A 144,179-nucleotide genomic window follows, 5' to 3' on the forward strand; every position below is an offset into this window, starting at 1 on the left:
TTCTCTACTTGAGGCTAAGGATACCTTGCAATCTTCCCCAATACATACCCTCTTTTAATCATAGAAGTGGACTATCTCAAGCATCCATCTACCATGTAATGAAATGCTATTATATCATTTGTTCCATTTTTTTTTTTAAAAGGGAAAAATAAAAAACAAAATAAAAATTAAAAAAATTAAAAAATTAAAAAAAAAAGTCCACTAAACTAACAACGGGTTTTAAAATAGCTCTATCAAGTTTAAAGTGTGCTAAAGTGGTATATCAAACTACTAAAGTGTGCCAAAAATGCCACTTTTTTATTATTATATTCATATAATACCCTTATTCACTTAAAATCTAAAATAAATAAATAAATAAACTAAACTAAACTAAACTAAACTATTTTTTTAAGAAAAAAAATCAAATTCTGTTAAAACATTTGACAAATTTTGTTAAATGTCACTTCAATGCCAATAAAATAGTGTCACATGTCACTCTTAATAATAAAATATAAATATATTAAACTAAAAAATTAATTTTCTGATTTTTTTTAAAGGAAAGGGGGCAGCCAACCCCTTTCCTTTCTTCTTTTTTTTTTTTTTAAATAAAAAAAAAAAGTTTTTAGTTTTTAATTTTTTTTAATTTTGTATTTCAGTTTTTAAGAGAATAAGCATATTATAGGAATATAATAAAAAAGTGGCATTTTTGACACACTTTGTTAGTTTGATGTATCGCTTTAGCACACTTTAAACTTCATTGGGCTATTTCAAAAACAATTGGTAGTTTATAGGGTTTTTTTTTATATTTTTCCCTAAATTAAATTATAAAACAAACAATTTACACAGCTAATGAGGATTCACAGTAATTAACTACCCCAATTGTTAGCAATTTGGCGAACTAATGTGAGAAAGTTCAGATGAAACCCACTTGCCTAAATAAATTTTAGACTGTCTAACTACCTATTCGAGTAAATCCTATATGAACTCTTTCAAGTTGATTACACAAATTATTAAGACAACTAAGTGTTGTGATTCCCATATTCCATTGGTAAGTAGGGTAATACAATGGCAATGCTAAAATGTTTGTGTCTCACCACCGATGGTGGTAGTACAATGGTCTTAAGGGAATTTCCATGAGGTTGGGTATACACTAGGGCATGGGTTCAACTCTCGCAATAGGAATCCCTTAACCTATTAGTATTAGCTATCTTGAGTCTCATTGATACCCTGATGGGGCGGGTGCTAAGTTATGGCTCGGTCGGTCTTGAATGAGCGCATGCAGTTCCTATCGTCTAAGCCCCTTCTGAGCGGTGCCCAGTGGGTTGGTTTTACTATGGTCACGCCCAAGTAGGATAGGTACAATTGACCTCCGCCTCCGACCTTTTTTGCTTAGGGGAAAAGAAAAAAAATGTTTGTGTCTCAAAAAGTTGTAGAATTCAAATTGGCATCTAAAATGAGAGCGAAGGTGGTTGGTGCATTCAAAATACTTTTATCATATGCTGTGGTACCCCATGAGTCTCTTCCTTTTTTTTTGGGCCATCATTAGTCCTTTAACAAATAACAACCCACCAAACTGCTGCAACCTATAAAACATTTTACCACAAACTAAATTTACATTCTTCTTTACATATGCGAAATTACATTTACCAACAAAATAAATTTACTCCCCAAATAATTGCGCAATTTTAATTTATTCTCTTGATTTTTAATTCCTTTTTTTTTTTTTTTTTGTGTGTGTTTTTCACTTCACTCCTTTTGGCTTAAATTTCGTACGTGTTAATGCTATGTAAGCATTTTGCCACCTTAGTTAATTTTTTTTTACAGGATTAAAAATTAAAAAAAATTTTTTAAAAAAAAATTTCTTAAAAAAGAAACCTGAAAGGTACAAAATGACAAATGGGGAGAAGTAGAGTTTAGGGTGGCTCGTGCAACTGCGGCCACCACTTGAATGGAAGAGGGGTGGGCCACGCACTCTCTGTTTTGTTTTTATTTTACTTTTTTAATAAAACAAAAACTTATTTTTAGTTGAAATGACATAATAATAATAATAATAACTAGAAAAAAAAAAAAAAAGAATCAAGAACTCATAAACCCTAGTCGTCTCTTTTCTCTCTAGCCACCAGAGAGAAAAGCGAAACCCTTCAGCCACATAGGGGAGGAGGGTTGGCCGTTTGGCAGCCTCCCTCCTCCCCTCGTCCTCCTCGCTCCGGTGCTAGCTATTTACCTGATGCCCTAGCCCCGGTGCCTCATCTCTTCCTCTTCCTTGCCGCTCCTTTCCCCCTCCGTTTTTCTCCGTTTTTGCCCATTCCTTGCCGCTTTTCTTCCCCCGCCTTCATTTTCTACAGCGGGCTCCTTGGCCTTGTTTTGGCTCTTTGTGGGTTCGGATTTTGTCTGTGGTCGTCGCCGACCTGTGTCGCCGCTTCGCTGCCCGCTATTAGGGTTTTCTTTCATGCGTTCCCACCGCATCAAGCTCCCACGCCCCTTATGCAGCGGTTTCCGGCCTGCACAGGTTCGGCTCCCTTCCGGCTACCGTCTTCCCACTTTGTGCTCATTTTCCCTGTTTTGGTGGCTCCTTGTTGTTTTTTTCTTCTTCTTTTTTTTTTTTTTTTTTTTTTTTTCGTGTTTATGGTTGGTTTCAGGTCCTGCTTTGCCGATCTTCTCCGCGCCTGTTCGCAACCCACCGTCCACTGTTGGGCCTTTCGACGCGTCCCCGCCGCGATGAGCTTCCAACGCCCCTTCGGTTTTCGGTTCCCGGCGTGTGCGTGATCGAAGTGTGCTGTTTTTTTCTTGTTTTATTTTCCTATTATGTTGCTTCTTTAAGATGTATTTGTGTTTTGGCTTGTGTTTTTTCCCTGTATTGTTTAATTTCCATGTTTTGTTCGGTTTGTAATAAGGCTCTTTCCCCTCTCACTCGATCTATGTCGCCTTCAGATTAATTTGTTTTGGTCTAGGCCTTTGGGTTGTGGATGTGATCATTATCCTGGCCTTCGGGTCGAGGAGGAAGAGTTTCGGCATAAGAGTCTTTACGCTCTCAGGGTCGAGGAATAATTGTTATCCATGCATTTGGTTGAGTCTGTCTGTCACAGATCTAGTATTAAATCTGATTTTAGTCATGGGTTAGTGGATTGGTCTCGAATCTTATACTAAACCTGGTAATCTTATAGCTTTATGCTATGGTTGCTTCAGAGCTTTGCTCTGTGATGTAAAAGCTTTATGCTCGTGGTATTATTGAATGAAATTTTATATTTTTCTCAAAAATAATAATAATAATAATAATAATAACTTAATAAGGGTTACTACCTTAATGACAATCTCTCCTCAAACTATTAATTGCAACGATGTATCCTCAAAATTACCAAAACAATGACAATGTACCCCCAATGCTAATAAAATAACAAAATTATTCTTATATAAATTTTAGTAAGAAAAAAATATCCCAACAAATTTTTTTTAAAGAAAAATTTTAATGTAAAAGAAATAGAAAAAATGAAAAAAAATAAAAAGAGAAAAAAATAAAACTGGGTGGCTTGCCACACCTGAGGTGGCTTCGACCACCCCAGACTGGTTGGTCTGGGGTGGCCGAAGCCACCCTATGGCCCTTTGGGGGGGTGGCCGAACACCCCCAAGGGCCAAATGAAAAGAAAAAAAAAAAATCAAAGTTTTGCCTTTGGGGGTGGCCGAACCACCCTTAAGGGCCATGTGGGTGGCCAAAAGCCACCCTCGGAAATGGCTCGGGGAGGCCGATCCACCCCCTGGTGGATGGCTGGACCATCCCCAGTTACCTAGGGGTGGTCCAACACCCCTTAAAAATTTTAGTTTTTTATTTTATTTTTTAATTTTAGTAAGGGTAATTTTGTCATTTTACTAGTATTAGTGGTATATCGTCATTGTTTTGGTAGTTTGAGGAGTAAATTGTCGCAATTGATAGTTTAAGGGAATATTGTCATTGGAGTGGTAGTTTGAGAGGGTTAAGATGACTCTATCATAATAATAATAATAATAATTCATTAACACGGCCATGTCAACATGATAAAATAATAATTAAATAAAAGTGTGGTTTCTAGCATTATACCATTTTTTTTTTTCAAAATTAATGTGACTTTTAAATTTACCATTGAATTTGTAATGGATTAATATTAGATTTTGATTCGATGATGATTTTAAAAACCACTTCAATTTTAGAGGAATAAAATAATGGTACGTAACATTATTATTTTTTTTTTTTATTGATAGTACCAAAACTTGTCCAAAAGGCATGATTTCTTTTTTTTCTTTTTTTTTTTTTTTGACAAATTCTAGTTGTCCCACTTCATCCGATCCTCATCTCATTAGGCTGATATTACAATTTATATTTTCATTTAAAAAAAAAAAAAAAAAAAGAGCTAAAACAGTAGGACCCAATAAAATGGGAGTAGAATGGGGGATGACAAATAGCACCTTTTTTTTTTTTTTTTTTTTTTTTTTTTTTTTTTAATGTTTAGAAATGCTAGATTTCACACTTTTAACCCACTTTTATCCTATTATATTCTTGTGTCACTACCAATTCACCTCTCTCTCTCTCTCTCTCTCTCTCTCTCTCTATTACTCTATATATATATATATATATATAACGGTTGATTTGACAATGCCATTTTTAGCATAGTGAACTATTAATAAGATAAAAGTGTGTTTTTAGTATTATTTTCTTTTAAAGAAAAAAAGTACATATATCTCTTCAAATTATTAGGCAATTTGTAATGTTCCTCACTAAATGTCAATTAAGGCATACAAAAAATGAACTATTAATTACAATATAGCTCCATACAAAAAATGACGTAAATAAATACCCTTCATAAAAAATTTTGAAAAAAAAAGGAGTTTAACTTTGGTCAAGACCATCCTTAAAACCTCTATTTTACAGCCCCCAATCCCTAGCTGACACCTAAGCAAAAACTCAAAAATTTCACCAAACTAATCTAAGCCCAAATACACTAGATTTTTGAGAAAGAAAAAACGAAAAGCTGAAGAACTTGTGGAAGGGGTCTGGCCCCTTCGTGAAGTTGGCCAGATCCACGGCGTGGGTCTGTTGTGGGTTTCGCCAGTCCCACGGCGTGGGTTTGGCCACCCACGCCGTGGGTCACCGCTTACTAGCGCTGGTTTTCGGCCTTTAGGGTGATAAAATCTCTAAAGGATTAACTTTCTATATCTAGGTTTTAGATTTAAATCCAAAAACAAGTTTTGAGGTATTATAAACGAATTTTGAGCATTAAAAACGGGTTTTAAGGTATTAGAAACGAGTTTTGGGGCATTAAAATCAAGTTTTATGGCGAATTTCTGCGGGTCACGGTAGGTTTTGAGGCGAGTCACACTGGCCAAACCTATGGGTCATGACTGGCGAGACCCAGGCTAGTGGGTCTCGCCCTCGCCAAACCCACGCCATGGGTCTGGTCGAGATCCACGGGGTGGGTCTTGCCATTGTCAGATCCACCCCGTGGGTCTGGCTAGACCCACGGCTAGGGGCCAAACCCACGCCGGCTGTGGGTCTATTGAGTTTGGTAGCCAAGGGTATTTTTAATATTTTTTTCACTTTGATTTATTGTGTTTGTTCTTATTTTGGTTTTTTGCAATTTTCTAAAAATGATGATGTGTCACATGTTGATTGGGTGCAACAAAAGTAATGTTTTACATATGGTTTGAATCATAGGGGCTCTAAAAAGAAAATGGTGACCCACGACACCAGACCACTAAGAGTCATGATACAGGAAACGCTGGTGTGCATGAACAGTTGATGCACGCTAGCCAAAATTTTTTTTTTTAATATTTTTAATTATAAGACTATTTATGTCTTTTTATAAGACAAAAGGGGTACATTCAAAAAAAAAAAAAAGACAAAAGGGGTACATATCAATTTTCTGATAATTTAAAGAAAATATTGCTTCAATTGTAAATTTCCTTATAGTTTAAAGGGGGATTTCTATTCTTTCCCTTAATTTTATATATATATATATAAGTCCATAAGGCATGATATTGATTGATGGGATTTAAAACTCTCACCGCCTCTTCGTGCTACCATTGAACCATCCATCACTTAGTACACTTACGGAAGAAAAGGAAAAAAAAACAGATCTGACCAAAGACACAAGAAAAGAAAATTAAAAAGAAAAAAGAAAAAGAAAGCGACAGAAGAGAGACCGTCGAAGGAGCAAGCTAATTTTTTAAGTTAAAAAAATTATTTGCTGAGTTTGGTGGGTTTTTGCGGGACGAGACAACCCACCCGTTGTTGCGGCTGTTTGAAGAGAGAGAAAGAGAAAACAAAACCTTGGAGAGAGAAAGAGAGAGAGAGAAAGAGAGATGGCTACTGCTATGGAGATGGGATCTCAGTGTCACCAGCAGAATCACAACTTCCACCACTACTACTAACTTCAACATTTCCATTCATTCTACTTCTTTTTCAGGTATACCATCTCTTTTTATCACCATTCAGGCCCTCTTCTCCTCAGATTCAACTCTCAGAACCCTTTGCTTACTCTGCTTATCTGTGTAGATCTTCCCCATTCCCTTGCTTGTTGCTCAAAATGCTGATCTGGGTATGCCTTGTTCCTTTGATTTTGTCCCTTATAACTTCTTTTTCTGAAATTTAATGTGGATCATATATATGGGTCATCACCTTTTCCTTTATAGTATGTTGGGTTGCTTAGAAAACGTAAGATCAAGGAAGTGATTTTAATTTTTTGTTCATCGTTCAGCTCTCATTATTTATGTTTCTCAGATCCAAAAGAAGCTTAAGTCCTGTGTAATCTCTCTCTCTCTCTCTCTCTCTTCTTTTTCTTTTTTTAACAATTCAGATCTTCCTTATATCTGGTCTTTTGGTCAGAATGAGGTTGTGGGAATGCTGTATCTATCTTGGTCTTTAGTTGATAGTTAGATGTCTGAGGATGTTATGGTTGAAACCTTTCTAAATATAGAAGATCTTTCATATTTATATCCTTTTGAAGTGTGGGCAATTTTCCTTGGTGTTAGTATTCTTGTTTGATCGCAAAATGTATGAAAAGGTTACATAAAACAAGTTTTGAATTTTTTTATTTTTTATTTGGGAATCAATTAAACCAAAACATCCTTTCAAATGAACTCTCAGATCTTGGAGTTTCTACTTACTGTACTAGTCCTTCAATTCCCTTCGTTTGTACAAAATGGTGATGTGATATGTGCTTTATTTTTCTGATTCGAGCTTGAGTTTTTCTTTTGTGGATGGTAGATGTCTGGAAACTATATATTTCTTTGGATCCTTCGAATCATAAATTTCATCTATACTGAGGTCTTTATTTCTGAAATCTTGCTTTGATCCAACGTTTTGGAATCCAATTTATATGGGTTTGGGCTATTATTTCTTCTCCTTAAATTGTATTGTTTCAGGATCCTTCTTGTGACTGGATGATTCTGATACTTTTTCTTCCCATGAGTTCCACCTGGGTCATTTATCCTCCGAGTCTATTTGCCTTTAGATTTGCATTTTCTTGAATTTTGTTCAAAATGGTGTAAAGGGTATGCCACGTGGGCTTTGGCTCAATTTCTAGGGCATTGGTCTTAGTTTCAAATCTTGCCAATCCAAACTAAATGAGAAGACTAATAAATGTAAAAGCAAAAAGGTGTTTTCATTGGCCTGTATTTCTTTGATCTGTGCTTCAAAAATGGTTCTACTAATAAATGTAAACGCAAAAAGGTGTTTTCATTGATCTGTATTTCTTTGATCTATGCTTCAAAAATGGTTCTTTGGATGGCTGGTCTCTCAAAAGACATATGCTTTTGTGAGTTTTGATTTACTCTCATCCCTGCCCCTTGATGTGCAATAAGGAGATAGTTGGTTTGTTTGGTGATTTGGTGTTTTTGAGTTATGAGTGTTCTGGTTTTAGTTGATGTCGCTTTTCTATATTATGAGCTGTCCTAGGAAGTTTTGGAGTTAAAAATAATTTTATGGATTTTCAACTGTTCTATTGTAAGAATGGACAAGAAAATTCTTTTGTCCCTGAGAAAGCAAAGAACCTTCAGTTGTTTGACTTAGATGAGCTGAGTTTTGCCATTTTTTTTAGTCAAAAATATGTAGAACATGAGATTTGATATGTTATCTATTATTTTCCCAGCTTCACTTATGCTGGGTGTCCGTGAACTCGGTGGCTGAAATAGGTATTCTGTTTCCACCACCGAGTTTGTCAGAAGAGTCAGAAATACCACCGAGTTTCTTCTGTCAGTGGGTATTTTTGACTCTTTTCGCCACTGCTAAGTCAGTGACTGAAAAATTCATAAGGTGGAGCAGATTTGAGCTCACATAGATATAGAAAAAACAAATGGATGAAAAATTTGAGAATCAACCCATCCCAAATTTCAACCATCCAAGTCCTCAACCCAAAAGAAATTTTACACAAACGAACAGAAAAAGTATTCCTAAACAATAACCCAAATCTCTAATCATTCACAATAGAAGAATTCAACACTGAAGCATAGTGAAACTGCAAGCCCCAATCAATCACCTTTGATTTTGCACCAATACAATCAACAAAACCCTAAGCTTTGGTCATAAAATGGAAGCTATGAATGTTGACTACAATGCAGCAATGATAGAAAATGAGGATGAAAATTGAAAATAGCGCACTTCAGGCCCTTTATTTACAGTTTCCACGGCGTTAAATGTAGAGCAGGTTTTCATGGGATAGGATTTTGTATAGACGCCATGGAGGGAGAGTGGGAGACGAAGGGACAAGCAAATGGGGTGTTGGGAGATGAAGGGACAGACGAATGAATTGTGGGGTGTAGGGTTTCTCAGGCTTCTTCAAGCGATGAATTTATACCCATACCAAACAATGTCGCTTTTTGGTGCTACAAAACAACACCGTTTGAATGAATAATTTCAACCTTTTTGCATTGTTGGGTTGGGTCAGAAAACCGAAAAATCCTTACCCTCTTCCGCCTTCTGACCCAACAAAGTCAGAAATCTTATTTTTCTTCTGCCTACTGATCTGCCCTTGTAGGTGGTGGTTGGTAGGCGGGCGGTGGTGGGTCGGTAGGCGTTAACCAGGTCTGTTGCCCACCCCTAGCTTCACTCACCTGCCAAAACTGACTACAGTTCATGCTAACATTATTGGATTGTTTGACTTATCAAAAAAAAAAACATTATTGGATTGTATGACAGCCTATTTACTTAGTTATGCTGTTAGGGTTCTTTTGATCTTATTGTTAACTCTCTCAAACATCATTTATTGTTCCAATACGTTGTTTGTATATTTATTTTCTGCTTTAACTGTATTACGTTCCCAAGTTGTTTCCATTATGATTTATTGATATTCTTCATTTGGTGGTTTTACTAGTTTGTTTGAAACCTTGATATATGTCACTATTTACTCAGAGCTGGCATCTGTGGATTGTTGTCAGACCACTTATGTTTTGGTTTGATTGAAAAATTCTGATAGTGACTGAAAAATAGTGGCCTTGTACATGTACTTTAGTCCCTTTTCTCCTTAAATTCAAGTTTAGTTGTGTAAATTAAGATTTTACTCCTGGTACTTGGTTCTTGACAATCTCAAAGTTTTCATTCTAAAATTTGTTTTTATTTTTCCTTTCTTTGCAGTAAGGCTTCGAATATTACTTCAGCATACTGGTGGTTGTGTTTATTGTGTGGCTTCTTTTGGGTCTCTTAAAGGAGCTTGATGGGTTCCCGATTCCCATCTCATCAGCTCAGCAATGGCCTCTATGTCTCAGGCCGGCCTGAGCAGCCAAAAGAAAGGACTCCTACGATGAGTTCAACTGCTATGCCCTATACTGGTGGTGATATCAAGAAGTCTGGGGAACTGGGTAAAATGTTTGATATCCCTATGGATGGCTCTAAGTCTAGGAAATCTGGACAGTTAAATAGCACATCAAGGACTGCATCTTTTGGAGGTGCGGCAACGCATTCAGGACCCATCATGGCTAGTGCAGCAGCTCGGGCTGGGTATACATCAGGTCCTGTATCTTCAGGCATGTCTGGCTCAGCTTCATTAAAGAAATCAAATTCTGGGCCACTTAATAAGCATGGTGACCCTGTGAAGAAGACATCTGGTCCCCAATCTGGTGGAGTGACACGCCAAAATTCTGGCCCTATCCCACCAGTTCTTCCTGCAACAGGTCTTATTACATCTGGGCCCATTTCTTCCGGTCCACTAAATTCATCTGGGGCCCCAAGAAAGGTCTCTGGTCCTTTGGAATCAATGGGATCAGTCAAAATACATGGTTCTTCTGTCGCTCACAACCCATCAGTGACTACTCTTAGCCAAGATGATGAATATTCCTTCAGAAGAAACTTCCCAAAGCCAATACTGTGGTCTGTGATTCTGATATTTGTGATGGGGTTCATTGCTGGTGGTTTTATTCTTGGAGCAGTCCACAATGCGATTCTGCTCATTGTTGTAATAATTCTTTTTGGCACAGTTGCTGCATTATTCATTTGGAATACTTGTTGGGGAAGAAGAGCTATCACAGGTTTCATTTCTCGTTATCCCGATGCTGAACTGAGAACTGCAAAAAATGGGCAATATGTGAAGGTTTCTGGGGTATGCAATTTAAGAATTGTTGATCTGATATTTATATCTTTGTATGCTATGGTTGCATTGTTTAATGTTTGAGATATATACTTGTATGAATTCAGATTTTCTATCTTTCTTTTTTCCAGTATTTTGTTTGTTTGTCTTTGTGTGTGTGTGTGTGTGTGTGTGTGTGTGGAGAGGAGAGGGAGGGTGATAAGTGGGCATTAATTGGCTGCAGAAATCTGAATTTTGTGCAATGGATATAATGATGTACATGGCTTTTATGGCTTGGTAGGTTTTTCCCCATGAGCAAGGTCATCCTCTAGTTAATGTTAGTTTTTTGCACACACTCATATGACACATGAGAAAGTTTGATGTCTTGTTTTGTTATTCTGAAGGTGGTTACCTGTGGTAATGTACCGCTCGAGTCATCCTTTCGGAAAGTTCCTAGATGTGTCTATACATCTACCAGTTTATATGAGTACCGAGGATGGGATTCTAAGCCAGCCAATTCTACACATCGTCGTTTTACATGGGGACTCAGATCATCTGAGGTGAGTAACAGAAAATGTTACCTTTATCATCGTTTTACACGGGGACTCAGATCAGCTTGCCTTTTTTGCCTTAACAAGCTATGTTTCCACCTTGTGTTCATCGGCTTTACCAACTTATTTTAATTGTTTATTTTGAATCTTCTGTTTATGTTGTTTTACAGAGGCATGTGGCGGACTTCTACATCTCTGATTTCCAGTCTGGGTTAAGAGCATTGGTCAAGACTGGCTATGGCGCAAGGGTGACTCCGTATGTTGATGACTCTGTTGTTATTGATGTTAACCCAGAAAACAAAGACTTGTCTCCTGATTTTGTTCGATGGTTGGGAGAGAGGAACCTTTCAAGTGATGATCGTATAATGCGGTTGAAAGAAGGGTAAAAACTCATTTTTATATCCAAGAATTTAGCTCACCTAAGATCATTTGTTTGATGAAATCTTGTAAAATCTTTTACTGTTGTTTTTGTAGGTACATCAAAGAAGGGAGCACGGTTAGTGTGATGGGAGTTGTTCAGAGAAATGATAATGTGCTTATGATTGTCCCTCCACCTGAGCCATTAACAACTGGATGCCAGTGGGGCCAGTGTATCTTTCCTGCTAGCCTTGAGGGTATTGTTTTGAGATTCGAAGATACTTCAAAAATTGATGTCATACCTGTTTAGAGAGAGAGAGAGAGAGAGAGAGAGAGAGAGAGAGAGAGATAGAGCATTTGGCTCTTTTGTGAAAATATCTTGTTCCCAGTATCAGAATTGATGATGGTGTTGAAAAGTGGTGGTAAGTGTGTTGATCAAGATGACATGGTGCTTTTTTCTTTTTCAACCTTTTTAGCATGGTGTATAGCTTTCCGGAATTTTTGTTCCATTATTTTCCTAGGGTTTGGAAAAACAAAGCTTTTGCAATGGGCGTGGCTTGATGTAGTGACAAGTTTTACAGGTTTGAACAGACTGCTTATGTTAATCAAAGGAAAATGTTTGATTCAAGAGTTGATTTGTGACCTTGGAACTCTACTTGCATCAGTAATGCTAGTTCTAAATGCTAAATACCATACCATCATTCCATTGGATTAGTGTTCATCAGTTTTTTTAATTGAAGTTAATCCAAGAGCTGATGGGTACTATTTCATCAACATTCTGAAATGAGGGTGTAGTATTAGGGAGGGATAGAGAGACTGTAACTTTCTGCTCTTTGGCATACCTTCTCAAAATTGCCTTAAAAGACATTGTTATATTTCTCTTCTGTAATTAAGTGTGCATCCTACTTGTTAGTTATCAATATATTATTGGCCACATCATATGGAAATTTAACATTGTATGCACTGCACTACATTCATTAATTAATAATTAATACGTTAAATAGATCACAAAAATAGAATGAAAATTGGGTTTGTTGGATTAGAGTTCTTTTAGATTGAACATTTTAAATGCGTCTTATGGCATATTTTACCCGAGATAGAATGAAGAAATCCATTGATCATATATTATCTGTTTTACATTCTAATAATCTTTCCATTGAAATAGAGTTCGACTTTTTGATGCTATTGTGTTCCAGAGAGATCGACATCACCTCGGGGTCTCTTGGAAGTCGTGACATCATCTACGATAGTTTCGGACGTCATGACGGAGTTCTAACTTCCCTAGGCTATTTCTAGACGTCATGATGAGTTTCCAACGAAATTAGGCAGTAAGTTAGTAGGATTTTCGTCATGACGAAACTGCAGTGTTTTCGAAAGTTGTGAGCCATTTTTGACATAGCAAACGTCCGCATTTAAAGAAGCTTGAGAGAGACAAAGTTTGCATCTGGGAATGAGGTTTCCAACACTACTGAGTTTGCATCATTTTGAGCTTGAGATCAAAAGTTATGGCCAAAAGACGGCCTGATTTGATTTCTTTTTTTTTTTTTCACAAAGTTTCAGTTTTTGCCTTTTTCTTTTCTATAAATAGAACAAGATGCTCATTAGGTCATTTGGGAAAACCAAACACGAGAACCTTGAGGTTCTTGCTTCTCCTTTGTTTTAAGAGAGACATATACAAAGCCTAGAGCTTCCTCTCTCTTGATGTGAAGCTCCAAGCTTTTTAGAAAACCTCCACCATTGAAGCTTCCCCTTTCGCCATTGTTGTACAAATGGAGGTTTTCTAAAAAGGTTCAAGCTTTTATTCACTTGTGTCAGTCACTTATTTACTAAATTTAATTTACTCATGTCCAAAAACATATTTATGCCAATTTTAGAAATAAAGTGATATAGTAAAAAAAATCGTTTTCGGTGGTTGAATAGTTGCTCCAGACAAAGTTTGGATTTTTTTCAAAAGCAGAATTCTTTAAAATTATACTAGCAGATAGAGGGTTCCAATACGAATATAATGGACTTTCGTTTAACTTATTTTGAATCCGCATGGCCTAGTTTTCATCGGGTCAAAGCTTAAGGGTTAAAACAATCAACATAAGTTAACACACTGTTAAACTAGGGGTGAAAAGATGGTTAGTAAAATTCATTAACCGCCTCTGCTAACCACCTATGCGATTAACTGCATAAACGGCGTTAATAACCACTAACCGCTTTTTAAAGAAAAAAAATTAGAAAGTTCTTTTTTTTTAAAAAAAAAAAAACAACCAAAACCGCGTTGTTTTTATGGTATTTACTTATCTCATTCTTAGATTCCGACATCTCAGATCTTCTGGCTCATGCGAAGCATAGTCTAATGTTACTCATAATATTTGGAGAACCTATGTCATGCATGTAATGCTAAACCATCGATAAAACCTAGACACTATCAAATGTTCGGTCTCGACATCAATCGTTTGGTCTTAAGATGATCGAATGTTTACGTTTGGTGAGCACAAAATGCATGCAAAAACTCTATGACTCCTTCGTAACCCATGTTCTGTTCTAATCGAAGCTACCCATAAATCAACATAAACATGTTAAACCATGTTAAAGTGCCAAACCTTAAAAATCAAGGGTGTGTGCATGACATTTTAAGAAAACCATTTATTTCAAAATAAGAGAAATTCTATTAAACTATGGGAAAATTACACTTTACCCCCCTAAAGTTGTCAGCGATTTGCAATTCCGCCTCCAAAGTTTCAATTTTTGCAATCCACCCCCCTAAAGTTTCAATTTTTTGCAATTCAGGCAATCCGTCAGTCAAAGCCGCTTTGACTGACGGAACAGTGATCATGTGCGCCACACGTGATCACTGTTGGCCTTTTTGTACCCAAAATGCCCTCACCCACACCTTACCCACAGCAAACGGCGTCGTTTGATGCTGCTCCTTCGCCAAAGTTCGTTGATGGGTCATTGCTCGAAAATTTGCCTTTACCTGCAACAAGATGGAGAGCCCAAATGACGGAATCTCCTGCAACAGATCGAAATCTCCTCCTCTGCCCCCTTTGGCGTTCAAAGACAAAGTCCCCTTTAACACTAAATTAATTCAAACTTTGAATGTCATTTTCTACAAAATTAATTCAAATTTTAATTATTCATTTTGTTGACAGTCTTCCTAAAGGGATCGCACAAGTCAATTTGTTGCTTGTATGTTTTGTTTGTTGGTGGCATACAGATCTTCAGGAAAACCATGTGCTGCATTTGGATTGGTTAATTAAGTCTAACCTCAAAGAAAGATGTTGGGAGATGAGAGCATCCCAGAAAGCTAACGCGTTGCCCCACGCCTTGTCCTCTTCCATGTGCTTGCCCCACACCTTGTTCTCCTCCCACAGACAAGCCAGATCTAAGCAAAGCCAACCAAGTTCGAAGCCAGGTTTTAGGGATTCAACGAACTCCAGCATGGGGGTATTTTGGGCGTGAGTTGGGTTGGGCATGGGTCACATGGGTTGGGCGTGCGTGCGTGATGGAAAAGGCGTGGGGGTATTTTGGGTACAAAAAGGCCAACAGTGATCACGTGTGGCGCACATGATCACTGTTCCGTCAGTCAAAGCGGCTTTGACTGACGGATTGCCTGAATTGCAAAAAATTGAAACTTTAGGGGGGTGGATTGCAAAAATTGAAACTTTGGAGGCGGAATTGCAAATCGCTGACAACTTTGGGGGGGTAAACTGTAATTTTCCCTTAAACTATTAAAGCATGTTCAACATAAACATGTTAAACCATGTTAAAGTGCCAAACCTTAAAAATCAAGGGTGTGTGCATGACATTTTAAGAAAACCATTTATTTCAAAATAAGAGAAATTCTATTAAACTATTAAAGCATGTTCAACATAAACATGTTAAACCATGTTAAAGTGCCAAACCTTAAAAATCAAGGGTGTGTGCATGACATTTTAAGAAAACCATTTATTTCAAAATAAGAGAAACTCTATTAAACTATTAAAGCATGTTTAAAACTTGTATAAATCATGTAAAATCATGTGGGCAAAACACACATATCATGAAAATGAAATGAGGTTCAAAGCTTACCTTGGAGATGATGGCTTTTAGGCGAAAATCAATAATTTCTCTCTCTAAGATTCCTTTCTCTCACAAAAATTGGGGTGGGGTGTAGCATGGAAGCTAGGTGTGGTATGAAGGGTCAAATGAGGGCGTATATATAGGGGTTGGTTAGTGGATAAGGGTGGAAGAGATGGCTAATAGGTTAAATTTACTTTTCAGATATCATTGAATGTTCGGTGTACTATTCTTGAATGTTCGGTGTATTGTTGTACTACGGTTCTAGGGTATTTCCTCGAACGTTCGGTGGTTCCTAGGAGAACGTTCAATGCTAAGGTTTTTGTGAACGTTTAGTGGTCTATGACCGAACGTTCGGTCAATAGATAAAAGCCAAAATTGATATTTAATTTTCTGGGTTAACTACTTTATTAGTATATCGGTTTACACGTTTTTATTTTTTCCTTCATATGTTTTCAAAACAGCCAAATGTGATACCTCACCCATGGAAAAATACAAAATCGATACCTCGTTAGTTTTTGTCAGTCTAAATTAACATAATTCCACATCATTGCCACGTGTCACTCCTAAAATATGCCACATGTCATAAAAATAAAAATAATTAAATAATAATAATAATAATGATAAAACAAAAACCAAAAAAAAAAAAAAATGTTGAAAATTCTATGGGGTGGCCAGCCACCCCATTTTAGCCAATTGAGCCATCCCCAAGGCCGGTCTGGGGGTGGCCGAACCACCCCCATTCCAATCAGCCTGCTGGATCCACCAAAGTGTCAAGAAAACATTGTAGAAAAATCGTTCGTGAGTTTTTTCACCGACTATGCCAGCTTATCTAGCTTCACTCTTAGTCCTAAACCTCTTTCTTTATCTACCTTTGTGACAATCTGTTGAGACTAGGCCACATAATTGAATTGATTGATATGGGCAGAATGCCGCAGAAAGTGGCTAATGATTTGGTTTGTTTATTTTGGAGCTCAAATCCATATCCAAACGCTAGTTAATTTAACATTCTCGTTCGAGATCTCAACAGGGTTTATCCTAACCGCAGGTTTATGGATTATGGTGTTCTGGGTGATGATGTCGTCATCGCAGACGATAAGAAAATCCTTACTGATTTGGGAGTCATGATATCAGGATCGAAATCACTAATCTCCCAAACAGGGGCTGCCAAATTTTCCAAGTCTCCCAAAGGGATGGTTCGGCCACCCCTTTTTGGCCCTTGGGGGTGGCTGCCAAAATGGGGGTGGCCATTGGCCAAAATGGGGTGGCTGGCCACCCCATAGAATTTTCAACTTTTTAATTTTTTTCTTTCTTTTAAGGTTTAGTTTATTTTATTATTTTAATTTTTAATTTTTATGACACATAGCATATTTTTGGAGTGATACGTGGCGATGACGTGGAATTCCGTTAATTTAGACTGACAAAAACTAACGAGGTATCAATTTTGCATTTTCTCATAGGTGAGGCATCACATTTGGCTGTTTTGAAAACATAGAGAGGAAAAAATAAAAATGTGTAAATTGAGGTACTAATAAAGTAGTTAACCCTAATTTTCTAAAGGAAATATGAGAAACTTCATGAGTAGTATAACTAGCCATTAGTTAAACCACACCGAGTACAAGCACGTGTTCGCCATCGGGCTGCGTATGATATGGATAAGAGGTTCCCTTTGGCGGCTTGATCACAATGGCACCGTGGATTATGGCACGTGACCAGTCACTATGAGCATGCCACCAAAGTGTTCCTTCTTCCTTCTTCGTCGGAAAATTTAACCTTATAAAACACATATATAAAAGGCAAGCTACCATTAATATTTGGATTTTTCTGAACATGTTTATGCTGTTTTTTATAAAATTGGTAGGTGTTTTATAAAATTGATTAATGGTGATTTTAAAAATCTTATCAAATTTTCGGGCATTACATGGACTACTAGAATGGAGACTTATATTCCTCACCAGTCAGATAAACATCTAGCCCAATCAATATCCATACAACCCAATTTTTTGAGGCACACGCATCTCGCCGAAGAGGCAACGAAATCTCCCATAAATATGAAACCATAAATCACTCTCCTAGAAAAGGAAATGAACGCCCACCTAAAAGAAATCACCTTAAATAAGGTTACTTCACTAAAGGCAAGGATATTCAGACGGTAAATGCAAAAGGTAACTCCCAACGTGATCAAGGGGCTCAATCAGCCAAATAAATTACTAATGCCTTACTAATAAAACCAAGATCACATCTATATAAGGTTGGCTAAAGGGAAAAAGAAGAAGCCAGGTATGCTTTCATGCTTGTTTAGGATTGCGTTTGAGGGACTTAAAAATATTTTTAGCACTCAAAAAGTCCGTTTGAAAAAAAAAATACTCGTTTGGTAAAACAAATTAAAAGCGATTTTAATGGTCTAAAAAGCCTAAAAATAGTAAAAAAAAAAAAAAAAAAAAACACTTTTATCTTTTAACTTTTGCCCAAAAGCTCTTTTTGACTTAAAAACCATATTTCTCAAACACAATCCTAAATAAGCTCTTAATCTCTATCTATTTCCTTTATTTTCACATATATATTTTATTGACTTAGGGTCTATTTGGAATTGCGTTTGAGGAACTTAAAAGTGCTTTTAATATTCAAAAAGTCCGTTTGAAGAAAAACGTACTCGTTTGGTAAAAAAATTAAAAGTGTTTTCAAAAGTCCAAAAAGCACTTTTGGTAAAAGCTTAAAAATGAAAATTTTGCCTAAAATCTCTTTTTAACTTAAAAACTTTACTTCTTAAACATAATCCTAAACGGGCTCTTAAGTATTGAAGGTGGCGTCGCCGCTCCACTCCCTTCTTCATGGCACGCCACTCTAACTTTTCTTGCAAGAATTACAAATCAATGATTAAGGGTATTTTATGCATCAACCACTATCATGTAGCTATAAATCTACCACTTACATTTAAGGATGACGTTTTTGAAACCTAATGTCTAACCTAGTGGTTGGACGTTGTGACATTGGAGAGGTAGTCCAACCAACAACAACTCACGGTAATCTTGAAAAATAATCACTGCGACGGTAAATTTATCTTCAATTATTACATCAAGATTAATTTAATACAAGTAAAGAGAGGAGTCGTCTGATTGAGTAAAAGATCATGCTTTTCTTTTTTATATATAAAATAAAAAAGTTTGTCCGGCAATGAGTCCGTCCCAAAAGAAAAGCAAGAAAAACTGGAACTGCGGCTCATATCATATTATTTATCTGGACAATATTTTCTTTTATATATATATATAAAACTACATATATATATATATATATATATATATATATATATTTTCCTCAGATTGGAGGTTTTAGCCGGACGAGACAATAAACCTGTTGTTGAGAGAGAGAGACAGAGATTTGGGGATTTTGGTTTGGTCCCAAGTGACTTTGATCGACCCACGATGTTTCCTAATCTCCAAATTTCAGCTTACACTGCTTCCTCTGCTTCTCCTTCAGGTTTGTGCCTTTGTGCCATCGTCTCATTTGTCCCATTTTTGCCCCCCTTCTTCTTAAACGGGTCTCAGTTGCTTCACTTTTTGCTTGTTTGTTTTCACACATCTTCTCCATTTTCTGTTTTTGTTTTTGTACAGAAAGGTGATCTGGGTATGTCTTGTTTTCTCGATTTGTGTTTCTATAAATGGTGCATTTTTTTTTTCTGGAATCTTTCTAAATGTGGAAAGTTCTGGTGCTCCCAGTTTCCTTGGAATCTGGATTTTGTTTGCTTGTTCGGAAAATGTGGGTAAAGAGAAGGAAATTGAAGTTTTAAAAGGTTGGGTTTTCTCTCTTTCTCTCTCTTTTTACACTATCTGGGACTCCACTTTATTAAAAGCCTTCACTCCACTGAGCTCTCAAGACTTGAAATCCGTACTTGTTTCTGCAGATCTTCTTCGTTTGAAATTTGTTTCTTGGATTTTGGGTTATAGAATCTAATTATTTGGGGTTTTGGTGAATTGAAACGGTGACGTTTGTGTGAATCTTTGTAAATATGGAAGATTTGATACTTTGATGCTTTTTGGAGTTTTAATGGGTAATTTTCCTTGTTGTTTGTTTGGTTGAGAACATAGAGTAACCTAAAGTGAGAATTTTGAATATTGGATTTCAGATTTTACTCCCAATGCCTAAAATTTTTGGTCATTGCCTAGGCTCCCTTTTGCTATTCCAATTTTCATTCAAAGTTGTGATTTGTGCATTCTTTGTTTCTTTATATTGGGATGTGGATTCTGGTTCTTTGAATTGTAGATGCCAGCAAATGGTATGGTGGTCTCCTTTGTGAATGGAATGACACTCATTTGCCTAGTTGCTGGTATGATGTAACTTAGTTTTTCTTTGTTGGTTTGGATGCTGGGAAAATAAAATAAAAGAGAAGGAAAAACTATTGGAACTGATAGTCCTAGAATTGAAGTTTGCAAATCATCTGATTATTGCTCCAGACCTTTTATTGTCGTCATCATTATATTATTATTATTATTATTACTTTCCTAGTTCTTGAAAGTTTTCAAATGGTGGTCCCTGTGTGCTCTGTTTATTTCATTTGCTCGAAGAAAATGGTTATTGAGATGGTTTCTTGATTTGCATTATTTTGTTAGACCTTTCTACTTGTGGAAAACCCTGATGCTTTCATTTTTTTTTCTACTTAGAACTGCATATTTTCTTTTGCAATTCTAAATTTGGTAAGAATATTTTTGGGGAAAGAAAAGATTGTATACGTATTTTGAGCATGTAGATTCTCATTGGGTCCAAAACTCCATGAATACTGAAAAATTCTTCACTGAACTCTTAATCCATGAGAAATTTTGTTACTGCTTTTTCTATTTTTGGTTTCTTGATTTTTTGTTGGAAAAGGCTAAATATGCTTTATCCATCTTTACTTGAATGGTGGAAATAGTTCTTTGTGTGGTTGATGTGAGACTGAGTAGTGTCAAAGCTTCCACATGGTAGCCAGCTATTAAAATCTTGCCAGATAATTATATTGCCAGGTGCTCCTGGATGCCTTTTTTTTATAAGTAATTAAAATATCATTAAAAGGCTCAAAATGTGTACTTATGTATACAAGAACACAAGACGAACGCCTAACTAGAAAGAAAAAGATGGAAAAAGAATCATGAAAAGAAAGCACACAAGGAAAGTCTAAAACATTTGCCCAATAGAAAAGAATATTGAGAAAGGAATTTAATCCACCACCATCCTCTCACGGTCTTCGAAAATCTTATCATTTCTTCCCCTCCAAATACACCATGAAAGGCATAATGGAATTATCTTCTACGCTGCTACACTACGAGGATTGCCATTCAACCTTCTCCAACAAGCGAAAGGTCAACCACTCTCTTAGGCATTACCCAAGTAAGACCAACACGACTAAATATAGCACTCCATAAGGCACTAGCCATCCTTTGTATACTGTATTTTTTGGTTTGCTAATGGGAAAGTTCTCTTGAGTTTTTGATTGTTCACTTTCATTCTAACTGTATATCATCAACATTGTTTTTATATTTTGATTGTGTGTATTTTGTTTTGTCATAATCAATTGCATCGTTCGAAAGGAGGGTTTTTATCAGCTTATATTTTATTTAAACTTTGAATTTAGTGTTCTTTTAAAAAGAATGATTACAACTATTGACTTTCCTAAGTACCAGTAAAGGCTGACTCTGGCAGTCACTGAGTTCTAGCTCTGCTGTAAATCTCATATGAAATGGGGAGCCAGATTCTTCTGTGACCTTGTTCTTACTATCCATTGGCTTTAATGTTCTTTCCCTCATCTTCTCTTATCCGTTTCTCCATCCCTGAGAGTTTTTTTTTTTTTTTTTTTGGTAGTGTACATCAATTAAAATTGCTTGAATGTATTTGTCCTCAGGATGGCTATGAGTATCACGCCAGCATACGGAAATTAGCGTTTGTGGTATAATTTCTTCTGGGGTTTCTTACAGAAGCTGGATGGGTTCCAGATTCCCATCTCATAAGCTAAGCAATGGCCTTTATGTATCAGGGCGGCCAGAGCAGCCAAAGGAAAAAACTCCAACCATGAGCTCTGCCGCCATGCCGTATACTGGTGGAGATATCAAGAAGTCGGGGGAACTTGGAAAAATGTTTGATATCCCTGTCGATGGTTCTAAATCTAGGAAATCTGGACCTATGACTGGTGCTCCTTCAAGGACTGGATCTGTTGGAGGCTCTGCTACGCATTCAGGACCAATGCCTAATACTGCATCACGGGCTGGCTATACCACTTCAGGCCATGTATCTTCCGGAAGCATGTCTGGTTCAGCTTCATTAAAGAAATCGAATTCTGGGCCACTAAATAAGCATGGTGAGCCTTTGAAGAAGTCATCTGGTCCTCAATCTGGTGGTGTAGCACCAACAGGCCGCCAAAACTCTGGGCCTCTTCCTCCTGTGCTCCCTACAACAGGTCTCATTACATCTGGGCCCATTTCTTCAGGCCCTTTAAATTCTTCTGGAGCCCCTAGGAAGGTATCTGGTACTTTTGAATCTATGGGATCGAGGAAAGTACAAGGTTCCTCCATTGTTCACAATCAGGCTGTCACTATTCTTACCCAAGATGATGACTTTTCCTTCAAGAAGAACTTTCCTAAGTTAGTGTTGTGGTCACTAATTCTACTTTTCGTGATGGGGTTCATTGCTGGTGGTTTTATTCTTGGAGCAGTCCACAATGCCATTCTCCTCATTGTGGTTGTGGTTCTTTTCGGTGCAGTTGCTGCATTATTCATCTGGAATACTTTTTGGGTGAGAAGAGCTATTATTGATTACATTGCTCGTTATCCTGATTCAGAGCTTAGAACTGCAAAGAATGGGCAATATGTTAAGGTCTCTGGGGTATGTAGTTTCCCTTGATTTTGTAGTTTATATTTCTAATTGATGGCGCAGTGGTAATTGATATATATAATTTTATAAATTCTAACTTTGTCTCATATCTTTCCTTTCTCCAAGTCCTTTTTGGTGACGTATTTTGGGCTTGCATAACTGAATTTTGTGACTTAATATAGGTCATAATTCTGGATTTGAGATATAATGGGGTAACATAAACCCATGAGATTTGAAATGCAGAAACGAGATATATAAACTAAAACCTTAGGAATTTTGTGACTTAATATAGGTCATAATTCTGGATTTGAGATATAATGGAGTAACATAAACCCATGAGATTTGAAATGCAGGAATGAGATATATAAGCTAAAACCTTAGAATCCTTTTCTTTTGTGATTTTTCCATATACTTCTGAGGTGATGTGTTTTGAATAGATACTTATAGCAAATAAAAATCTAGAATTAATGGATGTATTTGTTGATAGATATTGTTTAGTAAAGGAAAGCTATTTCTATATGGCATACGTATCTCATTTGTGTGTGGGAAGAAAGCAAAAGGGGGAGTTTACAAGATAAAGGATTATTTCGTTTCTGATAGTCATTTATTTTCACCGGTGAATAGGAGTATACTCTGGATCAGACAGTGTGTGTTTAAAGAATACTGTATCTAGTTTTTTTTTTTTTTTTTTTACACTTATAAAAAAAGGATTGAAGGCTTGGCTGGTTTTACTTTTGTTCATTTTTCCCCACATATGCTCAAATGACATTCATCATTTTTGATTGTTCTTTTTGAAGGTGGTCACCTGTGGTAATGTGCCCCTCGAATCATCCTTCCAAAATATTCCTAGATGTGTATATACTTCTACAAGTTTATTTGAGTATCGAGGATGGGATTCAAAAGCTGCCAACCCTTCACACCGTCATTTTACTTGGGGGCTCAGATCGTTGGAAGTGAGTAACTGAAATATTGGCATGATAGTTTTTTTGTGGATATTTAAAGTTTTATTTTCTGCTGCTTCCTGGTGTAAGGCTTTTCCTTCTTTCTGGGGTGTTGGGTGGCTGGGTCTGAAGGGTTGGGGGGTTAACCGTGTTGGAGGTTATAAGAAATGGAAAAATTTTGCTCTAATTTTAAATTTTCAAAGGTTTAAGGACTTTTGTAGGCATAATCATTCCTCGTGCACTTGGTGAGTTATGAACATACATGGGTGGCTTCCTTTTTATTTGGTAGACGTACTGTTGAACCTATTCCATGGCACTTATCCTAGATAGCCAATTCACTCTTTGTTGCTTCCAATGTTTCATTTGTTGATGCAATATTTTTGGGCTGCTTCCTTTGCTTGTTCTAAATATCCAGTTGTTCTGAGGTGCCCTTTGGTAAAATATTCTTGGCCTTTAGATTTTACACGATGACCAGTGTCTTAATCTGACAGAGGCGAGTGGTTGACTTCTACATCTCCGATTTCCAGTCTGGGTTGAGAGCGTTGGTAAAGACTGGCTATGGAGCAAGGGTGACTCCTTATGTTGACGACTCAATTGTCATCGATGTTAATCCTCAGAATGAAGAATTGTCCCAAGAGTTAATCAGGTGGCTGGGTGAGAGGAAGCTCTCAAGAGACGATCGCATAATGCGGTTGAAAGAAGGGTATAAGCTCTCTTTTTATTGAAAGTGTTAAGAGTTCGCCTTAATTGTATGTTTGTTCGCATGATTACTGCTAATCTTTTTTGGGTGGGGAAGCTGTTTACATTAATTTTATATTCTGCATCTGGGTACAGGGATTAATGTATAGGAAATAAACAATATTAAGCAAAAGAAAGATATTTAACCAATATATCGAAGCTTTGAAATTGTCAGTTCATCATATATTAACAAAAATTAAGATATATTTCTGTTTCTCTATTTGATGGTGAGTTCAAATGCAAAGTTTAGTGGAGTTTTTGGTTATTAAGGTAAGTTGTTGTTGTTGTTACATTGCTGTACATGTAGGTATATCAAAGAAGGAAGCACAGTTAGCGTAATGGGAGTTGTTCAGAGAAATGACAATGTGCTCATGATTGTCCCTCCACCGGACCCATTCACAACGGGATGCCAATGGCCAAAATGTATTTTCCCTGCTACCCTCCAGGGTGTTGTTTTAAGGTGTGCTATGAACAATGATGTCATACCAGTTTAGCTGCTGTAAATTTCTTCTTTCTTTTTTCTTTTTTCTCTATTAATTTCTTCAGATGGTGTATAGTTTTTTTTTTTTTTGAAGGGTTGAGATCTTTTTTACTTGTTTGAGCAGATTGAGGGTTATGTTAAATAGAAGGGAAATATTATACTGTCTCTATATAGATACAGAACTGACATCCATTATTTTTTAGGGATTTTGCTGTTAAATGATGCAGATTGACTTGTCATTGTGTGTTTCCTTTAAAAAAAATGAGAGAGAGAGAGAGAGAGACTTGTGATGTAAAAATAACTCGTTCATAACTTTATTTTATTTTTAATTTCTAGATTTTAGCTTTTATATATTTTATATATTCATATATTTAATTTTAAAAAAAAAATTCTGAGTGACACGTGTCAAAGTATGACACTAAAAGAATTTGAACTAATTTTACTTTTTTTTTTCTTTATTTTATTCCTTTGGTTATTAAATTTGAATATGAACTTCATAGGACTCCCATTTTTCACTTCATTTCTTTCGTTAAAACTTGTTTATATGGCTAAACAGTTTGCCTTGTCAGATGTGCCGTGTATAAAAATAATTTTAAGTTATATTCAAACAAAAATTATAAATATTAAGAAAAAAACTCGAAATTCGTATGGGTGGTTGGACCATCCTCGTAAAGGGTGGCTCTAAGGGGTCGTCGAGCCACCCGTGGAGAACTTTGAGGGTTGCTTAGCCATCTCGGAAGTCCCAATATAAGGGAAAAAGTATACTTTACTTCCTAAAATTTGAGCTAATTTTCAATTCGATCTTCAATATTTTAATTTTGACAGTACATCCCACCAAAGTTTAGATTTTTTTTCAATTCAACTTGCCTGCTAGTCACAGCCGAATCGCACAACGACGTCGTTTGCTGACTTTATCATCAGCTTCCACTGGTGGGCAAATGGGTTTTAGCAATGCTGCTAAACCTCTTCTATCAAAGACACTAGACCAAGGAAGCAGAAGAGTTTGAATGAGGCCATAGAAATGCACACATTCCAACTTCCACTCGGGCATGTCCACGTATTCCTTCTTGGGTAGTGAAGGGGCATATGAAAGAAGCTAAAAAAACCCTTCTTTTTTCTTGGAGTTCAAACCACGCTCATTTCTAACACTCTCATTTCTTAGCAATCTTATCAGAAGCCCGTTCCTTCAGATTATCATTAATCAAACCAACTTCCCGCACTTCCCTTTCTTGATCTTCACCTTTCCTAAAATACTCTGTTCGACTCTGTTTTCCATTGCTGCAACAGAGCTCCAACTCAACATCATCACCCTACCTAGAGCTTCTTCTTCCTCAAAACCTCCTTCAAACAACTTTCTAACTTACCACATCTAACACCACCATATTTTCCTTCTCCCACGCCCCCAATAAATCACTAACCGAAATTTCCAGCCAGAATATTGCAACTGCTCCCCTTGTGCAAGAAAGGAAAGAATCTAGTACAATAGCATAAGGAAAGTCTTGCTGCTGTGATTCTTCCTCGCCGCTGCCGACAATGACGAAACCCAATGACTGTCCCTAGTTGGTTTATAACGACGCCTTACCGTCGAGCCTTGGCGGTGGCGAGCAAGCTGAGGCAGCTCGTCGGCGTGTGGATGGAAGAAGGGGATTTGTTTTTTTTTTTTTAAATCCTCACTCAGTCACTCTTGTTTTTTGTTTTTTTTTTTTTTTAAATGACGTGGTGAGGAATGAGGATCCGATTTGTCTTGTCTAGCCCGCACCACAACGTGCGTAAAGTGAGCTAAGGACGAAGATCTGATGAGCAATCCTAGCCTTCCACTTGGCAGAAAGCTGCCCATACAATTCTCTTAAAATAAATTCTGGGAGGAAGACGTGGACTTGGGGGCATTTTGGGGAAAACATCAGCATAAGTGATCAAGTGCGTGTCATGTGATCGCATTTCCGTCAGAGAAGACAATAGTGACTAACGGATAGGCGAATTGAAAAAATTTTAAACTTTGGTGAGGTGCATTGTAAAAATTGAAATATTAAGGATCAAATTGAAAATCGGCTTAAACTTTAGGGAGGTAAATTGTACTTTTTTCCCCATATAGCAAAATTCCTCCAAGGGTGGTTAGAGCCACGCCCCAACATACTTTGGGGGTGGTTCAGACCCTTTAGCTACCTCCAAAGTTTCTCTAGAGTGGCTTGGACTAGGGGTGAAAATGCGGATCCAAATGCAGTTATTAGTAATATTCGCATCCACAAAATGCGGATAATGATTTTTGATATTTGTATTTGCATCCGCATCATGCAATGATAATCCGCATCCGTTGTAACGCGTCCAAATCTAGTCTCAACTAGTTTGGTAGGATTATTGGCAATTATCCTAATTCAGCTAGCTAGTAGCTAACTGGGAAACTGCCCCTCTCTAGCACAATCAAAGTAAATGCATAAGAATGTGAAATTAATAAATATGAGGAGCCTAAAATCATAACATAAGCATGTATTATCATCAAGCAAAGACAATGAGTTACTATTCGAAATATAGATAATCTAGTCAAACCTGATTACACAAGGTAGGTCTCTGAGTTATCTTAACAACATGATGTGGCAATTGTGCCACTGTCCTCTTCGCAAAAAAATGTTTCCTACAATTTGTAATAACTGCGTAAGTCTAACGACATAGTAAGTAAATCTCGCAGTTGAATATTAAATAAGTCAGTTATTAATAACAGAAATAAAACGTGAATTTTCGAGTAAGAAATTCAATGAGGTGTTGTCTTTGTTATTACACTATAAAAGTATAGTTTTTTTTTTTAATTATTTTTATTTATTTTATTTTGATAATGAATAGGTGTAATTCCTATAAATTTTAATGCAGAAAAATTAATGCTTTCATAGGTCGTAGCTATCATGTATGATCTATCCGAAATATTATATATTCTCAGCAGGATTGGCGCTGTCCCGAGGGACTTGTATACAATGCCGATGCCCAGACCATTGTACGCTATCGTCCATAATTAGCAACCCAACTGAGTCCGACCTCGAGTGGTCCATACTACTAATAATGTACGTCTTATAGTAACTTACCAATCAAACATAGTGCGCCGATCAGAAAACAACTATTGGATCTAAGGTCCATATAACACATCCGTACACATTTGATCATAGAATCAATTATATAGGGTTAAATACTTTTTTGCCCCATGTGATTTAACAACTTTATTTTTTGCCCATTCAGTTTTGTTTTGTATCACAGATGGTACCTCAATAATGGCTAAAGACGGAGATAGCGTCTCCGTCTAACTTCCGTCCAAAATTTGACGGAAAGCTACATCAGCACTCCTAAAAACATGACACGTGTCCATATACGTAATTAAAAATTAAAATTAAAATTAAAATGGTTAAATTTTTATTTTTTATTTTTAAATGCCACCCCGGCCAGTTTGGGGGCGGCCGAACCACCCCAATTTTGCATTTGGGGTATCAATGATTTCTACCGGAAACTCCCTCCTTAAATTGGACAGATGCCACTTGTAGTCCTCGACATCTCCAGGAACAATTTCTCAGGTGAAATTCCTAAGGAAATCGGTGATATTAAATGCTTGTAGAATCTGGATTTGTCTTGGAACAACTGTTCCCTGTGAGCTTGGACTCCTTAACTGAGCTGAGCAAGTTCAATATCTCATACAATCCATTTATCTTTGGCACAATTTGCGCAATTGGGCAATTTGCAACGTTTGAGAAGGATTCCTATCTCGGCAATCTCTTGTTGCAACTTCCAAAGTTTATTGACAACTCTATAGATGATTCCCCTAAGAGAATAGATCAGAAGCCCAAAAGACCTACAAAATTGGCTGCATTCTTGGCGTTCCTGGCTGTGATTCTAGCTTACGGAGGTACCATCTCTGTCTTTAATCATTATTAAGGCACCATTTGTGATACAAAACGAAACCAATGGGGTAAAAAATAAAATTATATATAGTAAGGCAATGGTTATTATACCGCACGTACCGGTGTACCATGTCATATGATGCATATTATTAATCAATAATTAAGACAATAATCAAGTTGAAGTATGCTCATATCATACGCATGTTAAGTCAACTAACATATCACACGTTTTAAGGAAAGAAGTCGTAAGTATTTACTTACCTCGTACTCTCGCTTGAGTCCTCTGACATCCCGAATTCCTGCTATAACGAAACATGACTATCATTATATACATGCAGTACTAGATGATTTACTAAAGACACATAAGGTCCTAATCGAATACGTCTAGCTAAAAGGTCACAAAACCCTACTTCTACACATTCTAGGTAGCAACATTCTGTCCAAGGAGCGAATGTTCGAGCTCGGGGGCGAACGTTCGGTCAGAATAGGAAGAGAACGTTCGGGTAGAGGCCGAAATGTATGCTTGGGCTTCTATTCTCAAGTCACCGTGTTACAAACTACACCCTAGGCTCTAGACAACTTCACGCAAACATAGTGAAACACGATATTATAAAAACTAAGGAAAACAATGAGTGCTTCTAAAACATTTGAAAATCTATTTTTCAAAATTAAATCGGTAACATTACATAACGATGTGTTTTGATCCTACGTGTCATATGTAATCTAAATTATCACTTCACAAAACAGTGCATGTCAATAAACAAAACAGTGTGTATTGGGTTGAATGGATAGACATTACTAAATTGTGAGGAAATGTAATGAAAAGATTTAGGGTAAATATATCATAAGTCCCTGAGTCAACACGCCAAAATTAAATAGTCCCTAAGTTTTTTTTTTTTCAAAAATTTACTCCCTGGGTCAATCGAAATGCCAATAAAATCCCTACCGTTAAAATTTTTTAACCCCGTTAGTCCCAATCAAAACACATCGTTTTGCCACGTCAGCATATTAATTTTTTTTATTAACTTAATTTAAAAATTAAATCTAAAATTTTTTTAAAAAAAAATTTAGAGAGAGAGAGAGCGTCGGCATTCTGATTCCTAACACCGCGTCTCACTTCCTTCCAAGCTACTTCTCATCTCAATCTCTCTGTTCCCATTTCTTTCTACCTTATTTATCATTGAAAATCCATTTTTCAAAATTAAATCGGTAACATTACATATCGATGTGTTTTGATCTTACGTGTCATATGTAATTTAAATTATCACTTCACAAAACAGTGCATGTCAATTAACAAAACAGTGTGTATTGGGTTGAATGGATAGACATTACTAAATTGGGAGGAAATGTAATGAAAAGATTTAGGGTAAATATATCATAAGTCCCTGAGTCAACGCGCCAAAATTAAATAGTCCTTAAGTTTTTTTTTTTTCGAAAATTTACTCTCTGGGTCAATCAAAATGCCAAGAAAATCCCTACCATTAAATTTTTTTAACCCCGTTAGTCCCAATCAAAACGCACCATTTTGCCACATCAACATATTAATTTTTTTTTATTAATTTAATTTAAAAATTAAATCTAAATTTTTTTTTTAAAAAAAAAATTCCAGAGAGAGAGAGAGCAAGCGTCGACGTTCTGATTCCTAACACCGCGTCTCACTTCCTTCCAACCTACTTCTCATCTCAATCTCTCTGTTCCCATTTCTTTCTACCTTATTTATCGTTATTACTTATTATTAATATTTGTTCTCTCCAGAATATATACAAACATTCTGAAACCTTCGACTCCCGTATGTTATTTGTGTTTTTGAGTTTGAAACATATATGTAACAAGGGAGAAAAGGAACAGTGCCGGAAAGAAGAGAGAGGGGTCTGGAATACGCCCAGACCCGGGTCCTTTATTACTCTGCTGAATCTCGACTGGCTTATTTGTTTTTGTGTAAGGAGAAGAGGCCAGAGAGAGGCCAGAAAGAAATTCATGTGGTGGATGTGTTTTTTCCTTCCCTTTGATCTACAAAAGAATCATATCAAAAACCTGAACAAACAAAAATCTTCGGCAGCAGAAATCAAACACAAATGAAAATGAAACCAACTGCATAAATCTCCAGCCATAGGCAACATAAGAAAAAAGTCCAAAGATACATTAGCCTCTCTTGGGATAAACCCTTTCCCAAGATTCAGATCCAACTCCAAATCTTGCCCTCTTTGGCTCACCTCCAAAAAACCCTAGAACTTCAAAATGTTTAAAGATGCTCTTGATAAAGCTTGGAGCTCGTGGGCAATTGAATCAAACATGAATTCACACACCGTAGTGAGCAATCTTCTGAAATTGATTCAGTCTCATCCACATAACCATCCTTACCTAGAAAATTTGCTTTTGAGCCAACTATCTCTCCCTTCTCGAAAATCCCATCTTCAGCGAATGTGTTCTGTTCTGCTTTCTCTAAGGCATTTTAAATACCAAAGCTGTTGGGGCTAGGCCTGGGTATCGATCAAAACGGTCCGGTTTTGGCTCTTATTGGTTATTAACCAATAATTTTCGATTAAATGATTTATTAACCGATACCGAACCAATAAGAATTTTAACTGAAATTATCGGTTATAACGGTACACGGTTAAACGATTCGATTAAACCGGTTAACCAATTTAACAGTGGGCTATTTTGTTAGGCCAAAAATGAGTTTTTTTTACTTTTGAGAGCCCAAATACTTTTTGTTGGGCTAAAATAACTTATTAAAAATGAGTTGTTTTAGGGTCCAAATACTTTTTGTTGGGACCCAAATATTTTTTTTTTGGGCTAAAAATTGAAGCTGTTTTATATTGATCCACCACAACTTTTTTATTTTTTATTTATTTATTTATTTATTTATTATAAAATACATTTTTCCAAAGCAAATGGACTAATTAACATAATAAATGCTAATTAGACTAATAAAACTAGTTAATGAAAAATGCTTTCACCAAAGGCAAAGAAATCTCATCCAATGCCATCACTAAAAAAAAAATAGTCAAACCTACCAAATCCCAAATTAAGATAAGGTTACATAGGTATATATATAATCCCAAAATTACATCGTTTTGGCATCCCTACTTAAAGGTTTATATCGGTTAAACGGTTAACCGATATGAAATTTCTAACTGGACTGGAACGAACCAAACTGATAAGCATACCGGTATAAAAATTTTAACCGATAAGGATATCGGTATATTTGTTATGGTTAATATCGGTTCGGTCGAAACCGGTATACGGCCGGTAATCGGTAACCGGTTAATCTGCCCACCCCTAGTTGGGGCAGCACCACATCCAGGCATGCCACATCACCACCTCGAAAAACTGTGTATCAACAGTTTGGCGCCGTCTGTGGGAACCATACTTCCTTTTCATTTGATCAATTCTTATCATTCCGATATGGTGACTACACACTCTCACTCTCAATCGATGCCTCAACCTGACATACCTCGTGCGGCTACTAGAGTACCCCCTGACCTAGCTGGGTTCATGAAGCAGATGATAGAATCTATGAAGGCTTTGCAGAAGCAGAATGAAGATCTCGCCACTAGGCTCACGATTGCTGAAGGCCGAAATAGCCGAAGGGATCAAGAGCGGGAAGAGAAAAGGACTAAAAGACACGAAGATAGGCGCGAGAAGGAGAGACACGCTGAAATTCGCAGGGGGAAGAGGCCTCGAGGTTCTGATCACGAGGATGATCCAAGCTCAGTTCAAGCTAGCCATCACACAACTGTCCAGAATGAAGAAGACAGTTAGCAGGCGAATCCTAAGAGGTCTTGTCATACTAGATCTCGACAGGAGCAGTCTCCCCTCTAGGAGGATCGCCTTACTGAATGGCATAGCGAGAGTAACGTTAATGTTGATTTGCAGGATCTTAAGAAAAAATACGAAGAGGTGGTCCTCCTGATAGCCAATGGCAGAGATCAGTCCAATGCAGGGGAACTTATGGAGAACACGAATCTGCCCTTCACTCCTCGGGTCATGAATTTCCCTCTCCCTGACAAATTCAAGATGCCCCGAGTTAATACCTATGATGGCACTGGGGATCCCACGGACCATATAGAGAGTCTTCGCGCGCATTTCATCCTCCATGGTACCCCATATGAAATTTCATGTAGGGCTTTTCCCTTAACTTTGGTTGGAGTAGCTAAAGATTGGTTCGGAAAACTCCCAGCCAATTCAATAGATGATTTCAAAACTCTCGGGCGTCTCTTCCTAAGTCAATTCTTGGTTACCCGAAAGAGGAAGAAGAATCTGGCTTATTTGCTGTCCCTTGTCTAGGGGAAGGAGGAGTCGTTAACAGAATTCATGCTCAGATTCAACCAGGAGAAGCTGATGATTGAAAATCCGGATGAGCAGACAGTACTTGATGCTTTGATGCACGGAGAAAGGGCAGATGGACCATTGATGGCCGAGCTGTCGAAAAGTACTAAGTTAGTGACTGTCAGTCAATTCATGAAGAAGGCTGATGAGTACATTAATCAAGAAGAGACTGTCAAAGCTCTCATGAAGTCTCAAAGGGAAGAACTCGAAGCCAAGAGTGGTATTGTGAAGGTAGCACTGGCTAGTGTTGGAAAGAAAGAAGAGAAGAATGTGAAGAAGTTAGAGAAGGTGGTCTCATCGTACCCAAGGATGGACCCTCGGAAATTGCAGAGCTCGAAGTTCACTCCATTAAATAGTAGCATGACTGAGGTATTCATGAAGATAAGGAGTGATCCTGCCTTCAAATGGTCAAGCAAGTTGAAAGGCGATCCTAAGAGGCGTGACCCCCAGAAATACTGCGAGTATCACCGTGACCACGGTCACTTAACCGAGGAATGCATAACCTTGAGGCAAGAGATTGAGAATCACGTCAGAAATGGGAAGTTGGTGAAATTCATGGCAGACGAGAGGAATCGAGGAAGGAATGAGGAGTTCCCGCTTCTTGAAGGGAACCGAGAAACTCCCAGAAACCGAGAAGTAAGGCCGAGGGAAGATCGGTATGTCGAACCGATACACAACCAACAAGCAGGACCGAGACGGGATCAAGACGCCCATCCGCCTAAGCATCAAAATGTTGTCAGGGAGATCCACACCATCTCGGGAGGAATAGCTGGCGGAGGAAGTTCTAGTTCATCTAGAAAAGCTTACGCAAGAAGAACGAAGGTGGATGATGAAGTTTTGTCGATAGGGAGACTTGCAAAAATTGTGAAGAAGGAGGTGATGACTATATCCTTCTCTGATGAAGATGCTAGGGGGTAAAATTTCCCCACGACGATGCGTTGGTAGTTACGCTAACGGTAGCCAACCATAGAATCCACCGAGTCTTGGTGGATAATGGTAGCTTGGCTGATATATTATACTGGCCGGTCTTCAAACAGATGGGTGTTGACCGAGACAGGATCCAATCGTTTGATTCGCCGCTGATAGGGTTTGCTGGAGAACAAGTGCAGCCAATGGGGCTCATCTCCCTCCCAGTTACCGTGGGGATAGCCCCTAGGCAGTCAACAACCATGGTGGACTTTTTGGTGATCGATTGATTATCTACTTATAATGCAATCATTGGTCGACTATCCCTCAACAAGCTGAAGGCTGTTACTTCAACTTACCATCTGATGATGAAGTTTCCTATTGAAGGAGGAGTTGGAGAGGTGAGAGGAGATTAAATCGCGGCTAGGAAATATTATAACATTTCCTTCAAGAAAGCTGATCATGCTCCATTAATGGTCAGCGTTGTCGGTAGCCGAAGCAAAGATCCTCTAAAAGGGGAACCTACCGAGACTTTAGAAGACGTGGAGCTGGGAGATGGAAAAGTAGTGAAGATAGGGACACAGCTCGCCTCGGGAATTCGAGACGCTCTCGTAACCTTTCTTCAAGGTAACATGGAAGTATTTGCAAGGACTCATGAAGATATGCCGGGAATCAGTCCCGATGACATTCTCCACCAACTCAATGTGGACCCAAGCATGAAGCCAGTGAGGCAGAAGCGAAGGAAGTTTGCACCCGAGCAGAATATGGCCATCGCTGAGGAAGTAGAGAAATTGCTCAAGGCTCGGTTTATAGAGGAGGTACATTATCCCGACTGGTTGGCCAATGTGGTGCTGGTTAAAAAATCCAATGGAAAGTTGAGGATGTGTGTGGACTTTACGGACCTCAACAAAGTATGCCCAGAAAACAGCTTTCCTCTGCCACGCATTGATGCGTTAGTAGAATCAACAGCTGGATATGGCCTACTAAGCTTTATGGACTCATTTTCTAGTTACAACCAGATCTATATGCATCCAGAATATCGAGAGAAGACCGCGTTTATCACTGATCGAGGCTTGTACTGCTATAAGGTTATGCCTTTTGGTCTGAAGAACGTGGGAGCAACGTATCAGAGACTGGTTAATAAGATGTTCCGAGACCAGATCGGGCGTAACATGGAGGTATATGTTGATGACATGTTGGTGAAAAGTGTGTTACCGGAAGGCCATGTAGATGACCTGCATGAGACGTTTAGAACATTGAAGCATTACGGGATGAATTTGAATCCCGCGAAGTGTGCATTTGGAGTGGCCTCAGGTAAGTTTCTCGGTTACATGGTGTCAAACTGAGGAATAGAAGCTAATCCTGAGAAGATCCAAGCAGTCTTGGATATGCAATCACCTAAGAATATGAAGCAACTTCAATAATTGACAGGTACGATTGCAGCGTTGAACCGGTTCATCTCTCGGTCAATTAACAAGTGCCTACCATTTTTCAAAATCCTGAAAAGAGCATTTGAATGGTCCGAAGAGTGTGAAGAGGCTTTTGATCAATTGAAAAAGTACCTTACAAGTCCACCCTTGTTAAGCAGAGTTGTTCCCGGAGAAGCATTGTATTTATACTTAGCTGTCTCCCCAACAGCTGATAGTGGTGCTCTTATCCGAGAAGAAGACGGCACTCAAAAGCCAGTTAATTTTGTCAGCCAAGCATTGAGGGGAGCAGAAGAGCGGTACCCTTAGATGGAGAAGTTGGCATTCGCACTGACAATTGCCTCTAGGAAGCTCCGTCCGTATTTCCAAGCTCATACTATAAGAGTCTTGACCGAGTATCCATTGAAGAAAATACTCAGGAAGCTAGATCTGTCTGGCAGATTAGCTAACTGGGCAATCGAGCTCGAAGAATTTGATATTGAATTCTTCCTAAAGAACGCTATCAAAAGGTAGGTATTGGCTGATTTCTTGGCAGAATTCACCAATCTACCTGTTACCTTAGAGTGGCAGAAAGACGAAACATGGGTAGTCTACGTGGATGGATCTTCCACAAGAAAAAATGGTTGAGCCAGTGCTGTGTTAATCACCCCGGATGGAGAAGAGTTATGCAACTCCGTGAGGTTGGAGTTCAAGACCACCAACAATGAAGCCGAGTATGAAGCAGTCCTAGCAGGACTCGGTTTAGCCCGAGAGATGTGAGCTGGGTTTGTTGAATTACGGAGCGATTCATAGGTGATCGTTCGACACATCCGAGGAGAATTTGAAGCTAGAGAAGGTAAAATGAAGCAATACTTATCAAAAGTACAAAATTTATAGAATGCATTCAAGAAATTCTGTATTATAAAGATCCCAGGGGAAGAGAATGAAAGAGCTGACCAGCTAGCCCGAAGGGCATCGGCAGTTGCTAGCGACACTGAAAAGCCTGAAGAATCAATCCAGACTTTAACAAGACCTGCCGTAGCCGAGACAGTCTCGGTCTCGAATACCGAGATTGTACCGGAATGGCAGAGGAGCATAAGGGAATATTTGAAACAAGGAATTCTCCCGTTAGATAAGAAGTCAGCAATGTAAGTCAGAACTAGAGTTGCCAGATTTACCGTCATTAATGGGATTTTGTACAAACGAGGCTTTATGCTACCACCCCTCAAGTGTATCTCCAAGGAAGAAGGCAATTATGTCCTCCGCGAGATCTATGAAGTTATCTGTGGTAGTCACTCGGGAGCAAGAGTATTTGGCGCATAAAGCAATCAGAGCCGGTTTCTTCTGGCCAAATATGAGTCGAGACTCGGTACAAATTGTCAGAAATTATGGGAAATGCCAACACTTCGCCAACATTACAAAACAACCCCTAGAAGATCTGAGTTCAATTTCCTCGCCATGGCCTTTATCACAATGGGGGGTGGATATAGTAGGGCCACTACCTCGGGGAAAGGGGGGTGTGCGGTTCACGGTTGTAGCAGTGGATTATTTCACTAAATGGGCAAAAGTAGAAGCCCTAGTGAATATTACAGCCAAAAGCATTGAACGGTTCTTGTGGAAGAACGTCGTATGCCGCTATGGTATTCCACATGCGTTTATAACTGATAATGGGAAGCAATTTGACTGCGAATCATTCCGAAAATGGTGTGCAAAGCTTCATGTAAGAAATTACTACTCATCTCCAGCCCATCCCAGACAAATGGGCAAGTAGAAGCCACTAACAAGACAATTTTCAAAATTCTGAAGAAGAAACTTGGAGATCGGAAGGGAGATTGGGCAGATGATCTTCTAGAAGTCTTGTGGACATACCGAACAACTAAAAGAATATTCACTGAGGAGACCCCATACGCCTTGGCTTTTGGGACCGAGGCGATCATACCAGCCAAGATAGGGTAGGGAAGCTGCCGAGTTGAGACCTTCCATCCTGAGACTAATGATGAAGGGCTCAAACTTCATTTAGACCTACTACAAGAGAAGCGGGACCAGACCCAAGTAACCATGTCGGCATACCAGGATAAAGTAGCTCGATATTTTAATAAAGGAGTCAAGCACAGAAGTTTCGAGATCGGGGACCTGGTTTTCAGCAAGACCACCATTGCTACCAAAGACCCTATTGAAGGAAAATTAGCTCCAAATTGGGAAGGACCCTACAAAGTGATTGAGTGTAGGAGGGCAAGAGCTTATTACCTTGAGGACATGGAAGGAAAAGCACTCCCTAGGCCATGGAATGCCGAGCACCTCAAAAAGTATTTTATCTAGCTTATTTTAGTAAGGTGATTCTTGTTTTACTCTCATTCGATTCTTATTTTCCTTGTAATTTTCATTACATTTTATTTGATTAAATAAAAAGAATCTCCTAAAGTTTCGATCACCTTTCTAGTATTTCAAAAGCAAAGTAAATCAAATTACCCTCAGGGTAAACGGTCGAGAGGCCATCAAGAAAATCTAGAACTTTTCCGAGACTAAACCTGTAAAGGACGTAAAACCTTTGAATGAGGTGTGCCTGAAGAACGTTAAAACCAACAACCTGTAAAGGACGTAAAACCTTCAAACAAGGTGTGCCCAAAGAAGGTTAAAACTAGTAACCTGTAAAGGAAGTAAAACCTTCGAACAAGGTGTGTCCGAAGAGGGCCAAACTAGTGACTTGTAAAGAACGTAAAACCTTCGAAAAAGGTGTGTTCAAAGAAAGTCAAACGAGTAGCCTGTTAAGAGCAGAAATCCTTAAAAAAAAGGGTGTGCTCGAAAAAGGTTAAACAAACTTCAGAAAAGTAATTTATTAAGAACATTAATTCATTCAAGGAAATGGGTGTTCGGAAAATATTGCTAGTTCACTCCAAGAAATAAATAAAAAACATCTCATTAAAGACTCAAGTTTGTCATTTACAAAAGAATCAAATGTACTAACTACTGATTACAAGTCAAAAGGAAAAGCTTAGCCTTCCTTGGGGTTTGCAGATGGAGCCTTGGTAGCAGATGGGGTCTCTGCACCATGTCCAGAAGCTGTTCCTTTGTCACCCGAGGACTCCTCGGAACCCGAGAACGGCTGATGAGCAAACCTGTCGATCCCCTCGGCATCAGCATCAGATCTGACCCTAGACTGATAAGCTGTTTTAAAGCCTTGTCAGAAACAGGAATAGTCTCGGGTTTCACCGTGTCGAGGTCAATAGTGCGAGTAGGATCCTTAGCCCAAGACCGAAAGGTCTTGAAACCAAGAATGATCCCATCCGCCCAGGCACTATCCCGAGTCCAGGAAGCATACGACAGTTGCTACAAATAGTTGGAAGATCGGGCCTTGGCTTCTTTGAGTCGTAGCTTCTTTTCTTCGAGCTTTCTCCGGAAAAATTTAAGTCGCTCATCAGCAATTGCCTGGCCTTTTGATAACCTCTTCAAGTTTAGTATTTTGGCCGGCAGCCTCCGCCTGAGAAGCCTTCAGTTGCTCCAAAACCTCTGCATGCTTCTCCTCGAGTTGGTGCAGATCTTCCTTTACAATGGAATGATCCTCTTGGAGCTTCAAGTGATTAGCACGAAGGGTCTGCAACTTAGAAGATAGCTGAAACCCGGGATTAGGCTTGTGCAAACTCAGCTTGAGTTGCCGACTGCTGTTGGCCAAGAAGGAGTAGTTCTTTGTCCTGTTGAGCTAGCATATCCTTCAGTTTTGCATTCTCGACTTCACTTCAGAGGCTGCGAGCCTGCTTTGAAGGCTCTCGGATTCTGAGACGGACTCCTGAAAAAATTTCCTGAAGTAGCAATATAAAACCACTAACTTCATAACTCTCTGCAACAAACAAAGTTAATCAAATAGAATACAACTCAGGCAAAAAGAGAGCCCTATGAAGAGTGATACTTACACACAACTGATTGAATAACATTGACTCTGCCATACCCCTAGCAGAGATGTCTCGTTCACCTGTCAAGCTGTCTTGGGGAACCAGCTCCACCAAAGCTTGAAATGGGTTCCTAATAATTGTCCACCGAACCGAGACAGGAGCTTCTCCATAGTCCATTCGACGTTATGAGGTTTCACCAAGGAATAGTGAGAGGCAGACTCAGAACCAGTACCAGCCTCAGCCTCGGGAATCGGGGTCGGGGCCCGAGACGCGGCCTCAGCCACCGAAGTCGGAACCACAGGCCGCTCCTCGACTATCGGGGACAAGACCTGAGGCCTCACTTCTTCCACCTCAGCCCGCGATCCATTCTTTTCCGGCTCCATCCCTACCAAGCTATCTGAGAATGGGTCTATTAAGAGATGTTGAATGTTGGGGTCCGAATGGACCGGTGATGTTGACCCCATCGGGATAGCAATAGTAGGAGCAGCTCCAGGAGGTTCCAAGGGGGTTGCTGCCAGAGGAGTTACAGCAATAAGATGTTTTGTGAGAATATTCTGGTAGGTCGATATCGAAGCCACATCAGGCTCTGGATTAGCCTTCCTCTGAGCGGCCAAGAGGTTGGCAAAAAGGGATTTCCCCTTCTCAACCTCGATAGTAGGACCCTTGCTCTTCACTAGCCGCCTTTTCTTCGGTTGAGGAGCCTCGCGCTCCTCGGACTTGTCAACTGAGTGCAAAGCCTTTTCTACTTAAGACTCATCTACATTCTTCTTGCCTTTATGAAGCATAGGCTTCCGAGGGGTAGCGCCTCAGGTATTGGCCGCCAGAGAACCCAAATAAAAGGCTGGACGAGATGGTCTCATCCGAGACCCACCGGCATCCTCTCTGCCGGCATATAAGCAGCGGTTCTGTTTTCCCTGGGTCGTTACAGGTTCAGTGGACTAGTCGTAATCAATTGCTTGAAGGTCATAACAGACTCATGCCTCTGAACCCAAGACAGAACCGTGTTAACTCAGACGGTCTCATCCTCTGACAAACACAGATTCTTGTGGAGACCCAAATGGGGGGTAGTCGTCTCCCAGGGCACTCGAGGCCCCTCTGCTTTCTCTCTAGGAGCAAATTCCCATTGCCCCTGTGCAAAGAAGTATTTGTTTTTCCATCCGTAGTTACTGGTGAAGGTCTTATCCATAAAAAAGAGTTTTCCCCGTCTTGATTGAAGTTATATAGCCCATCACTATTGGGATTCGTCTGGAGTCGGTACATCCAGAGAAATTCCGAAACCGTCAAGTACTTTCCTTCTCCAAGGGCCATGGGCCAAACAACCACAGAGGCGAAAAACATCCTCCAGCCATTAGGAACCAATTGGTGGGGAGCCAGATTCAGGCGACTGAGCAGCTCATGGACAACCTTGGGGAAAGGAAGCTTGAGGCTTGCACGAAACATTTCTTCATAAAGGCAGACCTCGTGGCTCCCAGCATCCACGATGGCACCCTTCCTCTCGTCATCAAAACCGAGTTTCACCATTTTTGGGATATAGTAGTCCAATCTAATTCGTCGCTCGTCAGCCGAGGTTAGATCTGGCTTCCACAAAGCTGGGTAAGTTTTGCCCAAACCACCATCAGACCCTGATCCTTCTTTTTGAGACATGGTCGGAAAAGAGCGAAAGAGGAAAAGCAGAGTAGAAAAGAAAGAGCAGATCAGAAAAGAACAAACGGTGCAATGACTTGGTGCGAATAAAAGAGAAAACAAAAAAAGAGAAAGGTTTTATAACGTAAGGATAAGAGCGTAGAATACCAAAGGATTCTCCGAGACACGCTCGCAATAAATGCGGCAAAAAAGGCACCTCTGTAAATCCCGCATGACAGCTGGCAATCGGCAATTGAAAGGACGTCTGTCCCGGCACTGACATGTGGGGCAACTGATATGCCCTCGGTCAGGTCAACCGTCTCAGCAAAATTTGGTTTCAGGTTTCCCGACAAAATTTGAAATTCAAAATTCCCGCCTCAAAGGTCTCAGATTTTTACTTGGGTGTAATTTCAAAACGCCAATCCATTGATGGACAAAAATTTCCATAATCTTTCAGATCAGGAAATTGGGGGGTAACTGTTGGGCCATGGATTCAATTCTAAAAGCCCAACGGGTTACAAACCCGATCTAAACTAAATGGAATACCCGACAAGGCCTCGGACAAGCTTAAGGTCTCGAACAAGCTTTCCCCGATGAGGACTCGGACACAAATCCGAGACCACTCCTCGGGAGGTATCTGGTGCAAAGTCCGAGACACAACTCAAAAGCAAATAGTCAGATGCCAAGGGTGAAACGGTCATTTTACAATTAAGGATATGCAAAAATTCAAACTAGTCTCGGTGAACATTATCTCACATTCAAAAAAGCTTTCTACACGAACAATCCCTACACAAGTGGGATAAGCTGTTAATCAAATTCAAAAGGTTGTTTAACTCAAAACAAAACCTTATCGCCTTGTCCCAGGATTCCTACCCTTATCAAACAACTGCAAAACAGATATTTAGGGATAGGAATCCCGAGACGTGCGGGGATGAAATTCCACTCCATGCCTATAAATACAGGTCCCAATTTCCATCGAAGGTAAGCGCAATCTGGACTAAAAATTTTGGTTGCTTAGCTATTCTGTCCTCAAATTCTAACTTAGGCATCGGAGCTCCCTCCCCAGGACACCACTGGGGTTCTGATCCTGTTTGTTCTTTCCTGAAGCATTCCTGAAGTTGGTAGCACCACATCCAGGCGTGCCACATCACCACCTTGGAAAACTGTGTATCAACAAAAGCTTTGAACAGATTCTTCTATTTTTAGTTCACCAACGACCTCTGAATTAAGCGTTTCACAAACCTTGTCGGAAAAAATCCCAGGGGTGGCATTTTCACACATACCCACCATCGACGGCGTGATGCTCCCTCTCTCTGGAATTTTTTTTTATAATTAATTTTAGATTTAATTTTTAAATTAAATTAGTAAAAAAATTAATATGCTGACGTGGCAAAACTGTGCGTTTTGATTGGAATTAATGGGGTTAAAAAATTTTGACGGTAGAGATTTTATTGGCATTTCGATTTACCAGGGAGTAAATTTTCAAAAAAAAAAAAAAAATTTAAGGACTATTTAATTTTGGCGTGTTGACTCAGGGACTTATGATATATTTACCCAAAGATTTATTGCACATTTTCAATAAACTTAAATTATTAAAAGTGAAATTTTTTTTTGAAGTGTTATTTGTTTGAGTAATGCTAATGACCATCTTTTTATCATTTTTTTTATTCTCCGTAGAGCATTCTCAACAGACTCCCTATAAGGGAGTCTGTTCCCTAAGTTTAGGAAATATATCCAAAAAATCGTAAAAAAATTCCCAAAACAGACTCCCTAAATGAACTATAAACATTAGGATTGCTACAGTGGAACCAAATGTTTTAGGTTCCACTATTGCAATCCTTTTGATTATTAAAATATAAAAAAATAATTCTCTCTCTTCTCTCCTCTCTCCTCTCATGTCTCACAATTCTCTCTCATCTCTCTTCTCACATATATAATATAATTAAAAAAATAAATATTTTAATGATATAGGGAATAATTAAGGGAAGCTATTGAGGTGTATTTTGACATAGGGAAGCAAAAAGTAGTTTAGATCCTTAAATGTAGGAAAAATGACGAGAAAGCTGTAGAGAATGCTCTAAAGCTGATGTAGCTTTTAAAATCACTATTAAATTTTAGATGAATCATACTTGAATTTTGATCAAATGATAATTTTGAAAGCCACATCAACTTTAGGAAGATAAAAAGATGAGTGGAGATTTTCGGCATATATGGGTCATCCCAGTGTCTGCCAAAGTCTGACATGGCCTTGGCCATGTCAGACTTTAAAAAATAAAAAATAAACTTTTTTTTTTAAAATTAGGTTAGAATATCTTCTCTCTTCCCCCATTTCACCCCTGCCCCCTCTTCATCTCTCTCCTCACCGCCGAATCTCTCCCCCTCTCTTTCTCATCTTTCCTGTTCCCTCTCCCCTTATCGACAGCCGGCCTTCGGAGACCACGAAGGCGAGCCACCCACATCTCCGGCGACGAGTTACATCAGTGAAAATCTCCAAATTTCGGTGACGACATTAGCACCAAAGGTGATACCATCCCTAAAAGGATTCACCTTCCACCCTTAAGTTTTGGTTTTAAATCTAGAAATGAGTTATGAGGCATTAGCAACTATTGGTCACCAAAAAGCCTACTTGGAAAAACTGGAGATTGTTGGTTCTTCTTCGCCATCGCCGGAGTGAGAGAGAGAGAGTAAGCGAGGGAGGGAGAGCAGTGGTTCTGGTTTTAGGGAGCGAGGGAGGGAAAAGGGGGACATTTTAGGAATTTACAATTTTTTTTTTTTAATAACAAAATTCTGACGTGGCCAGACTCTAGGATGACCCATGTCTATCGTATATCACGACTCTGAAAGGATGGTTCCTATCATTTCTCTATTTGTTTTCGCACGTTAACTTACGGATTAATTTGGTAATAGTGAAAAAGCCTACATTCCATTACGTCGGTGTCCTGTCTGTCTCTGTGATGAGATCTCAATTCGTAGTCTCTCTCTCACACACAAACACACACTCAAGATCTTCAGAGAGAGAGAAAGAGAGAGAGAGAGAGGGCTCTGCTGCGCTACATTTCTCTCTATCTATATCCGAGTGCATGTGAGATATGGTTAGGCTCTCAGGCTCAGCAAAGCACGGATCCGCGAAAATTGTTCTGACGTGCGTGGGGCTGTTAGGATTTGCTCTCGTCGCCGATTTCCTCTGGGCCTCGTCTTCACGCTTCGCTTCTTCTTCTTACTCCTCCTCCATTGCCTCCAATTGGGCTTCTCGTCATACCTCCCCAAACCCCGTAATTTTTCCCAACAAGGATCAACCTACAAAATCCCGCATAGAGGTTAGCTTTCCCAAATTACTATCGTGCTGTCTCTATTTTATGCGCGCGTCTGCGTTAATGTATTTCTGTATGTATGTATGTATGTATCTATGAATCTGTGAATTTCAATTGTGGGTTTGTTTGGTTTCTTATAAGATGCGTGAAATGACAAGAGAGAACTGGGAGATTTGCAGTACTTGAGGTAGTTTTTTTTTTTTTTTTTTTTTTTTTTTTTTTTCTTTTTCTTTTTCTTTTTCTTTTTCTTTTTCTTTTTCTCTGGATTTGCACGCTTTTGAGGACTTCGGGGAGAGAGCTAGGAGTCCCTCCCCTCACTCCTCCTAGAGTAAGGGTGCTATTACTTTTTGCGTTTTTAAAAGATAACACAAAATGTAAAGTATTTGATATTGCGATTTAAAAGTACTTAATTTAAAATAAGAAAAAAATCTGCGATTTATATAAGCAAGGTAATGATGCTTTATTTGAAAAAGCACGATTTTAAACTCAAATCATAATTTCACATAACAAATATTTGATAAAAAAAAACTTTTTAACATGTTTTTACTAAACATCTTTGCAATTTTAAAAAGTAGCGATTTCAAAAAAGCAATTTTTAAAAATGTAATTTTGAAAATCGCACTTATTGAAACTGCAATCTCAAATGGACCCTAAAAGGAATAATGTGGTAATGCTTCACTTAGTATAAAAGTGACAGCATTTTTTTTTAATTTTTTTTTATGAGTAATAAAAATTTTATAGAAAAAAGGGGCAAAGCCCGCGTACACGAAAAGTATACAAGAGAGCCAAGACCCTAGAGGCTAGTACAATCTAAAAAGCAAATCAAATCTAACAGATTTCCTAAATCATGGTTTTGCTAATTTTAATGTATTTGGAAATTTGATTGTGGGTTTGTCTGGTTGTTGAGAAAGAGAAAAGAAAAAGAAAATTTGGGTCTTTGCTCTTTAGGTGGAGCTTGTAGCTCTATATAATCACATTATTGTTGAAACTTGAGCATTTGCTGTGGGTTTAGTTGGTGAGAGAATACCTTTGAACTTTTATTGATGAGAGCATTTGCTGTGGGTTTGGTTGATGAGAGAATACTTTTTTTTTTTTGTTGGGAAACTTCACTTAATTCCTATGAACTTTTATTGCTTTTGCAATCACCCCTTAATGTTCAAGAAGTCTCAATTTAGTGTATCAAATTTTAAAAAATTTGCAATATCATCAATGCCATTAGATTTCCGGTTTAATCAGATAGAGTATAGCCAAAATGTCCCTTATACCCCTGTATGAACCCATGGCTTGGCCATGGCTCAACCATGGGTAAGCTTGACAACAAATTTTTAATTTTTTTAATTTTTAAATATGGGTATTTTAGGTATTTTGGCTTCTTCGGTTAGGATTTAACATAAGGTCTTAACAGAGGAGTTAAATTGGAAAGTTTTTAAAGTTGGCTACACTAAATTGAGAGTTTTTGAACTTTAGGATGGTGATTGCAAAAATGACGAAAGTTTAGAAGGGTTAAGTGATTTTTTATTCATTTTTATGAATAATAATTTTATTGAAAGAAAAAGGGCAAAGCCACAAATACCCTAAAAGCATATGCGGGGTTGGAGAGGTTTTGCTGCTGAATTGAGAAATGTGACGGCTGCCTTTGATTCTCCTCTTGGCAAGGGAGTAGGGTTTTGCTTTTGCGATAGGCCAATGGTGGCTCTCAGTCGGTGAGGGAGGCTCTCCTTGGTCTCAATGGGTAAGGATCCCTTGTTAGGAGGTGGTGGAAGAACGCATTTGGAGGTGATGGGTAGGATGAGGCAGTTGCAGGGATGCCTTTTAGCGCCGATAGTGGAGGCAGAGTGAGCGCTTCATTCCTCGGCACCTCAGGGTCGTGTAAGGACCGAGCGCCATGCTTGGACTGCTACCTTTGTACCTCTGGGTACGGAGAATGCTGCTCGAGGTATGTTTGTAGACTTGTCCATTCCCTTATTTTGCGCTATAGTTGAAGACGAGGTTGAGTGTAGGGCTGATGTGGTGGACATCTATGGGAACCTTTGAAATTGGAGAAGCTAGTTGGAAACATTGAAAGGGGAGGTGGACTAGGCTTTAGTGATTGTAGTTGAGGGGCTTAATTATGTTGGGCTGGAGGGTCCTATAGCCCATCGTGTTTTAGAATGTCTAAGACATAGCGTAGTTTTGGAGGAGAAAGTTGTGGTTAAAAAGAATAAAGACAGGTTGTGGTCTAAGACTATGAAGTATGCGGTCCATCTCATGCCTAGTTTTTAGTGGGTTCTGAACATACAGGTTGGGGAGGCATCTACTTTAGGTAAGGACCCTGGAGTAATGGGTCTTGAGAATCCGGTTGTGGGTAGGTGCTTTGCCCAGCGGTAACACTCCGGTCCCATATTGAAGAGATGAAGAGTAGCCCACATAGAGTAAGTGGTTTATAAAGATAGTTATGAGTACTAGGTCTCACATTGTCTAGTTAGTAGGTGAAATATGGCTTTATAAGGAATTCTAAGGAAGCTCTAAATTGACTAGTTATTTTGGGGTGATAGCATAGATGTGGCTAGAGCTTTTCTTTGGGCCGTTACAAATGATATTAGAGCCACCTAATAATGCTAGGCCATGTGGTATTGAATTACTGCATGACGTGGCCTTGACGACGTCAAGAGTTTAAGAGGAGGAGTTTGTAACACTCCGGTCCCATATTGAAAAGATAAAGAGTAGGTTCACATAGAGTGAGTGGCTTATAAAGATAGTCATGAGTGCTAAGTCTCACGTTGTCAAGTTACTAGGTGAAACTAGGCTTTATAAGAAATTTTAGAGAATGTTTAAAAAAGAAAAAGAAATTCTAAGGAAGCTCTAAATGGACTAGTACTTTTAGAGTGATGATAGCACATATGTGGGTAGCACTTTTCCTGGGTCGTTACACCAGCCTTTTGGCCCTCCAATGGACTTGTCGCCAATCTTCATTAAGATGGATGTTGAGTGTGTTATGCAGATGGAACCTTTGATGCTTCGGTAAAAAAACATTGTCCTCCCGCACATTTTGCTGGTGATGTGGATGAGCTAGTTCCTCTTCTTCTTGGGCTCTCTGTTACAAGTTTGGTGGCACTGATTGGATACTTGGAGGTATGCCTTGTTTTGTTGGGCAAGTAGGCCTTCATGAAGGCTTTAGGTAAGGGCCCAAGAGTAATGGGTTTTGAGAATCCAGTGGTGGGTAGGTGCTCTACCTAGCAGTAACACCCCGGTCCTATATCGGAAAGATGAAGAGTAGCTTACATAGAGCAATTGGTTTATACAAATAGTCATAAGTGCTAAGTCTCACATTGTCTAGTTACTAGGTGAAACTGAGCTTTATAAGAAATTCTAGGAAAGTGCCAAATTGACTAGTCATTTTAAGGTGATAGTGATAGTGTAGATGTGGCTAGCGCTTTTTCTTGGGTCGTTAGAAATGGTATTAGAGCCACCTAGTAACGCCTGATCATGTGGTATTGGATCACTGCATGATGTGGCTCTGACGAGGACGACAAGCGTTTAAGAGGGGGAGTTTGTAATACCCCGGTCCCATATTGGGAAGATGGAGAGTAGCCCACAGAGAGTGTGTGGTTTATAAAGATAGTCATGAATGCTAAGTCCCACGTTGTTTAGTTACTAGGTGAAATTGCGCTTTACAAGGAATTCTAGGGAAGCTCTAAATTGACTAGTCCTTTTGGGGTGATGATAGCAGATATGTAAGTAGTGCTTTTCCTTAGATCGTTACACTAGCTTTGTGGCCCTCCAATGGACTTGTCGACAATCTTCATTAAGATGGATGTTGAGTGTGTTGTGCAGATGGAACCTATGGTGCTTCGGTCGAAAAACATTGTCCTCCCTCAGATTTTGCTGGTGCTGTGGCTGAGCTGGTTCTTCTTCTTCCTGGGCTCTCTATTACAAGTTTGGTGGCACTGATTGGAGACCTGGAGGTATGCCTAGTTTGGTTGGCCAAGTAGGCCTTCACGAAGGCTTTGTGACTGATTATGTCTGCTTAGATAAAGTGGATTTGAGGGGTAGTCCTTCTAAGGTAAGCAGGTCCCATTGCTAGTCTTTTATCTCTTCTCCTTCCAAAGAGGTGTTGCAGGGTAGTGTGAGTGTAGAAAAGGATAAAGGTTTTGATCTTGCTAAGTTGGTTGGAGGTCTTCAACAGTTTCTAATAAGAAAAAAGTAGGGGCTCTGCCCTTGTTTGCAGCCATTGAAGTGAGCCACTCTGAGTAGGTGTCGGCATCTTGCTAAAGTTTGGGGAAAAAAAGTAATAAATAATTAAGAAGGTTATTTTGTTCCATAAACTATGACGTGAACAGTGGCAAGCCGCAGTAGAGTCAAGGAGAGGGTTGCTAGTGTTTTGTATGAAGTCCAAGTTGATATCTTGGAATGTGAGAGGGTTGGATGAGAGTGACAAACGTTTGAGACTCAAAAATATTCTTAAACATTGGAAGGCAGATATAATTTGTTTGCAGGAGTTCAAATTGGAGCTCATTTCCAGCAGTGTTGTGTGAAGCTTGTGGGGCTGGTGCTATTCAACTTCATAGGGGCTTCTGGTGGAATATTGCTTATGTGGGATAGAAGGGTGGTGGATAAGATTGAAGAGTGTGTTGGGGAATTTATTGTTGCTTGCTCTTTAAAAATGTTGAAGATGGTTTCTCTTGGGGTTTTGCAGGGTTTATGGGCCCAATTGCAATTGCAATAGAAGGTACTTATGCGAGGAGTTTGCTGTCTTGCTTAGTTGGTGGAATCTGCTGTGGTGCATTGGAGGAGACTTCAACTTCTCCCACTTTCCTAGTGAAAGATCGGGTGAAGCTTGTTTTAGTCCCGCATGCTTCTCTTTGATCTCTTGCTTATTGAATCCCATTGTTGCTGGTTCAATTTTATGCTGCGGGTTTTGATTGCTGGGAAAATGTGGGAAAGAATTGATAAGAAAGTGAAAGTTTGGATTTTTGAGTTCTTTAAGCAAAAACTGTTTATTGGATTGAGCTTAGTCCAACCATAGACGAGGAATGAGTACAAAGAAAAGGAATTGGGTTTGTTTTGTCACTCACATTGTTGTCAGTTTAATTGTTTGCTGTTGGATTTGACTTTTTGTTTATGAGAAAATGTTGGAAGAAGGAAAATTTTGGCTCTTAGTTTAAAGCAGGAATCCTTGAAAAGTTCAGTCTGTCAAATATTTTTTTAGTATTGATTATGTTTTAATGTGTTGACTAGAATGACTTGGCAAGGAGAAAGAATTTGAATTCATAAGTGTGTCATAATATTTTGCTTGATTGAATTGATTTTTTGTTTTAGGGAACTGAAATGTTGCCTCTACTTGAATGTTAACCCTGAATTAGAATTACTCTAGTAGTTCTGGTAAAAAAGGTCCTCTAATTGGAGTTTAATACAACTTACTGGCTTTTTTGGATAATTTTCTTTTTTAAATTTTTGGTACCTAAAGCATAGTATAATAGAATCTTCGAGGATCATGAGAGGAAGTTGGAGGAGCTTAAGAGCCTGTTTGGGATTGCATTTGAGAAATAGAGATTTTAAGTCAAAAAAAGCTTTTGGGCAAAAGCTCATTTTTAAGTTTTTGCCAAAAGTGCGTTTTAGCCATATTTAGGCTTTTTGGACCCTTAAAAGCACTTTTAATTTTTTTATCAAACTAGTACTTTTTTTTTTTTTTTTTCTTTCAAACGGGCTTTTTGAGTGTTAAAAGCACTTTTAGGTATCTCAAATGCAATCCTAAACAGGCTCTAAGTCCTTTTTCTTTTATTCTCTTTTTATCTGGACAACTGCTTTTGTAGCTCCTTTAGAGATTAGTTTTCATGATTTTCTTGTTCGTTTTTTCTCCTATTTAAGTGTTCCTCATGTATATATACTTGGGTTGTGCTTTCGTTTTCAATGATATTTTGATTACTTATAAAGAAAAAAACTAAGCATTGTTGGTTTGTTTACTGTTTTAGTGTTAACTTTTATTTTGATTAATTGTACCACATGGGAAAGTCCACTTATAAAATAGGGAAGAAAGTTCTAAATGCTGTGCTTTCTTAATTTTCTTAAGTCTGAAAAGTTGATGGCTAATTGTAACACAGGAAGATGCTGTTAAGGACAAACAAGCTGCTACTGGAAGACTCTTATCAGCAACTTTTGCTGATTTACCTGCACCAGAATTAAAATGGGAAAAGATGGCAGCTGCACCTGTGCCTCGTCTAGATGGGGCTGCAATACAGATTAAGAATCTTCTCTATGTTTTCGCTGGATATGGCACAATTGACTATGTAAGAATAGCTCCTTGAGTAATTGAGTTCTCTTTACATTCAAAAGCTTCCTGTAAATCCAGAAGCTAATTATCTTTTGATCCTTCGGACTATGTTTTCGTCTTTGTGATCTCAATGGCCAATTCTATACAAATATGAATACTGAACAAGTTAGTGGGTAGCTTAGGATTATTCAACATTGTTGCAGTGAAGAATTTTGTGGACTGCTTGTCCAATTTGTTAATCCTTGTCTAGCTAATGTCATTTGGGATGGTATTCTGTTTTGATTTTCTCTGCGTGGTGTTGGGACATGTATATCGCTGATGTACTAGGGTTACAGTCTCTTTTTTTGCCCCATTAATTCCCATTCATGCTTTTGGTATGCAACATTACTTATCAAAAAAAAAGAAAAATTTCCATTCATATTTACTTGTAAAAAAATAATTTCATTTTGTAAATGTTATGTAGTTGCATTATTTCTAAGGTATATTATATGTAGCTGTAAACATTATTGTTGGTTTTTGTTGGTGTTAGATACTAAGATTGAATTAGCTGAAAATCGCTAGCTTAAAAGGCACCCTTTTTTCCATTCATAAGGGCACCCTTTTTTCGCATAACAACAATGTGTAGAGTAAGAAGGTCATGGGTTCAAAACCCACTAGGTACTTGAGTACTTTGTCAATCAAAAGAATACTTTTCTTTTGATAGGTAAACAGAGAAATATTATAAAAATTTTAAGGCGCCCCTAAGCATGCATGAAGGATATGAAAAGGACACCAAAAAAGAAAAAAAAAAAAAGCAAAAACAAAAGAAAGAAGGAAAAACACCCGCAAAAACCCAAAAACAGGAGAAACCCCAAAAGCCCCTACAGAAACTAACCCCAAAAACCCTAGGCTAAATTACATCGCAGCAAGAGCCCTCTTACCTCTGTCCCAGCTAAAATCAACACTCCTTGCATCAAAGGTGATCGAGGATTCCAAATTCTTCAGCTCCCTTCTCCCTTCTCCCTTTAGACTTAGGAGTGGAGACTAAAACCTCTTGGCACTGCCTCTCATCAACTTGAGCCATGAATGCCAAAAACCTCTTTGCGTCCCCCGTAAGAGATCGCAACAGACTGGATCACACCAGAAAAAACGCTCAGGAGAAGATAGCCTTGCCGAAAAAGGCTAGCCGAAGGAGACTTTCTGACCGGTCCCTCATCTGGCTCCGGCGAGGATTGGACCATGGTTCCAACCAAGGCCTGAGATGAAGCACCAAAAAACGGCACCATTGGAGCATTGATCGCCGTCGCAGCCTCGTCAATCAGATAAGCAACCTTTTGAGCTGAATCAACACTCCTGGTCAATCAAAAGAATACTAACGTTTGACTTACATTCGAACACACCAAAATTAAAGTCCACTATTGCGTGCTATATGTTATTACTGGCTATATTACAAACTGCTTGACGACTGAGATTTTTTGTAAGTAATCTAATTTTATTAAAAAGCGAAGGAGCGTAACCCAAGTACACAATAAGTATACAAGAGAGATACTTAAAGAAAAAAAGAAAAAAGATCAAGGAAATCATAAAAGCTAGTAATATGGAGACAATCAAAGGTGGCGGTCCAGTTTTATAGGATTTTGTTGAAGGTCTTTAGTTCCACTACTGTTCTCTTGCAATCCTCCAAACTACAATAATTTCTCTCTCCAAATACACCACATTAAGCAAGATGGTGTCATCTTCCAATCTTCTACGCTTTGAGAAGAACTACACTGCCCTCTTCAACTTGCGGAGAGATCCACCACCCGACGTTGCATGACCCATTGTAACCCCTAAATGCTGAAGATAAAATATGAGATTGATTGAGCATATCTAGATTGGCATCAAGAACTCCTGTTCTTGGGGTAGCCTACTCACTCTTTACACTTCTGTAGAACTATTGGAGATTTATTTTAATTGCAATCTGTTTGTTTGTCAAAAACTGTTTTTTTTTTTTTTATTAATTGGTGATTGATATGTTATACAAGCACCTTGTGTAATCTTGAATTGACAACCGTGCTCTCCACACCATTCTCATGGGGGAAGAGGTTCATTTGAGCTGGAGCTTATTGGCAGAAAGTGATATTTTTTTAATATTTATTATGTTACGTGTTTGTACTACAGAGCCGTAGGCCTTAATGTTTCTGCCTATTGTTTATGTTGACTTTCCAATAGGTACATTCACATGTTGATGTATACAATTTTACTGATAATACATGGGGAGGAAGATTTGATATGCCGAAAGAGATGGCACACTCACATTTGGGAATGGCAACGGACGGGAGATACATTTATGTAGTTACAGGACAATATGGTCCACAGTGCAGAGGGCCTACTGCTCGTACATTTGTACTTGATACTGAGACAAAGCAATGGAGGGACTTGCCCCCTTTACCCGTGCCTCGGTATTTTCCTTTATGAAGACTTATAAAAAAATTTAAGACTATTGTTGAAGAACATTTGTTAGTCTTGTGCATCTGACTTGTTTTGTTTTTTGGTTTTCGAGAATCAAAACAACTCTGTGCTAATATTTACCTCTTTGATTTTTTTTTGCTTGCTGTAACAAGTGTGTTATTTCGAAAATAAAACCTATTGTTGTTTGTGTTTTTTCAAATGCTAAAAGCTGTTGTTTCTAATTGCTGAATACCTTCCAGATGGTTACTAGTGACTGTTATGAAGTGAGATCATGGGGTTGAATCTTGTATTTTACTGCTTGACAAGTCAATATTGTAGTTTAGGAAATGAAAAGACAAAGATATACTGAACTCTGCATTTTCCTGCATACATAGTTCAATTACAAGAAAACATATCTTTTTAGTAAGTTACTACAAATGGTTATCACATCGGGCATTGTAGCTGTTATTAGACAATTTGATATGTTTGAAAGGGACAATAAAGTTAGATGTGTGCATGTGTATGTTTCTTCTTATCTAAAGCATATCATCTTTGCCTTGTAATCTCAGTTTCATCATTTGTGAAAATGATAGATTTTCATCAGGATTTTCCCCTCTAGAAGTTTCATCATTTGTTAACTATCTACTTTTTGTTTTTGTTTTTTTGAAATAAAGAAAATATCAGGTGTTAGCTATCTATCTTCATGGCCCTTCATGAAATTCATGTATATGGATATGGTGTATATGAATTCAAAGGTTCTCATCTTGTGGATATATATTTTTGATTATTCTTACTTCAATCCTTGCTTACGTGCATATTTGTGGACAACTTGTTATATTTCATTTTTACTTGAATTTATATCTCTGTTGATCTATATTGACCTTACCATTTCAAGATATAATGTCTGATGCACCTTCATTAGTGATGACTGCATCTATTATATGTTACTTTTTTGATATGTCAGTGTGGATAGTTTGAAGAATATACCTTTTGGACTTTTTATAGCTTTTGCTGCTGGTAACAAATCCTGCAATAATCTTATTTTGCATTGTGTCTGCTAAATATTGCTGTTTTTGTCAAATTACTAGGATGTATGGACAACTTAACTTTGTTTCACTAGACCACTTAAAAATTTTCTTGAATTAGTTTCATTAGTGATTGCATAGCCTTAAAGGAGTTATTATGGATTCACACTATAGTTAGCAGTGTCTGATAGTTTCTATTAAATTTCCTGTTGTTGTGTCCGCTGGTTGTTACTATCTTGGAAGTTTTTATCTTTGTGAGAGTGAACAAGCTCGCAAGTGCGATAGTGTTGGAATTTTGTTGGTGGCTCTAAGTAAATAAAGTCTTTGTAATTCATGCTATGTAAATCTTTTTTCACATTTCACACTTTTGAGTGAAAGGTTCTACATGATAATTACCAGGTATGCACCAGCAACTCAACTTTGGAGAGGTAGACTCCATGTGATGGGTGGCAGCAAGGAGAACCGACACACACCTGGATTAGAGCATTGGAGTCTTGCTGTAAAGGATGGAAATGCATTAGAAAAAGAGTGGAGGACCGAAATATCCATTCCCCGTGGAGGGCCTCACAGGTCTGTGTGTCATCTTATGTTACATGAACGAATTATGATAATTAGTTGTTACTGAATTTAGGATTCTAGGCATTTAAGACTGTTGTTTTCTGTAGAAAATGATGTTTTTTAATGTCATTTATAAGCTGTACAACTCTTTGAAACAGTAATCATCATTTGCTAAAGGAAGAAAAATTTTCGGGTGATACGTTTGTATTAGTATGTGGATAGTTTTCTAGGATTACAATTTCTAAGACCATAATTTTCAATGGAAGGTCTTCAGTCTGGTGATTATGACGATTTGAACATCATTGTAATCACTGTTACAGTTTCATAGACATACTGATTTTCATTTAAGGAGGCATCTCTCTGAACTTTCCCAATTTTTCTATCTATTCTTGTCTATATTTTCTCTTTTGCTATGTTATGTGAAATGTCCATCATGCTATAGTATAGCAGTTAAGGCTTCTCGTCGACGAGATAGGTGCGTCTTGACAGTCATTTTAGTTGGTGTGCTTTTTTAGTGGCAATAGTGCTCCTAGTTGTTTGTTAGTGAATTTTGTCAGTCCTATGGGGAATTCATTTTTTATCAGGGTCTTATGCACCTTCTTTTGTGTGGGGAACATTCACTTGGTTGAATAACCGAGATCTTCCTAGTCTAGAATTGACAGATTTCTTGTCCCTCTTGATTCAAAGGCTTAGTTTTTTGGTGTGTCCCAGAGGAGGATGCCTAGACTTTGCGTGTACCACTTCCCTATTCTACTTGATTGTGAAGATTTTCATAGAGGTATAAGGTACTTCAAATTCGAGAATATGTGGTTAAAATCCGAGGGTTTTGTGGATAGGGTGAAACAGTAGTGAACTTCTTATCAATTTCAAGGGTCCGTGAGTTTCATTTTGGCTCGCAAGCTTAAGGCTTTGAAAGCGGACGTAAAGTTTGGAATGAGGAGGTGTTTAGCAATATAGGCAGGCAAAAGAAGCTTCTTTAGGAAGAACTACGAGGTCTAGAAGTTGTTGAAGAAGAGAGTGCCTTATGTGATGAGGAGAGAGTGAGGAAGGGTAAAGTTATTAATGAGTTTAGAGAGGTTAATTCTCATGGAGGAGGTGAGTTGGAGGAAGAAATCTAAGGCCTTGTGGTTAAGAAATGAATCCATTGATTCTTTAATTGTTGGTGGTACAGTTTCTACTGATTAGTTTGAGATCAATGATCATATTGTGTAGTTTTATAATAAAATGTATATCGAGCAGTTTAGTTGGTGGCCTAAGTTGAACGACTTTTCTGTTGAGTCTATTGGGGAGGTTGAGGCCAATTGGTTGGAGAGAGTGTTTGAGGAAGCGGAGGTTTTGGAGGTGGTGAAGGCCATGAATAGTGATTAGGTCCCGAGTCTTGACAGTTAAAAGAGGATATTGTGGCATTTTTCTAAGCTTGCTAACATGTGATATAAGAGGATATTATGAAGGTCTACCTTGAATTTGTGCTGGAGGCAAGTTTGGAAGAAGTCTTGATGCGACTTTCATTGCTCTCATTCCAATTTCAGGGGTTGATGATCTTAAGGAATTTCTTCCGATTAGTCTAGTGTGACATTTATTGCCAAAGTTGTTGCTAACAGGTTGAAAATGGTGTTGAAGAAGATTATTTCCAAGTCTCAAAATGCTTTCATCAGGGAAAAGCAAATTTTAGATTTTGTGCTCAGCACAAATGAACACCTTGATAACAGAGCAGATTAGGGGTGCTGGGTGTGCTCCGCAAATTAGACTTAGAAAAAGCTTATGATCACTCACTTTGGACTTTTTTGTTGTACTTGCTGAGGAGGTGCGGTTTTGGGGAGGAATGGTGTACTCAGATAACTCATTGTATCTCTTCGGTATGCTTTTTTGTTCTGGTGAACTGTACTCCCACTGCCTTTTTTGGTAGTTCTTGTGGTTTGAGACAGAGGGACCCTTTTTTTGCGTCGTTGTTTGTTATTGTGACACAGCTTTAACATGACCTCGTTCCCCACAATAGACTCCAAGGTTTGCCCCTTCTCATGGGCAAACTTTACATACCGTGCTTCTGTTTCACGTTGGCCAATACACCCATGGCCTGTTGCAGTATCTCTCGCTCTCTCTCGCCCATGCTGAAGTTGCAAGGCTTATGCACATAAACGTCATATGATGGTGCTGAGTTTTGTTCCCCATGATGGAGTAAAGTTATTTAATAAGTACACAGTTTTTTTTTTTTTTTTTTTTTTTTTTCACTTCATTAGAATTTAAAGGCGTGTTATGCAATCAAATTCACTGGTGGAGTTTTGTTCTCTCCTATTACTTATGTGTTTGAGAGCAGTGAATTATTCAGAAACACATTAATTATTGAAGGGGCTGCCCTACCTTACTTGAAAAACAATCTGCCAAAGTGATTAGTTGGAGTCAATAGACTTTTTAGCTTTTATCAATGATGGAAAAGAAACAATATAATCAGTACTCAAATTTCGTATTTTAAATGAAGTGAGTAGAGTAGAAGCATCTGTAATCCATGAGAATAGTATTCTAGGACATCTTATTGTCTGATGTTAAAAAAAAATAAAAATAAAGAGGCATTGGATAGTGCGCTTTCTCACCCTTCAAGAGTTTAAAACACAATGCATGAGATGAGAGTGATCATCTCATGCATATTTAAGGGCATGGTTATTTTTGCAATAAGCTATGAACTTCTCATAATAATGTTAAGTTTTGTCCTCCATGTTCTTTTTAGCTGTTTTGGGATTTCTTCTTCGTTTTTTTTTTTTTTAAGTAATCCATTTTCATAAAGAGGTGCGAAGGGTTTTGGGACTTCTTTAAGGGATAAATTGGCATATGCCATGAGCAGCATGAAACTTCTGTGACATATAAAAGTAATAGAAATGAAAGAGCATCTCTAAACAAAGAAATTGTAGGAAACCGGAGGTCATCTATGATAACATGTTGTGCAGGTCTCAAATTAATGTGACTTCTATTTGGTAAAATGAAATAAGCATTCTCAAATTACACCCCATCACACAAAGCTCAAGTATTCTTTTACTGTCATATTTTTGGTAGGGCTTGTATTGTGGTTGAAGATCGGCTTTATGTTATTGGTGGTCAAGAAGGCGATTTTATGGCAAAACCTGGATCACCAATTTTCAAGTGCTCTCGTAGGAATGAGGTAAGCCAATTAGTATGATTATGGGTTTTAAAATTTAATATTTATATATTTAGCTGTTTCAACATATATATAGAGAGGTTTCTTCGATTTCTTCTTGTTATTTTTGCGAACGATAAGAAGCTTTCAATTAGACTGGTCGTTTGCAAGATAATTTTCTTGATTGTTTCTCTTATAATGGTTGGAATGAAATGTATTAATGGTCAATCTTTTCTCAGTTTTGAATATATGTTTATGGGGTCGAGCAATTCCCCGCTACAGAAAACAAAAAAGAATTGAAAGTTTTTTTTACATCCATATTTAATTTGTCTTTATGGGTATTTTGTTTAGAGTTGGTGTTTTGCTTTGAATTTTCTCTTTAATTTTCTTTGCATTAAAACTGCTTTTAATCTCTGATTTTTTTTTTTGTTCTTTTTTGGGGAAACATTTCACTAGAGACTTTTCCCGCCAAAAAAAGTTCTAGTTTAAAGGGAACCTGCAGATCTTAGCATTAGGACTGAGATTCATTAGAACTGGAAGTTGATATTGTCCGTATATCTGAGTGCGCGTCTTAGTGTTGTATATCTGAGTGCTGGAATCATCCATGCCCCAAATCGAAAAATGTGAGGCCATGTTACCTTTTTTCCTTTTACCACTTGAAGTAAATTGAAGTGGAAGCTAACTGATGCAGAATGGGAAGAGCAATAAATTAGTTTTATTGGATCCTTTTAATTTTGTTTTAGACAAGATTTTTAGAATCTTGATTTTATTTAGGTTTTAATTAGGATTAATTTAGTCCTTTTTTATTTAATGTTTTATGTTTATTTTAATTACGGTAGTGTATTAAATGGGCGTTGCTCTCGGTTAAGATTAGGGTTTTATGCCTTAGTCTATTTAAACGCATTATTCTATTGTATTCGGCACTTTTGATGAATAATATGATTGCCATGGATTTGTCGTTTTCTTCCCCCTAAGTTTCCCTCTCTCCCCGAGCTTCTTTCTCTTCCTTCTCTAGCTTTTCTGTTTTTTCTTTTTGCTTCTCATCTTTCTTCTTCAAGCTTTCTTCTCAATGCTTATTATCCCGCATCAACTTTTTTGATGTGGGACAAAAAGACGTAGAGAATAAAGCTTAGAGAAACGAGGGAGATGCCAAGAGGGAAGATAATGAAGCCTAGGAAGAAGCTTTAGAAAGGGGGGAGAAGCCAGAAGAAATTAGGGAAGGGGAAGACAAATCAATGTCTCACAAATTTTCATTCATCATCAACTGCCGAATACAATAGAATAATGTGTTTATATAGACTAAGGCATAAAACCCTAATCCTAACCCTAGGGCAGCACCCATTTAATACACTTTCGTAATTAAAATAAACATAAAACATAAAAATTAAAAAATGACTTAATTAATCCTAATTAAAACCTAAATAAAATCAAGATCCTAAAAATCTTGTCTAAAACAAAATTAAAAGGATCCACTAATTTATTGCTCTTCCCATTCTGCATCATTCTCCCTTAGTTGGCAAAAACGCGACCTCGAGTTTTTATTTGAAAAAGAACCTTGAATGCTCCTCTTGACACATAGGTAATGCAGAATTGGGCCCACTGTTTTGCTGTCTCCGTTAGGCTTGCATATGAAATTTGAAACAAAACAGCCAAGATAACGCACCAAGGTGGAGGTCATGTGCTGCGTCCTTAGGCAAGAGACAAAAAATAAGACATGTTAAAAGGAAAGCATGTGTACATTGTCACTTGGACTTCTTTTCAATGCGTCGGCCCATTGACCAAAGCAACTTTTTCTTTTTCTTCCTCCTAATCAGCCAAACGAAAACAAGGCTCAGCTTCGTCCCTCTCACACCACAGTAGCAACGTAAATTCTTTGGCTGGGTAGTGGGTTGACGGTAGAGACGGTCGACAGGGGTAGTTGCCGGCGCGTTTGGGATGTTGGTTCCAATCGCTTCTAGACTTGCGGTCGGAGTGGTTGGTGGGGTGGCGTGTGGTTGTTTGGCTGTGTGGTAGCAACTAGCATTGGACATATGGTGAGGAAGTTTGGCGGGTGAGGCGTGACTTGGTGGCGCTGTCTGGCCCTACGCCTGGGGTGGATTGCTTGTGGCCTTCTGGGTTGTGGGCTGGCGGTGGAGACGACCAATTGGAGGCACGATTGCCTGTGGGTGGCGGCATGTCTAGGCTACTGGTTGTGTGGCTGTGGTGGTGTTGTGTTGAATGGCGGCACACAGTGGTGGGTTGATGCCGGGGGACTGGGTTCCTTGCAAACGGGTTGGCCAATGGGTCTCTCTTCTTTGGTTGGCTTTTCTTCTGGGTGGGTAGATTCCAGTGGAAGTGATTTCTCGGGTTGATGATCTTCTAGGTCCTTGATCCTCTGCTTTCGTAGATCTTCCATTTCTTTTTTGAAGTTGCCCAAAAATATTCTAATATCTTCATCAAAAGCAGCCTTAAATTGGGTGACTGCAACCTCAAATTGGATGGGATCCATGATTGGGCTTTAGAGACCGTTAATTGTGAGGAAACAATCAAAATCTTAGCTCTAATACCAAAGTTGACACGGGACAAAACTTCACAGACAACTACGAGATCACCCCTTTCATTTTGGGATGACGGGGGGATTGCACCTGACTTAGAGAGTAAAGCTTAGAGAAATGAGGGGGAAGCTGAGAGGGAAGAGAATGAAGCCTAGGAAGTAGCTTTAGAAAGGGGGGAGAAGCCACAAGAAATTAGGGGAAGGAGAAGACAAATCCATGTCTCATAAATTTTCATTCATCATCAACTGTCGAATACAATAGAATAATGCATTTAAATAGACTTAAGGCATAAAACCTTGATCCTAACCCTAGGGTAGCGCCCATTTAATACAATACTGTAATTAAAATAAACATAAAACATGAAAATTTAAAAAGGACTAAATTAATCCTAATTAAAGCCTAAATAAAATTAAGATCCTAAAAATATTGTCTAAAACAAAATTAAAAGGATCCACTAATTTATTGCTCTTCCCAATCTGCATTAGCTTTGGTATCAGAGCTAATATTTTGATTGTTTCCTAATAGTCAACAATCTCTAAAGCCCAATCATGGATCCCATCCAATTTGAGGTTGCCGTCACCCAATTTAAGGCTGCTTTTGACTAAGATATTAGAATATTTTTGGACAACTTCAAAAAAGGAATGGAAGATCTACTCTAACGCCCCACCCCCATGACACAATATTGTCCGCTTTTGGTTTTCCTGAACCAGACTTTCCAGGCAGTCACCCATCCTGGTACTACTCTCGCATAAGCACGCTTAACTGCTGAGTTATGATTATGGCTTGAAAATGCGTTATGTCAAGAAGGGTGCAAGTATACATATAAAAATATCCCCATCCCGAGGCAATGGGGGTTGCCACAATCACCCCCTCTTGGAATCTAGCGTCCTTGCTGGCGACCATCATGGGCTTGTGCATGCTCCCCCCATTTTAGGTTAGGGAATGACTCTGATACTATTTGTAACGCCCCACCCCAATGACACAATATTGTCCGCTTTTGGCTCACCTGAACCAGACTTCCCAGTAGGTCACTCATCTTGGTACTACTCTCGCATAAGCACGCTTAACTGCGGAGTTCTGATAGGTTCATAGCCATCGTAGCTATAAAACGCGTTATGTTAAGAAAGATGCAAGTATACATATAAACACATTCCCATTTTCCAGTGATGTGGGACGCCACATCTACAAAAGTAGATGATCAAGGACTAGAAGAATCAGCCCCAGAAATCATTGCCACCTGAATCAACCCACCCAGAAGAAAAGCCAACCAAAGAAGAGGGACCCATTGGCCAACCCGTTTGCAAGGAACCTAGTCCCCTAGCATCAACCCACCATTGTGTGCCGCCATTCAGCACAACTTCGCCAGAGTCACAAACTAGCAGCCCAGACATGCTGCCACCCATAGGCAACCGTGCCTCCACCAATTGGTTGTCTCCACTGTCAACCCACAACCTAGAAGGTCACGAGCAGTCCACCCTAGCTGTAGGGCTAGACAGCGCCACCAAGCCACGCCATGTCTCACCTTGCCAGTCTTCCTCGCTATATGTCCACCGCTAGTCCTCGTTGCCAACACAGCTAGAGAGCCACATGCCGCCCCACCTCCCACTTCAGCCGCAGGTCCAAAAGCCATCGGAACCAGCATCCCAAATGTAACGATCTAAGGAAAAGCACTAACCACATCTGCGCTATTACTCCAAGATGACTAGTCAATTTAGAACTTTCATAGAATTCATTGTAAAGCCTAGTTTTACCTAGTAACTAGGCAATGTGAGATTTAGCACTCATGACTATCTTTATAAACCACCCACTCTACGTGGGCTTCTTCTCATCTTCCCAATATGGGACCGGGGTGTTACAAACTCCCCTTCTTAAATTCCTGACATCCTAGTCAGGGCCACGTCATGCAATGTTCCAGTACCACATGACTTGGCATTACTAGGTGGTTTTGATACCACTTGTAACGACCCAGGGAAAAGCGCTAGCCATATCTGTGCTATTACTCCAAAAGGACCAGTCAATTTGGAACTTCCCTAGAATTCATTATAAAGCCCAGTTTCACCAAGTAACTAGGCAATGAGGGACTTAGCACTCATGACTATCTTTATAAACCACCCATTCTATGTGGGCTTCTTCTCATCTTTCCAATATGAGACCGGGGTGTTACACCAGATGTGCCAACAACTACTGTAACACCCTAGTCAACCGTCTCTGCTGTCAACCCACTGTCCAGCCATGGAATCTACGTTGCAACTGTGGTGTGAGAGGGATAAAGATGAGCCTTGTTTTCATTTGGCTGATTAGGAGGAAGAAAAAGTTGCTTTGGTCAAGGGGTCAACGCATTGAAAAGAAGTCCAAGTGTGTACACGCGCTTTCCTTTTAACATGTCTTATTTTTTATGTCTCTTCCGTACAAACCCAGCACGTGGTGGTTATCTTGGCTGTTTTGTTTCAAATTTCAATTGCAAGCCTAGCGAAGATAGAGAAACAGTGGGCCCAACTCTGCATTACCTACATGTCAAGAGGAAAATGCGTTCAATGTTCTTTTTTTAAAAAGCTCGAGGTCAAGTTTTCTCCAAGACTCCAATCATGGGAGAATGATGCAAAATGGGACGAGCAATAAATTAGTGGATCCTTTTAATTTTGTTTTAGACAAGAACTTTAGGATCTTGATTTTTTTTTTTTTTTTGATAAGTAAAGGATCTTGATTTTATTTATGTTTTAATTAGGATTAGTTTAGTCCTTTTTTAATTTTTATGTTTTATGTTTATTTTAATTATGGTAGTGTATTCAATGGGTGTTGCCCTAGGGTTAGGATTAGGGTTTTATGCCTTAGCCTATTTAAACGCATGATTCTATTGTATTCGGCAGTTGATGATGAATGAAAATTTGTGAGACATGGATTTGTCTTCCCCTTCCCCTAATTTCTTCTAGCTTCTCCTCGCTTTCCAAAGCTTCTTCCTAAGATTCATTCTCTTCCCTCTCAGCTTCTCCCTTGTTTCTCTAAGCTTTATTCTCCAAGTCTTTTTGTCCCGCATCACTAGCATTTTCCTTTTTTCCTTTCCCTTGGAGGAGTATTTGGCGGAGTAAGGTTCTATGTTGCTTTAGGGAAGAACCTCATTATGGATAACTTACGGAAGTGAAATCTCATTGCAGTTGATTGGTGTTTCATGTGCAAGAAGAGTGGGAAAACTGTAGATCACATTTTACTTCGCTGCAAGGTTGCTAGGGCCTTACATAATTATGTTTTTAGTCTTTGTTGGTTAGAGTGGGTTATGCCTTGACAGGTGGTGTATCTCTAGCTTTGCTAACGCTCGTGGGGCTTACAACTCGTTTAGCTCATAACAGCAAGACATCATGATCACGTAATTCTTTCCCAACAAGCAAGGGCCAAGCAGCAAGAAAATAGAGCTCCAGGATATTGGGCAAAATCCAACCTCTTTATGGAGATGTCTAATTACAGAGGTGAAGGAAGATTTCCCATTGACATTGCTCATGGGAACGAAGCTATATGGGCAGGGAAGATGATCCCGCCAGGGGCGGACCCACATATACCATTCGTCCCCCCAAAAGTTTTAAAATTCTTCTTAGAATATTACATTTTTAAAAAATTGTCCCTCCAAAATGCTATATTTGTCCCCCCATAATTTTTCTTTTCACATTTTCCCCCCTCTTGCAACATAGAAAACCGGATTCCCCCATCCAATTAGTTTCTTCCTGTTGGCTTCTGACCAAACTCCAGACCTGATTTGATACTTGAAACTACTTTTTTGTGGGACTTTGAGTTCTGCAATCTGCATAGTATCATGTCAACTTGTCAAGGCATCAAGTCATTACGCTCAAGAAATAGCATTTCTTTGTTGGGTCCAATACACTGGATTTGCTATTTCAGGTGATTTATTTTTTGTTCAAAACTGAACCTACCATAGTCATGTTGACACCAATCTCACAGCTGATTTTTGAGGGATCCAATCCAATGATATAGTTCAAGTCCCAAAAGCAAAATTAGTTGTTATGGTTTACTTGATTTGCAATTAACTCTATGTGGTATCGAAATGAATCCAAAGGTCCTTAAGATATCCAAAAAATAATAATTGAGTTCCTACAGTCAAATTTCGTTGACTGACTTAATAGATTCTGATAGCGTAAAACATTATAATCAATAAAATTGTGATACTTGTCCTATTTAAATCAGTGTCACACTAACAGAATATGTTAAATTAGTGGACGAAATTTGATTGTAGGGACTAAATTATTTTTTTGGCATACTTCAGGGACCTTTGAGTTCATTTTAGCATCATAGGAAGCTAATTGTAAATCAGAAAAATCACAATGACTAATTTTACATTTTACATTTTTTGTTTTTTTTTTTTTGTTTTTCATTTGCTTGAGACCAAGTCTGAAATTTAATAAGGAAACGTCTAATCAGCTACAATATTTGCTAGATACTATAGTTGGTGTATAGTATAGAATATAGTTGATTGCTGAGTGAATTGTAAATGTGAGTTTTTGTATTCGGATGTATAGAAAAACAGAGTATAGGAGTGTGCTTATTTTTCTACAGATTGCAGATAGAATGTTTTAGAGTAGAGTGGTCAGCTTGGCTTGGGTAACTGAAAGTCTGAGACCACACAGTACATTGGGCATAAAAATCACTATTGGATCAAAATTCAAGTATGATTCATCTAAAATTAATGGTGATTTTAAAAGCCACATCAACTTTAGGAGGATAAAAAAAGGATAAAAAGATGGTTCTTAGCATTACTCGGGTATTTATTGGCTTGCCATATTGGACTGTACTTTTTTCATGTTTGCCTCCTACTAATTGTCAAAGAAAATGGAGAGAAGATTTTTAAGCATTTTCGATTTTTTTTTTTTTTTGGTTTGTTCTTTTATATATTTGGTCAAATATTTTGTAACTTTTGAGTACCCCACTCTGCATATATAGGGAACCCACTTGGCATATATAAAGACAGATTATACATTTCTATGTGATCATGTATTTATTTAAGTTCGTCCCCCCAAGTCGAAAATCCTGGTTCCGCCCCTGGATCCCGCCTTGTTTAAAGTGGTGTATCTAGAGAGAAATAAATGATCAAAGATTTTTTAGATTGGAAGAGGGTGGTAGAGCTAAAGTCCTTCAAAAATTTGGCAATGAACAACGGCCTATAATTGTTTACATCTTTCTAATTTTTCTTGATCTTTTGTCTTCTTTTGTTAGGTGTTCCTCTTGTAGACTTCCCTTGTACTTGGGTTATGCCCTTTTTGCTTTTAATATTAGGATTACATATAAATAAATAAATGAAGTGGATGCTAAATATCATTTTTAAGTTTTATCATTATCTTGGGCTCCTTTTGAATTATCTATTATGCCATGATTAGATTAAAAATATATATTTGGAAAGTTTCTGCTTAATTAAGTTTATCATTATTAATTTCTTGATTAGTTAAACCTTTAATGGGTAGCAAAATGCGAGAGTATGATTATTACTTCCGTAATATCAAGAGTGGCCCTTTGGTCTCAAAAATGAAAAAGCTTTGTTGAACCATGTAATGGTTTCTTCATCTGAATTGGAACAATTGGTCAAGCTAAAGTTTATTTTGTTAGAATTTTGATAATATTTTTGCCAAACCCATCACCTTCCCTCCCTTTGTCAAGTAAATTCCGTTTCTTTATTGCTTCGTATTCTCAATTGTTTCAGGTGGTATATGGTAATGTTTACATGCTGGATGACGAGATGAAATGGAAAGAGTTACCTCCAATGCCAAAGCCTGATTCCCATATTGAATTTGCTTGGGTTGTTGTTAACAATTCTATTGTTATCGTTGGGGGCACAACAGAGAAGCACCCTGTGACCAAGAAAATGGTTCTAAATGGAGAAGTATTCAGGCTTAACTTGGACACTCTGGTATTGACTTTCGCCCCCTTGCTTATCATATGTTTGTCATTTTGTTTTATATAAAGGTACTTGCATGTGTACACATACTGAAGAACATGCACAACATGTGAAAGAAGTTGCCATTGCCTTATTTCCTTTGAATATCCAAGCCTCTGATTGACATCCTTTGACTTTATGGTTCCTATATGCATGTCTTTGGTGTGACATAAGAAGGTCAAGTTAGTCTTTGATTATTGGTAGAATCTCCTTTTTCTGCGGTTAAGTTCGGCTTTAATTTATGTGTCGAGTGGGTAACAAATGTTGGCATTTTGGGGGGAAAATCCCAAAGCCCCTTATTATTACCAAAATATTGAGGGCTTTTGGGAACAATAGATGTTGACAGCTGATGGTTTTTCAGCTTGTAACTCAAAATGGCTGGTGAAAATGGAGCTGCAATTGGATTCTGTTTTTCTCCCTCAGGAGTTCAGAAGCTTGAGGGCGATTTTCTTCCCATGCTGACTGGGTTGACCCTTGAAGGGATGAGTAGGACAAGACCTTGAGCTAAATGGTTTCCCAACCTGTGAGTTTTTAATTCTCACTATGAGATTGTGGACTTCATTGCAGCAAGTTCTTTTAAGTATCCTGATATATAGATCACATCTTTTGTGTTCCTATCTTACTGTTGTGGGTAGACTTCCCTGTCTGGCTTTGAATGTGAACCCCTTTTATGGGAGACAAAATTATCGGTTTTAACTTTCAGAGAAGAGCCGTAGGACATTAATGCATGTAACATATGGCTTGATCAATTTGGAGTCCAATGTCCATAGAATCCTGAGAGCCTCATCAATGATGGAGTCCTTTTGTGGTAACATCATATCTGTTTTCGGAGAAGTTTGCAATGGCACCCTTTGCAAGACATCTTCACCAGCCATTTTCGTGGTAACAGATGGAAATGTGCCAGACAATTTTTGATGTTGAGTTTCACAATAATTAAGAATTGTTAATCACTGTGTATTCATTATATTTTCCAAACACTCTCTGTTTCAATCCAATCTCCTCTTTAAAATTGTACCATATGGAGAGTTGTACGTTTACTTTTAACTCTGCTTTACCTGTCTCATAATTTGGTCATGGTAGTGAAAACTCTTTCTTGGATGGATACAAGAAATCTTCTGGTAGACATAACTCCTGGGGAACACATAATTTATCTGATTGTAACTCTTAAACTTAAAAAGATTTATTTTTATTGATGTTTGCAGAAGTGGTCAGTTATTGGAAAGCTTCCTTACCGCGTGAAAACTACACTTGTTGGATTCTGGAATGGATGGTTGCACTTCACCTCAGGGCAGAGAGACAAAGGACCAGATGACCCAGCACCAAAGAAGGTCCTTGCAGACATGTGGAGAACCAAATTGAAATTCGTCTTCTGAACCATTTTCCCTATTTCATTCTTTTTCTTTTCAGCCATTTCCCATCTTGTAAACTAGCCATCAAAATTCTTTCCCACCGGTAGGTATAGTGAAAGTGATAAGGAAATTTAAAGAGGCCCCACTTGTTTTAAACCAAGTAATTAAGGGAATTAAGGGAGTTTATGAGGGTCTCTCATTTGTAGGCTTGTAAATGGTGTACAACTTTGAATGTATATTTGGGGTGGAGGTTCAGAATCAAACTTCCCACACCCATAAATCCACAGAGATTTGGTACTTTCTTGGCGCCTCTTATTTATTTATTTCTCTTATTTTTAAATCTACAGCACGTTGATGTATTTACCAATTTAAAACGCTATCATCCCCGTATTCCCAGCCAAAGAGCACTTTGGTGGTCATCTCCATTGTAGAATTACTAGGATGACTATGGGCGTCTTTCAATCAAGAAACGCCACACCTATAGCTTAGGTGAATAGGAGTTTCTTTTTTGTTGAATTTAATGTCAATGCAGGTACAGGTTGTTTATAATAGTGGTTCCAGAAATGCTAGATATTAATAATTATCAAGGCTAATGTGACGCTCCGAATTATCCCATGGATTAAATCTTGTTAAATAATAATTAATAAGAGATCTAATGGTTGATAAAAATATAGGCCTATATAAAATGGGTGCGATAAAAGAGACTATTGTCTACAACTATATTTTGCTTTCTCTCCAAGTTCTAAGGTTATTTTTGTATTTTTGTATTTTTTTTTCCTCCTGGTATTTTGCTTGGAGAGCACTCAATACTTAGCCTACATAAAAGGTATATCGGCTATGTTGTTTCTTAATTCAGTTTTGGAGCATCAATAAAATTTCAGTCCTTTATAGTTACTTTCTAGTTTTCTCTGGGGGTAACTAGGGTTTCATAATCGTTATTTTATTTATTTATTGTTCTTTTCTTCTTAAGTTCCTTTTATAGCTTTCAATCTTTAGTTTCTGTTTATTGTCATACGCCGTGAGAACCATCCTAATTCTGATTAGTGTCAGTTACTTAGATTGGGCATTTTCCTCGGCCAACGAAAAGTAACATTCAACAACATTAACCAGATTGAGTGTGTTGGTTTTGCTAAATCATAATCCATGGTGTAGCTTAGCCAATTATGTTCAAGGCCTTTGTTGCAGCAATGGGAGAGTCTTACAGATTATGGTGAGTGCATTCATGTGTTCATATTGCACCACTTAAATTAGTACAATTCTACTTTGTTACTTTTTCTTACAAATTTCTGCAAATAATGAATTGAAAAGTGTACGATTAAATCAAACTAAAGATCATTAGTAGAAGGCCACAATGAATTGGTTCTTCCACCATATCCTTAACTCTCTACAACAATGCTTCATTCAACATATTCTGATAATATCAACTCATAAAAGATACAGACAGTAGCAGCTAGTGAACAAGGAAGCTACTATATACAAGACTCGGCACACCTGAACTTCTATATATCCGTTTTACAGCTGAAGCAAAAGCTCCACAAGAAAAAGCTCCCCATCAAACCCCAGTCCCGTTAATTCAGCAGGCTGAACTAAGCCATCCACCATTCCACCAAAAACATACAAATAACGCCCAGAATGATCTGCGCAGGCACGATGAAATGACCGACGGTTAGGTTTATGACCGGTTGCCTTCAACCTTCTCCACATTTTTGCCAATAGTCTCGCAGAGTTCAGCGTGGATGGCTGCTGCATAGTAATGGAAGGGATTGCACTAATGTCTAACACCCAAAAATCATCTCTCTTGTGTCTTTGTGAATCTTCCCCTCCATATATCAGCACTCGGCCTCCCAAAATCAGTGTAGCTGAGTGACCAACTCGTGGGAGGGAAACTCCCCCAGGTATATTTGGTAGTTCGTATAGTATTTGTACCCAATTCAGATAGCTTTCAGAAATATCTAAGACCCAAACATCATTCAGCACCTCATAACCCAATCCTCTTCCTCCAAATAAAACTATCCTGGTGCCCTCAATGCAAGTCAATGAGTGTCCTGAACGAGCTGCGGGTGATGGATTTGTCAAAATTTCACGCCATTTTCCAGAGCACAAATTTTCTTTGAGTTCTAGAACCCATGTGTCACCCAATCTCTGGCCATTCAGCCCTATCCCTCCGTGGATAAGCATCAACCTATTATCAATAGAACATGCAGCATGGGCACCACGGGCAGGTGGTGCAACGGATCCCACATCAAGCAGCCTCCATGATAATGAAATGCCCAAGGTCTCATGGCATGTCAGTTGTCCCACCCATGTATCGTTTTGACGGCTCCCGTTGTCATTGATTCCTCCAAAGAGAACAAGGAAATCACAAATTACGACACACGTATGCCCAAATCTCCCACTTGGAATGCCTGAATTAACCTTCTGCCAGTTGAGAATCTTCTGAAATTCTTTACCAATATAAGCCACCCATGTGTCATCGAGATGTCGTCCTAAAAAGAAACATCAGTAAATAATCAGAAGAAAAATCACACATTCACTCTAAACAAGCAAGAAGTTGTTTAGTTTAAATCAGTAGTTGAAAATTTGTACTATAAAATGATTGGGTACATTAATTTAACTTATATCTCCAGTTGCCAATAAATGCTGGCAGATTTCTCTTTTTCTTCCAGCAACAAATAAGGGATTCAGATTTATTCATCATTTCACAAAAGTGATTGCAAAAATTTCTACCTGCGGTTGGCAGAAGGTGGAATACTCCCTTTCAATCAAAATGAGTTCTTGGAAGACACTTTTTGTTGAAAGCACTCTTGGTCAGTAAAATATGAAGAAATATATAAAATTGAACCAGAAAGTTCAGCGTAGAACAGTCCATGTTTCATAAATCATGTAGCGAAGCTTTTTAAACATCTCTATCAACCAAATACTTGTGAGCAAGAATGAAGGTTGTCATTAAAGCTGAGTGCGCAAGGAAGACTAGGATTTCTAAGAAAATCTTAGATCCATCCCAAATGCTAAGCAATTGATACAAATAGGACATCCCTATCTTTTCTCCACTTCCATCAACTTCACAACCTCCAACATGAGGAGAAGCCAAGTGCCAATTTCTACAGAGGATTTAAGGTATGATAATCGTGCATCATGTTAGAATATTGTGAGAATATTCTTTAGCCTATAGTTCATACAAAACAACCGGCTACAATTGTTTTGTGTAATGCAATGTGTAAGAGTGGTTCTATAAGATTCCATATTTATCTTACCATATTCTTATATACAATCAAGATGCAGCCCTTTTGGACTTTGTATATAATGGACGCAGACCTTTAAGACTGAACCTCTTAAGTTCTCTCTCTCTCTCTTTTCTCCAAAACATTCTTCTGCAAATTTTCTCTATTTTGTTACTCTTTATACTTCATCTTGGCATTAGAGCCCCATTCTTGTGGCTTCTGACAATTTCTTTTGCCTCTCCACTCCATGCACCATAACTGAACCATCATTCCCGGATCATTTTCTCCACAAACCATTGCCAGATTCGGGTTCAAATGATGCTGATCTACCAAACCGTGTAAGCATCCACCTCCAGTAATCCTGAATGCGTGATAGGTTCTGCTTAGTTTTACACATCTCAAGAGTCACCATGCAAGCTTTTTCTCAATTGACCAACACCACATTCAGGACCAAAGATCACCAATCTACCGAATCAAGAAATTTGCTGCTGCCATCTACTGTCATGTGCTCTAAAGCGCATCTCACGTGCTGCCTTCGATCTAAGCATTCACTTGCTCTCATGCGCTTCTTCAAGCATGTCTTTACCCTGCACACATCATGTGCAGGACGTGCCCCAGTCGGCACACACCAACTTGACCCATGTGCCCTCACTTGTTTCTTCATACGCCGTAGCCGGTGTGAGCCTTCATGCACTCCCACACAACACTTCACGTGCATATCACCCAATATATGCCATGTGCAGGCACATGCCCCCAACTGACACAAGCCCATATCTCCTGCTTGGCCTACATACGTCAAGTGCCTTTCGCATGATTCGGGATCAGTTTTGACCATTTTGTCCTGGCTCAGCCCATCTGTACAGATCTAGCTCGTACAGTCAAATCCGACCAATATGCCCCGTCTGTGATCCTGTTCCTTTATCGACCGTGTCATCAATGCCTACGCAACTTGCACTACTCGTGCCTGCAACCTGAATCTGTGTGCAACCTGTGACTACCTCACAGTTCTAACACACAAACCTGAGCTTGCAGCTCTAACCCATGACCACTACCTGTGACCCTGATACACTTATCCGATTTGGAACGAACCGAATCGGTATAGTCGACCTGGTTTTAACCACTTAAGAAATCTAAGGATAAAAAAGCAACAACTCTTCTGGCACACCTTGCCACTAGCATAGGTCAGGTCAGAGCGGCTCAATGATTATTTTGAATCGATCCAAATCTCATGCTCTAACCTAGAGGTTGTTCCAATTCTAGTTTGGGATGTTTCACCTTGTCAACCTTTAAGGCTCGCTCAACCAACACAACCATGTAGCACACCTCGAATCGAAGTTTGATCACTTCAGTTTGGGACTTTGCTAATTGTCAGATCCTACCCAATCAATATGATCAAACGTGCGCTCTAACCCGGAAGCTTGTTTGATCTAACTAATCCGACCTAACCACTTTCTTCCAAACCTTGAGTTTGACAAGCGATGTTAGAATATTATGGGAATATTTTGTAGCTCCTTGTTTACACAAAGTAATAGCTACCGTAGTTTTGTCCAATACATCGTGCAAATGTATATTCTAATAACAATTGCTTTTCAAAGTGATGAGATTTAGATTCACAACACATGAAAGGATAGAAAAACACATTTATATCAATTCTGATGTTGAAGGAAGTAAGTTTGACATAGAGAAATACAAGTGAAGAAGACTAATTTAACAGAAAAACAGAAGGTGATAGGGGAAAGAATGTAGTTACTATGACCTTCAAATTTCAATGTCTTTCATGTTTTTTGACAGGTTGGGATCCTCTCCATTTGGATAATTCCAGCCTTTCAATCATGACAGAAGGGTTTTAAATAGAATGTGAAAAGATGTGCCAAAATACCATGCAAAGACCATTCTTCTTTTAATGATGTACTCACTAATGATTTTCTCGTGAAGTTAAAATAGACCTCTTCATTTGGCCTAAGAGAGCCAAGTTTTTATGGATCTGGCTATTTGATTAGCTGAACTACAAAACTTACAAACCAAATCTTCCAGAATGAGATAGCTCAACATGCATAGCTTATATTTTTCAGGACTCGGGACACAGGTTAAATGATGATTACATAGACACCTTACACACTAACTTTCTCCATAGCGAGAATTTTGATACAAATTATGAAGAAGTAACATCATTGTCTAGTAATCAGCAGGTTTAATTATCTTCGATGGGATGGTGTAAGATGTGCGAGCATGGTAGCATGGTAGCATATATATATATCTTAGGGGTGGAAGGGAATATTGATAAGTGCCAAATGTTGCACATTCAAGCCCCTAACTTGCATATGTTAATTCTTTAGCATCGTTATCTATTTGATTTTGTGTTGTTTTAGTGTTTTCAGGTTTTAAATAAAGATGCAATAAATTTCATTAATTTTGGGCTTAAAAGGCACTTTACGGAGCTGTTGAAGTTTTTGGAATTGAGCTCAGCATCCTTAGGCTCGAGCGCCTCCTCCACAAGGCTCAAGCGCACCTCCGCTCGAGCACACCAAATGGGATCGAGCGCACTCGCACCAACCTACTGGACAGAAACGCATAATTGATATGGAAACAAGTTTAGGTCTCCTAATTCGATTAGGGGACGGAAATCCAGCGTTTCTAGGATTCCAAGGGCTCCTAGGGTTTATTTTAAACCCTATAAATACGCCATAAACTTCTCAATAGAAGGGGGTGCTTAGCATAGAGAAATTTCACATAAAACATCTTCTTGGAGGCTTGAAGAGTTGAAGAGAAGATGAACATGGCAAAAGGCCATTCCAACACCACCAATGAGGAGCTAAATTCGTAACAATGGTTGGATGTAACCCTTTCCAAGTAACAATGGTTGATTGTATTTTAATTTAGGGTTTTTCTATATGCATGATGGTTGTATAACTAAGAGAACTGATTTTTATCTTGATAGAATTCTTATCTTGTCTTAAAAAGCTTTTTATCTTAATTGAACTCAATCATTCTTATTTTCCGTGATTATAAGAATGATGGTTATGCAACGGTTTTAACTGACACATGATCAAGAGGGTTTGATAGGCGATGCCTAGGGAAAACGAATCGATCTACACTCTAGTTTAATGTAATTTAGGTAGACGATTTGTACTAACCGAAGATGAGTTATGCTTACCATGTGTGTAACTAATTAAGAGATTTGATAGTCCATACCTAGGGAAGAAGGACCGTACCACATCTAGAGGTTAGGCAAATAGTTTGTGCCAACCGAAGATGGATTATACTTATTTATTAATAATTGTATTTTCTTGACTACTCGAGTGGCACGAGCTTATCGTGCATAGAATGAATTTCCATTGTTAATTTATGATTAACCATTGTTATGTGGTTAGTAGTGAAGTCAACCCCCCTATTCTTTTTCCCAGTACAATTTATCTTACTTTTACTTTTATACATTTAGTTTTACAATAAAAAACAAATCAATCTTCTTTAAATTGAGTTAGATTTAATCTTGATAAACTTGATAACAATACCAACGCAGTCCTTGAGGTTCGACACCCTCAATAGCCCTATCCTACAAGGATTCGTTCTATTGCGAGTGGTTATTTGTTATTGATAATTTTTGCACAACGAAAAGACCACATCAAATATTAAGGGTGAGGTAAGATGTGGTGGCATGGTAGCATACATGAAATTTATGAACTTAGGGCTTAAAGTCTTCAAGCCTAAGCTAGCTCAATTCTTGCATTCTCTTAAAGCTTAAAGTCCATCTATGGGGTTCAAAGAAATGGTTGGGGGCAAGCAACTGAACGGGTTCATGGGTTTGATTATCTTCAAAGATAATGCTAATCAATAGAAATAACCCTTAACCATATCTTAGGCCTTCAACTTTTGTAAAGTTCTCATACAATAAAAAGAAAAAGAAAAGTGTAATAGATTTAATCCAGAAGCTTGTACCCTAGAGTTAACTTGCTAATTTTAAGCCTAAATACATGCCCGAAAAGGTCAACATACAATATCAGGTTGATGTGCTTATGGGTGTTGCCAAAAAAAGAAAAGGTAATGGATTTTACTTTTTCATTGACGAAAAGGAAAAAAGTTGAATGAAAGAAAAAGACATTAACTATTTCTTTGAAGTTTTTCTTGTACCAGACATTATTTTGGGCAGAAGCACAATGTTGGAATGTATTAGGTCACATATTCCTATATTACATGACAGACGAGGAAGGTCTATCTGTCAGGAAATGAAACTCTCTATTAGATCACTATGAATATGACAATTACCTTGATACTTTGTGTATTTGCGGGTAATGAAAAAAAATAATACATGGAGGCAGATTGTGATTTTAGTTAGACATAGTGATAACTGATGGGTAAGATTAAGTACTGTTAGAATGCATGCTGTAATAAGTTGTACTATTCTAGAAGAAAACTTAGATGAAGTGTCTAGAATAGGTGTCCTAGAACATGCCGTCAGTCTCAGGAATATTTCTCACTCTATTGTAATCATTTCCCCTATATATATATGGAATGAATAGCAGAGGGCTGGATAGAGAAAATCAACTCCTCATTCCATATGGTAAGATTAATATCCTTTAGGAGGTCAAAGCTAAGGTGGTGATTTCGGCTGATGAACTGGGAGCAAACTACGGAAGGCTTGAGAACCTGAGAATGGAGCAAGTCAGTGAGAAGCAATGCAAGCTTCAAATCCAATGTCATGAACAAGGTCAAAACAAAGGCTGGTTGGATCAACTTTACCAAGAAGGGATGGTAAATAATAAATAAACAATTAAATGTACAATAGATTTCAATCTATTGCCAATCTGTTAATATACAAAGGTAATAATCAACAATAGGGTGGTCCAATTTGGAATATTAAAGAGGCTACCCTGCCTGCCAAAGAGGACCTATGCAGTGTAAAATAAAACTGCATGATGGTCTTGCTACTTGCTAGCTTGCTCAAACTACAGATCGTCTAACTCCCCAGTGCACCATTTGTGCTGCCCCAGGTTTACAGGCTCCGTTTATCAAATTAGCCTGGCTTGTACATGGCATTATCAAGAGAGAGAACTAGTGTATCCCCGTCATGGGATTACAGAGTTTCTTTTGAGCATGCAGAGATTCTGGTCAATTCTGGTTACAAAACCCTCCTCCCTTAAGTGTCCATCTTCGCATCAACTTTTTTTTTTTTTTTTTTTTTTTTTTTTTTCTTTTCCCACAAACTAAAAAATGGAATAACAGGACACCCCACAAATCCCACACTCACGATGGGTTGAACATCATATCTTTACCTTTTAAAAGGAGGACAGTTACCATTAGGATGCAAGGCAATTAACTTCTAGGTTTTGTGGTAATTTTTGATATTGTGATGCTCAAATCATGATCTTTAGGCTTTTAGTAGATTTGAAGATTTAGTGCTGATTTCAATGATTATGCATCAATAGCCTAAGAATAATATATGATTTTAGGTTAAAGAAATTCAAATCTCAAAATGAAAGATACAAAACAGAAGTAGTCAACAGGCTACACTAGCAAAATGGTTAATACAAGCGAAAAAAAGCAGTCACCCAGTGAATCAAAGATTCATATAGACTGGAATAGAACAAAGGAAAGCCCCCAAAGGAATATAAAAAACCAAGGGATGAGATACAATAGCAAGTAAGCTGATATACACAGTAATCACTGTGGTCGTGTTAAAGAAGAATGAGTTGAAGCAGAAATATGAAGACATAAAGATAATTAGAAGCATGTATGAGTAGAAATGGTATAAAGAGCAGAGATGGGTATTGACGAAAAACACTGACCTCCTTCACACCCACCACCAAACAAGACGAGATAGTCAGACACAAAGTTGAGAGAGTGAGAAGCTCTGGGGCATGGGAGCGCCAATTCAGTATCTGGGTAAGTAAGATTATGGATAGAAAGAGAATCAAGCTGAGAGACTTGCTTGTAGAGCCTCATCCATGGCAGCTGCTGGTGGTGGTGGTGGTGAAAATGAAGATTGGAAGAGTTGAGAGCATCAACAGAGTTGGGACCCCAGTCCCTCCTGCATATGGATTCCCAAAGAGCGTCAGACGAGGCAAGAGCCCTGAATCTCTTGCATGTGATGGCAAAGGAAAGAATTGAATCTATGGGGAGGAGGAGGAGGATTGTGAAGAGGTGGTCCTGGGTTATGCTGGTTATTGGTGATCCATTTCTGCAGCTCCTGCTACTGCTTTCTGCCATTGGATGGGGGGTCGTCTAGAGACTAGAGAGCTCTAAAATGGGTTCCTCTTGTTTCCTTACGAATATCAAAAGACAAAAGGGTAAATGGGGTTTTTCCTTTGTTTTTGTTTTTTCCTTTGTTTTTGGCTGATGATATTCTGCTGTCTTGCATCTCATCGAATTATTATCAGAGTCTTCCCTCCCTCCCCCTCTGCATTAATCAATATCTACACTTCAAAAACTCTCTCTCTCTTCCTTTTTTCTTTTCTTTTTCTTTTAAGTTTTGCATCTCTTTATTTATTGGAACAAGGAACTCAAAATAAATAATTCTCAAATCTCTTTCAATTAATTAAAACACTTTGATAGATTTACAACACAAATGGTCATTATTTATTTATAGTGAGATAGAGAGAATACAAAATAGTATGAAAGATCAAATCAAATCAGATTTGAATGCATTCGAATATGATTTGAATTTATTATGACCAATACTTAAATCAAATCCTATAATATAAATAAAATATTATATTTAATAAACATAAAATCAAAATTATAAATCCCAAATGAAAATGGAAATCAAGAACAGAAAATAAAGGAGGTACACTATCATGCTAACAATTGTGACATTGACACAACAAAATTAAAATTGCGAGCCACATGGTTGAAAACTAGTGTTAGCCGAAAGAAAACATAAGGCTATGGTAATTAAAGGAAAACGGTGGAATAATAAAATAGAGATAAATAATTTTATGTGGTTCGGTCTATGACCTACGTCCATAGAATAAAGCTCTAAGAATTACATTTTGCTCTTATTGACTTGATGAATTTACAATACAAATGATCCCTATTTATATTGGGGCGAAGAGAATATAAAATGGTAGCAATATCAAATCAAATCAGATTTGAATGCATTGGAATCTGATTTGATTTTATTACAATCAATGATGAAATCAAATCCCATAATATAAAATTAAATCTCACAATATATTCTAACAATGTTGATTCCACCCATCCATCCATGTAGTTGTAATTCCACAATCACATTGATGATTATGCAGGCATTGAAAAAGAGAACCATAACATTTAGGATCCATATGCATTACATAAACTATTCAGGATCCATATTCAAAATTTCTCCCCCTCCCCAGCTGTAGAAGTTTTGAAGTGTTATGTAAGCATTACTTTTTGAAAAGAAAAAAATATTCTGCTACGAGATTTATTATCTCTAATGTAGTGATGTCGTGTGAAATTAGATATTTTAACTTATGCCTTGTTATTTAAAGGTGAGTCATTACATAAACTATCATTAGGACTTGTCCTGTTGAGATCTGTGAAATCAACGCACGTACGCTATTTTATGTTGGCCTTCTTTACCATCACAACATTCACTAGCCAATCCCGTTGGCCTTCTTTGTCTAGAGGGACTGCAATGATGATTCCCATAGACAATGCCAATTGTTGATACAATGACCACACACCAATATTCAGCCCAAGAGTGTTGCAAGAAAGACAATGAGAGTCAAAGAGGCTCATTGGGGGACTAACGAGGACCACCTCTGCTGCTTAAGTCAGTAAAAAAAAGGCAAAGAAACATGGTGTAAACTAAGGATCGAAATGAGCTGACTTTAGGTATAAGGTGCCCCTCTATTTGTAAGTCTGAAAAGTCCCTTGAAATATAGGCCTTCTCTCCCACTTGATTATTATTTTTTAAAATTTTTTAATTAAAAAAAAAACAAGGTTCTAAGAAAATAGTTATTTTCCATAAAACGGAAGAAATTGTATTCTGGAAGAAGAAAGTTAAAACAAAACACTTGTTGGTCCCCCATTTTCCTAATGAAAGTTTCAATCCCATCCCTCAAAACTCCACACCACATCACACTGACAGATGACAATCAAATTTCAATTGTTGGAATTGAACGTCTCTCACAGCCTGTTTCATATCCCATACCTTCCTTCCAGTAGAATGAGAGATTGAAGCAAAGCTACACTTGGGTATGTATTGCAGCAAAAATTTCAGGCCAGCTAGAAATTCCATGTGGCTTTCCCATATATTATTATTATTATTATATATATAGTCTTCAGTTATTTTCTTACAAAATGCTCAAGGCATGTCCAGCTTGTCCTAAAAGAGAAATTTGAACATATACTTCAACCCAAAATTCTATGAATTCTCTAGTATAAATAACGTTCCACATAGACCAAAATCTCACAAGGCCTACAAGTTTTACTAAGTCAGATTGTAAATCCAAAAAGAAAATAGTAGAATTGATGATTTCTCAAATGTGAGACTCATTCTCAATCATCTTGACTCATCTCATCTCTCATAGGGAAGAACTTGGATGCGCTAAATACAATCCAACTTTTATTTCTGCAAATTGCATACTCGGCCTCTGTTTATTAGTTTCCAAAGAGCCTCCTTGGCTTCCTCTAATGTTTCAACAGCATGCCCTTCTTCAAATGATATCCTCTGTATGTTGAACTGGAAATAAATAAAGCAAACAAACATGTCTAGAGTTAAAGCAGAAAAAAAAAAAATTGGTAAATCTTGGAAAGGTTGTTGCTTTAAAGGTGTACCTGCGCGCCTTGACGGACCCGAATATCAGTTCCTTTGCTGTCTATTGATATGAGAGCAGCATCATCTACCTCAGTTTCGGTGGACAAAAGCTCTTTCAGGGGCTTTGAGAAGATTGCATTCAGTTCCTAAACGAGCAAACTAAAACCAATTAAGAGCCAAAAAACACATCAAATATTGAATTACATTTGCTGATAAAGCATCAAGCAAAATCTACAAGGTGAACCAAATATCTGATTGAAGATCGGGATCCCATACACGCTGATGATCAGTATAGAGAGCATAAATGTAATCAGGAGAAACTCAATGTACTCAAAAAGGAGCAAGATCCATCCCGGGCATATTAAAAAATACACAACATTTCACTGTTGAGAGGAAGAATGACATCTTTGCAGTAGTGATAAGCAAGAAAAATAAAAGGATAACAACATTACTAACAACAAATTAACATATAGAATATAAGGGGGAAAAGATAGACGTCTACATCAATATATGACAAAAAAATAGACAGCAACTCATCCCCTTCTTTTTTTCTTTGGGTAGTTTGCAAGAACTCAAAAAAGTTTACCTTTAGGTTTTGCTCGCCCCCATCAACTGCAATCTTGTCAGGCTGAAGGGCCTCATATTCATTGACATCTACCCAAGCAACAGTGCCAAAGCCTCCAATGAAGTATATATCACTGGGAGCAAGAAGTAAATATTTATAAGTTCCCCTTGCTCAGGCATTTAGTGCTACAAATTCAATTGAAAATTTTCATAAAAAACAATCACAAGCAAGTGCCATAGAGAAAATAAAACTTAGAGCACAGGTCACTGATCTTTAAATCCACCCCACCATTAATGTTTTATTTTTTTATTTTATTAAATAAGTTAGACAGACACCCATTAGGCATTGAACCTATGAGCACACCCTCCACCCAGGCCTTACCAAAGGAAGTGGCATAATTCGGGCAAAGATAATTTACTTGAACCTACCCCTCCATCAATGCCTTACATGTATGACAGCGGTATTGTACATTTGTAAAAGATTACCTTCAAAATAGGGACAGAGAGACAAAAAAATCCTCCCAGTTGTAGGTCACAGCTAAAATCCTGAACGACTGATATATTTGGCAAGATTAAATCCTGGATTCCAGGGTGTCTCTATCCTTATTGAACTCTTGAAGAAGAATTCTTCAAACGTTCCTGTTTTCATCTGCTCGAATAAGTACTCTTCTTATATTAGATTAGCCATAACTTTTTTTTTTCTTTGAATAATAATTTATTGAAAAGAAAAATGCATAATCCTACACGAGAAATATACAAGAGAGACAACCAAACCAAAAGGCGTCTAAAATCTATAAAGTTAACAAGGTCTAAAAAATTCGACGAGGAGAAAGTAGAAACAAACTGCAGCCCAAAATCTCAAAAAAGGAGTGTTTTAAACAAAGCAACGTGTCTCGCATTCCTCAATGAGGCGCCGAATCCTTTATCTCTAAATGCACCACTTTAGTAACATGGGAATAGCTTTCCATATACCCTCTTGGGAATGCTCCCCGCCTTGGAGACTTCCAACAATGTAGCTGCTCTAGAATGTTGCAAGGCATAGTCCATGAAAGTCCGAATAAGTTGAGAACCAAGTGCCAAAGCTCATTGGTATACTCACAGCGGATGAGGAGGTGATTCAAGGTCTCATTCTTTTTGCATAGGCAATAAATTTATTGAAAAGAAAAAGGCAAAGCCTTGTACACAAAAGTATACAAGAGAAACAACCTGATGCAGCACGACATCGTGGGATGCAAAGTAGAACAAGAAGAAGAAGGGATAAATATAACTTAGATCTTAAGTCTATCAAAGATCTAAGAAATCTTCTCAAAACGCTAGAGTTTATCTAGGGTTTGAAGAAAAATAATAAAGAAACTTAACTCTGAGACTTTTTATTGATAAAAACTCAAATATAATCAAAAGCTACGTTCTCGGGTTATAAGCATGTATTTATAGCCCCCAAACTCCTAACCCTAGTAGTAAATAGAAAATAAGTCGGTTTAGACTTCTATGACTAATCTCGTCTAGACAGCTGTAGACAAGGTTGTAGACGAAGCTCTCGGGAAGTCACTTCAGTCATCTCGTCTGGACGGCTGCAGACGAAGCTCTCGAGAAGTCAGCTTCATGTCTCGGGAATTACTATGGCGACTTCTTGGGAGTGTCCCGTCCCTCTTTATGAAGTCTGGTCTACGTCACAACCACACTAAAGGCGTCTAAAATCTAAAAAAGTTATCAGAGTCTAAAAAATTGAAAGAGGAGAAAGTAGAAACATAGACTACAGCCCAATCTAAGAAAGATCTTAAAAAAGAGGATTTTAAACAAAGCAAGAAGGTCTTCCATCATCAAAGAGGCGCCAAATTCTTTATCTCCAAATGCACCACATTAAAAACGCATGAATAACTTCCCATATAGCCTCTTTGGAATGCTGCCGCCCTTGAGACTTCCAACAATGTAGTAGTTGTAGGATGTTGCTAAGCATAGTCCATGAAACACTGAATAAGTTGAGAATCAAGTGAGAGAGATATTGGTGTACCCATAGCGGATGAGGAGGTGATTCATGGCCTCCTCATTCATTTAGCATAGGCAACACCAATTGACAAGAGAAAAAACTTGCCTTCCAAAATTATCAACTGTTAGGATTTTACCCAAAGTTGTCATCCATGTAAAGAAAGCTATGCGGAGTGATGTAGGAAACCAAACCTCCCCTATTTTGGGTGCAAGCAAAATAAGGAAAATAACAAAAATAATATTAGAGCAGCGCCATTTGAGCAGATTTCTATTCGATCTTAGACAATTGAAGTACAAAAGGAAAGAATTTGCACATAATTTCAAGACCCCAACAGATTATCATTCCCAATTTTAGTCAAAATTACTGTTTATTCCTGTGTTCTAGGAAATTATCAAGTTTAATTTGAATTGCCTTCTTTAGAGATTTCCCATTTTTAGAATGGTCAGGCTTCCATAGTTGGGAGAATGCACAAGTTTAGATTGATTCTAGTATTTATTTATTTCTTTTTGCAGCTATGCAATCTCTGGTATAAAAGAGGACTGGATGTAATGAGAACAACAACTTTGAGAATTAGTGAAATTTTCTGGGTTTCTGGTTTCTAAGTTATTTGTAGCTTATGTTTTTATAGAAAAGAAGATATAGAAACTTCTTTTCTTCTATCCATGCTTTCTGTGTTGCATCATGGAGCGGGGCCTTAACCTTGCAAACGCTTTTCCAAGGAAAATGACCAGGCGCTCCAGCCTATAAAGTTTTATAATAGCTCTTCACTTCAAAGCCGTGATTACTAGATGGGGGGTTCCACAACATTCTAGAGATTCCAGCTCCAAATACTGGATTGCCTTCAAAGCCGTGATTACTAGATGGGGGGTTCCACAACATTCTAGAGATTCCAGCTCCAAATACTGGATTGCCCTTGTAAAACTCGAATTCCAATAGAGAGTAATGCTAGAGTCGTCCTAAGCCTTGAGATCAATTTTAAGCTTTGTAAAAAGTAAAGAAAATGCAAAATTTTCTTCCATAAAACAGCCACAAAGTTGTGAGTGAAAAGAAGACAATAGCCATAAGTTGGTGCAGATGTAGGCAATTAGACCATTCTGTAGCAACCTGATTAACATATACCAAATCATAGTGAATTGGGGCTATAAGCCGAGTGGGGAGACATTACACTGTTTTATGACAAGGGAGTTGTGGTCAAGCACTCTTCTTGTTTGGAGTAAATCTTTGAAAGTGATTGATTTTTTTCATTGTTAGAGAGGAAGGCTTGGACGGCATACAAGCAATATGGCTCATAACATGGTTCCATTGTTCTTATGTGGACTATATGGAGTGAAAGAAGTCAGTGGACTTTCCAAGGGGAGAGCTGTTTCTTGATTTGCTGAAACTTTTAACTTCTGAGACCCTTGTCTCACTGGACGTCTGCTGTGGAAAAGACATTCATCTTTTCTTCGACTTGATTTTTTTTTTTTTTTTTATGAATAATAATTTTATTGAAAGAAATGGGCAAAGCCCTCAATATACAAGAGAGCCAAACACCCTATAGGCTTCTACAATCTAAAAAACTAATCAGATCTACCAAATCCACTAAAGAAAAATTAAGAACGTGTACAACAATCCAAAAGAGATCTCATGAGAGATGATTTTTTAAAAAGCACATTGGATTCACATTCCTCAAAGTGGCACCGATTTCTTTCTCTCTAATGCTTTACATTAAGAAAGCAGGAATAACTTTCTAGATTGCCTCTTTAGAATGTCCCCACCCTTGGAATTTCCAGCAATGAAGTAGCTCTCAGATGTTACAAGGCATCACCCAAGAAACCCCAAATATGTTAAGAGCCAAGTGTCAAAGATCAATAGTATACTCGCAGTGGATGAGAAGATGATTAAGTCTCCACATCTTCTGAGGTTTATCAACTGTGACGATTCTACCCTTTGCTGCTATCCATAAGAAGGAAGCAACACAAGGAGGGGCCTTAACCTTCAAAATACTTTTACAGGGGAGTGAACAATGCTCACCTGACTGTAATATTTTATAGTAGCTCTTCATTGGGAAGCCATGGCTGCTAGCTGGTGTCCCAACATTCTGCCTATCCACTTCCCTCAGATGAGTTTTTGATTAGTATAATAGGCTGAGAATTGAGTCCATATATTCCAGCTCCAATCTTGGGTAGCCCTAATGAAGCTTGGATTCCAATTGATAAGAGAACTGGTAAGAAAGTGCAGGATATAGAGAAAGTGCCCACCGCATCTTCTATGCACTACACAACACGTTTATCCCACACTAATAGGATACCACCAAAGGCTCAGGAGGCTGGTAGAGCCACCCCACAAGCTCTGAACAATTCCAACTATAATTCTCTCCATCTTCGTTTCTTGAAGACACAATACATCATGCTTCCAAATTTTCAAAAAATTGCTGATACTGAGTCTTTTCTCTGCATTGTTAAGACCTCTTAACATTCCAGCAAATTATTTTTAAATTCATAGTGGGGTGGAAGCCTCACCATGGAACCGAAGAGGACAGGTTTTCGGCAGGTTTCTATTAGAGTCACAGTTCACTGAGCTTGAAAAGTTGATGAGTTCTCTTACCCTTTTTACCCTGCTCCTTGATTCTTTTTGAGAGGTCTCAAAGGAACGAAGTGGTCTTTGCCACTAGATTCAATAGTGGAAAATAACTTTGAAACCTCCTGCACAAAACCTTCATAAGAAACCCACAAGAATTTTTCTAGACTAAAGGGTCGTTTAAACCCAGTCTGAAATCACCACCTGACTCATTTAGGGGTTTGAGAAGACAAAGGCCATAGAAGCCAAACAGAGAGCACCTTCTTTGCTATCAAGAAAAGACCCAAGATACTGGCTTAATCAACACAAGAGTGGCTCATTTTGTCCCTTTATGTTCGTTAGGAAGGACAACCACGTCAGCTCAATACGATTTTGCTACAATACCACGGGCTATCCTGGAGTACTACACTACCGTAGGGGGAGAGAGGGAGACGAGCACAATGGAGCATAGGTTCCTTGAGCGCCACTGTATGATTTTGAAATGGTCAAAACTCTTTCTTCAGAGACTACCTGAACGAACAATTGACAAACAGTTGCACAGAGCTGAGCCGGCAGTGGGAGAGCAGCGGCCTGAGATGCATGGTTCATGGAGATGAATGGCAACAACAGAAAACGCAACACCTCTACAAAGCCACTCCAACCCCACTTTTGCTTACCTTCAAGGAGGAAAATGACAGCGTCGCACGCCACCACATAACTCAATAGCAAAACATGTACCATAGGAATTGAAGCATCTTAGGCAAAGGAACGCTCTTTGTGAGTCTCTAACATTTTGAATAAACCCCAAACTGTTATCCAGCCAAACAACCTCATCCACCGTCGACAATAGCCAAAAAAAAACTCCTCTTCCCAAAGGAACCGACCGGAGATAGTCCTTTCCACACTCGACAATTCGTATACAGAGTGATTTACCCCCTAAGTTGATAACAAACTCAAAAGATTTCAATTCAACAAAGAAAAACCTGCACACAATGCCTTCAATACACTAGCAGTCTTCGAGGGCCAGGGAACCATTGCATCAACCACCCTAGGACATTGTCAACTGCAATCTCCCAAAACACCCACGACAAACCTAGTAGTACCAATACCAGAGGAACCCTTGGACTTTATAAATTCTATATCTTTTGTCTTGTGTACTCTGCTTGATCCTTCCTCTTTTTTCTTTTCGTTAATGATATAGTCATGTATGTGTGTGTGCGACACACGCAAAAATATATGACGAGACATCACCAATAGTATTGCTTCCATTTTCATTCATTCCTTTAGATTGAAGTGGTTGTAATGAATTATATATAATCACTCTTCTTAGACCCAGGGGAGCTAAATATAAAGACTCTGACTAACTTGGTCTCCTTGCAACAAAACTAGCTCTCCTAAAAAAGCATACCTAGAGGCTAATTTCTTACACCATACAAGGAGCTTCTAAGCTGGAATATTTCATCTAAAAATAATTTCCCTTTGGAATGGTCAGAAACCCTCTATAAATACACTATTTTGACTTGCACATAGTTTCATTGTCACTTCATCTTGTTCATCTTCTTAGAAGAAATTTCCTCTCCATTGCCTTCAATCCATCATCCCTAATAGCCTGAAAAATATTAAGATTTAACCGCTGCTGGGGGCCCCAAGTGGAAAGCTCTAAGAGGCCTTTATCAATGACAAGTTCCCCATGCCAACATGGTGGTTTGTCTGTGTATAGAATGTTATAACATAAGCTAGACTATGGTTGGTGACAAGGCACCAAGCCCTTACGATTTCTCTATAGCGTTCTTTCAAGCTTGTTGGGATGTACTTATCAAAAAAAAAAAAGCTTGTTGGGATGTGCTGAATGTGGATATCATGAAGGTTTTTAATGACTTTCATGCTAGAGGTAAGTTTGAGAAGAGCCTCAATGCTTCGTTTATTACACTCATTCCAAAGCTTCCAGGTGCTATTGACCTCAAGGACTTCTGACCAATTAGTCTTGTGAGGGATATATACAACATTATTGCTAAGATCTTAGCTAACATGCTTAGGTTGGTAATGGAGAAGATCATCTCCAAGTCTCAGGGTGTCTTCATAAGAGGTAGGCAGATTCATGTGAATTGGGATTTTCTGTTGTATATGCAGAGGCGGTGTGGCTTTGGAGAAAAATGATGCTCGTGGATAGCCATTGTATTTCCTCAGTGTGCTTCTCGGTCTTGGTGAGCGGTACTCCTACAAGCTTCTTTAGTAGCTCCCGTGGGTTGAGACAAGGAGAGCCCTTATCCCCCCTACAGTTTGTTTCTATGATGGAGGCTCTAGGTAGACTGTTATCTACTGTGATTAGTGGGGAGCGTTGGATGGTTTCTCAGTGGGCAATGCTGCTTTCTCCCATCTTCTATTTGCTGATGATACTTTGATATTTTGTGATGCTTTTCCTATTCATTTGAGTCATTTGTGGAGCTCATTCCTGTGCTTTGAAGCTGAGTTGGGCTTAAAGGTAAATTTGGCCTGTCAGAATTGGTTCCAAAGGGGAGTGTTACATAAGTGGGAAGGTTGGCCCGTATTCTAGGGCGTGGGGTTTCCACTCTGCTGGTCAGGTATCTTGGTTTAACGTTAGGGGCCTCCTACAAGGCTAAGCATATCTAGGACGACATTATTGACAAGCTCGAATGTCGGTTGGCGAGTTTAAAAATGATGTATTTGTCCAAAGGTGGTAGGGCTACCCTCATCAAGAGTACCCTCCTAATCTGCCCATGAATTACATGTCTCTCTTCCCTCTTCCATCGAGTGTTGCTAACCGCATTGAGAAGATCCAATGTGATTTTTTGTGAGGTGCGTTAGGTGAAGAGTTCAAACATCACCTGGTAAAGGTCCAAGGTTTGTTCACCGATCTTTGAGGGAAGGCTGGGTATCATGAATTTGATGGTGTTTAATCGCACTCTCTTAGGTAAATGCTTATGGCGCTATGGGCTTGAGAGAGAGACATGGTGGACAGTAGCAGTGGACTCTAAATATGGCAGTTTATGAGGAGGGCGGTGTTCTCTTGAGCTTGCAGGAGCCTTTGAGGTGGGGTTCCAATATCAGGTTTTGGCATGACCAATAGTGTGGAGAAGTGGCTCTAAAGGTAGCTTTTATCAGTTTTATATGGTCTCGCTTGTGTGAAGGATGCCTCTCTTGTGGCTAATTTGGAGTTTTTGGGCGGCTCCACCAGTAGAATGTGAGTTTTGCTAAAGCAGCACATGATTGGGAGGTAGATGTCTTTGCTTCTTTTCTCTAGGTGTTGTATTCAGTTAAAGTTAGAAGAGGATGTGAAGATTAGCTCTGGTGAACTTCTTCCAAAAGAGGATTGTTCAAGGTCAAATCTTTCTATTGCTCTCTGCCTTCTTCTGAAGATAGTTGCTTCCCCTAGAAGAGTTTTTGGGGGACTCATGCTCCTCTGAGGGTGACCTTTTTTGCGTGGTCAGCTGCTCTAGGCAGGATCCTCACCTTCGATAATCTTAGGAGAAGGCACGTCATCGTGATGGACAGATCTTACATGTGCAAGAGGAATGGGGAGTATGTAGACCACCTTCTTCTTCACTGTGATGTGGCTTCTACCATTTGGAGTTCTTTTTTAGTCATTTTGGGATGTCCTGGGTTATGCCTAGACATGTTGATTTGTATAACTGTTGGTGGTCTTCTGGCAAGCCAAGGAGTGCCGCGGTGTGGAAAAATGTGGCTACGTGCCTCTTTTGGTGCTTATAGGGGAAAATGAGTGATAGAAACTTTGAGGACAAGGAGAGTACGCTGGAGGAAATTTTATCTTTGTTCTACGAAACATTGTATCTATGGACATCGGTATTTGTGTCTCCTTTGTTGATTAGTTATAGTGACTTCCTTGTTCATTTTGTTCTTTCTAGTTATGTGGTTCATTTTGTATACTTCTTGTGTACTTAAAGGCGCCTTACGCTTTCAATGAAATTGGTTTATTATATAAAAAAATAAAATAATAAATAATAAAAAAACATAAGCTAAACTTACATAGTCAAAGATAATTCTGTGGTTTCAAAAACTTACAGTCACAAAACACCAGACAAGGGAATCTGAGAAAGAGACCTTGTCTAGTTACAGAAAAAGCATATAGTGCATCCATAAATCAAGCCACAATATACTGTGCACAGAAAAAAATAAAAATAAAGAAAGCCACAATATACTAAAGACAAACCTTATGTTCTGCATCCTGAAATAGTAGAAGTTCCCCCACTGTTGAGAAGGCCCTTGTTGATGCTTTGCTATGTATTGCTTATGAGCCCATTCCTAGCAACACAATCAAAATCAGTCCAGTGCTAAAGCAGCATTTTCTTCCATTCTAGGAAAAAAAAAATTGAGAACAGCAGTAGCTGCTGCAACAATGGGCAGATGTATAATTCTGTAATCACTTAAGTACTACTTTTGGGATGTCTCATTTTTCAAACTCGCAATTATTCATTACAAGACTTGTGGGATAGGAATATCTGTGCTTCATAAGAAAAAAAATATTCCTCGAATATTGCAACAAAAAATAACTACAGAAATGTTATCTACTAAATCTATTAGAAAGCAAAAAATTAAATGTAAAACATGTGAACTAAAAATTCCAAAAATCAGTTGCATGCCAGGTTATAATGCAAAATAACTGTAAGGACAAAATGCACAATGGGTCCCATGCGTAGTTTTCCACATCATTCTTATGGCCAAAGAAGAAAAACAAGAAGTTCCAACTGTTTTCAGATATACCCCAATGCACCCTTCTTAATGTCTCAATTAGAGAAATCACCTGTTGATTCTCTGGAAGTGGGTAGACATCACCAAAAATAGTTACCCTTGCATTTGACAAGCCACTCCATCCAGGTATCTACGAAACCTAACTGTCAATAAAATCCATAAATGGAAAACAACTAGCCCAAGTACAACTAACGAGAGAAAAGAAGAATTAACTAACCTGCACAACAAGTGTGCATCTTGGGTCGGCTAACAAATTCCGTGTGTGGATGGCTAATGGTGAAAATGAAAATAATGGATCTGTAAACAAAATACATCACAAAAAACAAATGAACACAATCACCACATGAATGATCATTATTAAATGAATATATGACTATCAACAGTCCAAGACAAGGACCATAAGAAATTAAATGATCTAATATATAGAATTATAGGCCATTTCTATCCCAATACAACAAAGACCATACATTAAACAGTTCTGAAACTTCAAATCAAACAGGCTGAACCTTATGATGGACAAGTACATAAAATAGGGAGTCACTTTATACTTTCCTGCCAAGCATTTGTAGGAGACAAAAAGTTGAACTAATAGATGCAAAACCGTAGACTAACTTTTATAGCAAAAAAAAGGACTTACGACCCATTGAATCAGGTGCAAAATCTACCAAAGAACCAAACGGATACCCTTCTCGTCTGTGGTGCATCCGAGACATCACAGTGCACAAATGAGCAAATCTGGCCTTTAATCACAAAAAAAAAAAAAAAAAAAAAAAAAAAAAAAAAAAAAAACGCATTCAGATGTTGACAAATAACAACACAACCAGAATATTGGGGGGGGGGGAGTCACTATTATTACGTGATCCAAAGTTGAGACTGAAAAGAGTAAGAGACAAATTACTAGAAATAATAATAACAGGGGGAAGTCACTGCTATCATTTGATCCAAAGTAAACACTGAAAAGAGTAAGAAACAAATTACAAGAACTAATAATATCTTGCGACAAAATAACAACATTTACCTGCTCCATCAGGTTGCGAACTGCTAAGGCTGGTCGAGGTAAACCATGAGCAGAGGTTGCACTCTGCACTCCACCAGAAATTGGGGTCCTAAAAAGCCCAGCTCGGGTTCCCCCTCCTGCTACACTTCCACCTGGGGCTGGAAGAGGCATGTCCACTTTTAGTGCCTCATCCGCCTCCTTCCCACTACTTTGAGAGTGACCTAAATTAACCTTCACAACCCAAGAAAGATCATTACAACTACAATTCCCATATGATCTCATTCTAAGTCAATTTTATGTTTAATAAGATGCTTCAACTATCATGTAGACACATAGCAGAGTTATAAGCTCATCATAGATAGACATCCTCCAAAATCCTTTACCCTATTTTGGGAAATATGGAAAAACAAGCTTCCCACATTTCCTAAGTAATATCCTATAATCACAAATGACAAGCATACAATGAAGGGAAATAAAGTTTAAAGAAAGTATATTTCTTCTGTAGTCTTTGAAAGTAAAACTGGTGAAAAAATATAAATTTCGAAATTAAAAAAAAAAGAAAAAAAAAAAGAAGATAAAATCAAGTTGTAGTATTATTTATCCCTTCATGCTATGAGAATATACCATATCTGTTGGTCAGTCACACAGATACCTGCTGAATAGTTCAAAAGAATTAGCTCATAAGTAGTAAGTACAAAGAAATACAGTGTAACATCAAAGGCAATTCCTCAATATTTCATAAGTTAATACTCCAAAGAAATGAGTTATAGTCATAAAGTATGCAATATGAGGTGATCTTGGTTGCAATGCAGATAAAGAATTACAAAGAATTCATGCTACCATTCAGAATGCCTAAATTTCAAACTTAAACTTTCATATACTATATGCTTTCCCAAATAAAAATGTAAATAGCTGATGCTGCAACTTACACTTGTTGTCCACATTAAAATAGAACATAAAGGGGAAAAAATAAAAATAAAAATATGCAGTCTACCTTGGCCTACACTGGAAGTTTAAATGCATTTTGAAATAATATGAATGAACATGAACCAGAAATATTTAACATATGACAGTCCAACATTTCCCTCGTCCATATAATCTTAATAAACTTGAATCACAGGCCACGATATCACTTGGTGATATCTAAAAGGGGGTATGTGCCTGATCAGAGAAAGAAAAGTAGCTCCAAAATGATAGCCATACATACAATATCTATAGAGTATAACATATCATCTGATACCTATCAGCAACTGCCTGGAAAAGAAGTAGTATAAGCAATACATGCATATATGGGCATGCTCTATTATCCAATGAAATGCAAATTGTAGTAAGTTTTAAAAATTCACTAATTTTCGTTTATTTTTCACTCGTAATATTTGTTATTTTATAAAGGCCATCGAAAAAGAAGGGGTCGAACATACATGAAATCGTCCACTGTAACTCCCTATTTTACATATAACTTCAATGGCTACTTAATATCTCGGCAATGCCTATTGTTGTCACATCAAAAGAATAATATTCAAACTTATATCTGACCATTTTTTCCTCGGCAACAAAACCGAAAATCAACACATCAGAAAACCCAAAATCGCAGACTGCAAACACCATATAGGTCGGTCATTCACGCAGGGCTATTATATAAATTACCTGAGACAAAGACAAACTATCTTCAGAAACAAAGCCAAACCCATTATCCGAAGGCCTACTATCTTCACCTTCATCACCAGAAACCTCTCGTGCGAGAGCGAGAGCACGAAGCCCAGGAAACTGAGGATTATCGCAGATTTTGAGAGACCCAATTCGCTTATTCGGTGCTCTGATCGAAGACGACGGGCTACTGAGAGGCGGGTACGTCTCTGAGAACTTGGGGATGAACAGAGGGCGCGCAAGGGCTTCCATGTGTGTGTGTCGGAGAGAGAGAGAGACAGAGTGACAGTGGAAAAAAGAGAATTGGGAGCAAAAAGAAGCTTTTAATCATAAATTGTTTGACAAGTGAGATTTGGACGTGTGGAGGCAAAATTTACATTGGACCGGAAATTTAGCACATTTGATTGATACAAGAAAAAAATAAAAATATTTTGTATAGAAAAATAAAAAAAATTTATTTTGTAATAATTTTTTATTTAAATAGTAATAAAAAGTGATTTATATGATGTGATGTAAAAAATATGAATATTATAATTAATTTTGAAATAAATTTTTTGAGTTTAGGTCCGGTCTTTTGGCAAACATGCCCTTAGTGCGTCGGGTTTGGTAATACTTAGAATTAAAAATGACTTGCACGCACACACTCCAAAGTCAAGGGGGGATATGTTTGGTAACCGGTTTAGTTTATGAATAGTAATTTTTTTCTCTCTTTTTGGTCCCGTATTTAGGGTCGTGTGGGTTTACAATTTTAAAATAGGTTTTTTTTGTTGAATAGTGAATTTTTTTGTTGAGAAATGCTAGAAGATCCCAAATTTTTTTTTTCGAATTAATTACTTTTTTAGTACTTAAGTTTTTACTTTTTTATTTTTTCTCATTTAAGTTTCAAATCGTATCACAAATGATACCTAACTTATGGATAAAAACCAGTTTAGTACCTCCATCACATTCCGTTAGTCCAAATTAACGGATTGTCACGTGTCGTAATATAAATATGCCACATGTCCTAAAAAAATTTAAAAATATTAAAAAAAAAAAAACTAAACCCTTTTAAAAAAAAAAATAGGGTGACCCGGCTATCCCATTTTGGCCAATGGGGGTGGCTCGGCCACCCCCAAGGCCTTTGAGGGTAGTTTCGGCCACTCTCTTTTGGCCATTGGGGTGGCCGGCATCCCCCCATTGGCAAAAATGGGGTGGCTGGGCCACCCTTGTTTTTTTAAGTGTTTAGTTTTTTTTTAATATATATATTTTATTTTGTTAGGACACATAGCATTTTATATTACGAGATGTGGAAATCCCTTAATTTGGGCTAACGGAATATGACAGATGAATTAAACTGATTTTTACCCATAAGTCAGGTTCAATCTGTATACGATTTGAAACCTAAGTAGAGAAAAACAAAAAAGTTAAAACCTAGGTACTAAAGGTAATTTGTCCATTACCTTTATTGGGTTCAACTGTAGCAATCATAATCAACTTTTTTCTTCAAAAAGTTGATTTCCAAATAATGTGTCCACATCTCATGAGTTGATAATACATTTTCCAAAATAATAAATCTCATGAGATGATGACCCAACATTCGAGAACCAACTTTTAGAAAAAAAATTTAGAATGTGTAACACTTTTCTAGTTTGTTTGGAGTATGTTTGGTACTGGATAATCATTCCATGAAAAATGGTTATTTCAATGTTATTCTATTTCATCTTCTTTCATTTTCAATAAAAATTTTTTTTTTTTTTTAATTGAATAACCATTCCACGTACCAATTCTACCCCAAGTTTTAGAATAGTCATTTTCATACCTTAAATTGAGGAATAGATTGTGTTTTCCCAAAAAAAAAAGAAAAAAAAAAAAAAGGAACCAAAAAAAGAAAGTAAAACGTGTTGCATCCTGAGGGTGGCTGACCATCCCAAGGGGTGGTCTATAACACTCTGCATACAATTACACCATGTTAATATGCTTCACACAAGGCGTTAAAAGACTTTAAAATTCTTAGAATTTTCTTAGGACTGAACGATGGATGCCACCATCAATCCTTCCTTCGATGCAAATCCTAAGGTAACAGACATTCAACAGGCAGTTAAATGCAATTAAATTAGAATAATTTATGAATAATGATTTCTTTGTTAAGTTGCACACTAAAGACCCGTTTAATGAAACAATTATTATTTTATTTGGTATGGACCTATTCTTAAGAATTGCTATTCCAAAAGAATAATTTTAGGCTGTGTTTTTATAAAAAATAAAAATAAAAATAAAAAATCCTTTTTACATTTTTTCAAACCCAAAATTAAAAAATAAAATAAAACAAAAAACCTAAAACAGGTTGCATTCCAACAATCCCAAGGGGTGGTTTGTAACACTCCTCATACTTATGTGATAATTATTTTAAAAATAATTACATGATTACCACACAGGGATATTTTTATATGTTTTAATAAAAATTATCGTTAATTATGAATACAATTGTACCATGTTCATATGTTTCACACAAATGGTTAAAAGACTTTAAAATTTCTAGAATTTTCTAATTACCAAACAATGGATGCCACCATTGCTCATTAAATGCAAATCTAGGCAAGAAACTTTCCATAGGCAGTTACATAACTTACATGCAATTAAATTAGACATTTCTACCATTTTGCTCATGCATTGGATGACCATATAACTACCCTTTAATCCAAAAACTTCATTTTGATTTTCCTTATGTTGGGGATTGTGTCCTAAATTCCATATATGTTTAACATTCAAGTTTGTAATAATATAAGTCATTATTCACTAATTAAATTTGTAATACTCCGAAATTTATACTCTAGAATAAAGACGATCTTAATATTTAAGGATTTTTTAAAAAAAAAATACAAGTAAATGCAAATTTGAGGTCAAATATTTTTGATTTTTCAATATGGACTCTTTTTATTAAAATTGGGCATAAGAAGACACTAAAAATACAAAAAAAACGAATGAGGATAAAAAATACTATAGTAATAAAAAAGCCCAAAAAGCCAAAAAAAAAAAAGCTCAATTTTGAAAAAGCGGTTAGAGGGCGATTACCTATTTTACTAACCGCTAACCGGTTGCAGTTAGTAAAATCTACTAACCACTAAGACGGTTATGGTTAGCGTTTATTGCCAATAACCGCTAATCGTAACCGTATTGACACCCATATTTTAACATTATCTATAAAAGTGATGTGTGTTACTTTTTTCTAGTAACATGTGATATACACATGAGTTTTCAATAAAATTTATTTCAACTTTGTCCATGCTATTTAAAAACTATGTGCATCTCACATGTTCAAGGGACACATGTCACTTTTATAGATTACGTTGAAGAAAATTTTTCCAACCCAATTTGAAGGAAAACTTTATCCATAAATTAATACTATATGTCTAGCCTCAGGGTCGGCCCAACCCTTAGCCGGGTTAGGCCGCCACCTAGGGCCCCCAATTAAAAAATATTTAATAAAAAAATTTCATGTCATTCTTAGAGTCCATATTCTTTAATTAAGACTCTTAATCATGGAAAATGCCTCCAATTTAATAAGGCTCCAATTGTTTAAGGAAGTGCCGCACAGCTGAGGGAGAGGGGTTTCTCCCCCTCCCTCCCCCCCCCCCCCCCCCTCCTCTCTTTCCCCCTCTCTTTCCTTAATCTGTTCCCCCCTCCCTTCCCCATTTTCCTTCCCCCCCTCTCTTCCCCGATCTGTGTTTCTTTTTTATTTTGTGTTTGTTTTTGGATTTCGCTTTCTTTTCCTTGTTGTTCTTTATTTGCTTGTTTATTTTTTCTTGCTAGGTGTTTGTTTGGGCACACTTTGTGGGTGCCGCTCATGGGGGATTCACTCAAACTTCCCCCCAATTTTTTGAGTGCGCCGCCGATCTCCTCCGTTCCAGCTTTGCCGTTTGCTGTCTTCTGCTGGGTCTTTTCACGCGTCCCCACCGCGATGTGCTTCCAACGCCATCTACGCATCGGTTTCCGACAAGCACGCGATCGACTTTTCTTCCGGCTGCTGTCATGCACCTAGTGTGCTCATATTTTTAAATTTTTAGTTGTATTGCTTTGATTTTCCCTGTATTTTTCTTGTTTTTCTTGCTACTTGTAATAAGGCCATGTCCTCTCTCTTGATCTACTCGCTTGTTATTTTGGTCCAGACCCCTGGGGTTGTGGATGTGAACGACATCCTGGCTTTCGGGTTCAGGAGGATGTGTGTTGGCATAGGGTCCTTTTGATCCCAGGGTCGAGGAATAAGAGCTACCTATACATTAGTTCGTGTCTGCCTAGCGCAGATCTGTTATTCTAACTGAAGATTAGTTATAGGTTAACGGATGTTTGGCGTCTTTGATGTGTAATCTTTTAGTTACGACTTGATCTTTTAGCTTCGGCTGGGATCTTTCAGAACGTTATGTTCTGTGATTGTAAAAGTTTTAATGCTCTTGATTCCTCTATTAATGAGATAAGAATGATTTTCCTTCCCCAAAAAAAAAAAGGCTCCAATTAATAAATCATAATAAAACAATTTCTATAAAAAATAAAATAAATAAATAGATACATATATGTTGTCAATATATACGCTTTAATTTTTTGGGCCAAAACAGATTATACATTATCAGGACTTGGCTCCTGCACATTAAAAGGAAAATCCTCTTTCCACTCTCTGCCCTCCCCATACATAAATGCGGCTTTTGCTATACGGTGCGCTACCCCATTGGCTAATCTGCTAACATACTGAACCACCCACCCCGTATGTTGGACAATCTCTGCTTTAGCAGCATTCACAATCTGCCCATAGGTTGTCCAGCAATCGCCTTCGTTGTTTAGAGCTCTAACTATCTCCAACGCATCCCCCTCAAAAACTACATTTTGGTAGTCCATACGCCGAGCATAATTTACCCCAGTCCATGCACCGATCGCCTCAGCCGTGGGAGCGTGAGTAATGGAGCACTTCGTAGCACACTGTATTGCAAAAACCTTCCCTGTGTGGTCACGTACGATCACTCCGACCCCCATTTGGTTTCAACTTTGCTTTATCGAAGAGTCCCAATTGATCTTGATATATCCCACTGGAGGTGGGACCCAAGAGGTACTGGAGTTGAGGGGGGGAGCCACGACCATGCTGATGTTTCGTTGTATAGCATTGTTAAAAGCCGCCACCTGCTCCTTTGCCTTGCGAATCAGAACCGACGGACCCACCACATCATCCCCATGCACAAGTGAGTTCCTCCTGAACCAGATTTGTCTCGCCACAGTAGCCACTAGTTGCATCTGATCCTCATTCAATCTGTCCATCAATTTTTCCAGAATGTTGATAAACTCAGTTTCATCACTTGTGCATTTCTGAATCCGAGGGTCACACTCCAGCCACACATCTTTAGCTGACAAACAGCTCCACAGAATATGTCCAACAGTTTCGGTCTCCCTACCACACACCAGGCATAGAGGGTCAGAGGAAACATGCCGTGTGAACAGCAACTCCTTAGTGGGCAAGATATTGCTACATGCTTGCCAGAGGAAGGTTTTAACCACTCGAGCCCCTTTGATCCGCCAGATTCTCTTCCAGATTTCAGCTAGCTGGTGAGAATTTGAGCTGCTGCCCTCCTTACTAAGGCAATTCTCCTTTCCCAGGTGATATGCACTCCAGACAGTGTAATCGCCATGCTTAGTAGCCGCCCATACAAGCTGGTCCAGTCTGCTTCTAGGACATACAACTATGCTACAAATTAGCCGTGCTTCCTCTTCGCCAAAAATTTCATTAACCAAGGCCGTATTCCACCAATTTGTTTCCAAGACAAGTAGCTCACATACCTTAGCTTCCGGTGGCAGAATTCTCACCGGTGATTGGACTAAATGTGACACCGTCGTTGGGAGCCATTTATCTTCCCAAATCCTTATGGATGCCCCATTCCCTACTCTCCATACAAGACCTTCTTTGAGTAGAGGTTTCGCATTCCAAATGCTGCGCCAAACATACGACGGCTTCCGACCTAAATTGGAGTCCATAAACGATCCATTCGAGTAATACTTTTCCCGGAAAATTTTTGCCGCCAAAGTATCCAGTCTTTGTAACAACCGCCACCCTTGTTTCCCAAGGAGAGCCATGTTAAACATCTCAAGGTCTCGAAAAACCCAACCCTCCTCGCTCCTTAGCCCTGCCCATTTTGCTCCAACTCATCCATGCTATTCGAGCATCATTCCCCTTATGCCCCCACCAAAACTTGGACATCATTGAGCTAATTTCTTGACAAAGTGTTTTGGGCAGCTGGAACACACTCATCGTGTAAGTTAGAATCGCCTGTACCACCGCCTTTAAGAGTACTTCCTTCCCGGCTTGTGAAAGAAATTTTTCTTTCCATCCATTCATACGTTCCCAAATTCGGCCTTTCAAAGAGGAAAATGAACTCACCTTTGCTCTTCCAACCAAAGCCGGGAGACCTAGGTATTTCTCATACCTAGTGGTAGAGGAGCCCTGCTGCCGACAAGATGAGTTCCTTCGCTTCTCTCTTTGTGTTTTTGCTAAAGAAAATGGACGTTTTATCCCGATTAATTTTCTGCCCGGAAGCTCGCTCATAAATTTCCAGAGCCTCTTGGATTCTAACCCACTCCAGTATGCTAGCTCTGCAAAACAACAAGCTATCATCCGCAAAAAATAAGTGGTTGATTTTTGTACCTCCCCTAGCGATGGGCAAACCTGTTATTCTCCCTTCTTGTTCGGCCCTCCGCAATAGAGTGTTAAGCCCTTCCGCACATAAAATGAAGAAATAGGGAGACAGCGGATCTCCTTGTCTGATTCCCCTTGATGGAACAATTTTTCCATGCGGTTGGCCATTAATCAAAATAGAATAGGAAACAGTACGAACACATACCATCACCTTGTCTACCCAGCTTCTTGCAAATCCCAACTTCACCATTATGGCCTCCAAGAAATCCCACTCAACTCGATCATAAGCCTTGCTCATGTCGAGTTTGAGTGCCATGAACCCCTTTTTCCCCTTCATTCTCACATCCATCGTATCTAGGGCCTCAAATGCTACCAAAATATTATCCGTTATTAGACGTCCCGGGATAAACGCACTTTGATTGGCCGAAACAATGTGGGGTAGGACCTTTTTTCAGTCTATTGGCTAACACCTTTGCGATTAATTTGTATATTACATTGTAGAGACTGATAGGCCTGTATTCAGTGATTCTAGAAGGAGACTTAACTTTTGGGATCAGAGTAATATACGTTGCATTAATAGACTCATCAAATGCTCCATTATTCAAAAAATCAAAAATTGCCGTACATACCTCATTCCGCACCAATGCCCAAGAATTTTGATAAAAAGCATGCAGACATCCCATCAAGCCCGGGGGACTTTAACGGGTGCATCTGCTTCAGTGCCTCGTCTACTTCCGCCATGGAGAAGGCTTTAAGCAATTGACAGTTCATTTCTTCCGTTACCCAACCCTCCAGCCCCATCAGACATTCATTCAAGTCGGTCACACCGCCTGTAGTGAATAGTGTTTGATAGAAGTCGGTAAATGCCTTTTCGATTTCCTCTGGCGTGTTCCATTCTCGCCCGGCATCATCTTGAATTTTCGGAATGAAATTGATCTTCCTCCGGTGGTTGGCCCATGCGTGAAAGAAGGGGGTATTTCTATCACCATTGCGATACCAGTTTTGCTTGGCTCTTTGTTTCCATCTCATGTCTTCTTGTTCTAACGGAAAATCAATATTAAGTTGAAGCTGTTTGATCTCTGGGCCATCCAATGCTGTCTCATTCCGCTGCAATATTTCTAGTCGCTTCGTTTTCTCTTTTATAGCTTTCTCAAAGGTGCCATGTTTTTGCCTATTCCACCGCTTCAAAGCAACTTTACATGCCTCAAGTTTCTGTTGCACCATCTGAATGCTTGTTCCACCAGCTACATCGTCACACCAAGACTCCTTAATCACATCTGTGGCTTCCTCATCTAAGAGCCACTTAGCTTCAAATTTTGTACCCCGCTTAACACGTGTGTACTCTCCTTCCTTTGCTGAAAAAATGAGAAAAAGAGGTTTATGGTCTGATGTTCGGGCAACCAAAATCTGCACTGCCACTCTCGGAAACAAATTATTCCATCCACTATTCGCAACCGCCCGATCCAACCGTTCTTTAACAAACCTGCCATCTTGTCGACTGTTTGTCCACGTAAATTTAGAGCCCATAAACCCTAAATCACTTAAGTAACAGTCTTCCAATGCCTCTCTAAACTAGGCCATTTGAGCTTCCCTCCGTAGCACCTCTCCTGACTTCTCAGATTGATTCGTTATTTCATTGAAATCGCCCACACATAGCCATGGCAGCGGATTGTAGCATTTCAGATGGCGAAGTAAAGCCCAAGATTCATGTCGTTTGGCCCACTCCGGATGGCCATAAAAGCCAGTCAATTTTCATGAACACCCCAATACCTCTTCCGTCACTATGGCATTGATATGTCGCCGAGAGTAATTTTGAATTTCCAGCCGACTAATATCCTTCCATAGCAAAGCAAGTCCGCCACTACTCCCAACGGGGTCTACCACAAACAAACCTTCAAACCCCAATTTCACCCGAACCATCTCCATTTTATTCTTCCGACATTTTGTCTCCATAAGAAACAAAATGGTGGGCTGCTTGTCCTTTGTCAGTTGACAAAGGTCTCGAACTGCCTGAGGGTTCCTAAGCCCTCGGCAGTTCCAGCTTAAAAGACTCATTGGTGATGGCGGGGCTGAATTTCAGCCACCGCCGTCACTTGGTTGTTATCATGCCCTTCCACACCTGACAGTCTCCCCCTTTTACCCACATGTTCGGGTCCTTCTTCATCACCATGTGACTGCCCCTTACGCTTCTTTTTTAATCTGCGCCCCACCCCAACTGCAGTATCACTGGTTTGCCTCTCACGGGCTCTACGCTTCCACATACGTAAATTATTTCCTTTGTCAGGCATCTCCAATTGTGAATAAGATGTTACGTCCATCTGGGTGGACATGGGTATATCTTCCTGACCCAGCAGCCCATCTGCTAGAGCTTGGCCCATATCCTCACTCGAGCCCATTTGACCCTCCCCAGTAGACCCACTTGCATTGACTTGTCCACCAATCCCCTCACCCGCCACCTCATCATGACATGCATCTCCCTCGTTAGAATTAAAATTTGCCGAGAATCCCTGAGCTATTGCACCCTGTCCAGCCGTTTCCTCAAAGTCCTCCTTTCCTTTCCCTCGCGATTCTCCTACTGCTCCATTATGGTAAGATGAAAATTCTCCACTCCTGGTGCTGTGATTGTGGCAAGATTTTTGGCAAGGGTTTCCAGAAAATTCGGATGGCACCAAATCCACATGCTTCCGAGACAGCTCGGCGCCGTCATCACCCAAGCCGCCCTCCGGACTCGATGTTCCTCCGCCTACTCCGGACGCCAGGCCACCACCTCCTCTTTTTCGCCCATCATCCGCCCGGAGCCACACGCCCCACGCTTTCCCTTCCACCTTTGTGTTCATTTTTGTGCTTCGTTGAACATGACACCCTTTCTCTCCATGGATAATCCTGCCACAATCAAAACAAGCCATGGGCAGCTTCTCATATCTACATGTGACCCAATGGGACTTTCCTTCCAGCATGAGGGCACGGCCCCTTTCCAGTGGCTTGGACAAGTCAATGACCACTCAAAGACGTAAACATCGTCCCCAACCTACCCCATTTCCTGCTAGATCGATGTCCTCTAAATACCCCATCGATTCACTTATCTTGGTTCCAACACCTTTGGTCATGCATAATAATGGCATGTCATGTATTTGTACCCAAAAGGGGGAATGCTTGAAAGCCATCTGTGATGGAGGTGTGCTGCCATCAAACTCGTTGAGAACAAGGATGTGCCGATCAAATGACCATGGCCGACCCTCCAAAACTCTTCTCATATCATCCTCGTCTTCAAACTCAAAGAGCCATATGTTGTCATCCAACTCCTTGAAGATTAGGCCTCCCAGTGTGCGCCAGATTCTAGATAGTACTATCTTGAATGCCTCCTTATTCACCTTTTTCCCCAACCAAAGCTTCCCAATCAAGCAACGCCCACCTTGCACCCGAGCCTCCTCAATCTCCCCCTCGGTGATGGCAATCCCAACTTTCTCCCCTTCCGTGAGAGAGAGAGTTTCACATAGCCTTTCCAACGAGTCCGCCATCATTTAGACGTTAATGTTCTCAATAGATTCCTGACCAACCCTCCACTGCCGCCGACCGGTAGGAGGTGCAACCCTCGCCTCTAGCCGTTTCTCAAGGAAACCCTAGGGAGGACTCATCAGAGTATATATACGCTTTAATTAAGGTCCCCTACTTAATTTTTTTTTTTAAAAAAAATGCATTAATATTATTTGATTCTCCAACATTCCGAAATAAATAAAGCTTAAAAAATCGATAACAATAAATAAGGGAATCAAATCATTATCAAAAATTCAACCCATTGGAAAAGAATTAGCTACTACTGGAAATAGAAAAGTGTAAAATAGACTAGCTATTCCTATTCATTTGTTTGGATGTAACGTTAGAATAAAATACTGATTATGTATTCCTTCGTTTGGTACAATGCAATATATTGGTGAATGGAATCCTATTCTGATCAAATTTTCTAAAATACCTTTATAACACAAATACAATTTATATTGTTAAGGACTTTCTTTCTTTATTTTTGAAACATAAACAATTATATATATATATATATATATATATATTGTTTTTAATTATGTTGGCCTTCTTCTTCTTTTTTTTTTTTTTCAATTATACTACAAAATTATTTATATATAAAAAAAAAATCACATAATCATCATATCACCAATCAGAGGATGCAATATATTAAAAAAAAAAAAAAAACAAAAAAAACAATTAGTACAGAAATGGAGAGAGAGATAGAGAAACAGAGAGAGAGAAAGTGAGAGAGGGATGAAAAAAAACTTTCTATATATAACAACAATTGTTATGAATTTTGTTTACAGTATATGTACATACCAATAAGAGGATGCCATAAAAAAAATAAAATAAAATTAGAATTAGAATAAAAAAAAAAAAAAAAAAACTGGTACAGAAACGGGGAGAGAGAGAGAGAGAGGGGAATGAAAAAAAAAATTCTATATACAACAACGATTGTTATGAATTTTGTTTACAATATATATACATACCATTATACCAATGAGAGGATGCCATAGAAAATTAAAAAAATAAAAATAAAAAGGAACAAGAAAGGAATAAAAAAAATAAAAATAAAAAACTGGCACAAAAACGGAGAGAGGGGGATGAAAAAAATTTTGTTTGTAGAGAAATAGAGAGAGGCATGAAAAATTATTTATTTGTAGAGAAATAGAGAAAAGAGAAGTAGAGAGAGATATCGAATAGAGAAGAAATAGAGAGAGAGCAAGAGAGACGGCGTGGGTGTAAGAGGGTGGGGTTTTTTGTGGCAATTGACACTATTAATTTAATCCCATAGGAAATCATTAGCTAAGCCACTTATTTTAGTGACTTAGCTAATCCTGTGTGTATGTGATTAATAATCCCATGAGAATAAACTATTCCCAGGAATAAAGTCTTATCAGACAAAGGAATAACTATACCTAGGGCTAGCTATTTCATTCCAATGGTCTATTCTGCAAACCAAACGGGGCATGTCCAACCAACAAAAAAAAAAAAAAATCAAATGGGAAAAACAAATAAATAAATGTTAGAAGATGGAAAGTTTCTAAAATATTTTATTCAATTACAAACTCCACTCTTTACAAATTTGAATTCTTCTCTTCTTCCCCATAATTTCACTATTTGCCGGCTATTTCACCATAATTTCATTACAAAGGAATAACTATACTCTATTCCATTTCAAGTGTCTATTCTGCAAACTAAATAGGGCATGTCCAACAAAAAAAAAAAAAAATCAAATGGGGAAAACAAATAAATAAATGCTCAGAGATGGAAAGTTTCTAAAATATTTTATTTTATTTTTGTGAGTGCTAAAATATTTTATTCAATTACAAACTCCTCTCTTTACAAATTTGAATATTCTATTATTCTCCATAATTTCACTATTTGCCAGTTACTCAGTCTTTAAGTTATTAAAATCCTTCCATAGTTGATCAACGATAAAAAAAAAAAAAAAAAAAAAAAAAAAAAAAAGGTTAGTTACCAAAAAGCTCAATCAATCACTTTTATTATTATTTTTTATTTGATTTTTGAAAATATTTTTACAATTAAGAACAATGAAAACATTTTTGGTTTTTTATTTAATTTTAAGAATTAAAATCAATGATAGTTTCCAAAACAAATGTCTTAATCTACAAAGTTTCCTAAAACATGATATGATTGATATCTATTATGATATTGATGGTTTAGATTTAATTTAGGACAAAAATTTCCTTCAAACCAGTTTGGAGAAAATATCATCCAATCCATTTAAAATAGTGCTAAGTGTCTATAAACATTTAAAAGTTACATTAAATTTAATCTAAATTAGTAAACTGCTATTAATGACATTAAGAATTTAATGTGCCTTTTAAATGTTTATACACTTGGCACTATTTTAAATGGGTTGAAGGATATTTTATTCAAACTGGTTTGGAGGAAATTTCTGTCCATTGAGTTATTTTCGGAATTAAAAGTTTTAAAAGAAATTTTACAAATAGAAGAAAATGCTCTGATTGACAGTTTTACAGTTTTACTATACCTGGGTCTATAGTTTTTTATTTTTTCTCCCTAGGTTTCCAAAATAGTCAGAAATGGTACCTAACCTATAGGAAAAGACAAAATCGTACTTCGTTAGTTTTCGTCAGTCCCAATTAACAGAATTCCACGTCATCGCCACGTAAATGAGTTGTAAGGCTGACATCTATCCCTTGTTCCACGTTGGCACATTTAACTAACCATATCATCTAACCTAATTCATCCTTCTTCTTCAAACCCGAGTTGCATACCCCATTTACCCTTAAATTGCATGAACCCTAGAATCGAGCTCTAGAGTCAGTTCTTCTGCTATTCCCCGAATCGAGCTTATATCAGACTCACGCGTATGTATGGAAATGTCGAGGTGCCTTTCCTTCTGTTCCCTTCCTTCTTCTTCTTCAACCCAAAGCTACACACCCATTTATCCCCAAATGACTTGAACCCTAGAATCGATAAATCGTTTATCCCCAAATCGAGCTTACATCATCTGTCCCCAAATCGAGCTTCAATCTGGTTTGCAGACGCACGCATAAGGGATCTCAAACTGCCTTCCATCCGTTGACCATGAGAACTCGCACTGGAAGGTGCGAAGAAGGAAATGTCATTAAGTCGAGTACGGGAATCCAAAGGAAATGAATCTTCTCTCGGCTTGGATAAGGTATATACTCAAACTCAAACCAAATTTCTGGATGGTTTTTTTGGTGAATACGGTATCAAAATTAAGTTCATGCTATTTTCATTAGGAGTAGATGAAGTCATCATCTGGATCTGGATCTACTTCGGTGGACTGTACTCAGATGTTTCGGGTTTGTTATTGCTCGTTACTTGCACCTTTGAAGACATCCTGGACTTTAGAAAACTCTGGAAGAAGATTTTGGGGTTGTGCTACCTATGATTCTAACGCGAGTAGTTTCATTGCACCACAAATCTATACATGTTTTACATCAAAATTGATATTTTTCAAAATTGAAGTGTTGATAACATGAAGTGAGTGTACTGGTTTGATTCATATTTTATGTATATGTAGAGAAAAGTGGCATGCCGATTTTTCAAATAGATGGACAAACCAATTTGTGAAAGGGGTATGAAAGTTATTCTTGCGCTGTTGGATAAGGTAAAAGAGCTGGGAAATGAAAATTATCAATATTTGGCAATGGTGAAAGACCTTGAGACTAAACATGATGACCTTGAGACTAAACATGATGGTTACAATGTAAAGGTAAATCAACTAGAGAAGAACGATGATAGACAATTAAAAATGCTTACCTACTTAGAAAAGGAGAATGATATATACAGGGCAAGAGAGAAATTTCTCATGTTTGGTTTATTGTTGTCATGGTTGATAATAGTGTTAATTGGTGTTATTGCACTACGTAAATGAGTGTTTTGTAATGTTGTATTTAGGGTTAAATTCACTTTACCCCCTAAAGTTTCAGGAGTTTTTCAATTCGAACCCCAATGTTTAAAAATTGGCAATGTACCCCCCTAATGTTTCAAAAATTTTCAATGGGAAAAATATAAAAAAGCCTCCCAAACTACCAGCCGTTTTCGATTTAGCCCCCTAATGTTCCAAAAGTGATAAAGTAGCCCCCCAAGCTACCAAACTATTGCATTTTGGCCACTCCGTTAGTCAAAACCGTTAGTTTGGACAAAAAACTGAAAAACGACGTCGTTTTGTTGGGAGACTACTTTATCACTTTCTGAACATTATGGGGTTAAAATGAAAACGGCTGGTAGTTTGGGGGGCTTTTTTATATTTTTCCCAATTTTTTTTTTCATAAAAGGGCATTGTAGTAACTTACCCATAACAAAACGACGTTGTTTTGCAGTTTCCGTCCAAACTGACGGTTTTGACTAACGGAGTGGCCAAAATGTAATAGTTTGGTAGTTTGGGGGGCTACTTTATCACTTTTGGAACATTAGGGGGCTAAATCGAAAACGACTGGTAGTTTGAGGGGCTTTTTTTTTTATATTTTTCCCATTTTCAATTCTGACCCACCGTTACTAATTTCCGTCTAATTGGAAGAAAATCATCCCACGTGTGTCTCACATAGGATTTTGATGCCCTGTATTCTAATTTTGCTCTCATTAAAACCTATGAAATTACGTAATTACCATCAATTTTATAAGTTTTAATGAGGGTAATTACGTAATTTTATAGGTTTTAATGAGAGCAAAATTGAAATAGGGGGCATCAAAATCCCACATGAGACGTACGTGGGATGATTTTCGTCCCATTAGACAAAAATTAGTAATGGAGGGTCTGAATTGAAAATTTTTGAAACATTAGGGGGGTACATTACCAATTTTTAAACATTGGGGTTCGAATTGAAAAACTCCTGAAACTTCAGGGGGGTAAAGTGAATTTTCCTCTTGTATTTATCTAAGTGATTAGTTATAGACTTGTGTGTTATTGAACTAATTAACTAAATGTTTTGTTAATGTTGTATGTATTGATGAGTTATTATTGTGTCATGATATGCTATGAATGGATGAATTGATGTAAATGTTATTATTTTATGGAATTCATGCACATATATGGGTATGCACAATGGGTAGGGAAGTTGTACAATTTAATTTGACCAAATTATGTACATTCCAAATTGACCATAATTTCCATACCCAATGTCAAGTTGTACAACATGTTGGTATACCAATTTCTAATATATATATATATATATGTGTGTGTGTGTGTGTGTGGAAATTGGTATACCAACATGTTGAAGTTGTCGACACGAGGCATCTTGAAGTTGTCAGGCAAGGGGAAGCCCAACACTCGATCAATGAAAGGCAAATTGGTGTTGTCCATAAGCTCTCCCGCAGCCCCTCTTATTGGACAAGAATAGAGATGTCATCTGGACAATGATCCGAGAGAGGATCTGAGAGCGCCTCGGGACCAAGGAGTAGTAGGTGAATACCACACTATCTCTGGAGGGATAACTGGTGGAGGACAGTCCAACTCGGCCAAAAAGGCTTACGAGAGGAAAACGCAAACTGAAGAGGTATTTTCATTGCAAAGACCTTCTAAGGTTGCAAGGAAACACTCAATGGTCCTTCCTTTTTCCCAAGAAGATGCCAGGGGGGTAATGCAGGCACATGATGATCCACTAGTAGTAACAGTGATGGTGGCCAACCATATGATTCATCGAATTTTGGTGGATAATGGAAGCTCGGCCGATGTCCTGTATTGGCCGGTTTTTAAGCAAATGAGTATTGATCGTGATAGGATCAAACCATTTGGCTCTCCCCTAGTCGGATTTACAGGGAGCAAGTCCAACCAATTGGTCTTATTTCTCTCCCTATAACAACAGGGACGGCACCCAAGCAAAAAATTGTGATAGTAGATTTCTTGGTCGTTGATTGACCCGGTGCCTACAATGCCATCATAGGTCGTCCTACCTTGAATAAGTTGAAGGCCGTAACTTCAACTTACCACTTGATGACAGAGTTCCCAATAGAAGAGGGAGTTGGAGAAGTGAAGGGGGATCAGACTCAAGCGAGAAGATGTTATAATACATCTCTCAAGAAGGCCTCAGATCCGACTCATATTGTAATTGGTACAGAGGGTGGTAAAGGCAATAATGAGTCAAAGGGTGAGCCAGCTAAGCCACTAGAAGACGTGGTAGTTGGTGAAGGCAGAATTTTGAAGGTCAGGATGCAGCTCGGTCCCAAGATTCGAGAGGGTCTCGTCAACTTCCTTTGACAGAACTTGGAAGTTTTTGCATGGCCTCATGATGATATCCTAGGAATCAGTCTTGAAGACATTCTCCACCAACTCATTGTGGATCCGAGTGTGAAGCTGGTAAAGCAAAAAATAAGGAAGTTCGCTCCTGAGTGAAATATGGCTATAGCTAAAGAAGTGGAAAAGCTACTCAGAGCTCGGTTAATTGAGAAAGTCTATTATCCCGATTGGTTAGCCAATGTAGTATTGGTCAAAAAATCCAATGGGAAGTGGAGGATGTGCGTAGACTTCACTGACCTTAATAAAGCTTGTCCAAAAGACAGCTTTCTATTACCCCGCATCGATGCGTTGGTTGACTCGATAGTTGGGTATGGTTTACTCAGCTTCATGGACGCTTTCTTTGGCTATAACCAGATCTACATGCATCCAAAAGATCATGAGAAAACTGCATTCATAACTGACCAAGGCATGTACTGTTACAAAGTCATGCCCTTCGACTTGAAAAATGCAGGGGCAACATACCAAAGGCCGGTCAACAAAATGTTCCGAGACCAGATCAGATGAAATATAGAAGTATACGTTGATGACATGCTGGTCAAAAGTGTACTGCCACAAAACCATGCACTTGACTTGCAAGAGATGTTCACAACCTTGAAGAGGTATAGGATGAAGTTGAATCCCTCAAAATGTGCATTCGGAGTCTTGTCGAGAAAATTCCTCGATTATATGGTGTCGAGCCGAGGAATAGAAGCCAACCCCAAGAAGATACAAGTTGTTCTAGACATGCAATCTCCGAAGAATCTAAAGCAGCTCCAGCGGTTGATGGGAAGAATTGCGGCACTAAATCGGTTCATCTCACGATCAACCGATAAGTGTCTTCCATTTTTTAAGATCTTGAGAAAGGCTTTTGAATGGATTGATGAATGTGAAAAAGCCTTCGAATAGCTAAAGAAGTATCTGATGAGCCTACCTTTGCTAAGCCAGACAATATTTGGAGAAGTGTTGTATCTGTACTTAGCTGCATTGTGAAAATCCCCAGGCCAGAGAATGAAAGATTAGACAGAGTGGCTCGAACAGATTCGACAGTAGATGGGGACACTAAAGATGAAACACCTATCCAAATTCTTTCACAATCATCCATTACCGAGATGGTGTCGGTCTCGACAGCCGAGACCATACCTGACTGGCAACTGGAAAAGGGAGTCCTTCATTCAGATCGAAAGTTAACTACTCGGTTGAGAATAAGAGCTGCGAGGTTTACAATGGTAAATGGAACTCTTTACAAAAGGGGTTTCATGTTACCACTCCTCAAATGTGTTTCAAGAGAGGAAGGAAATTATATCCTCAGAGAGATCCATGAAGGGATCTGCGGAAGCCATTCTGGAGCTAGAATACTGGCACACAAAGTTGTCCAAGCAAGTTTCTATTGGCCTAACATGTGTCGGGACTCGGAATTAGTTAGAGATTGTTATAAGTGCCATCGATTCGCTAATGTTACTCACCAACTCCCTGAAGACCTGAGTGCAATCTCTTCACCTTGGCCATTCTCACAATGGGGGGTAGACATAGTGGGACCATTGCCTCGTGGCAAGGGGGTGTACGATTTGCAGTTGTTGCTGTGGATTATTTCACCAAATGGGCAGGGGTTGAAGCCTTAGTGAATATCACAGCCAATACGATAGAATGGTTTTTATGGAAGAACATCATATGCTGGTATGACATTCTCCATGCATTCGTTACTGATAACGGCAAGCAATTTGATTGTGACTCATTTCGAGACTGGTGTGCCAAACTCCATGTAAGGAATTACTACTCATCTCCAGGGCACCCTCAAGCGAATGGGCAAGTAAAGGCCACCAACAAAACGATCTTCAAAATCTTGAAGAAAAAGCTTGATGATCGCAAAGGAGAGTGGGCAAAAGACCTTCTAGAAGTTTTGTGGGCATACTAGACAACCAAAAGAACTCCAACCGAGGAGACACCATATGCCTTGGCATTTGGAACTGAGGCAGTCATTCCAGCCGAGGTAGGCGCGGGCAGCTATCGTGTAGAGACCTTCCAACCCAAGACCAATAACGAGGGCTTACAGCTACACTTGGACTTGCTACAAGATAAATGAGATCAAGCCCAAGTGATTATGTCAGCATACCAGGCAGGAGTAGCTCGGTATTTCGATAGAAAGGTCAAGCCTCAGGGCTCCAAAGTTGGAGATATGGTCCTACGTAGAGTCACGTTGGCGACCAAGGACCCAGCTGAGGAAAAGCTTGCTCCTAACTGGGAAGGACCCTACATGGTAATTGAGTGCAAAAAGGCAGGAGCATACCACTTGGAAGATTCCAAAGGTAAGGCTCTTCTGAGGCCATGGAATGCTGAGCACCTTAAAAAGTACTATGTCTAAGATGCTATAATATGTGATTTCTTTTTCATTTCGTTATTTTCATTCCTATGAATAAAGTATCTTGTGGTTAAGCAGCATTCAAAGTTCATGAGTACAACTAAAGAAGCTTTTCCGAGTCCTAAAGAGACGCAGTTGAAAAAGCTCTCTCTAAGCTTAACATAACCCAGAGTTCAAAAACCTAAGAGATTTCCCGAGACCCACTCGGAGAAACATAACTATGGTTAAATCTGGGGTTAAAAACCTAAGAGATTTCCCGAGACCCAACTCAGAGAAACATAACTATGGTTAAATCTAAGTAAAATTTTAAGCCTAAAAGCTTTCCCTAGACCAAACTCGGAGATACATAATTATGGTTCCTTTTAACTGCTTTAACCTAAAAGCAAACAACAAAGGGTGTTATGAGTTGAAACTATCTTAAAAAATAACCAAAGTGTTATTATTCCGAGACCTGATGTTAGACTTACGATGTTTTTCAAACAGTTAAACACAAAAAGTAAACAAAAACTCATTTCATTAAGAGAATTGAGATATATACAAAAAAATCCTTTAAGGATTATACATTATCCCTCTTTGGGGTCAAAAATAGGAACAACTTTAGGGACCTCAGAAGATGTAGACTCGGCAGTGTCGGCCTCGACAGATTCTGCATTACCAGGGACAGTCTCGGTACCTTGGCACTGTTGATTCGTGAAGGGATCATAGAAAAATTCGTTTATGCCTGCTGCATCGAGCATTTGTTCTTGGCCAAGGTTAACCAAATGCGCCATCCTTGCATCTAAACAAGGGATGTCTTCAATCTTCACCTTGTCAAGATCAATTGAGCGTGTCAGATCCCTAGCCCAAGCTCGGAAGGTTTTGAAGCCCAGAATAAGCCCATCATCCCAGGCAAAGTTTCGAGTCCATGAGGCAAAGGACAATTGGCACAGATAATTGGCAGCTCGGTCTTGGCTTCCTTCAGTTGAGCCTTCACCTAGACGTGCTTGCCCTAGAAGAATTTAAGTTTCTCCTCGGCGACAACCTTGGCTTCAGTCGCCTTCACCACTAAGGCTTTCTGACCTATGACCTTAGCCTGAGCCAACTTCAGCTGATCTGAGACCCCCGCATGCATTTCCTCTAGTTGGCTCAGATCCTCCCTAATGATGGAGTTGTCCTCCTGAAGTCGGTTCACTTCAGCTCGGAGACCTTTAATCTCAGTTGACAGCTCATTGGCCTTAGATTCAGCTCTTGCCCTAGCCGCAACAGTCTCAAAGGCCTCATCTTGCATCATAGACTGTTGTCAACCTGAGAGCAGCAACTCCCCATCTTGCCTAGCCACAGTTTCTTTCAACTTGGCATTCTCAGCTTCCAGCTCAGCAACCTTGTCTTTGAGATTGTTTGTCTCGATAGCCGAGTCTGTGGCCACCTTTCGAAAGTAGCAGTACTAGACCAACGACTTCATGATGCTTTGTAACAAAATGTTATCAGTATATATATATATAAAAGAGAAAAAAAGGAGAAAGGTAATATACTCACAAAAAGTTGGAAGAAAATCATCTACTTAGCAATGCTTTGAGCAGATGTGTCATGTTCCATTGTTAGGCTCTCGTGGGGAATTAAATCCACCAAGGCTTGGAAAGGGTTGCCCTTCAGATTACCACTGAACTTAGTAAGGGGCCCGCCAACAGTCCAATCCACCCTTGAGGCCTTATTAGTAAATCAGAAGAAGACGAGGCCTCGGCTGCAAAAGCCTTCTCGGCACGGGAAGGTGTCAGCATCCAAGCCTTTCTAGGTTTCGAAGCCTGACCTATGGGCTCATCCTCAGCAATAGGAGATAGAGGCCGAGGCCTTAGCCCTTCCTTTGCAGCAGCAGTATGCCCCTCGGCCCTTACACGCACCATCCCTACGGAGCTCTTTGAGTGTTCCTCTAGCTCTATCTCATCCAAGATGTGTTGGATGTTTGAGCCCAAGGGTTGAAATGACGCGGACTCGATGGGAATTGCGGTCCCGGCAACAGCATCCGTCGAGACTAAGGGAGTAGCATTCAACAGCCGCACCGAGATGGGCCTGTTTGCGAGGAAGGCCTCAACTTCTACCGCAGGTTTTACCACGGGCTTAGGACCGGTCCTCCTCCTAGCAGCCAAGAAGTTGGCAAACTGATCCTGCACCTTCGCCTTCTCCGCCATCACCAGTCTCCTATTTTTTAGTTGAGGAGCCTCGGGCTCATCTACCAACTTCAAAACCCCGGTTATTAGAAGAGAAGGAGTGCTGGGTTTTTTGGCCTTGGCATCCATCTTTAGAGGCCCTGAGGTTCGAAGTTGTAGAGCCGCAGGTTGGTCTGGTCCCCCACTTATTTTTAAAGGCCCACCTGTACAAAGTGGAAAATTCTTCTGTTTTAGCAGCTCCATCACCTTACTCTTGCCTTTATCAAGTATGGGTTTTTGAGGGGTAGCCCCTCGAGTATTTGCTACTGGAAGGTATGAGGTGACAAGCTTTGGGTCCTGGACAATTTCAGAAGCAAGCCTTTTCTTTGTTCCTCCAGCACCTCCCTCAAGGGTTTTAAGGCCATTTCCTTCCGAGGCCGCCCTAATTAGTCTGGTGTAGCTCATCAGACTCTCATGTTTCCGAACCCACGCTAAAACTTTGTTCACACGGCGCTGCTCATCATCAATAAGGCTTGGTTCTTTAGCTGCGTTTCCCGAGGAACTCTCGAACTTTCGGCAACTTCAGTGGGATAGAACTCCTATTGACCCATAGCAAAAAAGTATTTACTCTTCCACCCGTGGATGCTGGAATATTTACTGTCCATATGGATGAACTTCCCCCGTTGAGACTGAAAGTGATGAGAATCAACAAGCACCATTAAAGAATCCATTGGATGTTCCAGTTGGGCCTATATTAAGAGCAAGATGCAAGAAATCAAAGAAGCACTTAATGGGCTGATTCAAGAGATTTGGGCTAATTCTAAAATGGGGCATTCCAAGCTTGGCCCAAAGGGAGATGAAGGCATAATAAATTTGATCCAAGCTATTCACGGAGCAGATTGCACAAAATTTCCTTAGCAATGGCATGGATTAATGGTTGATTATGGCTGATTGACTATCAAATTATATACCAATTAATTGGATGATTCACTTGCCCAATTACATGCCAATTAATTGGTTGATTGACTTAAATCAACCTTAATTTTAGGCTTTTATTAGTTAGCCCTTTTTTACTTTATTTAGTTTCCAATGTTGTAAACCAATTTAATTTCCTTTCCATACTAGGCAGGTACTCTTATTTTCAGCCATGCTCTATAAATAGCATGCACTCATTGTAATGAGAGAATCATGAATGAAAATTAGAAAAAATGTGACACTTGCGTCTTCTATTGGTTCTTCAAAGAACTTGTGAACTTATCAAGGATTATTCCTTGTGGCGTTCAAATTTATATACCTTCGGTTCGCGTTTCATGTATAAACGTTGGGTCGATGGTTGTTTCTTTATACCTTTGGTTCGCGTTTCATTTATAAACGTTGGGTTGAGGGTTGTTTCATTATACCTTTGGTTCGCGTTTCATTTGTAAACGTTGGGTCAAGGTTTTCTATAAAAATCTGCATTTTAGCTTTCTTGGGTCCGTATTCCAATATTGTTGTTGGGTCTCAAAGCAAGTCGATTGAGGTTCGCATCATTTGGTATCAGAGCACAGGCTAAAATCAGGTTTCCTATCATTTTGTTTTTATCTTTTGTTTATTGTTATCATCCTATCTTGTTCTGTTTGTATTCATTATTCCTTCTTGGTGTTTTACATCGTGCACTAAGTTAAAATCGTGCACCAAGTTCAAAAAAAAAAAAAAAAAAAAAAAAAAGAAAAAAAGAAGGGAGACGTCCAAAAAAAAAAAAAAAGGAGACGTCAAAAAGAAAAAAAAAAAAAAATTGTACTCTTCCTTTTGATGTAGCTGATGATTCGAGGACGAATCCTTTGAAGAGAAGGGGAATGATGAGAATCAACAAGCACCATTAAAAAATCCATTGGATGTTCCAGTTGGGCCTATATTAAGAGCAAGATGCAAGAAATCAAAGAAGCACTTAATGGGCTGATTCAAGAGATTTGGGCTAATTCTAAAATGGGGCATTCCAAGCTTGGCCCAAAGGGAGATGAAGGCATAATAAATTTGATCCAAGCTATTCACGGAGCAGATTGCACAAAATTTCCTTAGCAATGGCATGGATTAATGGTTGATTATGGCTGATTGACTATCAAATTATATACCAATTAATTGGATGATTCACTTGCCCAATTACATGCCAATTAATTTGGTTGATTGACTTAAATCAACCTTAATTTTAGGCTTTTATTAGTTAGCCCTTTTTTACTTTATTTAGTTTCCAATGTTGTAAACCAATTTAATTTCCTTTCCATACTAGGCAGGTACTCTTATTTTCAGCCATGCTCTATAAATAGCATGCACTCATTGTAATGAGAGAATCATGAATGAAAATTAGAAAAAATGTGACGCTTGCGTCTTCTATTGGTTCTTCAAAGAACTTGTGAACTTATCAAGGATTATTCCTTGTGGCGTTCAAATTTATATACCTTCGGTTCGCGTTTCATGTATAAACGTTGGGTCGATGGTTGTTTCTTTATACCTTTGGTTCGCGTTTCATTTATAAACGTTGGGTCGAGGGTTGTTTCATTATACCTTTGGTTCGCGTTTCATTTGTAAACGTTGGGTCAAGGTTTTCTATAAAAATCTGCATTTTAGCTTTCTTGGGTCCGTATTCCAATATTGTTGTTGGGTCTCAAAGCAAGTCGATTGAGGTTCGCATCAGAAAGTTGTACAGGCCTTCACACTTTGGGTTCTTTTGGAGTCGGTATACCCATAAAAACTCTCGTATAGAGGGAAACTGTCATAGTCTGAGAGCCATGGGCCATAGCATGAGGCAGGCATAGAACAACCTCCATGCGTTGGGCACAATCTGATGTAGAGCCAAGTTCACATGGCTCAGTAGCTCTCGTACTACCCGTGGGAAGGTAATCGAAAACCAGCGCAAAACATGGTCTCATACAGGCAGACTTCGTGCGCATCAGCACGCACAATGGCACTAATCTGTTCGTCGTCGAACCGAAGCTTCACCAACTTGGGAATAAAACATTCTTCCTGGACCTTGCCCTTATCAGCCTTGGTTAATTCTAGCCGCCAGAAGGCTGGGTAAGTATTGCCACCGAGACCATCTGAGCCCGAACCCTCGTCACCAGACATGGTCGTTAAAGGATGGAAAAGGCAAAAAGGGAAAGAATAAGACTCTCAGATAATGAAGAAAATTCATAAGAGAAAGCTCCTACCAGAAAATGAAGAAGGTGAAGGGAAAAGAGAAGAAACCACTTTTTATAAAGGTTCACCTCGGAAACATGCGCATTAAATGCGCTGATAGAGGCGCACCTCTGCAGCTGACACGTGGAGGTACTCAAATACCTGACTTGATGAGTCGACAAGGTCTCAGGAATACCAACCGATGCCACCTAAGAATTTGAAATTCAAATTTTCCCGCCAAAATTTGAAATTCAAAAATTTATCTGCCTAAAATTTGAAATTTAAATTTCAAAAATTTTTTAGAAAATTTTCCCGCCTTAATCATCTTGGACATTTTCATGCAGAGACCGGCCTCAGAAGACAAATCCATTCTTCCAAACATAAAAATTTCCATAGTCATGACATGGAAATTGAGGGTAACTGTTGGGTCATAGATCAACCCATCAAATGTCCGACAATCCTTGGGCCCAATCTAAGCACGGAAAGATCCAAGCCCAGCAAGGTTTCAGGTAACCAGGCCTGAATCCCCAGCTTCCGAGACCTACAGATCCGAGACCCATAAAATCCAAGACCTTTGAAGTTGAGACCGTTAAGTCCGAGACTAACTCAGGACACATAGGTCTCGATAGCAAGGATAACTTGGATGTCTTGGGAGATATAGTTGTTAATAGATAAGCGATCTTATCCATCTATCACATCTATTTAAAATACAAATCAGATATGCTATCCAATGATCGCATACAAATATTCAAATCAAGTGATACATGTAACCATCAAATCCTACGATCTTAATCCCCTAAAACCTCGGTAAGGATAACTACTTGAATCCCTTGTTAGCAACTGCATCACAGAAACTCAAGGAAGAGTATGTCATCAGTTAGGGGACTTCCACTACTTCATGCCTATACAAGACGGGTCATTTCTGCACATTTGGGTAAGCGGAAGTTTGGCCCTAAACTTCCCTTTGTTGCTTATACTCTCTCTCTCTCTCTCTCTCTAAAATTCTGACTTAGGCATCAGAGTGTCCCTGCCAGCTCACCCCCGGTCTCTTCGATCCTTCTCTTTTTCTTTGTTATGCAGTCAAAGCTCTTGAGTGTTAGTTGACTCGGACTCGGCAGGTGTGCCATGTCGCCAGTAAGAAAACTGTGCTTCAACACTTTCTCATCATGCCGTCTGACACCGACAGTCGGACAAACACCTACCAGAAGCCATGTTTCTTTGGACCTGTTTGGCTGAGTATGGCGTTTGCGCTAAGCTTACCCAGAATTACATCTACGCCGATCAGTTCTTCACCGCTCATATCTCTCCTCTTCAGGCAAGTTGTGTTCTTGTTCTTTGTTTCTCTTTCTGTTTCTTTCAATTGTACTCTACCTGTTTAGGTGCTTCCATCGCCGTAATTTCATTTAATTGTCGATTTTACAAAGAAAGAAAGACACCCTTTCTCTTTAATTTTGTTTCTACGCTGAAAATTTTAAAGAAAATCCATCAAAGAATCTTAAAGAAGTAGAATTTTCGTGTTCATCCAAACTCGGTCTTACTTTTCTCAGCAATTCTGTAGTAAACTTCACCGAGAGTTGCTCCGGCCTGCACCCAAGCAGTCTCCCTCCCCACATCAATGTGAATGGAGCGGAGATTGAACATGTCAAGAATAATGAACGCGACTTGGGATATTGATGCAAATCGCAGGTCCCCTGGAAGTGCGATCGAACGCATGTGTACCTGCGATCGAGCGCACTTCCAGGCACTTGCGCACCAGGCCCCTAGTTGTGCGATCGATCGCACCTGTAGTTGCGATCGAGCACACTCGGGCATATCTGTTCCACAAATGGACATCAGAGACATTTATCTTAGTTTTAATCTTTTGTTTAAACTATGTTTCTTTGTTAGTCGTTTATTCTATCTTATCTTTTAGTCTTTATTTGAATTAGGTTTCTTTGTTAGTCTTTTATTTGGTTTAGTTGTCTTTCGTAAACTTCTAAATTAATTTTATTTCATTGTTATTTTAAAATTAGGAGTCTTGGGCTATAAATAGATGCTTATAGCCTGTAACAATTTAATTCTCATTGTTTGTTTTATTTATCAATAAAGATTACTCAGAGTTTGAGTTTCTTCATTGTTTTCCTTAAAGCATAGATAGCCTCTATTGTTTAAGAAGATTTCTTTGATTCTTGAGATAGTCTCACAATCTTAGAAATATTTACCCCTTCAACTTACTGTTTTCTTGTTCACCACAATCCTACGCTGCATCAGTTGGTATCAGAGCTCCAGTTTTCTTTCCATGGCACCGCCAAACACAAGAAGAAGGGGCAACCTCTTTGCAAATCTAGAGGGCGTGTATGAACGTGAGGAAGCAGTTGGTGAAACACGCACGGAGGAGTGGTGGCAACGCATGGTGAATGAAGTGGAGATGCTGAGGAAAAAATTAAAGGCGAATCAAGCGGCAATTCGTTGGCAACGTATGGTGGATGAGGTGGAAATACTACGGAAAGAAATAGAGATCTTCACAACCCAAGTTGACAACCAGGGTAGCCCTAAAGTTTGTCACCACCAAACGAATCAACGCTTTGTGGATGAGGATAATGTGGTTGTCGGTCATAGGGGTGCATTCTGAAAAATGGAGAGCACGAATTAGGACGGAGATGCCGCGACAAGCCAACTTGACCATTATTCGCGAGCCTCAAATCCATCAACCAAATCCATATTCTGTGGAGGAAGAAAGGGAATCTGTGGATGAAGAGTTTCAGGAATCCGAGTTCAATGATGAAGAATTCAGATATGAAGATGTTGAAGATCCTTCGCAAGGATTTGGGGATTAGGATCCACCACCAACCTATAATGAGGAGCCCGAAGAAGATGACTCATGGGAATAGGAAAGACCCACAGAGGAGCACGAAGAAGATGAGTTTTTTTCCCATGTTTGGTGATCTCTATCCAGAAGAAGATGGCCAATTGGAAGAGGAAGGGCCCACAGATGTCATCACCAATTATGAAGAGGATGGCATCGCCGATTATGAAGAGGATGGCATCGCCGATTATGAAGAGGTTGAAGAAGACCTTCCAGGTGCATTACCTAATTTTAATGATAAAGAATTTGGTTATGTTGATTTTCTTGGTGTAGACGATATCTTATCCGATTCTCATAACAATGATTGTGATGAGTTTTATACGGACGAGGACAATTATATGTTCATGAGGGAAACAACAGCTAACCCATTCTTGAGTACTTTTATGACACGTGGAAGGGAGAAGGAACAAGAGAAGTACGGCAAATCCGGAGAATTGCCAAATGGTGTGTGGGGCCTTCACAACAACCATCAAGATATTTCGGTGATGAAGAGCATCACGCCTATTGTGGGGTGTTGCCTTGTCTTGATCTTGAGGAACGGCGAGTGAAATGAGTTGATTGGGCATCCAAAGGACCGTGGAAAGAGCCAGCCGAATTCGAGGGCGAATTCTCTCCAACAATAGGAGAATGATGTAGATCGCAGGTCCCCTGGAAGTGCGATCAAACGCACGTGTACCTGCGATCGAGCGCAATTCTAGGCACTTGCGCACCAGGCCCCTAGTTGTGTGATCGATCGCACTTGTAGTTGCGATCGCGCGCACTCGGGCATATCTGTTCCACAAATGGACATCAGAGACACTTATCTTAGTTTTAATCTTTTGTTTAAACTATGTTTCTTTGTTAGTCGTTTATTCTATCTTATCTTTTAGTCTTTATTTGAATTAGGTTTCTTTGTTAGTCTTTTATTTGGTTTATTTGTCTTTCATAAACTTCTAAATTAATTTTATTTCATTGTTATTTTAAAATTAGGAGTCTTGGGCTATAAATAGATGTTTGTAGCCTGTAACAATTTAATTCTCATTGTTGGTTTTGTTTATCAATAAAGATTACTTAGAGTTTGAGTTTCTTTATTGTTTTCCTTAAAGCATAGATAGCCTCTATTGTTTAAGAAGATTTCTTTAATTCTTGTGATAGTCTCACAATCTTAGAAATATTTACCCCTTTAACCTGCTGTTTTCTTGTTCACCACAATCCTACGCTGCATCAGATATGGGATTCATCTGCAGATTTGGGAAACGCCGCCACTTCGAATTTTCATCTGCAGATTATGCTTTTGAGCACGAGGCACGATGCGTGGATATGGGATTCATGCAGAGCAGTGAGAATGAGGATAGGCTTGTTTGTTGTGGAGGTGTTGAATCGAAGGTTTCGGATGTAAGATTGAAAAACAGAGGAGTAGAAGGAATTGTTGGGAGTATATATTGTTGGAGAGATTGGGTGAGAGGGCTGAGAGTGGCTCAAAAGGCCATGGGTGGCCGACGAATCACCCCAGGCCATGGGGGTGGCTCGCTGGCCACCCCATAGGCCATGAGGTGGCCGGCGAGCCACCCCTAAACAACCATTTTTTTTAAAAAAAAAAAAAAAAAAAAAAACCACGGGGCATTTTTTAAATTGATTTTTTTTCTTTTTTCAAAATGACATTTTTGTAACTTAACCTTGCCAAAACGACATAATATTGAATTTTCCATCCTATTTGACGGTAATGACTAACAGAAACTTGCTGGTACTTTGGAAGGCTACTTTATCACTTTTTGAACATTAGATGGCTAAAATGAAAATGATTGGTAATTTGGGGGGGTAAATTATATTTTTCCCAAAAATTAAGTCTCTGAGTCAACCTTCCAAAATTTTAAACTCTTTTGAGTTTTTTTTTTTTTTTTTTTTGAAAATTTACTCCATGAGTCAATAAAAATGATAATAAAATCTCTGCGGTCAAATTGTTTTAACAGCCGTTAGGGCTACTCAAAACACACCGTTTTACCTGATTAAAATATTAATTTTTTATTAATTTAAATTAAAATATTAAATCTAAAAAACAAAAAAAAAAAAATTGAAAAAAATTGAAGGGTCGCCACCACCCCTGGCCACACCACCCATTTCGCTTCTATTTGAGAAGAACCCAAAGCCTGAATCGATCAGAGAGTGCAAAAAATTCCATGCAAAGCTTTTAGTCCTACGGGCAATCTCAGAAATCTATATCGCAAACGACAAAATGTAATGGTTTAGACCAAGCACACCTCCTGTTCGACAAAATGATTCACAAGAACGTGGTGACATGGACTTCGATGATTTCAGCTCATAAAATGGAGAAGATCCTCCCAACTGCGATTCTATAGTAAGCAGTCATGGAGCATCATATAATTAGGCAAAGTGACTCATTAGTCTTCTTCACATATAAAGTTCAAAACTTATCTCAATGCAACCCTAATGGCTTTTAAAAAAATTTGACGACAAGAATTTTATGGTCATTTCCATTGATCCATGGAGTAAATTTTCGAAAGAAAAAAAAATCTCAGGAAGTTTAAAATTTTGGAGGATTGACCCAGAGACTTATTATACATTTTTTTATTTTTTATAATATATATTTTTTAATTAAATTTCTTTCAAAATCTGAAAACGTCTTGAAAAACTATTTTCTTTTATTTTAATTTTTGGTAAAATAAAAGTCTTTTCCTAATCTTTCTATATTCATTTGCCATTCGTTTTGAATCATTTGGATTTGAGAATCATGATTAAAATCTGATTGTGTGGGTGAATTTTGAGAAGGTATTTGAACTGATGCAGAAGCAACTGAGTAAAAGGGAGTATCTATTGTTGTAACAAATGTGTTTCAAACACTTTACAACTCATCATCACTTTTCTTTTAAATATATATATTGTTGTTATGATGATGTTTTACTTATATATATATATATATATACACACACTAGTTAAGACAGTACGTGCTTAATTCACAGTGGTAAGTATTGTTGTGTTAACATTAAAAATTTAATATCATATATAAAATATATTTATAATATAAAGTTGATATCCAAATCAATACGCAAACACATAACTTTTTATATAAATAAAAAGAGAGGTTATCATTACAAAAGTACGAAGATATAATGTACAAAAAAAGAACTCTAAGCAAGAGTTGATCTAAATGGTACACATACTTTAAATAAAAAAATAGCACATGTTTTTGTTCTTAATCTACTAATATAGGAAGACAAACACTTCCTTATTTGCCCTTGGTTAATATCAAATGTAGTTCCAAAAAGCACTACTTTTCAAGCTCAAGCTCGTCAAAGTGAGAATATAAGTTCATTCATCTTCATTTGGAGGATCATGAAGAGAAGTAATATTAAATTTATGGCATAGTTGTTCATGAACTTCAAGTAATGCAACTCGTAGCCGGATAATGAAGTCCTGTTTTGTTCTGGAGATGGCTTTGCGATGATCGATGCTCTCTATATCTAGGATCTTGTCCTATTTTTAGTAGAGTAAAAACATGAGGACGTTGTATTATTATTATTATTATTATTATTTTTGACATGTCCACACGAGACGGGGAGGAAGGATTAAAACTAATGACCACCGCTTCATGAGGCGTGGTCTCTAGCCGATTGAGCTACCTCTGAGGACATTGTATTATGGATGAGTGTAGATCAACCAAAAACAAAAATACGATTCAAAGGAGCGGTATAATTATAATTGTGCAATTATTTATTACTATGTACAAATAATCCGTATAGTGGCAAGCCATGTGTAGATTACAAAATCGCTTCAATAAGTGGTTTTATTTTTAACAAAGCCCAACAGGCAAGGATGTCTCTTTCATGTCAAAGCATTACCTGAAGAAATAAACCCATTGAATTTGACAGATGATCTGGAGCCAAATCTTTCTGACCCAAAGGCATTGGACAAACCTAGTCCAACAAGTCCTACTACATAGTGGCAATATTCATCAGTCATCGACTACAAATTTACATGACAAATTAGAGAGTAGCAGATCCACCGTGGAACAACTTAACTATACAAACTTACTTTCTAAGAGAATATGATTTTTCTATGATGCAAATACAGCTCACCACATAGTTGACATTCAGCCCCAGATGTGTGGATGATAACATAAATTCATTGTTTTTAAGATTAATCTTTTTTTTCTTCTTTTTTTTTTCGAAATTAGCATGACAAATTAGATGCAAATAACCAGTTAAAACAACGGGTCAAATAACTAAGCAGTAATCAACTACAAAGTTATATCTTCACCATCAGTAAAGAGAGAAATTTGAACAATTTTCCTGGTAAAGAACTATTATTGAAGGAATCATTAGCTTTTATATTAAGATGACCTCTTATTAGTAACTTATAGCTTATTTATTTGATAATGGGGATTGTGGATCTATAAGAAAGAGGTATACTTTGTGTTAAATATATTGGAGAGTAGAAGAGTGAGAGAGAGAAGAAAGAAAGAGCGGAAGCATCTAGAACTACATTGTACTGAGTCTGGTTGATGTGTGATTATAGAGGCCTCTATATATAGAGAGGCTAAGTGTGAAAAGTAAGAAATCTTAGACTAATTAAGGTAGGGAATAAACCCTAATAAGAAAGACAATAAACCCTAAAGAATAATATATAAAATATTCTAACATCTCCTCTCAAACTCAAGGTGCAAGCTTGAGTTTGGGAAAAAGAAAGGAAAATTATGATTTTTTTTTTGGTCGCCGGAAAGTCGCTGGAGAGGTGGCCGGAGGTAGTGGACAGCTAGAGGCGGCGGCTGATGGCAACTGATGGTGGCAGCTGAACCCAAAAAGTTAGGCTTGAGACTTGAATCCATTGGAATGGATTGGACCCCACATTTTGGGCTTAAGAGCTTGGAGTAGCCTTAAATCCATTTGGGCCGGTTTGAATGGGCCGAAGTTGGCCAAAACCCATCGACCATTTCATATGGCCTAACTCGAAATGATATAAACCGAGTCTAACACGTTGGATCGGGTTGAATGATTGGGACTGGTTAGCCTATTCGGCTGAACTAGGTTGGAAATCCGATTTGAACCCGATGACCCGGTTAGAAACCGATTTTGGACCGGGTTGGAGCGCCTTGGATGGATCCCATTTGGGTTGTAAAACCCAATGGACCGAACTGGATTTGAGACCCGCTGGGTCGGGTTGAGGCCGTTCAGAACTGAGCTAACAAGTGGGCCGGTTACATGGGCCAAAATGGCCGAAACTTGTGGATAAGGTTGGCAAAACAAGTACTTGGCAAATAAATAGGTACCCATTTATCCTATATATATAACTATTTTTTATGATGCCTAAAATTCCCCACTACATCACTCAACAAAAAGAAAAAAATTAATAACTATGAATTCTAGAAAATACACTTCTTTAACATTTAACAGAAAATACGTGTCAATGACTAAAAGAAGGATCTTAAAAGGGATGTGGCTACATAAATAAATAAATAAATATTTAACAAAATTCACTCATCACTTTTCTTTGTTCAACTCCTCTCTCCATTATACCAAAAAAAAAAATCTTATCTCTCCATTAGTCCCTATAATTTATTTGATTTATAATTAATTCCATGTGGTATACGAACTCAAAGGTTCCTGAGATATCTCCCCACTCCGTTCGCCCACAAATTTTCACTCTCGTTTTGAACACATTTTTCACACACTCAAAAAACCATTCCACACTCAAAAAACCATTCCACACACCCATTCTTTGCGGACCTCAAATCTCTCACTCCCTCTCAACCCCCTATCTCTCTCTCTCTCTCTCTCTCTCTCTCTCTCTTCCCAATTATATTAAAATCCACATTGCTAAAATATTCTTTTTTCTTTTCTTTTCGTAAGATGAAGAAAGGTAGAGTTTGCGAGCTCTGCACTAACCAGGCTTCTCTCTACTGCACCTCCGATGCTGCATTTCTTTGCTTCCGTTGCGACGCTACAGTTCACCAGGCAAATTTCCTCGTAGCTGCCCATGTCCGCCAACCGCTCTGTGCCGAATGCATGGCTTTCACCGGAGACCAAATTTCCGGTGCGGGAACTCTGACTCTCCCTCAGATTTGTCAATTTTGTTTGCCGGATGCACTTTCTGACGACGTTGATTCCTTGTCTTCTTCTTCAGCTTGCATTTCGAGTACCCAGTCTTGTGTCGCTGGTCCGAAGAGGATCGCGCTCAAAAATCGGAGAGTAAGAGAGCATTTATTGAAACATAGCGTCTCGAGCTCTCTAACGAAGATATCTAGAGAGGATGTGATTGTTCCGACAGCGTTGGCTAAGATGAAGATCGGACCGAGCGTGGACGCGAAGGCCGAGGGCATTTTCATGAATTGGTGCAGGAAGCTAGGGGTAAATGGTATTTTGGTTGTTCCCTCGGCAGCGCAAGCATTGGAATTTTGTTTGGGCAGGGTGGCGGCTTTGTCCTTCAGAGTGTCTGCGGCGGTGTCGCTTTGGTTAGCCTTGAGATTTTGCGGGGACAAGTCTTTGTCCACATGTCAGAACCTGAGTAGGCTCCAGGAGGTGTCCGGAGTGCCAACTAAGCTGATTCTGGCAGCCGAGGCAAGGCTCACACGTGCGGTAAGAATCGGGAGAGCACAACGGGCTTTAGAGGAAGGATGGGCCGAGTGCTGAGTACAATGTAGAGGAAATCCTTGGGTGTTTATGAAGATAAATTAGGCTTAGCTGAGAATCATATTTAATTTTGTAACTTCATTTTTTTTTCTACAGGAAAAATGCTCCTGGACACTTCTATTTCCACACTTTTAAATGCACAGTTTTTGGGACCTTAGTAAAATTATCATTGGATTCAAAATATAATACTCGTATATCCACAGTGCGAATGTGGTGACACCACAATCGTGCAGATGTTGCAGGTTGAGAGATTAGCATCGCTCTGACTATGAGCTTAGAAGTCCATGCTAGACCAATTCAGGTGATCTGATATTGTGGCATTTGGGCTTGAGCTAAGCCCTCTTTGTAGATTTGTATTGATGCCCTGTGTGACATGTCATTGTAATGTATATTTATGGAAGGTCTAGATGTAATCATTTTATGAGATGTATTAGTGGTTATGCTTAGTTTTATTGATAAGTTTATCAGGTCAATTCATGGCAAAAGTTATTATATATTATTTCCGCTGCGTTAATTGTTTAAGGACAGTGTTTTGTACTTTATTGTAAAAGAAAAAAATTTACTTTCGCCCATGCATTTTGGGCAGTACGTTACATTAGTTCATGTGTGTTTACCTATCAAAATGACATGCATTTTGAACATATATCAGTTTAAAATTAGAGGAAAGTTTTCCAACTTTGTTGGGCTGCAATAGCGCATTCCTTTCCTCATGGAGAGATTTATTTGCTTGGGTCTTGTCGTTATCATTCATGACAATATATAAATATAGATTATAGAGGAAAATGACCTTCAAATAATTTGAAAGCATCTGGGGTTGCTCGAGTCTCCACAGCGTAGTAAAGTGGACTATTTTTTTGATTATGTAAACTGAGGTCGACCACGATTTGATTCACCTTTTGCCGGCTGCACATTTTAATGAAGTTTGTTATACATTATATATAAATTTGATGCATCCAACTGACTACACCTTACTCTTTCCAAATCCAGCTTGTAACGTTTGTGTAATTAACAAAATTGAGATCCCTTGGCATCAAACTGAAAGCATGGAGGAGATCTGCATTGAAGAAAGATTAAACCCAAGATGGTATATATATATAATGGATGGAAGCATGAAGTGAGATCGAAGTGGTACCATCTTGAGTAACCAGCGAATAGTCTGAAGCACTTAATGTGATGAACCAGTCCCAGTGAGTGCTCATCTTAAGAAGCAAAGCAGCAGCATGGAGTGTGGCAGCAAGAGCCGAGGAGCCCATCTGGCTGGTTAACCGCATTACTTTTGCCAACCACATTAACATTTCCGAAGCCTCAGGACACATCTTGGGATTCAACTGAAATTGCTATTTCTCCTCTTTCGTAGCATCAAGCTGCAACAGGTATTGGTTTCTTGGATGATATATGGCCTTCAACAACCTCAACATCTTCTTACTATCTCCTTTGGTGCCACAAATATGATTAGCAAATACAGGGGGGTACCTCTTTCCTTTCAATGGAATTCTCTTTGGAAGCTGATATTCTTCAATGTTACTGCTTTCTCTAGATGATCCTGATATTGATGCTCCTAACATTAACACCAAACCAACTGCAAACACAGTAATCCATAGATGAAAACTTGAGATCCATGAAAAAGCTTTGGGTATTCTCATTGCTGAATTATTTGGATGCATAAATGAAAGCCAAAGCCAAAGCATCAATTATTGAAGTTCAGACATGTGCAACAAATGGTTGGTCGGCAAAAGGTGTGGAAATGTTAAATTAACTACCAAACTAACTACTAGGAAAACTTGATTGTTAAGGTAGAATTAATGCGTGCAAAACAAGGAAACTAGATTGTGGGCTCCTAGAAGGGGACTTGGACACACCATGAGAAATAATAATACTTTACGAATTAATTAGTTGTAAAAAGGTAAATGAAAACATGTTGGTTGAAAAAAGGTCAGGAAGATGTTAAACGAACATACCTATATATATATACTAGAAAACTTCATTGAAAGAAAACAAAGGAGGCCAGGTTAGATTTCAATGGTAGAATATGTTCAGAATAATGAAATTACTAGATTGTCCACGATCATGGTGAGCCTTTAGAAAGCGGCCACAACAAAAATTCCTTGGTTTTGTGACTCACATATAATGACATTCTTAGGCAAAAAAAAAAAATCATTAAATGGTTAGTCTTCTTCTTTTCTCCATCTTCTTCATCGACCATGAGCTTCTCCAGCGTCCTCTGCAGACTCTGATACAGTAGAGGATATCGGCACAGCACAAGAGGATGCGCCAACATCCTCTATTAAAGCTGGTGAGGCTAGTTGTGCCGGCGTCCTCTGTTGACGCCGGCGAAGGTTTCTATTCCGGCGTCAACAGACGACTCCGGCACAGAAACTTTCTCTCTCGATCTCTCTCTCTCTTCTCGACCTGGACCAGAGGACTATTTTGCTCTCCCTCTCGATCAAGACTTGCTCTTTCTCACACAAATCTGTGTGTGATCTGTTTAATTGAGAAAGAGCACTTATATTTTATATAACTTTAAAATATAAGTTTTAAATATTTCAAAATTTTAATTTTTAAAATTTTTAAATTCAAAATTTGAAATTAATGAACACCATTCAAACGACATTAATTAATGACGTTTTTTCAAGCCGTCATTAAATGTGCATTTTTTTTTTTTGCAGTGGACTTAATTTATTGACAAACACACATATGAGAGAGAGAGAGAATTTGAAGCTACCATGGATAACTATAAAGGAACAAGAAAAGAAGAGTAGCTAACATGCATGTCAACCAATATAAATAGGAATCAACAACTGTTAATGGGGGTATCATGTCTCTAACTCACACCAAATTCCTCCTTTAATGAATTTTTCCTTTTTGTTCAGAAGCTGATGATTCACAAAACTAGTAAGAGCGCACTAGCAACCGACTCTCTAAATTCCATTTATTTTTTTTAGTGTAAGCAAAATTTCTAAAAAGCTCCCCCAAACTAAGAAAAATCCAAAGGAACCAAAAGTGCTTGCCTTAGATCTAGGGTAGTACTTTTGCTTCTATTACCATTATTTTAATAAAAAAAATAGTTTTATCTTTCCTCTTTTTTCCTAGCATTTATTTGGAAGCATATTTAAATAGCTTTCGCTTTTTTTTCTTTCCTATTTCTTTTCCCTAGCATTATTTAAAAGAATATTTAAATGATATAGTGAAAAGACAATAGTGTTGGGGATTGTGCCTAAATCCCAATGTTTTATTTACGAAGAACATTTCTAGTTTGTAATGAATAAAGTTATTATCCATTGATCTATTTATTTGAGCATACGGTGTCTGATCTATTTTCGTGCTTATTATGATTATTTATATAGTGCGTGTGAATAGTCCTTATAATTACATTGAATATGGTCTATGGTGTGAGTAATAAGGTTATCAGATAAAGTCTTAGTCCATAAACCTTTTAATCTTAAATTATTGGTTGTTTGCAGTTGGTAATAAAATTGGGCATACCATTTGCGAAGACTGTTACACATCAATCTTGATATGTATGTTAGAAATAAATGGAAGTTGGAAGTTGGAAGCTTCGGGTTGATGTGTATGTTGGAAATAAATGGGGAAAATACATTTTACCCCCCCTGAACTATCCACACATTTGCACTTTTAACTTCAATGTTTAAAAAGTGACACTTTAGCCCCCTCCCAAACTTTCAAATTGTTGCAATTCAACCATTCTGATTTTTTTTTTCCCCCAAAATACCCCATCCCAAGTAAAAAAACAATTAATATTTAAAATTAAAAATTAAAAAAAAAATTAAGGGGTGGCCGGCCACCCCATCTGGGCCTTGGGGTGGCTTCAGCCACCCCAGACCAGCCCCTTAATTCTATTTATTTAATTTTTTTTTTTTAATTGGGATGGGGGCATTTTGAAAAAAAAAAAAAAAAGTCAGAATAGTCGAATTGCAACAATTTGGAAGTTTGGGGGTAATAAAGTATCACTTTTTAAACATTGGGGTTAAAAGTGCAAATGGGTGAATAGTTCAAGGAGTAAAGTGTATTTTTCCCGAAATAAATTGGATGGTACACAAAATTCTTATTGAAATAAAATAATACAAATCTGAAAATTAACAATAAAACATATAAATTACAAGAGATGAAAAGTAAAGTATGGAAAGATCTCGCAATACTATAGAATCACACAAGAGCGCGCGTTGTCCTTAAAGGTTGATTCGTACCTCCCGAAGTATATAACACGGTGCGATCGGATCCTTTGACATGTAACCTCCTAGGATTAGACTATAGCGTCTACTTTCATTATGGACCCACTTCCAATAACGAAAACTAATAGAATAACTCTTTGATTTGCTTGATGGAAAGCCATGTAGAAAAAACACAAATAAATTTATTTGATTGAGAAAGATCCAGATAGCATGAAAACAAAGAGAGCAAAGTGGAATTTGCCACTAGTGTATGCACAGCTCCTTTTTTTTTTTTTTTTTTACAAAAATAGAGTAATGCATCTTAAGTATATAGAGTGTGCCATTTGGTGTGCTTTATATCTCACAGATTGGTTCTTAAGGGGTAACTTAATTGGCTAGGAACCACGTCTTATGAAGCGGAAGTCACTAGCTTGAATCCCCCCTCCCCTCTTTTGTGTGGATATGTCAAAAAAAAAAAAAAATCTCACGGATTGTGTGAATATAATTGTCGTGAAGAATTAATAGTGACCAAACAGCCAAATAATTAAATGCCATAAAATTTTGTTAATATACATTAACGTTAAAAACTGTTTTTTCTAAGAAACAGTAAAAACCAATTAAACATGTTTCAAATCCATAAAAATTGGTTTAAGACCCAAAGGTAAAAAAGTTATTAAACAATAATAAACCACTGGTGAATAATAAAGATTGTTTGTAACATCACAATAGTGTAACTTTAATGCACCAAACTGTCCATGAGAGTTTTTTTTTTCCTCAAAAATACTGTCAATACGAATGATTGTAATTCCCAAGACTTCTTATGATATTGATTATAAATCTTAAGAAGATTGTAAACTCAGATATGAAGTGGAGATCAATTTGATGCATTTAAGAGTAAGGCCTTTACTGTGATCAAAATTCTTGGTGCACTAGGTGATCATGTGTATCATTGTAAGAAAGTTTTCTCAAGAAGAAATCAAAGTCATTTATTCAAAAGATAAGAAATTTTCCATTGAGATAAATTTAATGGACTAAATTATTATCCATCCCTAACCAAGGCATTTTGGTAAGGAATACCAAAATACTGATGTCCATGGTGATAAGGCTTTCATAAGTACGAAAATAATAAATAAAATCAGTAATTAAAGAATAAAGATGTAGAGAATTAAAGTGACAGTATCTTTGGTTTTAATTTTGCTACAAAAGATTTTATTGAGGAATCAAAAGTCAATGTTTAAACAGTTTAAGGAATTAATTGATTTAATAAAAAAATACAAACTAAAATCCAATTACAATTGTACTTAAATAGTATCTTGTGATAGTCAAGATTATTTGAAGCTAGTTTTTTTTTTTTTTTTTTTTTTTTTCTCTCTCTCTCTCTTGGGTTCCTCACCAAGCTAATGTAAATTAATCATATCAGACTTTTTATTTAGGGGTAATTACATTTTTTCCCCCATGAACTACCATCATCTGTCAATATGGCCTCAAAAATTGACACTCTTATCACCCGACACCCTTGAACTACAAATTACTAACCAAAACCCTCCGCTGTTAGATAATCTCGTTAAGTCAGATGGAATATTCTCTTTTCAGACGTTAAATCTCATTAAATGACATAAAATACCCTCAAATAAAAAAATATTAATATTAAAAACTAAAAAAAAAAAAAACAATTAAATAAAACTTAAAAAAACAATTTTTTTTAAAAACAAATCAACTAAAAAAAAAAGGATAAACGCAAAATCAATACATGTGGTTGGTCTAAATTACAAATCCCTTCCTCTGGGGTAAAAAATAATAATAATAATCCAAATGTCATCGGCCGAGGGTGGTGGGGGTGGTGCACGACCAACCTCCAACCAGATCAAGGGTGGCCCAAAGGCCACCCCCACCTCAGGGGTGGCATGCGAGCCACCCCAGAGGTGGCTGGTTGTAGTGACCTAAATAATTAATTAGGCTTAAGATCATTTAGTTAAGGGATTAATTGGATTTTGGACTTGGAGGGACATTTTTGAAATTTTTGAGTTTTAGAGCTATAGTACACAAGCGCTCGCCTGGCAACAGTACACGAGTGCTCGCCTGGCAACAATACAAGAGCATTCGCCTGATAACAGTACATGAGCACTCGTGTGGGGACCAAGCTAAGCGCTAGTTGACTTTTTGTTGACCACTAATTTTTGCCCGTGCATGCCACATGCAACTCAAAAACCCCTGGATAAACAGTACATGAGCATTCACATCTTTTTAGAATTTCACCTGTAGCACCCTTAGCTTTTTCCCTCTATTTAAACCCCTCCTATGACTTTAAACCTCTATTTTAGCTTCTGAAGCCTTAGAGAAACTCTGTTGGTTTGGTTTTTGAGAGTTTGTGAGGTTGAGAGTGTTTTTGGAGAAGAATGAGGTCTTCTTGGAGAGCTTATCTTATTGAAGTAGCCACTGCCCTCCCTTTGTGTTTTGTTAGGTTATTATGTTAGCTTCTTGTTTTATAGTAGCATAGTTGTTAATATCTAGGAGTTTAAGCTTTAATCTCGTTATAAGGTTTTCCTTTCCGATTAAACTTGATCTTGTTACTTGGAGACGTTGTTTTGGTTAAAAGGTATTAGAAATCCTTTTTGTAGCCTTAGCAATAGTCGAGGAGGCTTGGAAAGCATTTGGACCAAATGTGGTTCTACCTGAACCTCACAAGGCGAATGCTCGCCCATAGGGGACGAGCGCTCAACCAGAGACGTTCAGGAGGACGCATTTTTGGCCTAGCACTGTTTTCGAGTCTTAGGTTTGTTTTAGTTGGACTTAGTACTAATAGTAGGTTTTCCATAGATTTGGAAAACCCGAATCACTTGGAGGAGTACTCGGAAAGTTTATTCGACCCAGGTAATTTTTAACTCACATAATACTTGCCATTTATTTTCCCACATTGCATGACTATTTTGTGTACCAAAACATGCATATTTACAACTCTCATGATATACACTTTGTTGCACCATGAACTCTATCATTTGTGAAAACATGCTACTTAACCAGATAATGACATTGACATTTGTAAAAACATGCATGTAAAATACCGACAAGACTAATTGCATCGTATGACATAGTACACCGACATGTGCGGGATAACGGTTATAGGCATACTATACATGTTAACTTTAAGGTCAAATGTGTGTGTGGTTATATGAGTCTTGGATCCAATGGTTATTCGTGACTAGCGCAGCCATTGCCTAATGGTTGGTCACTACAGGACGTACATCATTAGTATCATGGGTCACCTGAGGTCCGACTCAGTCGGGCTGCTAGTGTTATGGGTGATAGTGTGCAATGATCGAGGCACCGGCATTATATTACAGGTCCCTTGTGACAGTGCTAACCCTGCTGAGAAGGGGTAATATCTTGAATAGACCATACTGTTGAACTATCACTGATTCTCATGATTCTAGCATGTATTATATCTATATTGCATTCATGGATAACTGTCATACTTAAAATATGGCATACTTTACCAAACGGAGTTCATCATTAAAATGGCATGGGTATTGTATGCATTATCTTTCACTAAGTCTTTAGACTTATCCCTTTTATTTTCCCACTCCATTATGTATAAATTGCGCGGTTTAGCTAATATAGAGGAAGATGCCTTCGGACCGGATCATAGTGGTTGCTCAGGACCTGATTCAGGTCATTTTTGAAGACATGAACTCAATATGACTGAAGTCCATGTGGGACAATGGAGGAACCATGGAGGCGAAGATGATTGGGATTGTTATCATCTTAGCATTACTCAAGATTAGGCGTTGATCTTATTATCTTATTTCCAGACAGTTATATTATGGTTGTAATATTTTGATGATTGGCCCTCGACCAGTACATTTGGGATATTTATCTATGATATGATATTTTATCTTTACTCTGGTGATTGTGCTTGTGGTGTTTAGTTATTGCCTTTTATTTCTGTAGTTTAAAGTCTTCCGCTATAGTATCTCGCTTAAGAGAGATGATAATCCCTGAGTCTTGTCCCATGGGGGATGTAAACTGGAAGACGAACCATAAAGTCAATTACCAGTTAATTGATTTTCACGCAGCGTTACATTGGGGTTGGCCGCATGCCACCCCCATTGGCCGTAGCCACCCCTAGCCACCTTTGGGGGTGGCTCAATGGCCACCCCCTCCCCCAATGGGGTGGCTGCCAACTTTTTTTTTTAGTTTATATATTTAGTTTATTTATTTATTTTTAATTAAGAATGACAGGTATCATCATTCTATTGGTGATGACGTAATATACTAATAGAATCCATCAAGTATTTTGACGACATTTGATTACGGAGACTAAATTGTTATTATGGCGTATCCCAATACTCTCTCAATTATTATTACTATTATTATTATTATTATTATTACTAGCTCATAACCCGCGCTATGCACGGGATTGTTCGTTATAATTTAATTTTAAACTTTTAATACAACTTTATTAATAATAAAAATATATCTCAATCACATAAACAAAACAAAAAATCCCATAAAATATAAGAGCCTTTAGTTTAGTTTAATTCATATATATTAAAACATGTTTAAATCTTTGTTCATATAAGTATATATGATTTAAAATGAAAAGTATAAAAATAAATAAATAAATAAATAAAAGAAGCAAGAAGAATACATGAATTTTGAATATAGAAAATTAATAGGAATATTTAGGGGTAAAGTTCATATACCCTCCTTTCAACTACCAAAACATTGTCAATGTCCTCCTAAGGCTAGTAAAATGATAAAAATGCCCATATATATTTCTCAATAAGACAAAAATACTCATATAAATTCCAAAAATAATAATAATAATAATAATAATTTTTTAAAAAGAAAACTTTTAATTAATTTTTTTTTCCAATAAAAAATTGTTCTTAAGTTATACATGGTTTAAAATGAAAAGTATAAAGAAAAAAAATGGGCTATATGGCCGATTTTTTTTTTTTATTTTTTATTTTATTTTTATGACTTATATGGCCAACTATGAGTTGTTAATTAATGTAGTATTTTTCAAATTCCAAACGATGTCTTTATATAGTTTTGGAAAGTAATAAATTATGAGAAAATAATATCATACATTAAATTGTTGAACTTAATGAAATCACATATAAAGAAAATTATTGAAATATAATTAAATGGTCTTAATTAAGCTAATTTAATGACCGGTTCACTCTTAAAAAACCGGTTAAAAAATTATGCCTTAAAAAACCAGTTTAGTCTTTTAAAAAAATAAGTTAAAAAATTATGTTTTAAAAAACCGGTTTAGTCTTTAAAAAAAATAAGTTCACACCACATGTTACAATTCTAGACTACCTCTAAAGAGTGATTCAGCTATTATATATGTATAATAATTATTATTATTATTATTATCACACATATGGATTTTTAATTTAGAAAAACTACATGGACGGATTTTGCATTTATATTGTTTTTAGTTTATTTTATTTTTTATATTGACTTTTTTATTTTTATAAATTAATTTATATGTTTTTTAATATATATATATATATAATTTGTTTAATTTTAAGGATATTATATGTAATTTTTATTTATAATGTTAGGATATTTGGGTCATTTCAAGTTTTTTAACGAGGTTGACTCATGGAATGAGGTTTTTGGGAAGTAAATTGTAATTTGATGTGGTCAAGTAGTAAATATGGTAGTTCATGGGAGTATATTGACGGAGCATGATAATTTATGAGGGGAAAAGGTAATTACCCAGGAATTTTGATAAGTAAATGGTAGTTCGGGTGGTGAGCTTGTCAGTTCACGGGGCCTTATTAACAGATGATGGTAATTCATGTGGGTAAAAAGTAATTACTCCTTCTATTTATGAGGGTACTTATTTTTAATTATGAAAACATGGGCTAGAGATAAATAGTGTATAAGGTGCAAGAATGTGGTATTGGGTTTAAGATAAAACCCAAGCCCGTAGTCACTATAGGAGGTGTCTGGGAGTTGCAAAGGGTTGTTGATCTTACAGAGTTTAGGAGTTGTAAAGGGTTGTAAGTGTCATTGTGTCTGTAATCTAGATTTTCTTTTAGTAACTTTCTAAAAGGTTTTCTCTTTGTCACCAAAATATTTATGTCTTTGTGATTTACTGGTTTACATATTTTGGTGATTGTTTGTTGCATGCTTCTTATTTGTAATGCCGCTTTAATTTTTGTCAAACACCTATTCACCCCATTCAAAGTGTTTTTTTTTTAGTCTGGTTTATAGTTTCATTCTTTTAAGTGAAAGGCAGTCAATGTCACCTTTTGATCATCAGGTGTTTGTTGGTAGTCAAAATATTGCACTACCCAATCCAACCAAATCATGGAATCATCCCTCGCATGTTGGGGAAAATTCAACTTGGTTGTGCACAGCAGCATATTCAGATGGTTCTCTCCGCCCGTCACCTTGGGCCCACTTAAGTTGCCCAAGTTCTCCTTTAGCGAATTAGATGTTGACCCCTAATCATTGTTGTCCTTAGGTGAGGAGTTAGTTTGGGAAATTAACACCCTAAGCGCACAGAATAACTCCTCTATTTTTGACTTTGTAGCCACCTACCTTTCGTATTGCTTCTTTCAGCTTCATGGCCTCGGCTTTTAGTTTCTTAATATGATCTTTTGTTGTAGAAATAGCTCTAATATCATGTTGAGAGAAACCCACAACAATGAAATAATGGCTTATTTCATGTAGAAGAGACCACAATACTTCAATTCAGGTTGAAAATAAACCACAAACAAGCTTTTGCTGAAATATTTTCTTAATGAATCATTGTTTACACTTTGCCCCTTATTTATACTAGTGTTCTACGAATGCAAAATGCAAAACATAAAAGATAATCTATTCTTATTAGATTTAGACTACATCTAGACTTAAACTAAAGACATAATACGTAAAAATACTACAACTAGAATTAGATAAACATTAAAGAAGACAAAAGATAAATATGTAGAGGACTAAGACTTCCACCACTATTGCTAGGACTAGGACTCTTATTAATGATAATTGCACATTGGCTTGGACTTCTCATGGGTCTTGGACTTCAAACATAAAATAGTTGACATGGAGATCTATCACAAAACCCAACCCGTCATATGGCCTCATCTATAGTAGCCCAAGTAGAAGGCTACCAAGTCATCCTCTTCATCCTCATCACTTACAACAATAATATATATGTGATTGTAGGGTATATGTGAGTTCACAATTTTAATAAGTATAATGAGCCATCTTTTATAGAAATATTCCTATTATGAGTTTACGATAACAGTTACGATGTGTTTTTCAATTTATCAAAACAAACCATAGTTGATAAAATAAACATTGTAGAGAAGTTTGTAAATATATAAAATTCTCTAATCATTTTCTTATATATATATATCCTACTCTAAAAGTATATACGTACAAATACATCTAAGCCCTTAGCATATTTATATCATATAACTCGGGTACACACGTAAACATGCATTCTACAACTCATTAAGCGAAGCACGTACATACGAGCTATCTAAAAAAGAAAAAAGTCGGTAAATATCAACACAAATCTCATAAATCCCACTTTTCCATTTTTTCTCATGTCTCTCATAAGAGCTCGTACTCCCTTCTGCTTACTAGAGGCCCGTACTCCCTTGCGTCTATGACAATAAGGGGCCGATACTTTTCACGATTAATTTTCTCACTTTAGTTTCAACTTAGAGTATTCTCAGCAACTTCATTGTCATTTTCCCTATATTTAAGGATTAAAACTACTTTTTATTTTCTTATCTACATACACTTCTGTAATGCCCCCAAAATTAGCCTTGGCTTACCTGGCAGGGTTACTGACAATTACCCAGTTAAACCAACTTGTGGCTAAATGAGGAATCTCCCCTCTAAGCATTATCAAAGTTAATGCATAAGAAGGTTATATAAATCTGAGAAAACTATTAAATCATGAAATTGACAAATATATTCCTCGAAATTAAGACATGGAGCAACTAACAATAATACTAAACAAACTTGATAACCTTTAAAGCAAAGTCTGTAGTGGCAACCGTACCACCCTTGAGATTTTAGCAATAGATTTCCTAGAAAGGTAATAACAGCGTAAGTCTAACAACTTAGTAAGGAAACCTCACAATTATGTATGACATGAGCCCATTAAGCAAAAATAAACGTGCAGTTTTAGTAAACATTAAAAATAGGTGTTTTCTCTGTTAATACACCATAAATGTATTGTTTGGTTAATAAAATAGTGGTGTATTCCCAGCGGCAATCACCTAAGTATTTTGATGCAGAAAAAACTACTGCTTTTAGCTCATAACTTTCATGTATGGTCTACCTAAAATATTACCCCTTCTCAGTAGGGTTGACGTTGTTCCAAGGGAACTGTAATACAACACTGGTGGCCCGGATATTATATGCTATTGTACATCCCATTAGCGGCACAACCGAGCCCGACTTCGGGTGGCCCACACCACTAATGATGTCCGTCCTATAGTGACCGCCCATTAAGGCTGCGTCGGTCACGAAACAATCATTGGATCTTAGGCCCATATAACACACACACATTTGACTATATCATTAAATCTATATAGTAAGCCCATGACCGTCATACCACACGTACCGGTATACCATGTCATACAATGCATCTTATCAACCAATTAATTAAACAGTTACCAAGAAGTTACCAAATGTAGACATGCTCATATCATACTTATGGTCAATCAACTGACATATCCCACGTTTTTAAGAAAAGAATTCGTGAGTGTTTACTTACCTCATATGCTCGCTTGAATTCTCTAACATTGCTAAATCCTGCTATAACGAAATACGACATGTCGTTATGCGCAGTTCTAGAGGACCCTTACGAGTAAGATACTAAACCTTATCTAACAAAAGGATTGTGTTGTGCAAATTTATTTAACTCGCAAGTGCACGAATCAATTGTAGTTAATTGATGAGGTCGAACCCACAGGGAATTATATTCTTGAAAGCAATTTTAAATCTAAATTAATTAAATCCTAATATAGTTCCAGAAAGGGTTTCGATTTTGGTTTTAAAAATTAAAAGACAAACATAAACTAATTAAAATAAACTAAGAGATAAAAAACTAAGGTTTGGGAATTTACACTCATCGAATCATAACAACATACTTTCATGATTATCAATATTAATCTGAAGTTCTCACAGTTAAAATCTTAGATATGTTTTACTATGTTTCAAACAATTAATTAAAATCATCACATGTATCCATTCATTGCACAAATCACAAGAGGATTCCAATATTAGTTAAATCATCAGATGTGTCTGTAAATCACAAAAGATATCCAATCTTAATTGAAACACCAAATGTATCCGTTCAACAAATCACAAGGGATATCTAATTATTTAGGCAAATAAAATCAAGCAATCAATTATGTGAAATTATCTTAAATCATCAAGTGTATCCTTGAATCACAAAAGATATTCAAGAATCACTTCACACATTGAAGAGAAGTAAAACAATTGAAATATTAAACCCAATAAAATCAGATAAATAAAGACTTACATGAAAGTATTGATGTTCTTCATCAGTGAGGCTTCATCCCCAACCTTAGTTCGGAATTTAGCTCCACATAAAAATAAAATCTAAACTAAACCGAAACTAAAAAGAGAAAAACTGTAGAATTTTGTTCTTTAAAATTCTATCTCCCTTTTCTTGAATGCAAAGAAGTCTATTTATAGGCTTAGGAATGTCCTAGAAGCCCTATTAAACCTAAATAATTCGGAGGTCTGTCTCCTAATCAAAATAGAAGTCTGAAATCGGAATAAGATTCGTCCAGATTTGTGTCCCTTAATTACAGGGTGATTTTGGCATAGTAACCATCCGAATTAGGAAAATCCTATTTCATAACTAATTGTAGTATTTTGAGTTAGCTTTCCAATACCGTTTGAATCACTTTAATCTGATATTTGAGCAGAAAGTTATAATCAAAATACTAAGACATGTGCATAATCTAAATTTGAATCAAATCCGAAATTTTATCCAATTTGAACTTTAATCCAATCTGATCTTTAATCCGATTTAACCTTTTCTTGGATTTGGTTAGACTTAACCACATCATCTAGGTCTTCTCAAAGTATGCTTTCTTCCAAACTTTGCATTTTTCCCTTTAAAGCTGTAGTTTTTCTTTAATGACCTACAAAACACTAGAAACACAAAACTAACACAAAATATTAAATAACGATACAGCTAAAGAATTAACTAATGTAAATAAAGGGGGTCCAAATATGCAATATTTGACACTTATCAAACACCCCCAAACTTACATTTTGCTAGTCCCTTAGCAAAACAAAACGAAAAATAAAATGAAAACAAGAAACATAAATCCTCTTTCGTGGGAGAGACGATTGCATTTAGCATATGCAACAAGCCTTTTAAACCCCTAGGCATGATACCCACAAACACTGTGCACTATGTTGTTAACAAGAAGGAAATTTCACACAAACCATGATTCTTATTCATGAGCAAGCTTTAAAAGACAAACACCATCATCATAGTCAAAAGGAAATCCAGAATCAAATCACTCATAAATGGACAACTGAGACCTCATATCATGAATCTTTCAGCTTAAACTCAAGACAAGTTCCATAAAATTTGTAAAAATCTCTATCAAATGAAACAACCAAGGCAAGATATGCAATTTTTTTTTTTTTTTTTTTTAACAGGCTCTGCAATGTCTAACTCCCTTAAGCTTTCTAATTGACCCATTTAACAAGTGTTAGGCCAATGACTCCCAAGCCAGGTAGCTTTAGGGCACTAGATGTAGAACATCCCTAAGGGCTTATTAACTTAATTCAAAAAGGTTACGAAGCCAGACTAGCCATATCATAAATCAACACTGAACTTCACACCTTTTGAGTCGAACACTCAATGCTTAATGACGCAAGAGGTCCGATTACTTAGCGGAAAACTCAACATGATCTTTCTTTTCTTTTTCCTTTTCTTTTTTTTTTTATTTATTTTATATTTTGCAAGCCAATGGTTATTCATCAATAGGCCATCCAACAAATCTCAAAGAGAACAAGCTTAAGCTCAAACATCATACCTCACAGAAAACATGCTAATGTGCTCATAACAATTTATTTCAAAATAAGTCAAAGGACTCAGACTTCAAATGACATAATGATGTGTTCAACTTTTTAAGCAAGCTAATGAAATGCAAATCACAGTCACAGTTTAACTCAACTTGACAACAACATAGCACAAAATTTTTTTTATTTTAAAATTTTTTTAACACAAAATGACAAATAAAAATAAGCAAATAAGAACAAAAATAAACAAACAAAAATAAGGACAAAAATAAAATAAACATAAACAAATAAGAACAAAAATAAATAGACAGTGTTTTTCTATACCCCCAAACTTGAATTACACATTGTCCTCAATGTGTAGTATAGAAATACATTATCGGAAGTAATGAAATCTGAGTTTGAACAAGGCCAAGGCATCCCCCAAACTTAAACACCAAAACACTTGTCAAAAAAAACTAACAGCAATATTTTTTTCATAGAAACAAAACATCAAAAGATTAATTGCTGTTAGAAACAAAAACAAATAAAAAGAAATGTAATATAATGAAAAAAGGAAAGAAAGAATTTGTAGAGAGAAGTGTCGAAAATAAACTGGAGGAGAAAACTTTACAGCGCTTCCTCCTATCATGCGAATGTCCAACCAATCCCTTCCACCCCTTCTTCTTCAAAACTTCATACCTCTCTGGAAGGATATTTCACCATCTTATGTAGAATTGCTTGCTTCAAAGGATCTTTTTAGGAAAGTGGTTCCTAGATTTGTGTGCTTGTGTGCACAAGTCCTTGAATATCTGGACATAAGATGGCTCTTTGAAACATTCAGGCGATGAAGCTTTGGGCTCTTGATATGTCTCAAGAGGGACAGTGATGCAGGCAGGAACTTCAGTACTCACTTTCATGTCACTGGGTAGATCAAGATCTGTTGGTGGCTCACTGTTTTCATGGTGCTCAAATTGCTCAAGGTGCTCAACTTGCTCATCTTTCTCTTCCTCCTCTTTGTTATCCACAATTTCCTCACTCTTAAGTGTGATGGTGACTTGGGCATGCTCATGATAAGAATTTTCGGAATCATCCTCATCAATCATGTAGTGCCTTTCAGTCATCAACTGACTTTGAAGCTCTTCTTCCTCTATTCTGTTGAAGTCAGCAACTAGATGACCGATCTGTCCTTCTATCTTGGTCATGGCCTGCTTAAGTTCTTATATGTCTCTGCCATTAGCCATGTTGGAATTTCTCAGCTCCTGTACAGCTTGATTGGTAAAACCTTTTAGCTCTTGTATAGCTTGGGAGTTGGAATTCTTGAGCTCTTGTATAGCTTGGGAGTTGGACTGGTCGACTTTTTCTATTAATGTTTTCATCATGTATTCCAGTGATGATTGTGATGTAGGCTGTGACACTTCAATCTGATATTTGAGTAGAAAGTTATGGTCAAAATACTGAGACATGTGCAGAATCTGAATTTGAATCCATTGCGAAATTTTATCCAATTTGAACTTTAATCCAATCTGATCTTTGATCCGATTTAACCTTTTCTTGGATTTGGTTAGACTTAACCACATCATCTAGGTCTTCTCAAAGTATGCTTTCTTCCAAACTTTGCATTTTTCCCTTTAAAGCTGTAGTTTTTCTTTAATGACCTACAAAACACTAGAAACACAAAACTGACACAAAATATTAAATAACGACACAGCTAAAGGATTAACTAATGTAAATAAAGGAGTCCAAATATGCAATATTTGACACTTATTAGATTGCTAGACTCGAAAACACACGAGAGTGAGGCTTAAGGGAAGATGAGTGGCTTCTTGACCGTACGTTCGAGCTTGAGAGCATACGTCCGGTCAGTGAGTTAGGCAATTTGGCAAAAGCTCCAAACTATGTTTTATGGTTTCTATAAAACCTATAGGTTATCATATCTCATCCTAGGCTATTAATTAAACACATGCATCGTAAGAAAACTCAACATCATGCAATACAAGGAATCAAAGAGACTTTTAGAATTCTTTTGGAAACATTTCTTGATTTTGTAAGAAATTATACAAGAACTTTAACATGGTGCCTTTAAAGCTTATAACAGTAGAGAAGTAACAAGAACAACATCAAGAGTATAAAAAGGGGCAAGAGGTTACTTTAGGAAATGGCAAGAACACAAGTTTTCTTCTTAAATCACAAACTCTCAAAGAGCACTCACTTTAGTAGTTACAGACAGCCTGGGGGTGGAGGAATAGGTTCAAGCCATGGTAGGTGGTTTGCATTTATAGGCCAGAAAAGCTAAGGGCGCTACCAACTATTCTGAAAAGTACCAAACGTCCGGTACTATTGGAGCGTATGTCCGGTATTGTTTATTCAACGGTTGAAATAGTGCATCGTACGTACAACCATTAATCAGTGGTCAACCCAAAACTAGCGTACGTCCGATGGTCCCCCATCATACGTCCTCACTATAAGTTAGAGGCGTACGTACGGTGGTCCCCTATCGTACGTCCGGTACTAGAGACAAGAGCGTACATATGGTCAGAAAGAAGTGAGCTTGGGTTTTGCGTCAAAACTTCTAGGAATCTTGGTTATGTGTATGGGCTTAGGTCTTGTTGTCATAAAACTTTGTTCTATATAAAATCTTTTAATCGCTCTTTGTGGAAAACCTTTTAGTAAAGATGATTGTTTTATCGGGGTAGTACAACTTCACAATAGCTTCCCTTTATTATTGCCTATACTAATTAAATATCATTTATTTACTTTTCTTTATTTTTTTAGTTCTTTATTTCTCTAATTTTTTAATGATTTAGGAGAGACAATGAAGTTTTTTTTTTTTTTTTTTAAGCACAAGGATTGCTACAGTGCAACCCTATACATTGGGTTGTACTGTAGCGATTATAATATTTAGAGGTATAAAGAATCTGCTGTGGGTGACTTTTTGTGACTTTTTTTACATTTTTCCTAAAATTAAAGAAATGAACCACATATAGGGGAGTGAATGCTCTAAAAGCCCATATTCCGCCAATACGGGATCCATAGTCCTAATTTTATTAAGTTAACAACATCGTGGGCCGTATGCCACAAACACTAGGGCCCATAGTCCCAATGCGCAATACATTAATCTCTTAAACTTAATATAAAGTTTCTTATTAATAAAATAAGATGAATTAAATTTCACCAACGAATATTTATTTAGGTAATTTTTTAAATATCTTCAAAATTATTATTTTGTCTGTAAAATGTTATAACTGGGCTTTAATATGAATATGGCCCCTTGCTAAACGATTTTGATTTGTTATTATTCATCTCACTTTTTCATCTTTCTAACATTCTCTTATTTTTGTATCACATCAATCACTTTTTATTATTATTCAAATAAAAAAAATCATTACACAATTATTATTATTATTATTATTATTATTATTATTATTTTTACAACAATCAGTTTTTGCTATTGTATCGAACCAAAATCTTTTAACAAAGACGCCCTAGTTAATTTAAGTAAAAGTATGATACAACCGCAACTTTTTTGCCCAACTTGGGCACAACTTTTCCCTCCTTTTTTAATTAAAAAAAAAATACAAAATACAAAATAAAAAAGGATCGGGATCCACAGCAATGGGGAAAAAATTGCCCATCATAAATTTTTGAAATCCTGACCCTTCAATGTCATCCAAGGGTCTACAAGCTACCACGTGTCTTACTAATAATAAAATAATAAAATATTATCTAAATTTTAAAAAGAAAATATAAAACAAAATAATAAAATAATAAAATAATAAAAAAATATGGAGTGGCCGGTTGAGGGTGGCTCCACGACCTTTAAAGGCAGATGAAGGTCTCTAGCGACTCCTAAGGGTCATAAGATGGTTTAACTGCTGGTGGTCACATTTCAAGTTCTCAATCATCCAAAAAATCAAGCACAGGTCTTTCTGGATCTTCAACATCACAAGGATGGTCTAAGGGTTTTCAGCACAGATTTTCAGCTGCAAGGTTTGACAATTCCGGCAGTGAGGGGATGCAGAGAAATTACAGTTGGTGGTAGGAACCCAAGTTGCAGAGAAGTCCTTCGAAGCTAC

The 144,179-nt window shown here is 38.0% G+C and overlaps 8 protein-coding genes and 1 pseudogene across 16 annotated transcripts; 4 read left to right on the forward strand and 5 right to left on the reverse strand.

The window, feature by feature from the left end:
* Positions 1-6,192: 6,192 nt before the first annotated feature.
* Positions 6,193-12,041, forward strand: LOC132187134 (protein SHOU4). Of its 4 annotated transcripts, XM_059601329.2 has the most exons (7): positions 6,193-6,413; positions 6,503-6,545; positions 6,705-6,751; positions 9,578-10,538; positions 10,910-11,065; positions 11,227-11,438; positions 11,531-12,041. In XM_059601329.2, exons 4-7 carry the CDS (start codon positions 9,657-9,659, stop codon positions 11,721-11,723), a joined length of 1,443 nt encoding a protein of 480 aa, XP_059457312.1. In that variant the 5' UTR covers positions 6,193-6,413; positions 6,503-6,545; positions 6,705-6,751; positions 9,578-9,656; the 3' UTR covers positions 11,724-12,041. The 4 variants fall into 4 exon arrangements, with proteins under 4 accessions (XP_059457312.1, XP_059457313.1, XP_059457310.1 ...); XM_059601330.2 differs by having other exon boundaries at positions 6,193-6,545; XM_059601327.2 differs by lacking the exon at positions 6,705-6,751.
* Positions 12,042-18,742: 6,701 nt separating this feature from the next.
* Positions 18,743-24,699, forward strand: LOC132186807 (protein SHOU4). Of its 5 annotated transcripts, XM_059600874.2 has the most exons (7): positions 18,743-18,937; positions 19,072-19,084; positions 19,177-19,250; positions 21,333-22,309; positions 23,095-23,250; positions 23,730-23,941; positions 24,284-24,699. In XM_059600874.2, the coding sequence occupies exons 4-7, from the start codon at positions 21,413-21,415 to the stop codon at positions 24,468-24,470; spliced, it is 1,452 nt and encodes a 483-aa protein (XP_059456857.2). In that variant the 5' UTR covers positions 18,743-18,937; positions 19,072-19,084; positions 19,177-19,250; positions 21,333-21,412; the 3' UTR covers positions 24,471-24,699. The 5 variants fall into 5 exon arrangements, with proteins under 5 accessions (XP_059456857.2, XP_059456856.2, XP_059456854.2 ...); XM_059600873.2 differs by having other exon boundaries at positions 19,072-19,250; XM_059600871.2 differs by lacking the exons at positions 19,072-19,084; positions 19,177-19,250.
* Positions 24,700-43,363: 18,664 nt separating this feature from the next.
* LOC132188502 (Galactose oxidase/kelch repeat superfamily protein) lies at positions 43,364-67,280 on the forward strand. Of its 2 annotated transcripts, XR_009440892.2 has the most exons (8): positions 43,364-43,803; positions 49,878-50,063; positions 52,238-52,467; positions 53,881-54,051; positions 57,085-57,190; positions 65,399-65,605; positions 65,994-66,155; positions 66,835-66,926. XR_009440892.2 is itself a non-coding variant. In XM_059602978.2 (7 exons), the coding sequence occupies exons 1-7, from the start codon at positions 43,576-43,578 to the stop codon at positions 67,003-67,005; spliced, it is 1,299 nt and encodes a 432-aa protein (XP_059458961.1). In that variant the 5' UTR covers positions 43,368-43,575; the 3' UTR covers positions 67,006-67,280. The 2 variants fall into 2 exon arrangements, 1 of the variants encoding a protein (XP_059458961.1); XM_059602978.2 differs by lacking the exon at positions 65,994-66,155 and having other exon boundaries at positions 43,368-43,803; positions 66,835-67,280.
* A 997-nt stretch (positions 67,281-68,277) lies between these two features.
* On the reverse strand, positions 68,278-76,524 carry LOC132186936 (Kelch repeat-containing F-box family protein). The gene is made up of 2 exons (XM_059601058.2): positions 75,986-76,524; positions 68,278-69,467 (listed from the first exon to the last, which is right to left on the reverse strand). Exons 1-2 carry the CDS (start codon positions 76,404-76,406, stop codon positions 68,494-68,496), a joined length of 1,395 nt encoding a protein of 464 aa, XP_059457041.1. The 5' UTR covers positions 76,407-76,524; the 3' UTR covers positions 68,278-68,493.
* A 1,858-nt stretch (positions 76,525-78,382) lies between these two features.
* On the reverse strand, positions 78,383-91,701 carry LOC132188728 (uncharacterized). The gene is made up of 9 exons (XM_059603260.2): positions 91,401-91,701; positions 89,775-89,984; positions 89,394-89,496; positions 88,974-89,053; positions 88,809-88,886; positions 88,218-88,309; positions 79,526-79,637; positions 78,960-79,085; positions 78,383-78,864 (listed from the first exon to the last, which is right to left on the reverse strand). Exons 1-9 carry the CDS (start codon positions 91,650-91,652, stop codon positions 78,748-78,750), a joined length of 1,170 nt encoding a protein of 389 aa, XP_059459243.2. The 5' UTR covers positions 91,653-91,701; the 3' UTR covers positions 78,383-78,747.
* Positions 91,702-95,990: 4,289 nt separating this feature from the next.
* Positions 95,991-96,401, reverse strand: LOC148584936 (uncharacterized). Its single transcript, XM_088517597.1, has one exon. It carries the CDS (start codon positions 96,399-96,401, stop codon positions 95,991-95,993), a length of 411 nt encoding a protein of 136 aa, XP_088373723.1.
* Positions 96,402-98,679: 2,278 nt separating this feature from the next.
* Positions 98,680-100,104, reverse strand: LOC148584937 (uncharacterized). Its single transcript, XM_088517599.1, has 2 exons — positions 99,820-100,104; positions 98,680-99,456 (listed from the first exon to the last, which is right to left on the reverse strand). Exons 1-2 carry the CDS (start codon positions 100,102-100,104, stop codon positions 98,680-98,682), a joined length of 1,062 nt encoding a protein of 353 aa, XP_088373725.1.
* A 24,019-nt stretch (positions 100,105-124,123) lies between these two features.
* LOC132186248 (B-box zinc finger protein 32) lies at positions 124,124-124,903 on the forward strand. Its single transcript, XM_059600123.2, has one exon. It carries the CDS (start codon positions 124,124-124,126, stop codon positions 124,901-124,903), a length of 780 nt encoding a protein of 259 aa, XP_059456106.2.
* A 770-nt stretch (positions 124,904-125,673) lies between these two features.
* LOC132187921 (beta-glucuronosyltransferase GlcAT14C pseudogene) lies at positions 125,674-126,546 on the reverse strand (annotated as a pseudogene).
* Between the last annotated feature and the right edge of the window lie 17,633 nt (positions 126,547-144,179).

Source organism: Corylus avellana, chromosome 6, assembly GCF_965113065.1.
Source record: "Corylus avellana chromosome 6, dhCorAvel1.hap1.2, whole genome shotgun sequence".
Classification (NCBI taxonomy): Eukaryota; Viridiplantae; Streptophyta; class Magnoliopsida; order Fagales; family Betulaceae; genus Corylus; species Corylus avellana.

Bases quoted from the DNA above. Each gene is read 5' to 3' on its own strand.
- LOC132188502 (XM_059602978.2), top strand. From the start codon at position 43,576: ATGGTTAGGCTCTCAGGCTCAGCAAAGCACGGATCCGCGAAAATTGTT. The intron at 50,064-52,237 runs GTAAGAATAGCT...ACTTTCCAATAG, and splicing joins GATATGGCACAATTGACTAT to GTACATTCACATGTTGATGT. The intron at 52,468-53,880 runs GTATTTTCCTTT...GATAATTACCAG, and splicing joins CCCCCTTTACCCGTGCCTCG to GTATGCACCAGCAACTCAAC.
- LOC132186807 (XM_059600873.2), top strand. From the start codon at position 21,413: ATGGGTTCCAGATTCCCATCTCATAAGCTAAGCAATGGCCTTTATGTA. The intron at 23,251-23,729 runs GTGAGTAACTGA...TTAATCTGACAG, and splicing joins GGGGGCTCAGATCGTTGGAA to AGGCGAGTGGTTGACTTCTA. The intron at 23,942-24,283 runs GTATAAGCTCTC...CTGTACATGTAG, and splicing joins ATAATGCGGTTGAAAGAAGG to GTATATCAAAGAAGGAAGCA.
- LOC148584937 (XM_088517599.1), bottom strand. From the start codon at position 100,104: ATGAGTCTTTTAAGCTGGAACTGCCGAGGGCTTAGGAACCCTCAGGCA. The intron at 99,457-99,819 runs GTATTGGGGTGT...GTGGCAGTGCAG, and splicing joins ATGCCATAGTGACGGAAGAG to ATTTTGGTTGCCCGAACATC.
- LOC132188728 (XM_059603260.2), bottom strand. From the start codon at position 91,652: ATGGAAGCCCTTGCGCGCCCTCTGTTCATCCCCAAGTTCTCAGAGACG. The intron at 89,985-91,400 runs GTAATTTATATA...TGGGTTGTGAAG, and splicing joins ATAGTTTGTCTTTGTCTCAG to GTTAATTTAGGTCACTCTCA. The intron at 78,865-78,959 runs GTACACCTTTAA...ATTTATTTCCAG, and splicing joins GGGTCCGTCAAGGCGCGCAG to TTCAACATACAGAGGATATC.
- LOC132186936 (XM_059601058.2), bottom strand. From the start codon at position 76,406: ATGGCAGAAAGCAGTAGCAGGAGCTGCAGAAATGGATCACCAATAACC. The intron at 69,468-75,985 runs GTCAGTGTTTTT...GTTTCTTTTTAG, and splicing joins TGGTGGTGGGTGTGAAGGAG to GACGACATCTCGATGACACA.
- LOC148584936 (XM_088517597.1), bottom strand. From the start codon at position 96,401: ATGGGGGTCGGAGTGATCGTACGTGACCACACAGGGAAGGTTTTTGCA.
- LOC132187134 (XM_059601330.2), top strand. From the start codon at position 9,657: ATGGGTTCCCGATTCCCATCTCATCAGCTCAGCAATGGCCTCTATGTC. The intron at 11,066-11,226 runs GTGAGTAACAGA...GTTGTTTTACAG, and splicing joins GGGGACTCAGATCATCTGAG to AGGCATGTGGCGGACTTCTA. The intron at 11,439-11,530 runs GTAAAAACTCAT...TTGTTTTTGTAG, and splicing joins ATAATGCGGTTGAAAGAAGG to GTACATCAAAGAAGGGAGCA.
- LOC132186248 (XM_059600123.2), top strand. From the start codon at position 124,124: ATGAAGAAAGGTAGAGTTTGCGAGCTCTGCACTAACCAGGCTTCTCTC.